The following is a 121,896-nucleotide window of genomic DNA, read 5'->3' on the forward strand; positions in this document are numbered from 1 at the left end:
AAATAATTAGAGAAAACCCCCTTACCTAATATTCTACCCAAATATTATTTAATAATACCCAAACCACCCTTATTACCCCTAAATTATAGCCTCTTCCCCCAACCAACCCACATCACATTCTCACTCTTATCTCTTCTCTCTCTCTCTCTCTCTCTCTCTCTCTCTCTCTCTCTCTCTCTCTCTCTCTCTCTCCTCTTTCTCTCGCACACACAAAAACACACACACACACACACAAATTAGCGAGAAAGCTCAACAGGAGAGTAAGGAGGATTCCGCCGCCGCCGCCGCCGTCGTCGCCGCGGACGCGTCAGCTGCCGGAGTGAGGAATCCATGGCCGTCGCCGGTGTTGCGATGGGTCTGTTGGTGGCGGCGGTTTTGGGTGGAGGATTGCGATGGGTTTGCTGGCGGCGGCGGTTTTGGGTGGAAGATTGCGATGGGTCTGCTGGCGGCGGCGGTTTTCGAGAGCGTTGCATCGGGCGGCGCAAACATCGTCGGAGACGGATGCATTTCAGCGGCGGCGAGCAGCAGGATGTGCCGGAGCTGCGGGAAAGAGGAATCATGCGTGTTGCTTTTGGGATTAAATTAAATTAATTTAAATTAGTTTTCTTAATTGGTGGTGCTGAACATGCTCAAAATCCGATGGGTTCGGCCATGGCAGAAGCTCTGGGTGGTGTGGTGACGATGGGGAGGCTGTTTTTTGGTTTTTTTGTGGATTGAACGGATGAAGGCGCGTGTAGAGAATTTCGCGCAGGCTGTTACCTTAATCGACTATGTAGATGTTCATAGTCGATTAAGCTAATCGACTATGCTCTGGTAGTCGATTAAGGTTCACCTACTCAATTTTTTTTTATTTTTTTTGGATTTTTTGTTTATTGCTTTCAATTGTATAAATCATTTATAATATTTGTATATTTTTTTGTTTTTGTTATATATAGTTTATAAAACAAAAATTAAAAAAAAAAAAAAGATTAAATAATTAAATAATTTCCTTAATCGACTATGAAGCATAGTCGATTAAGGCTTAATCGACTATGCTTCATAGTCGATTAAGAAAAAAACGGAAAAAAAAAAATTGCTGAGCGTGACCCAGTGATGATGTGGCGGGTGGGGGCAAAGCTGGAAAGCATAATGGCTGAAAATGGGTGTGGACTTTTCTCAAATGGACTAAAATATTTTGGGCCTCCCTCAATTAAAAAAAATAATGAGGGGGTTTTCTCAAAGAGCCCCCTAATTAATCTTACTTTGCTTATAATCCCACACTAAAAAAGTACATTAATTATAGTAATTAAAAAAAGAAGAAATAGGAGAAAGCAGGTGGGGACGCATGTATGCAAGACATTCTCGAAACCTGCATGCCTCAACCACGTGGTCGATCCCAAACGCACCTCCTTCTGCCACGTGTATCTTTCTCTCCAACCCTTTTACGTTACAATTTCTATGAGACCCCCCCCCCTTCTTCCAATTTCCATCTCTCTCCTCTCTCTCTCTCTCTCTCTCTCTCCCATGAATCCAAATTCATCACCCTTTTTTCCAACTATTTTCTACTCCAGTTTTGCATCTCTCTCTCTCTCTCTCTCTCTCTCTCTCTCTCTCTCTCGGTTTCTATTTCCGGCCGTTTTTTTCTATTTCGGATGCAATAATTGATTAATAGTTTTCGTTTCGATTTTCTTCAGAGAGATTTACAGCATTGAATGTGGACGTTTTTTGATTTTTGCAGATTTAAAATTGAGTTGATTTAAATTTTTTTTTATTTTTTATTTTTTAAAACCCCGAGTGCGGTCGAATTTGGTAGAGTGTTCTTACAGGTTGGAGTAATGGCGGAAGAAACTCAGCGCGTGGATGGGGTTTCGAGAGATCTGATGAAACGAAACCATTTCTCGAACCAACGGAATGAAGCCGCCGCCGCCGACGATAACGACGACGACGACGGCGGCGAAGTCGAATTGAGTTTGGGCCTGTCGATGAACGGCAGATTCGGTGTCGACCCGTCGAGCAAAAAGCTCCGCCGCTCCTCCTCCGTGTCGAACCTGTTTCTCGTCGGCGCCGCCGCAGGCGGCGGCGGCGGCAGCGTCCAGGCGCGTGGGGAGGCGCGTGAGGGACACGCGCCGCTGGGGAGGACGTGCTCGCTGCCGGCGGAGACGGAGGAGTGGAGGCGGAGCAGGGAGATACAGTCGGCGAGGTGCATGGAGGCGAGGAAGAAGAGAATGGAGAAGCTGAAGAATGTGAGAGTGGGGAAAGAGGTGCAGCAGTATGAGAGCAACAACAACTCCTCCTCCGAAGAAGATGCTGCTGTTAATAATAATAATTGTTTTCGTGAGAATTTGAATTTTGTGCAGTCATCGTCACAGGGTTCAATCGGATCAAGCGGCGGCTCTGCTGGTGGTTCTTCATCTGGTGTTCCCAATTTCCAGACTCAACTCATGATCGGTATATATATGTGTGTGTGTGTGTGTGTGTGTGTTTATATAACATATGAATCTGCATGTCTATGTTTGCATTATACTCTGCATTATAGAAACTGCTAACCCTAGTAGTTGGATCATTTATCTGGGATTGCGAAGATTATTCTCGTGTTTGTTTTTTCCTATCGGCATTTTGATTGGCTGCATTTGATAATGTTTTGTGTGTTCGTTATGTTCGTTTAAGTTTGTCGGTGAGTAGTTAATTGTCTTGGCGGCATTCTTTGTCGTTTTAGCGTGCGCATTTGACCACTAAGAATCTGTTTTTTTGCTGTCGTTTTAGCGAATCTATCTCGAGTTTGCTAAGATAGTTAACAGTCATCTATTTAGACACGTGTCAATTGTCGTTTTAGCGACGGAACTTTTTAAATATAATGTTGGCTGTCATATTAGTGCGTGTGCGTTGACATTAAGAAGAAGAAGAAGAATCTGTTTTCGTTATTGTATTAGAGAATCTATCTTGCTTGTGACATAGTATTTAAATAGGTCGTCAATCTTGGCGGCATTGTCTGTCGTATTAATGTGTGTGCGTTGACAAATAAGAAGAAGAATCTGTTTTCGCTGTCGTATTAGAGAATCTATCTTGCTTGTGACAGAGCATTTGAAATAGGTCGTCAATCTTGGCGGCGCTGTTTGTCGTTTTCTGTCGACACTTTTTTTTTTTGCTGCGGTTCGTTTAAATTGATAACATATTCACATTGGATGTATAGTTTCCTATTTCCATTGTTTCCGGATATTTAAGTTTTAACCAGTCGGCAAATATGCGTTGAGTAAATCGTTTCCACTCCGTAGATCTAGTATTATACTCAAGATATATATACGATGATGTATAATAAGTTAATGTACACGTAATTTTATTACTAACATTGGGATATGCTATATTCGGTGCCGTTTATTTTGGTGTATTCTTTTTCCATGACAATTATTTTGTCATCAATATTCGTGACACAAAAAAAAAAATCCCGTGTGTCTTGAAAGTTGCGTGTGGATACTACATAAAATACACGAACTATATTCTTCGATAATATTTTTCACTAACAATATATATATATTCTTTTTATCAGGCGGAGGAAGGCAAAATAATCCAGCGGAGCAGGGTGCGTGGCCCGCCGCTCGTGGCGGAGGAAGGCAAAATAATCCACCGGAGCAGGGTGCGGTGCCGGCCGCTGCTCGTGGCGGCGGAAACGATGAGCTAGTGAAGAACGCATTGCTCGATATGCCGTACGTTTCGACAAGGGGTTTTGCCCCCCACTTCAACAAGATAGAGGGATTCTTGTATAGGTACAAGAAAGGCGAGGAAGTTAAGATTGTCTGCGTTTGCCATGGTTTGTTTCTCTCTCCTGCCGAGTTTGTCAAGCATGGCGGTGGTGGTGACGTGGCGCAGCCGTTGAAGCATATAGTTGTTAACCCTTTCCCCCTCTTTTAATCCCCCCGTTTAATTGTCGTCGTTAAGGTAATCTTAGTTGGAGGGTGGGAGTATTAAAATTTAAATTAAAGACTTTTTAGCTTTTTAGTTTCTAATTAGTACTCTCTTTTTTTTTTCTTTTTAATGTTTTATAAATGTAGTTGAAGGTAAACTAGCAAGTTTACAGGGATCTTTTATAGGTACTGTGGTCTTTGATATATTATATATATTCAGGAATTATGTTTTTATTTGTGTGCCGTTGAAATGATACGGATCGGCTTAGGCGCGTGGCACGTGCCAAAAACCCCGTTGAAGTTAGGTGGTGTTTGCAAAAGCTCCTGATCATAGATTGTGAATTTTATGTTGGTGAATGCTATTAATAAGAAAAAATAATTTTAACAAAAAGTGGAGATATCGAGTCAAAGATTTCATTGCAACGAGTAGAGAAAAATGGCTGATAAATAAGAGATTGTGGTCGAAAAGACTCGATTCTCACGACCCAAGTAAATACATAAATTATGTCGCCCTTCAATCCAACATCAAAAATAAACAATCTTAAGTATAAATATTCATTAATCCTTAAATTAGGTGTGGAAACGGGAACAAAATTTTCGATTTTCGCTTTTTCCGACCCAAAATTTTCCAATTTTGGAATATTTTTTTCATTCCAAATTCCAAAAATATTGATTTCGATAATGAGAGTGCTGAACTTTTTCGTAGAGAGATTGCATTGGAATTGAAATAAGTAATAGATTCTGATTTTCTATCCAATTTCCGTTTTTCGAACCTTCTTTTTCGAAAAAATCATTTTTTTCTCAGCAACTGACATTTCCGATTTGATCCGTCCGATTTTGACCCCCTATCCTAAATAAAGTTGTTGCAAGAAAAAAGAAGCCCAGGTCCTTTTGTTATTATTTCAACAACAAATTGGTAATCAGAAACACAACTATCAAATTGTAACATAACAAACATCTGCATTCTTCTGCAGCTAAAAATAAAAATAAAAAATAATAATAATAATTTAAAAAAAAACCACTATCATTAAATCCACAACATAAAAATGAACTAAAACTATGACTACAATTTACAAGTAGAGAGCTACAATCTCATAAAAACAAATCAAATATTTCCACCTAAGTCCTAACAAGAAGGAGGCTGCAACTGCTTCAACCTCCTCACAACCTGCTTCATCGTCGGCCTATGCGACAACGACTCAACCGTACACACCACCGCCAAATGCAACACCTCCACCAAGTCGTCATGCGGGCCCGCCTCCCAAAGCCCGGCCGTGAAAAACTCCTTCGCCCGGCCCGCCCGCAAAAGCATACACCCCCACGCCACAATATTAAACCCATTCCCATACGAACTAAAAGAAGGATCCAACGCCTTCTTATCCGAAATCAACTCCAGCAAAACCACCCCATAGCTATAAACATCCGCCTTATCTGAAACCCTACACGTCATTGCATATTCGGGCGCCACATACCCGAAAGTACCGGCGACACCTGTCGTCGCGTGGGTCTCCGAAGTACCGAGCAATCTCGCCAGACCGAAATCGGATAAGTACGCATTATATTCCTCGTCCAATAAAATGTTACTCGGCTTTACATCTCGGTGAAGTACACGTGGCACACATTGCTCGTGTAGGTACGCGAGTGCACGGGCTATATCCAACGCGATTCTATGCAAAACCCTCCAATCGACTGCTCTGTTCGATCTCTCGTGTATGAATTTCTCGAGATTGCCGCTAGGCAAATAGTTGTATATCAAGAACATTTCTGTTTCGCTCGCGTGGTACCCGATTAGAGTTACGAGGTTCGGGTGGCGGAGGCGGCCGAGCGTTCGGATCTCCGCGTCGAATTGTTGTACGCCTTGGAACCGTCCTACCGCGAGGCGTTTTATCGCGACTAGGACACCTGGCGATATTTCGGCTTTGAATGTCGCGCCGAAGCCACCGTTCCCGATGCAGTTGCTAGCGTTGAAATTCGAAGTTGCGCGTACGACTGTGTCGAAGGTTAGCGGGACCCCTATGTCGGTGAAGGTGATCACTTCCCTTCTAGAAGAAGCTCCGTTTGTCACTCTAGACCTCGGTTTCCATTTTCTCGTGTAGAAGAAGAGGAAGATTAAGGCAAGAAGAACGAATACAATGGCTGCTGCCGAAGTTATCGAAGCAATCTCAATCGAGTTTAATTTTTCTTCCCTTCTTCTATCCGTTGAGGAAGAAGAAGAGGAAGAATCTTGGTTGCCGATTCTTCCGTTTTGATCGACGGGGTTCGAAGATAAGGACAAAATAGGGCATTGGAGAAACGGGTTTCCGAGAAAGCTACTGCATTTGAGCATATCGTTGTTCGGAGGCAAATTTCCAGAGAGATTGTTGAACGAGACGTTGAAAGTCGAGAGAGTGGAGGCGTTTGTTGCCAGCTCAGACGGAAGCTGACCTGATAATTTATTATTGTTCAGCAAAAGAACCGACAGCTTCCTCAAACTCGCGAGGCCTTTCGGAATTTCACCCGATAGAGAATTCGAAGACAAATCGAGAACTTCAAGATTGTACAGCTGTCCGAAACTTTCGGGGATCGAACCGTTGAGGTTATTACCAGCCAAAGAGAGACATTCGATATCCTTAATCAGGCCAAGGCTGTTCGGAATCGGACCTTGCAGAGGGTTCCAGCTTAAGTTAAGCACACGAAGCGAAACTAAGTTGCCGATGCTCGGGGGTAGGGTTCCGGAAATTTGATTCACGGAAGCATCTAGAAGCATCAGTGACTTGCACGATGTGGCGAAATCGATCGGAACTTGACCGGTCAACAAATTGTTGCTGACATTTACTACGACGCCCTTTGCTTGATCGCATTTCTCGGCGAAAGATGGAGGGAAATTTCCGGTCAGCTTGTTTCTGCCTGCGAGGAATGCGTAAACGGTTTGCTTTCCTAATATTTCCGATGCGATAGGCATTGCCTGAAGTGGGCCCGTCAAGTTGTTGGAACCGAAATTGTGTAGCACCAGAAAATTACCATCATCATCACCACCGTTTTCAGACAATGGCAAAGATGATTCGATCTGAGTTCGATATCGGAAGTACGATATATATGCAGAAGGAGCATCATAAGGGTTCCTCGATTCGATGGGCACACAAGATCCGTAGCTAAATTTGGGAATCGGGCCCGACAAAAAATTGTCACTGATATCGAACAGATTCATACAAGGCACTGGAATTTCGTCACTGATCGCACCGCTAAGCCTGTTCGAGCTCAAATCAAGAAAACGCAGCTTCTTGCATTTGTTGCTAAACCCGACGGATATTTCCCCTGAGTAGTAATTCTGAGCCAAATTCAACATCTCCAAATTGCCGCAAGTACCCCAACTATCGGGAAATTTTCCCTCGAGAGTTGCTCGAGGGGCCCACACCATCCTCAAGCTCGATAGTGTGCTGATCTCATTCGGAATCGTGCCTTCGTAGAAGTTGTACTCATCAGCAGTGAATGCCAATTTCTCTCCTAAACTCGAAGCATTCGGAAGAGGGTCCCACAAGTTGGACAACACAAGGACAGACAGTTTCGTGCAGTTGCCAATCGCAGACGGTATGACGCCGCCGAAGTTGTTTCTAGAAACATCCAGAACTTCGAGCTGACTCAGCCGACCGAGCTCGCTTGGAATAACCTCCTCCAGCATATTGGAATACAGCAGAAGTGTCTTCAACGCTCTACAGTTGCCTATGCTCCTCGGAATAGCCTCGGTCAAATAATTCCCCGATATCTCTAAATGCTCGAGTTTTTCGCAGTTATTGCCAATAGAAACCGGAATCGATCCACTGAGTAGATTGAAAGACAAGTAAAGCCCATTCAAATCTTGAAACCCACCGACAAACCCTGGAATTGATCCGTTAAATCGATTGCCAGCTAAATTCAAGATTCGTAGGCCTACACAGTTCGATAACGAACTCGGTATTGCACCAAACAACTCATTGAATCCCAAATTAAGAACCTTTAAACTCCTCAAACCGGTGAAACTGTAAGGCAAAGAGCCGGAAATCGAGTTCCCTTCGAGATCAAGAACCTCGAGCTTCTCCATCCCCCAAATCTCCGCAGGAATTCCGCCGCTCAATTCGTTGAACGGCATTGACAGAATCTTGAGCTCAGTGAGCTCAGAAACAGCAGCAGAAATTCTACCCAAGATTTTAACTTTACTACCGCCGGCTAAAGAACAAGTTCGCCTAATTCCGAACCCATAAAGTGGGAATTGAGCAATTCGAGCACAAGACAGAGAATTACCTCCACCGGTGATATTCAGAGCCACGACCCGAGAACCCGACCCGCAGGAAACCCCGACCCACGAGCAGTGATCCGGGCTCTTCGAATCCCAGCTGCTCAGCGCTCCGAGAGGGTCCGAAAGTAAAGCCTTGAACGCCAATAGGGCGGATTTGTCGGAATCGGAGCCCCAAACGGGTCCAATTGGAGCTGAGAGGAGAACGCAGAGGAAAATCAAGAGCTTCAATGGCGGCTTGTGAATGTGGTGGTGCCGCCATTGGAGGAGAGAAGAAGAAGAAGAAGAAGAAGAAGGACCCATTATCGGAGCCCGAAAAGTCCGGACCCGTAGTTGTCTCCCTCGTCCTCTGTGTTGGTGGAGCATAAAACCCTAAACTGTAACCCTAATTTGGGGTTGCTTTTTTTTTTTGCTTTTCGATTGTACTTCTAGTCACACAGTCTCTCCACAAAAGAGTAAAGAAGAGGAGAGAGAGAGAAGAGAGAGAAGGGTACAGTGTGGATTTTTCCCTTTTTGTTTGAGAAAAAACGCGTTGGTGTTTCAGATTTTCATTTTTTTCTTCCCTTGGTTTCCTTTTTTCTTACATCTTCTTCTTCTCTTTGGTTTTACCATTTTTAAATTCCTGTTTTTTTTTTTTTTTTTTTTTTTTTATTTATTTATTTATTATTATCTTTTTTTTTTTGGTCTTAAATTCCTGTTTTGTTCTCTTCACGGGGGTCCTCTTGTTTATTTCGATAGGTAATGTTTTTTTTATTTGCTTTTTAGAGGTAAAATTTACGGTCACCCCTTGAGTAATGTTAAATTGCAAACAACCCACTCATGTTTGGATAATTACAATCACACCTTAACTGAATCCTTTTATAGATTCACCCTTACAGTGTCAAATTTAGTGGAATATTTTAAACGATATGGAATATTCTCAAATTTATACCCGTTTACCCCAAATTACAAAATCGCCCCTCATGTTTGGATAATTACAACCACCACCCTCAACTATAAATCTTCTTGCATGTCCACCCTTGCAGTGTTAAATTTAGTGGAATCTTTTAAATTATGTGGAATATTCTAAGATTTATACCTTTTTACCCCAAATTACGAAAAAAACCCATCATGTTTGGGTAATTGCAACTACCACCCTCAAATATGCATCTTTATATATGTCCACCATTGCAGTGTCAAATTTAGTGGAATCTTTTAAATTATGAGGAATATTCTGAAATTTATACCCATTTTACCCCAAATTACGAAAAAAAACCCTCATGTTTGGATAATTACAACCACCACCCTCAATTATGCATGCATTTTCTTACATGTCCACCATCGCACTGTCAAATTTAGTGGAATATTTTAAACTATGTGGAATATTCTCCAATTTATACTCGTTTTTACCCCATTCGAGCTCATGTTTCTCTTGGTTTGTAATGTTAGATTGTGGTGCGTCATAAACTGCATTTTTGCACAAAACGAGTACAAAGTAGAGAATATTCCACGAAATCTAGAAGATTCTATTGAATTTGACACCATAAGAATGGACGTGCAATAAGGTAGCTGAGCGTGGTGGTTGTAATTACTCAAACATGAGGAAGTTTTTCGTAATTTAACCTTACCTCGGGGGTGACCGTAATTTTCCCTTTTTTCAAATGAATATAAAATTATTAAAATTTCAAACCCTAGACAATTCCAAAAGTATATTCCCTCCCTCAAACATGTAAAAATTGCAAACACGAGTTTAAAATTCAAAATATCTTTCAAACATTACTTTGGTTTTTAGTTCAACTTAAATCTTTTTTTAATATTGTTTAAGTAAATTCCAAATATATAATATTTTAAAAACTAATTTATTGTGCAAGCAGTACCTTTAATATATTAATCAAGGAATAAGTGAGTCATCACTATTTGTGAGATGGTTATAATATGTTAATATTATTCTAATTACATGATTAATATACCTACCTAAATAAAGCATCATATATCAATGAAGATCTTAGTTCTTGTTTGACTAATTACAATTAAGATCTGATGAATCGAAATCCCATGAAGACATGATCACATGTAATAACTTATTTATTTTTACTATTTATTTGCCATTTTCCTGCATTATTGTTAATTGCATTTGTAGATTTATTAATTTTTTTCTGGATTTGGATTTATCTATTTCTTTTACTTTTAAGATGTTAATAGTGGGGGGCCCATAAAAGACTTTTGTGCTTTAGAGAGAGACGGCCCAATATTGGGCCCACTAAATTAATTAGTTTCTTGATTTTTGATTTTGATTGCGGCCCTAAATTATTTTAATCTTGAAGTTGACACGTGGCATTGTCGTTGGGCCATTGGCCTGACCCAATGTAGCATGAACACGGTGAAACGGACACATAGAAAGTTGAATACGGGAATGAGGGTGAAACGTGTAAATATTATAAATATAGAGGTACATTCATAATTTATAAAGTTTAACTTATAACTTATCAATTATATATTTGAGGAATATAAATTTATTTTAGTATGCAATTAGTATCTACAAAAAATATTAAAACAACATTAAAAGTGAAAAAGTGGTATAAGTTTTTTTTTAAGCGTATGCAATTCCCAGTCTTCATTTAGAACGAGCAGGGTTTCAGATTTTTTTGGGTGGAAATGCCTTTCCAATTTTTCATTATTACCACAAACCTCCCCATATTTTTTTATATTTACAGAAGCGGCCTGGAAAAGTTCCCAAAATGTTCCGAAACGTGAAAACGCGTGTTTGTAGAAGTTTCCGCGCATCGTAAATCTGGCCTTATAGCATTTACAAAAATAAGTTGAAAATTAAAGTCCATTTGCATAGATTCTTCTAAATAATTCCAAAGGAAAATCAAGATTAATATTCACAAAAAGGTGCTTAAAGAATGAAGATAATTCAATCAATTAATTAATTATGAGCAAATTACGGCCACCCCTGAGGTATGCCAAATTATGGAGAAAAAAAAAACCCTCTTGTTTGGGTAATTACAGCCACCCCTCCTTTTAAATATTTCTACATAAAATTTATGTAATTTGATTATTTACCGAACCAAATTGTATGAAATGTAACATCCCTAAATTTACCTCTGAAGAGGTATTTTCGTTAAATAATACATAGTTAAATGGGTGACTATAATTACCCAACAAGAAGGAGGTTTTCGTAATTTGACCATAACTCAGTGGTGGTCGTAATTTGCCCGTTAATTAATCACAATGTGCACAAAATAGTACTATATAATCAGCTTGAAAGCATCACTGTATTTACTTTTACAAATGAACCAAGAAACTTCTTACAATGGACTCTTTTCCTTTTGCTTTCTCCTATATATATATACCATCATGAAGTAGCTAGGGTTTCAATTAATTTGCAGACAGTTTAAAAATTAACTACTTGATGATATACAAATTTCATCTTAATTAGGACCATATCATTAATTAATTAATTAATTGCGCGACGACATTCTTAACAGCACCGTGGCCAACAAGCGAAGCAAGGAAACCACGATTTTGTCTCCGTCGCACCTGCATCCGCCGGAATATTCTCTTTAGATACTTCTTCTTTCCCCTCCGGTAATAACACCTCTTCTTTCTCCGGTACCACCTTCAACGAACCCGCCGTCTTTCCCGATTCACTCACTAACCTGCCATTTATAATAAAATAAAAAACCTTAAAAATGTCAAAATACTATATATACAGTACAACTTCGATAAATTAATAACCTCACTTAAATAATAATTTTTCTCAGTCATGATCCGATAAAAAAAACATATTAAATTATTAGTTAACAATTTAATATTTCTATAAATTAATATAATTTTATTGGTCCCGACTGTATTAATTAATAGAGGTTTGAATATATATATATATCTTACACGGGGAATGCGAAGGAGCTGCCGCTATGTCCGCTGCCGCTAGAGAATCGAGGCGGGCTCGAATACGGCGGAAGAGTGTTACTTGGTGAAGAAGTTTTAGGACTCTCGGCAATAGGCTCTTTCTTAGCAACTTCAGGTGAAACTGTAGGAACTGTAGGCTTTTCATGATTCTCTACAGTTGGGCTCTTCTCCTCTTCTTCCTTCTTATCGCTTCTAGAAAGTTCTCCCGATTGCATGCTATTCTCTTCGTGCGCCGGAACTTCCATAACCGGTGGAAGGCTATTATTATTGATCATCACCACTTGATCATTATTATTAATATTATTATTATTCCAGTCTTCGAGTCTAGGGAGTTCACCGGACTTTCCGAATGGGTTAGATTGCGGGCCGGGCCAATCTTCGGGCCTCGGGAACTCTCCGGATTTTCCGAATAAAATAGCATAGTCACGCGAGAAACTATTGTTCCCCATGTGAATACTAAATAAAGACTCGTTCGATGCCACGCTCCACTCACCAGCGGTGTTCGATTTGGCGAAAACCGAAGCGGGTATTCGGTTAGGGTCGTAACCGGGCGGTTCGGGTAAAGGCCCGCCGCCCATCGTTTGGGTCGGTGGGGATTTCATCATAGCTTCCGAGTTTGCATTTTCCGAAGCGAGGGGCGTACTGGTAATTTTTTCATCTTCGTCGTCGGTTACTAATTGGGGTTTTTCGGAGGAGTTGTGATCTTGGATTGAGGAAGTGGAAGGAGAAGAAGACGAAGAAGAAGCGTCGTCTACCGAGTTTTTTCCTTCTAGAAGGGGTACTCCGTCTTGATTATTGTTTTTGCCTTTGACATTTTCTTGTTCCATTGCTAATCATCTGATTTTTCTCGAAGTCGAATTCGATCTTTGAGATTATATTTGTTGTGTGATGTGTCCGAAATTTGCTGATTATTGTAACACTGCACAATTGAAATGAATTGAAATTGAGTTTCAATACTTTTAAATTAGAGAAGTACATATTGTTTTTTCTTTAAATAACTAATTCAAGAAAACAAAAAACAAAGTCTCAATTTCAGATTTTTTTTTTCAAATTGCATCAAGACATTTTGAAACACTTTAAGGTATTCTGGGTAAATTTTAGCAAATTCTCTATATAAAATATCGGTAAAAAATCATTGATCATAACAGCAACTAAAAAAAAAAAATCATGCAATTAAAACCCTTCAAGAAACGTAATAAACTACCAAATTAAACGGCGTTAATTGTTTTTTTCTCGATAATAACCAGAAAAATCATCCAATTATGATGGGGTCTTCTTTTGAATTCCCAAAAAAAATAAAATGAAATGCCTAAGACCTGAATGCAATTGTTATGTAAAAAAAAAATTAAATTCGAAAATGTGAAAACATACCTAAAAAATTGAATTGCAAAGAACGAATAATACCGTATCCCATGTGATGTTTCTCTTTCGTCTGTCTAATAATGCTAGGCAAAACCTTTGAAGAAAAACCACAGGGAACTGGGTACGTAATATACGTCGAGAAATCTCCCAAAATTTTCAATGATTTCCAAATATAAATATATAAAAAAAAAGAAATTGCAAAGAAAATTAGGGAAGAAAAGATCAAAGGGAGATGAATTTAGGGTTTACTTAATTTCTTGTAAGAAAAATTTAATGTTTGGAAGTAGGGCTAAGCGTCCATTTCGGGCATTATGGATCAGTTCTGATTTCTAGCCAACTGCATGGAACAAAATGAGCTGGCTTGTATTGTAATTACGCGGGAAGTTTGTGTTTTTACCCTTTTACCCTTGGCTTATATATTCTAATATATTGTTTTGTTTTGTTAATTTTTTTACATTATAAATTGTTCAAAGGATTAATCTAAATTTAGATTAAAATTTGAAATTATAAACCATATTCGAATTTTAACATTGAAAATTAAGGTTGCACATTTGTCGAGTGTCGGGATCAGAACGAAAACAAGTGAATAATGCATTCATAAACAAAATCGAAAATTTCAGTATCATATACATGTAATATGAAGCTCAAAATCTCTGCATTATTAAAATTAAAACGAGACTCTTGTTACGGAACTCTAATCTTCGCATTGTAAAAACACGATTTAAACATCGTATACCACAAAATACTTGCACCAACTTGTATGTATATATAATATATAGTGTAGTTAAACACGACTTCGTATGTAAATCAACGGCTATAAACTTTGCGATGCCCGGACGAAGCAATAAGCACTGCTACAGCAACAATGAACATGAACAACATGCTCACTAATAAAACGTAAGTCCTCTTAGACGACCTCCAATACTCCCCGAAACATAGTACGCCCCAAAACGTGCTCACTAGTGGGAGAGCCTGTTTTTTTTTAAAGCACAAAATAACCCGATTATCCGATTTGCATAAAACGTAAATGTGTCTATTTAGTTGCGTAAGATTATATAAAAAAAAATCGAACTAATTGCAAAAAAAAAATCCTATCATAAGGGAGGGAGTGTCAAAACACACACACACACACACACACACACACACACACACACACACACACACACACACACATAACCCCAATATATTATCCAATTTGCATAAAACGTAAATGTGTATATTTAGTTGCGTAAGATAAAAAAAAAGTTCGAACTAATTGCAAAAAATATCTCTATTATAAGGGAGGGAGTGTCAAAATACACACACACACACACACACATAACCCCAATTATCCGATTTGCATAAAACGTAAATGTGTCTATTTAGTTGCATAAGATAAAAAAAAAAATCGAACTAATTGCAAAAAAAAACCCTATTATAAGGGAGGGAGTGTCAAAACACACACTCACACACAACCCCAATTATCCGATTTGCATAAAACGTAAATGTGTATATTTAGTTGCGTAAGATTAAAAAAAAAAAAAAAAAGCGAACTAATTGCAAAAAAACCCCTATTATAAGGGAGGGAGTTTCAAAACACACACACACACATATAACCCCAATTATCCGATTTGTATAAAACGTAAATGTGTCTATTTAGTTGCATAAGATAAAAAAAGAAAATCGAACTAATTGCAAAAGCCCCTATTATAAGGAAGGGAGTGTCAATATATAGATATATATTATATACACGCACACACATATATATATACATGTGTTGACTGACCTGAACACAGTCAGCTGCCGCATAGCCGGCGGCTTGGCCGCCCATGAATTGGAGGCCATTGCCGAGCCCACATAGTACACCGGCCAGAAAAGCCCAATTTCTTCCTTTCCAATCTTTAAGGTACGATGTTAGGGACGACTTCGGTAAATTTAGTACAGGACGGTACAAGAACCAAACATTTAGGATGACCGCAATTACGAAGAAGGACAACGAAAAATAGAAGAAAGCTGCGTAGACAACTAAATTAGGCGTGCCCCTTTTCATCATATGCCATTGGTTATTGGTGGCCAAATTAAACGTAGGGGAAAACAGAGAGTAACATACACCCGCGAAGAAGGTTATGCTCAAGCCTAACCATATACTCTTCCCGAAAACCTGCTCAAAAAACATGTCGTATATGAATATAGTTTCTTGCAATTTTAGAACTCGAGTTGAAAGACGGTATATTTGTTCAGACGACGAAAACGAGAAGTGTTAACCTTAATGGCTCTCTTGTTCTCGAGCTCGATGAGATGGTGGGCGGATCCAACTTTGGCTTTCTCCTCTTTGTGTGTCCCATTTTCAAGATCCTTCGATTCATCTATTTGTAGAGAATTTTTAGTGCATAACTTTTATGGCAAATTACGGCCACCTCCTAAGTTATGGTCAAATTACGAAAAAACCCCTCTTGTTTGGGTAATTACAGCCATCCCTCCCTCAACTATGTATTATCTTACGAAAATACCCCTCTGTGGATGTTAAATCGGTAAAAGCGAACTGACATTTCGGTACGCCAACATTTCATACCGTTTACCGAACTGAATATACGAGTTGGTTCGGTAAATAACCGAATTACATAAATTTTATGTAAAAATATTTAAAAGGAGGGGTGGCTGTAATTACCCAAACAAGAGGGGTTTTTTCGTAATTTAGCCATAACTCAGGGTAGCCGTAATTTGCCCAAATTTTTAACTTGTTTTAGACTTGTAAGTTGAAAAGGCAGAGGATAATATATACCTTGATACGAAATAGTTTCTCTTGAATTAGACAAGCGTACGAGTTTTTTTTCGTTATCAGCTGCATTGGAAGAATGAACTGCAGAACCGAGGCAAACTGCTACGAGGAAACATCCGACTCCAGGAAAGAGTATTTCGGCCCTGTTTATTCGATCGTCCAGAAAATAATTTAACGTCGTCCCTGTCGCATGTTGATTCGATATATCGTCACCAAATATAACAGCATAAAAAAGTATTCGATATTGGAAAAAGAAAAAAAAACATGGATTGTACCTAAAACCACAGCTATGCTCGACGTGATAACCTCGGTAACAGAAAGGCCAACGAAGGCCCAAGCGTATTGCGTCGACAAATTCCCTAGGCTCAGAAATACTCCTCCGGCCATGGCAATCAATATGCAAGGCCAATTATCCTGCAATTATATCATCATCGGTGAGAGAAACTTACGTTTTCGAACATCAAGAATATAGATTTCGGCGGTTCTTGATTTCCTTACGAAGCATATTAAAACACTAAAATCCTTGGGGTATATTACAAGTTTACAACCACCCTTGAGGTAAGATCGAATTACGAAAAAATCCTTCATCTTTGGGTAATTACAACCACCCCTTCACTATAAATCTTTTTACACGTCCACGTCCACCTTGCTGTTGTTGTGTCAAATTTAGTGGAATTTTCTAGATTATATGAAATATTCTCAAATTTGTACATATTTTATCCCATTCGAACTCCACATGTTTATTGAAACATGATGATCATAATTTTATGATGCATTAGATTGTGGTGCATTAGAAACTGCATATTTGCACAAAACAAGTACAAACTAGAGAACATTCCACAGAATCTAAAAGATTATGTTAAATTTGACACCGGATGTTTAAAGAGATTCATAGTTGAGGGTATCCAAACATGAGGGTTTTTTTCGTAATTTGACCATCTATCAGGGCGATTGTAATATACCGAAATCCTTAATCTCACATAGCAAAGATCACCACTAAACATTCTTGAGAAGAAGTTACTACCAAAATAAACTAGACTAACAAACAAGTGAAGCTCTATATCGATAACCTGAGAAAGCTGTGTGATGAAATTCGGGATATCGGGCTTGTCGCGACCAATCTGACCAACTGTTAACGCTATAACAACGGCAGTCAATAAATTCGTGATCGAATAATCGAGGTAAGTATGCTGCGGAAGACGACCGCGCCGCTCCAAATAAGCAAGAATTGCAGGCCATGTGCCTAGAAACACAAGTGCAATCAGCATGCACCCTATGGCTCCTCCTTTACTCTCAACTAGATACATCCTTTTTTTTTTTTTTTTTTTTTTTTCTTCAGCCCTTTTCAGCAGTTTCTCTCACTACAAAAAAATTGCCTGGATAATGTTGCAAGATATTAGGAAGGAAAAAAAATGAGTCAAGAAAGTCTGCAGACTTGAAAAATTTCACACAGGCAAAAAGACAAACACCTGGTGTGCGCGCGGTGTTTGTTTGTCATTTTACTTAATTTAGCACAAGTTTTTTACTTTGTTCAGAAAAAATCACGAGCAAGAAAAGTAAAAAAAAAAAAATCCCATTTGCATGGAGTGAAAGAATGAAATATCTAGAAAATTAGACAATTTCAAGTTTATCAAGAAGTGATCGTTGGTGATACTTGCCTGTTAATATTCCTGGGAGGAAGAAACAAAAGGAATTTTGTGATAAAAATAAAATAAAATAAAATAAAAAATGTAGTAAAGATTCCATTGTCGGTTGAAAAAAAAAATGATGAGAATAAATATTGAGGTATCTGCTTAGGATCGATCTTCAAGAACAGATGGCAACGCCACCGTTCACCGTTTGAACTCTCTTCTGACTTGTTGAATCCATAGGCTATACTATATATACATTAATTTCGAATATTTACTGTGCTTCAGTTTCAAAGCTTCATTAATCTCCCTTCTATAAAAATAAAAAATAAAATAAAATACATGCCGTTTTTTTTTAATTGGGTAAATTATTTTTTATTAAACAAACAAACATTGGGTAAATTACTGAGTACCTCTCTAATAAGACAAGATCTTACAATTACACCCTTTTAGATATATCTGGAAATTCATATAGAATATTCTATGGAATCTTTAATGATTCTATTAGTCATAGCTTTCTATGAGTGTAACTATTAGAAGAAGTAATAGTTGATGGGTACCCGCAAGGGTGGCCTAGCGGTTGGAGCAAGAGAGCTTGGGTCAATTGACCCAAGTTCGAATCCCCTTGCCAACGGTCGCTAGGTCGAGCTTGTCACACATGGTTAGCCTAGTGTGGTTTACATCTCTCGTATGGTTTGCAAGCTATTATACGAGAGTGTAGGTTTACCCAGTGCACCTGCATTTGCCACTCATATCACATTAACTGGAGTTGTTTTTAAGCCAATCTCTCGTATGGTTTGCAAGCTATTATACGAGAGTGTAGGTTTACCCAGTGCACCTGCATTTGCCACTCATATCACATTAACTGGAGTTGTTTTTAAGCCACTATATAGAATCAGTACGCTGCATTTGCCACTCATATCACATTAACTGGAGTTGTTTTTAAAATTCAAACACACACTTTCACGAGACGGTACGTCTAAAATTTAGGATCGAGATTTGTGAAATTGATATCTTTGCTAATGTGAGAACGTGAGAATTTAATTGTGGAGAAAATATCAATTTCCCATCATAAGATTCAATACATTAAGATGGGGGTTATAATACTAAAACTTAATTAATTTTTATTAATAAGGAAAAAAAAAAAATTAGTTTTACTTTAGAATTGGGAAACACATCTTAATTCCACGTGTCTAACGAGCGGAGTTCGTCAAATTTTCCAAACATTAAAATAAATGTGCTAAATTACATCACATTATTTAGTAAACAATGTGAAACAACAACCAAAAAAAGGCATTTATGTTCTATTTACAACATGCATTTGAAATAGATACAAAACCCCAACCAAAATATTACTAAAATATAATTACAAAACAAAACATAGGGGTTAGATTGTAATTTCCGCTTTTTTAAATTTGGCACTTGAAAAAATATATATATATTTATCTGAAATGCTATTCATAGTGCGGTTTTTACCGGCTTGCAGTGCGATTTATTTCATTTGTAACTTTCCAAAAAAAAAACCAAATTCGCCCGCTATTTCGTGTATTATTACACGAAATACACTCAATAATTTCGTGTCTTTTCACACGAAATAGCGGTGTTTATTGTTATAGAACACGAAGGACGAAACTGTTAGATTAAAAAAAATCGTGTATTTCGTGTAAACGTACACGAAATGGAAGACCATATTTCGTGGAGTTTTCTACGAAATGGAAGACCATATTTCGTAGATTTTTCCACGAAATATGAAGTGACATTTCGGAAAATTCAGTACGAAATAACTAATTGATTTATTTTTTAACTAACCAATTTATTTCAGACACTCAAATTGACATAAAAATTCAAATACAAATACAAATTGAACTAGAATTCAAATACAACTACAAATTGATCTAAATTTCAAATACAAAATTGACACAAAAATTCAAATACAACTACAAATTGAACTAGAATTCAAATACAACTACAAATTGATCTAAATTTCAAATACAAAATTGACCTAAAAATTCAAATACAAATACAAATTGAACTAGAATTCAAATGCAACTACAAATTGAACTAGAATTCAAATACAACTACAAATTGAACTAGAATTCAAATACAACTACAAATTGAACTAGAATTCAAATACAACTACAAATTGATCTAAATTTCAAATACGAATAAAATTGAACTAGATTTCAGATACAACTACAAATTGAACTACCGACCAGACTTTAATTGTTCGTACAAGAGTAGTCGGGGTTTGTACGTTTTGAGTAAGTGCCTCAAGTTTTTAGCTCTATGGTGTACCCATGCCGGATGGATTGGTGGTAGTGGACTATTTGCGATCAAATTAACAAACATGAAATGATTGTTGTGCAATGTCACAACAATCATACATGATAAGTGACCACTGCCAAACATAGGAAGGTAAGTCATACTCCCTACTTGAGTCAAAAGTACCACTAATGCACTGTATCTGGTAGCAATGACCAATCCCATTTCATTCATGTCCATCCAATAAGCTTGTGGACAAGGCCCTGAGGTCCAGTCACACTTGCGTATGACCTCAACGTATCCGGTACTGCCAAACATCGCCGTGTAGACACTAGCATGCTCGTATAACTCAATAAGCAACTCCCCTCTCACTTGCGGCCATCTTTCTTGATCCCCGTACACGGCTTGAGCAACGCACCGGTACCCACAGTTGCCATCCGCCATCACGTTAACATAATCTTGAATAAGACGGACCATAAATCTGGGCACGAAAGAATAAAAGTCGATTCCTTCATGTGCAGGTATTGTAGGGGCAGCAGATTCTTGTGTGGGAATACGAGAACCACGACCTTTCATCTTCGATTGAGGCGTTCCATCAGTGCTTCTCTCAACCTTTGTTTTAGGAATCTTTGCACCAGATGAGGTTTGGCGACCCTTGGAACCACAAGACGACTTAATTGTCTCCTCATCAATATGATACTGCCATCCAGAAGGGTCTCTCTTTCTCGAGTTATTCTTTGGTCGTCCTTTGGTCTTAACAAATGATGGCTCGGACAGATGCGACGTAGACGGATAAACGATGCCACGCAATGAGGCCACGGCATTTATCTTACTCGTGTAATTCATCTTCTTCAAATTGCAATTCAGGTCATCAATCTGTCTATCCACAATCTCCTCGCGGTTTACTTGATACTCAGGTAGCTCCGAAGGCTCAACTGCCATGGTACTCCAGAATGGATGCAAGTCTGAAATGACGAACGTGTCATTATCTTCCATTTTCTGCACAATTTTGCACGCGCATGGGAGCCCATGAGTATTCCAAAGATAGTGTGTGCAAATACTTGGATCTTGCATCGCCGGGGACTCCATCTCTTCATCCAATTTCTCTAATGCCAGATGCGTAACATAACAAATCAAACCCTGAAAACACGGCCATGCTGCAGTATGCTTCCTTATCTTGGATGATAATGAAAAATCGCACTTCAGCTCACTAATTTGGATATAAACTTGGTCCCGAAGTTTGCCTTGCACGTTATCCAGACCTCCGGTCGAAGCATTTAACCAACCCTTCGCTGAAGAATGAGCGCTCTCCACCCTATCCAATTACAACAACAATCAGAGCATACAACGACAATCAAATTACAAAATAAATATTATTTTTATATAATATCTTTTATCATTTAAATAACTAAAACATGTAATACCTGTTGGTGCTCGTGTTGCCAAAATGATACACATTGCGAGTATAAGCACGAACAAACTTCTCCTTGTATATCAACCACGTATCATTCAAATACTGTATCAGCCTAGGATACCCTGCATACCGTCCAACAATTTCATTGTAATTGTAATGATACTCTTCTTCGGTTTCTGATTTCACCAGCTTAGCCCACAGCACACGTCGGAATATTAGACCTTGGTCCTTGTTGCCTCCCATAAATTTCGTCGCATTTGCCTCAACATTTCTGTTTATATGGAATATACACAACATATGATACGAAAATGGGAAGACATTTGGTAGTGCTTTCAAAAGACCCAACTCTCTGTCTGTCAAGATCGCATCAGGTTCGACACCATCTAGCAACTCTTTCAAACAATTCAAAGTCCACTCGTAGGTGTCTGCATCTTCATGCGACATAAATGCAACAGCAATTGTATAATTCCTCCCAACTGGAGTTATCCCAATTATTTCCAAAAGAGGCATTCCATACCTACAACAATGTTGTTTTTACATATTTAAACAATACAAGACATTAAAACACAATAATCATAATTTGAACAATCGTAATTTTTACTTACTTATTGGTTTTGTATGTGCAGTCCATCAATATAACATACGGGAACAACCGTAATAACTTAATAGATTCGGGACATGCAAACATAATATCTGTAATCGTGTTGCTCGTTTCACTATCGACGCGATGCCAATATCGATACTCGCCTTTTTGAAAGTTATGCATCATAAACTGAATAACAGTCATGCCCTCCATTTCCTCAGATTTAATCTTGGCCAACTCATTGTAAACATGCTTCATAGAGGTTTGTATCGTCGGATCATCTTTTCTCAGTCTATCCATGATCAGCATTGGCTTCACGTGAGAATTTCGCAATTCTTTAATTCTTGCTTTCTGTTGTGGAGTTATACGACTAGTCGTACCTTGTCCGTGAGGAAACAAAGTCGGACGATGACTCTGCCTGCCATCGCTGACAGTCAACCGCCATAATTCATCAAACCTTGACCTTTTGCCAATCAATTTGAACGGACAACCACATTTTTTTGTTCCTGAGTTTCTAGGATCTTCCACATCGATATTCGTTTGTCGGCCATGTCCGTATTTGTCACACGTCATGTACTGTGCATTCTCCCTTCTAGACTGACAAATCAAACGGTGACAATGACTAACTGCAGTTTCTTTCGCCCAGTTGATTAATTCTTCCCTACTGCCGAACACAATATCAACTTGGAAGAAGTGAGAGAAATCTTCATATTCCTTTTTATCCAAAACCGAGGGATCAAAATACAAATTGTCGTCATATGGCTGCGTAAATACAAAAAAAAGGTTAGATACTTGCACAAAAAAAATTAATAACAATACTAGGTATTTCGTGTATAATTACACGAAGTATATGCATACATTTCGTGTAATTTTACACGAAATGTATGCATACATTTCGTATAGTACTGCACGAAATAAATAACAAAACAGCTTTACTGATATTTCGTGTGACTTTACACGAAATAATAGGTATCATTTCGTAGTATTGTACACGAAATGACTGGAAAACACGAATAAAGTGTTCATTTCGTGCAAAACACCACGAAATGACTTGAATAATTTCGTGATATTCTACACGAAACGACTGAAAATCGAAAAAAATCACACTAAAACGTATTTTTTTACCTCATTTACGGGATCGATGTTGGCCATCTTGATAATCGTTGGGTTTTAACTCATTTCTACGAAAACAAATCACGATCTACGAAAGTCGAAATATTTGAAGGTTGAGAGGATTTTGTAAAAGATTAAAGTGTTTTTTGACAAATGAATTATTTTGCACTGTAGCTGGAAAAAACCGCACTGATAATAGCAAGCCCCTATATTTATTTGTCGACAAGTGGTTACTATTTTGTAAACAGGCGTTACACCCAAAGGGGAGTCGTCACTCGTCACTCGTCAACCGAGGTGGATTTTGCCAAAAATGGTGGTAGCTCTCGCATTGGGGTTTCCTCTTTACCAATCTCGTCCGATCAACTCCACAGTTTCCGATCGAGTTTCCGGCGTCGGCGGCGAGGCTGTGGATCCCGGCGGATCGTTTCCATCTTTTCTTCCCAAGGAAGTTTACAAAATCAGAGACCCCTCTGCTAGAACTTTGGCTCAGAGAATTCAACGACTCCCTGTAAAGGTAAAAATTAAAAATTAATAATTAAAAATAAATAAATATATACATTTTGATTTTTTTTGTGTGCAAATGTATTTGCTCTGATTGCATGTACATGAGTAGCAGAGCACTGCATGTACAAATTAGGTGTTTTCGATGCCGGGGATCGTGTTAGCTTAAATTTTAATTACATGATCCGGAGGTTAATTTGGGAAATATTTTCTGTTCTATAGATTCAATCTTCAAACATTGGAATTTTGCACCATAGATTTAGAAATTGGTACTAATGTTATTTCCCGATCGAAAATCTGTCACGTGCAAGCCAATTCGAGTCGGTTTTCGGGTTTTAGATTGGATTGAAATCAGTTGGGATCTCAATTATTAGTTTCATTAAATTAATAATCATTATGAGATCTTAGGAGATATATTAATGAGAATTAGTGCAGGTTGGATTTTCCGAGAGTTCAATAATGAGTAGCTGTGTCACACCCAAAGTTCGTCGTGATTCGAATCCGGTGGTTCTGCTACATTGCTTTGACAGGTTTTTTTGTAAAATCCAATCAAGAATCGTTAACACTATTTTTTTTAATTGTATAGTATCGTTTCCTAATTATTTAATTTTGATGAATTTCGTTTCGTCTTTTAGCTCTTGTTTAGAATGGAGAAGTGCGTATCCTTTGTTGGAAGATGCCGGTTTGGAGGCTTGGGCTGTCGATATTCTCGGCTGGGGTTTCTCCGACTTAGGTTCGTTTTCTAGCCTTAAATACATAATTAAAATATTATTTTTTTCCATCTCGATTTACTCTTTACTCTTATCATATTTTTGTGTGTGTGTGTTTGTTTTTAATTCTTGATTTTATTTCTAGAAAGACGTCCACCATGTAACGTAGCATCGAAAAGATACCACCTTTACCAGGTAGTTTTTGCTAATTTGTAATTAGTGGTCGTATCGCAGTATTGAACTATTGATTTTTTTTCGAATTTTTATTTATTTATGAATTTGTGATAGTTATGGAAGTCTCACATTAAAAGACCGATGATATTAGTCGGACCAAGCCTTGGTGCTGCAGCTGCAATAGATTTTGCTGTCAATTTTCCCGAAGCTGTAAGAGTTTTTTCCCCGTCGAGTCTCTCGGATTTATTTTATAATTTTACGTACTTCATCGATTTTTTTGTTTCTTCGTTTATCGCATTTGCTCGAATTTTACTACTCTGAAATATTTTACAGGTTGATAAGCTGATTTTAATTAACGCAAATGTTTACGCAAACGGCACTGGAGTTCTTACAAAATTACCAACACTAATGGCTTACGCAATGGTAATATATAAACCAATATCCATTTTCGTCTGTGTTAGTTTCTTGAGTTGAATTATCGACAAAATAAAATAAAATAAAATATTTAAAAATGTTGATTAGGCCTCCGTGCTGAAGAGTATACCGATCCGATGGTACGCAAAGCTACTGGTTTTCAACGGCATATCATTGTCTAAGATGCTAGACTATACCGACGTGAGTTTTTTATCGTTGCTTAATAGTTTTAATTATAATTAAAAACACATTTTATTATCACCCGATTAAGTCATAATTAATGCAGCTTTTGTGAACCAATCAGGTGGGGCGACTTCACTGCCTCATGCCGTGGTGGGAAGATGCTACCGTAAATTTTATGCAGAGTGGCGGTTATAATGTCACCGGCCAAATTAAAAAGGTATCTCAGAAAAAAAAAAAAAATCACCTGCCACGGCATATGTTAGCTTGCTATAACCGTAACCGGTGCATGTTAGCTTCAGTCCCTTAAGGATATGATAGAAGAAGAATTATCGTCGGAGTTTATAATTTTCATTTCTTTACTCTTTAAGTCATCTAATAAATCAAGATTACTGATATGATATTTCAGTAGGAAAAAAACGAGTACCTCGTTAGTTGAAAGGCGGTTTTATTAATAAAAACAAGTAGGGAAATGGATTTTTTTCTTTTTTAATTTTATTTTGTTGCTACTATCGAATGACACAAGTTTTTATGACACAGGTGAAGCAAAGAACACTCCTCATCTCCAGCGAATGCGATAATATAGTCGACAGTAAGTTCGCGGAGGTCAGTCATTTCCAGAACTAAAAAAAATTCACGGCTAATTTATTTTATTGTGTTCGATTCTTGGGCCTCGTTTGGTTGACAAGGATCAAAGGGTTCAAAAAAAAAACATTAGGAGTCGAATCTACAAATTTCCCAATAAGTTAACACTATTGCTCGTTTTTCTCAATGATTCTGAACCGGCCAAAAAGTTACTATTCGAACATCAAATAAAGCTCGATTATTTAATTATCCGAGTTCTTAAAATTATAGGAATGGATAAAGCACAGGAGTTTCTCGATTATTTGATCAATCATTAGCTTCTTTTTTATTTGCTTTTTCCCTTACGGTAATTTTGTTTTCTTGATTAAAAAAAAAAATCAAATGCAGAGACTGAAAAACGAACTACCAAACGCAAGTGTGCGGAAAGTTCCGGAATGCGGCCATATGCCGCACATCGAGAAGCCGTACTTGATTGCTAGATTAATTGCTGAATTTGCTCAAGATGCTAGTTCTGAAGAAATTCTTCCGATTTCGTACTTTGTTGACAATATTTCGAGCAAAAACAAACATGTTGTGTAGAAATGTACCAAGGAAACGAGGAACATAAATCTACTGCTGTAGAACTATTTGTTGACAAATTAAATATTTTTTATTTTTATTTTTCCTATGTATGTATTTGAAATTCTTTTGATATTACTGTCTTTGGGAATTCTGTTGACCTATTTGACTTCATTGTCTGAAAAATAAATATCAATCTTTTAATTAATAGATTATTGGCTGGTTGTGTTGTAATTTTGAATTTTTTTTATTATAAGATTGGGAATAAAAATATTTCAAAAAATTACTTTTTTTATTTAATTTAATTATTTAATGTTATGAATAATTTTGGTATGCTGAACACTAAATCGCTGTTTGCAGACAACGACTACCGTATTGGAAAGAGAAAACCTTAAAACCCCACCAATTCTAAAACCCTAGACGCTCTTCCTCCACCAATTCCCCGCGCCACCCACACACAAGCAGCTGGAAAATGGATGTTGACGGCGGCGACGGAGCGGCGGCGGAGGAGTTCACGAGGCAAGTGCAAGTCCGTTTCGTGACGAAGCTAAAACCGCCGTATAAAACGCCGCAGTCTTCCATTTCCATTCCCGCCAAGCTCACTCGACGCGGTCTTTCTACTATCGTCAACAATCTCCTCTTAGCCGGTATTTTTATTCTCCTCTGTTCTTATTTTTATTTTTATTTTTAATTTTTTTTGTTATTTATTGCTGAAATTCAGAGAAATTTAGTTAGTGGACTGAGTTCTAAAGAGTCCTTTTTTTCCAATTGGATTGGGTAACACGATATTGATTTTTTTTCATATTGATCTTGATTTTTGATTTAATCTATTAGTAAATGGTGATTGGCAATCGGAGCCTTTTGATTTTCTCATCGATGGGGAGCTTGTTCGGATGCCGCTTCAAGAGTTTCTTCTTGTCAAAGGCATTTCTGCTGTAAGCACTTTTTCCCTAACTAATACTGCAGTACTTTGTGCTTTCGGTTTTACGGCCTGTTTATATGTTCAAGTTACGAGCAAATACGGCTAGATAACTGTGTTAAATGTGATAGATAATTTGTAATCTTCTCCGTAAGCGATTGTTAGAGTTCTCTATACTTACCGATGATTGATGAATTATTACAGGAAAAAACACTTGAAATTGAATATATTAAAGCCATTGCTCCAAGGAAAGAAGAAGAACCTTCTTTACACGATGACTGGGTTAGTGCAGTCGATGGTTCCAATAACGGGTATGTATTTCAATCTGCATTTTTTTAACTTTGATGCAATGTTGTCACATTGGTTAAGCAAATCTGAGCTTCTTATATTATTTAACAGGTATATTCTTACGGGATGTTATGACGGTTTCGGAAGGTAACTCCATAAAATTTTCAACGACATCTCCTTTTACCTTTTGTTTTGCTTATCTATGCTGAACTTATCTGATTCCGGTTTTTTGTTTTGTTTTTTTTTTCTTAGAATATGGAGAGGTGCCGGGATTTGTACCCATGTATTAGATGGGCATTCTGGTCCGATTACTTCTGTTTGTACATTGAACCCAAAAGGTACAAAGAGTTATCCTTTATTACACTTTGTATGAATATTTGTGATTGTTTCTAGGGTACACCCCTGTATTGCTTCTGAAAATATCATGCATTCGAAAAACTTTTGGCTAAGTGTATTGTTAGTCATATTCATGAATTCTTTTTCAAGATAAAGTTTAGAAAAAAAAAATAATTTCACCCACTTAATATAGTTAGCTGTTTAAGTCTAACAATATGCGCCTTCGTACGACTATTGACGAAGATTTTTTTTTTCGTAATAGCTGAGAGTGGTAGAGATCAAATTGTTGCAACTGCTTCTAAAGACAGGACTATAAGGTTGTGGAAGGTACATGCCGGAAGTTTCCTTCACGATTTTGCTTTTTTATGCACTAGACGAGTATAATTTGTATTTGAATGTGTAAAACCTGACTGTATTATTTGCTGAAAAGTTTGGTGTAGAGGAGACACTAGACCAACCAAAGAATATTACAGCATTTAAGATATTGCGGGGTCATAATGCCGCTGTTCAGACCGTTGCAGCTGAGCCTTCGACTGATATGGTATTTACTTTTTGCTTGATGCTTTTAATTAATTTGGAAGGTTTTTATTTTTTTATTTTTGTAATGCTATTCTTATTATTTTTAGGTGTGTTCTGGTTCGTGGGATGGTACTATCAACTTGTGGAACACAAATGCTTCAGACACTGACAGTGGTTCCGTATCATTGAAGAAGAGGAAAAAGGGTCGTGAAGTTAAGGAGCCTCAGTCTGAGGTACCATTATATATATATATATATATATATATATATATATATATATATATATATATACAATGTAGTCAAAATCGAGATCTAAATCGTAAAAAATCGTAAGACTTCAAGATTTTACATACTGTAAAGGAGTAAGATCGCACTAAAATCGTAGGTGCCTTAAAATCGTGTGAAATCGCGTTCAAAATCTTTAAAAACGCAATTTTAGTGCGATTTTGGCGATTTTGGTTTTTTGTCAAGAATTGGGCTGAAATTTTGGATTTTGGCCTCATAAATTCAGTTTTTTAACTAAATTTTTTTAGCCAATTACCAAATAATCCAGAATATTTAAAGCTCAGCCCTGCCCTAAAATGACAATCCATCACAAGAGAAGAAAATACTTCTCTTCTGCTAAAAAAAACATTCAGCGGTTGTGAGTGTCAGTTTCAGTTATCTCCTCCTAACGCAATTTATGTTAGACTATGTTTAATTAATGTTGAAACACGTTTTGTTAATGTTGGGATGTTATATATTTGTTAGGACATATTTTATGTATATTATGACTTATTTTATTTGTGTTACGGATGTTTTCTAAGTAGTAAGTACTAAATATATCTATTTTACAATACATGTAAGGTCTTACGATTTTACGATCCAATTTTACATTTCCAATTTTACTACCCCTCTCCGATTTCACTTAAAATCCCGATTTTAACGACCTTGTGTGTGTATATATATATATATATATATATATATATATATATATATATATATATATATACACTTGTTTTCTAGTGGTTTATCGTTGTGGGGTAGAATATCGTGATCTATTAATAGCTTGATGCAAATCAAAACTAGGTTATAGTTGAATTTAACGAGTTTGATATACAATGATCTCCGGAAGTTATGAATGTGGTCTGTTTTCATGGAATAAATAAATTGAATTATGACCTTTTTATATTGTTTCTGCGTATGTTATATCGTTGTTGTATTGGTGTACAGGGAGAAGCTTTAACAGCACTCGTGGGGCACACACAGTGCGTATCTTCTGTAATGTGGCCTCAACGTGAAACAATTTATTCAGCCTCTTGGGATCACTCTATCAGGAGATGGGATGTCGAGACAGGCAAAGATTCTCTAAGTATGGTGAGTGAAGTTTTTTACTATCTCTCCCACTACTTTACACCCTTAGAAAAAAAATAGAGTTGTTCGCCTTCAAACAACATGTTCATGCGTGATTAAAGGTTTTTAGTATGTTTATTTGTGCTATACTTGTTATATATGGATCGATCGAGCTTCGTTTCGTATGTATTGCTTACGGTGACTGCCTTTTTTCTTTCACGTAGTCTTGTGGCAAGGTTATCAACTGTCTTGATATTGGCGGTGAAAGTTCTGCCCTTATTGCCGCTGGTGGTTCTGACCCTGTTCTTCGAATATGGGATCCTCGCAGGCCAGGTATCTCTCTCTCTCTCTCTCTCTCTCTCTCTCTCTCTCTCTCTCTATATATATATATATATATATATATATATATATATATATATATATATATATATATATATATATTCTGACCAATACGTGTCATGTGAATTTTGATGTCAGGAACCCTGTCTCCTATATACCATTTTTCGTCGCACAATTCTTGGATATCGTCTTGTAAATGGCACCCAAAATCATGGTTTCATTTGGTGTCGTCATCATATGATGGAAAAGTGATGCTATGGGATATAAGAACCGCGGTATGTAGTTTACTTTAGTTCTATCGTAAGTTGTTTGTAAGTTATGAATATGTTTCAATCTTTGATCTCTGAATCATCTATCATTATCATACGCAGTTGCCGTTGGCTGTAATAGACACACACAAGGACAAGGTAATTTTCTCCCAACCCTATGATGATGTATCCACATTCGAGTTTTCATGTGAATTTACGAGTTTCGAGAAATAATATATATATGATGTCAATTTTAGGTGTTGTGTGCCGATTGGTGGAGAGAGGATAGTGTGGTTAGTGGTGGTGCCGACTCGAAACTTTGCATTTCTTCTGGAATATCGGTAGTGCAGTGATTATAAAGGTACTCCCCTATGTTCATTCATTTATGGTGATTAAGACTTTATAGTTCATTCATTTTTTCTAAGAATGATTATTGAGTGTAACTATATTTTCAGGATTGGCAAGAAGATTTAGCTCATGTGAAAAGTTGGATCCGAACAATGCAAATTCGGGTATCGACCCAAATTTTTGGCTAAATTTTGTCGATTATTATAAACTCAATACAATGAATCTTGTAAGAGCATGAAACTGTTTTTCTAGTTCACAAAAATATTATTTTTTCTTTTTTTAATTTTAATTTTTGTTTTGTTTTCTGTTTTAAGCAAATGTTGAAGAAGGTTAACTTGTAACATATGTAATGGTTACTAGAAATACTGCACTTGTGGTTATCCAGATGAACTTTTTTTGCTTGATTTTAAATTATTTACTGACGAGGGTTCGATTTCTTTTAAAAAAATACGAGGGTTCGTTTTCTTTGATCCTCAAGGTCGGGAAGATTTCTTATTGCCCAGAACTTTCAAGTTGTGTTAACATTCACGCAATCTTGCATAGGGTTGTTCATGGGTTGGGTAGCTTAATTATCGAGCTGACCCGACTAATTGACTTCTACTAATATATATCTAAATCATTATTTGCCGATAATTGGCAAACATCTGTTGCAAACACGGGTTGGATTAGATACGGCCACGGGCTGGGTTTAACCCGGGCCCGGACTCGATCCGAAGACTGGCCCGCCCTGACCGGTTGACCATGGACCTGGACCCGGACCCGACGAAGTATGGGTCGGTTTCGGGTCCTGATTTTTTGGACCCGAGACCCGGCGGGGGACCTGAGGACTTAACCCGAGTAACCGTTGGGTCTAGGGCTGGGACTGGATTGGTTTTTATCCACCAACCGACCCATTACCGACCATTTTTTTAGGCGGATAATCAATTTTTAACCGACCCATTGAATCGGGTCGAAAATTTCAACCAACCCATCTATAATGGATCGGTTGGTGGTTTCTAATATTATCAAAAGTTGGTTGACCGATAATTATCGGTTATCCAACTATACTATTAAAGTTTTATTAAAAATATAAAATAAATGCCGTGTTTTCTTAATTGGTTATTGAAATTATCAAAATAATTAGTATTTTAAATTTTAAAACAATCAACAAAGGAATAAAAATTGACCTAAATCTTCAACTAGTTTCTTTATGCCCAACCTTAAACAAAAAGCCCAAAAACTTCACTAAATCTTCTGTGCATGTTTGAAATTACTTTGAATTTCCTAATTATAGTTTTTCGTTAAATTGTTATTAATTATTTTGAACTGATAAATGATGATCGCACCGTAGCATTACGCAAAATGTGGATATTTTTACTCCAAAATTTGAATTTTTTTTAAGTGAACTAAGTGGCGGGTATAAACCATCAACCGACCCATTCCGGAACCAAATATTCGGTTGCCAACCATCATCCGACCCACAAAGGTTGGGTCGGCAACGGTTTTTAAATTTGAGCAAAACTGGTTTGACGGATGGGTCGGTTTTTAGGCTGGTAATCAACCGAACCAACCCAGTCCCAGCCCTAGTTGGGTCCACCCGGATTTTAAGTGAAATAATCACAAAAAGTTCGGAGTTTGAGGTTCGAACCTGGGTGGCCCGAGTGGTTTAGTACTCTACTAAAGGCAACCTTACTTATGTTATTGTAATATTAACTGACAATTGTCATGTTCATTATTATTAATATTAAAAATATCGACTAATAACAAATGCATATATATTTAATTTTGAAAAATATAAAAAAATACGATTTAATTTAAAAGAAAGATTGAATTTTGATTTTTTTTAGAATTTTGAAATTTGAAAAAATGCTCAATTATAAATACGGAAATACCCCTATTCCAATCTTCACAACTTTCATTTTATTTATTTTATGTCTCAAGGTCTTAATCGTTTCATTTCTAAAATTGTTTAGTGTTTATATTCAATTTTTTTTTTTTTTTTTTGTAATTTTGAATTTAAAGTTAATCTCAAGTTTTTTCACGTTTCAATTAAGGTTTTTTTTCCTTTCTTGTAATTATTTAAAAATAAAATAAAAAAAATTGGAAAACCGGGTTATACCGGACCCGATCCGGACCCGGATGGACCCGGGTGGACCCGTCCCGGACCCGCCTCCTAAAAGTGGGACCCGGACCCGACGGGTCGGACCCGAACCTGGACCCGACCTGCCCCATGGCCGTGTCTAGGTTGGATGATGATATAATCGACCAACTTATATAAATTTAAAATATTATATTTCTTAATTCTCATTTTTTTAATTAAATATTAATATTAATAGTTAATTTATTAAATATAGAGCGTTTCTTTCCATAAATATTACTGGTTAATAAATTATTCATATATGTATATAATTAACTAAATAAAATTTATTAATTTTTTTTCAATGGTTGGTCTCGGTCAACCTGACTGTTTAAGATTTCACCAAATACTAGTTGGCGCAACTTTATTAGCCCAATTGAAATTAAATTTTAATACGTCGATTGATGGTTGATTATGACCGAAGTTTATAAATCGAACAACAAAGACCTAAGCTAAGGGAAATCTCACCGAGCACCATCCTTGATGACCAAGTCCTATGACAAGGAGATGGAAGAAGATAGGCCAAATTGTACATAAGAGAAAAGTAGAGATTATTATAGAATTATTATAAACCTCGACATTGTAGATGCTTTATAGGAATTCTTCGGAGAGTTTTGGAACAGTTGTCAATTGTAGGATTAAGATGATACATTGTAAATATTTTATAGGAATTCTTCGGAGAGTTCTAGAATATTTATCAAATTGTAGAATTAAGATGATCATCTCTATTGAAAAAGTGAATTAGTATAAATAGGAATAAAAACTTCAAACCAATTCGAATGATTCTGAGGAGGTGGATGAATCAATTCTATCATAAACTAAATCAAAACTATGAATATTTTATTCTTTTGAATTGTAGTTGGTTCTTCTTATAATGTTATTGATAACTAATACGACTTTCTAAAATATTGGGGATAATTACAGTTTTGGTCCCCCAAGTTTGCACGTTTTTTATTTTTGGTCCCCCATTTACCGTCGTCAACAAAATACACATTAATGTTGTCACATTTTAACACCTTTAGTCCCTCCGTCTATTTGACCGTTAAGAAGTAACGGTCAACGGCTTAATTTGGGATTTTTCTTTGAGAAAATTGCAATAAGACCCCTGTATTGTTTCAAAATATTCTAAAAATCTCTAAAATTTTATTCAACCATAATTTAACCCCAATTTCATCAATTAACCAATTTTAACCAATGACCCCGATTCTTCAAAATTGGGTGATCCGACCTTGACTTTCTTTTTAACTCCGTTGACTCTTTTTTCGATTGATCTTTTTTTGCCGCTGTTGATCGATGTTGAATGTCGGGTTAACATCGTTGATATTTTTCTCTTGATTTTTATTTTATTTTTATTTAAATTGTTGAGTAATGGAAAAATATAATTTAAAAAAAAAAATTCAAAGCTGATAATCGGCAAGAAAAAAAATATCATAAAAAAAGTCAAAATAAAGAAAAAAGGAAAAAGTCAACGCATCTCAATAACGGAAAAAGTTTAAGACACAAAAAGATAAAAATTAACGGCCGGTGTTAGCCCCAAAAACCGTTTACTAGAGTGGTTATCTCATTCCAAATTACTCCGCACATGCCTAATTCATCTTCTTCATATTTTTTGGGAAGAAATTTGGCATGCACTGGCGGTTCCACGAAGAATAAATTGAGGGGAGCAAATTATGGATTTTAGAAATTTTTTAAATCGTAGTTAGGCCCTAGAATTTTAGATAAAAACTTCATTTGAAGTTTGTAATTTTAATATTATGATACTAGATATTAATATAGTATTATTATTGTGTTCTACGGTAATTGTGTTGATTAGGAAAAAAAATGTCGCAAGAAAAAAGTTCATAAAAAATCAAGAAGACTAAAAAAAGTCAACATTGTTAACCTAGAATATAATGTCGGTGAACGGCGTCAAAATTATATTAAATAAAAAAGTCAATGCCGAAAAAAAAGTAAAAAAAAAAAAACGTCGGTCAACGGTCAGCGAAAATGCTGGTAAAAATCAGGGTCGTTTGTCAAAATTGAATAAATGATGAAATTGAGGTTAAATTATGGTTGAATAAAATGTTATGGGTTTTTAGAATATTTTAAAAGAATGCAGGGGTCTGAGTGCAATTTTTATCTATGAAAAATCCCAAATTCAGCCCTAATTCAACATTTGACCGTTACTTCTTGACGGTCAAACAGACGGAGGGACCAAATGTGTTAAAATGTGACAACATTAGTGTGTATTTTGTTGACGGCGGTAAATGGGGGACCAAAAGGGAAAAACGTGCAAACTTAGAGGGCCAAAACTGTAATTATCACGTTCAAAAGAATATTTACTCCGTCAAAAATTAAATCATGAGTTCAGAAGAATACTTACTCCGTCAAAAATTAAATGAGGAAATCTCAACATTTATGCCGATGTGAGTAAAGTTAATTTTTTTAATTTAGTAATTAAGTTGGTTTTTCTTCTAATGTCATTGATGACCGCTGTGTTTAGTGAAACATTTATTTTTTTGTTGATTATTTTTTTTGGAAAGTGAAATAAATACAGTGTAATAAATACATTTTTTGATACTTCAGAAATTCTTTTAAATTATTTGTATTTTATGTTGGTACTAGTGGATCGAGCATAGGTGATTCCGGAAATAACAAAAGAAAACTCGATTTTGACTTGAATAAATCTTTCGAGTCGGACACTGAAGAATCCACAGATGTAAGCAAGTTTAATTTAGAATTGGTTAAATGTTATCCGTTATTTCATTTTGGCCGTATGTTATTTGTTATTTGAATATTAAATTTTTAATTGTTCTGTGAAGTTGCTTGACTTCTGAAATTTGAATAATCGAGTTTTTGCCACATGATCTGAATCAAATTCTCGCTTCAGAAGCGGACGAATCTACGGATGCTGGTAATACTCATCATTTCATCCTATTTTAGTACAATTAATTTTTATTTAATTAATACTAATTCATATTTTGAATTTGTAATTCGTATTCATCTCATATTATTATGCAATTATTAGTGTATCATGGATGAAATCTGTTTTTCTTGTTAATTATTTAAAATGCAGTTGCATCTTTTCTATAGGGCATTGAATTTGATAATGCGTTTTAAAACTATATTGATCTTGTTACCGTGAAGATTGCAAATTCTACGTACAAAACATTAGATTGAATGCTGCAAACATATTATCTTGATGTGTGTATTTTCCTAAAGAACTTTAGGAGATACCCAAATCTGCAATTCTTGGTTCTGTAGCTGTGAAAAAATTAAAAGTTTCATTTGATAAGTCTGCAATTTCTGCAACCATCTAATACAAATATTAGATAAGTATTCAAATACAAATTAAAAGTTTTAGCAAATCCCATCCTTTTCCCATCTACCAACGCTCTGTTGATTTTATGTTTTGTTCTTTTAGTTAATTTTTATGGTTCGAAATTTGTTACACATTTTTTAAATTGAAACCAACGAGAAAACCATAAATTATTTATTTATCGTACTTTATAATATAAACAAAACTTTGTCTACAAGTTGGCGGAAAGTTGAAGCATCGGACATACGAATGTCTCTACGGATTTCTGGTTGGAGGCCACGAATGAAATGACTCTTCTTTTCTTTGGCGTCTCGAGCTACGAATGGAGCGTAGAGGCAGCCACGTTCGAAACGGCGGATGTATTCGATCATTGGTAAGTCGCCTTGGCGGAGTTCGAGGAATTCTTTGAGTTTGTGGGCTCGCACATCTTTCGAGAAATATTTTTCAAAGAATTGGACTTTGAAATTGATCCACGGCAAAGTTTCAAGCTTCGTGCATTCCTTGATTTCCTCCCACCAGTGACAAGCTTCGTTTCGGAGTAGGAATATGGCACAATGCACGCGGTCGCGGTCGGTCATTTGCATGTAGTCGTATATGACTTCGAGAGATTTGATCCACCCTTCGGCTGCGGGATCGGTGCCACCGTGGAATTCGGACGGGTTTATTCGGAGGAATCGTTCGTATATAGCTTGAGGTGCGTTATTTTGAGGTGGGGTTTGATTACGTTGGAGAAGTTGTTCGATTTGGCGTTGGTGGTTTTGGGCTTGTTCTCGGATTAAGTTTGAGAGATTATTAATAGTTTGATTGTGGTCTTGTGGTTCATTGGAAGGATTACTCGAGTTGCCTCGGGTTATACGTCTCACCATTGTTTCTATATTAATTACCATTAATAAGTAAAGCAAGTAAAACACATAAAGAAAATAATGTACATACTTTACCGAATGGTCCGAGCTTCGCGTCTCGAGTAGTCTCTAAACCCGTGAAGTTCGTACGAGTATCTATGAACCATGCTCTGATACCACCCTGTAGCATCCCCCTTCTAATCGGGCGATAAATCGAACCGATTTATCGAAATTTCATCTAGCGGAAGCAAAATGATCTCTTTGTAATTTTTAATACTTTTGCATGGGACAAAAATGCAATTATTAAAATTTCCTTCTTTAGGGCAATTAAAACCTTTATAAAGAAAAACTTTTTCCCATTTAACTTGCTGCAAAACAGATTCCAAAATTTAGAAATGACTGATTTTTCAAAAATTACAGTTTTGACCTCAAAGTTTCAAGATTTATACATGCAATCACACTAAAAGTTCAAAATTCACTTTTTCATGAAAAACCCCTAACAATCTGAAATTTTAATTCAATAAATGCAGAAAACTAAGTTAAAAAGTTACCTGAGGCAGAAATTTCGAAAATTACATATTTTACTCCAAAATCTCTAGATCTATACATGCAAGACCACTAGAAGTTCAAAAATCAATTTTTCTTGCAAAACCTCTTTAAATCGAAAAATTTTGTTCAATAAATGCTGAAAAACAGATTTAAAAACACATATAGGACTGACTTCTTAAAAATTACAGATGTGACCCAAAAATCTTTCGATCTACACATGCAACCCCATAAAAGTTCAAAAAATCGTTTTTCTGCAACCCCTTTTCTGAAATCCGAAATTTTCAATGCTTTTGGCCAATAAAACTTGTATCTACCCAGTACCAACATAAATGATGCATGCAAGAACAGTAAATCAAGGGAGATCAACCGCGTTTCTGAAGGGAGTTCAAGCTTGAAGGAAGTTCAAGGCACGCGGAGTGGAGCTGCAGTAGAGAGAAACACGAAGTTCGAGTTGTGTACAAGAACGATATAAAAATTAAAGAGAGAGTCTTTATTATTTTTAATAAGTCCTATTAATGTACACTGTAAATCTGAACTAGTGAAATTGTGTTTGCAGGTCCACGTGGATGTAGGGCACATTTGTGTATGAACCACATTAAATTATTGTGTTTATTTACTCGCTCTCAGTAGTATATAATTGTGTTAACACAAGAATTGTAATTGTAACTGAATACTGTTCCCATAACCACTGTTACAATTTAGGTTAACAGTTTTTCATAGGCATATAAATCACAATTATTAACGTTGAAATTCGTATTTTCCGACTGTATGTGAAGAAGTTATATGCAAGTTTTCCGATCAGTTGTTTTATTTGATATCCAGAGATGCTTTTGCTAGCCAGTTGATACGACTTTGTTTTAGCATTTCTATTTATTTTGTTGAGGTTTTGTTGTTCTGTTGAAAATTATAAATTAATTTCTTTATTATTTATGGTTTTGTGTAACTGTTTGATGGTTTTTTGATTTGTTTTGATTTTATTATTAAAATTGGCTTATTAATTTGTTTAAATCTCATTAAACTAATAGTGCTTTTGATTAATTAACGGTATGGATGCTAGGAAAAACATTTCCAACACAGAAATTGTAAGTCAAATAAATTATAATATATAATACTTTCACATTTTGTTATTTTCTGCAATAGGGTGGTACTAGTGGAACTTTGGTTGGTAGTTCAGCCGACAACAACTTAACAGTTGCTCTTGATATCAATGACGTGACGATTGATTTGGATGAATTGCCTTACGAAACCATCTGTTAACAATGGAATTGTAATCAGTTTAGCTGATGTAAGTACAATCAATTTTTAATTTATTTAATATTATTGATTTTATACATTGGTTTAAATTTTATCTTATGTATGTCGGTACAACTGAAGTATCTTGTGTCTCCCATTCATGATAATGTAAGTGAAATGTAAATATTAAAATATATTTAATTTAAATGTTCGATTCTATTTCCTAATATTTTTTTGAGCTTGTTTATATTCACGGTTTGTACACTTTTACTTGAATTATCCCCCTTTGGTATGGTAGTTTAGATTTAATTTACTATTTTTCAAATGTAGGAACTCCCCGTTGATTTCAATCAGAAGCCATTTGATCAGAATGTGCATTCGTTCGACTTGAATGAATTTGCGTCTCCCGATCATGTTAATGTAAGTTAAAAGTTATTAAAATGTATTCACTTTTAAATGTCTTATTCTGTTTTCCAATATTTTTTTTTACCTTGTTTATATTTACAGTTTGTGCCATTTGACTTTAACTTTCCCCCCTTGGTATGGTAGGTTAAATTTAATTTACTATTTTCCATTGTGTAGGAACTGCCTATTGATTTGAATCAGCCGCATTTTGATCTGAATGCTCATCCGTTCGACTTGAATGAAGTTCCGTCCCCCATCATGATAATGTAGGTGAAATGTCATTAAAATTTATTCAATTTAAATGTTGTATTATGGTTTCTAATAATTTATTTTTACATTGATTATGTTTACAGTTTGTGCCCTTTGACTTGAATTATGAACTGGCTATTGATTTCAATCAGCCGCATTTTGATCTGAATGCTCACCCGTCGGACTTGAACGAAATTCCATCTCCCGATCATGATAATGTAAGTGAAAAGTCATTAAAATATATTCATTTGATTCCGTTTCCTTATAATTTAATTTTACATTGATGATATTTACAGTTTGTGTCACTTGACTTGAACTATCCCCCATTGGTATGATATGTTATATTTAATTTGCTATTTTTCCAATGTAGGAACTCCCCATTGATTTCAATCAGCCGCTATATGATCAAAATGCTCATCTGTTTGACTTGAATGAAGTTCCGTCCCCCGATCACGATAATGTAAGTGAAATGTCATTAAAATTTATTCAATTTAAATGTTGGATTTTGTTTCCTAATATTTATTTTTTACCTTGTTTATATTTACATTTTGTGTCATTTGACTTAAATTAAACCCCCCACCCCCGGTATATTGTAGGTTAGATTTAATTTACTTTTTTTTTTCCCCTACGTGTAGGAACTGTCTATTGATTTGAATCAACCACAACTTGATCTGAATGCGTTCGACTTGAATGAAGTTCTCTCCCTAGATCATGATAATGTAAGTGAGATGTCATTAAAATTTACTCAATTTAAATGTTGGATTATGTTTCCTTATAATTTATTTTTACATTGTTTATATTTACAGTTTGTTCCATTTGACTGGTATGGTAGGTTAGATTTAATTTATTTTTGCAATGTGTAGCAACTGCCCATTAATTTCAATCAGGCGGCATTTGATCAGAATGCTCATTTGTTTGACTTGAATGAAATTGCGTCTCCCGTTCATGATAATGTAAGTGAAATGTCATTAAAATGTATTCAATTTAAATGTTCGATTATGTTTCTAATAATTTATTTTTACATTGGTTATATTTACAGTTTGTGCCATTTGACTTGAACCATCCCTTCCTTGGTATTGTTGGTTAGTTTTAATTTACTCTTTTTCAAATGTAGGAACTCCCCATTGATGTCAATCAGGTCCTATTTGATAAGAATGCGCATTCATTCGACTTGAATGAAGTTCCGTCCCCCGATCATGATAATGTATGCGAAATGTCATTAAAATGTATTCACTTTAAATGTTGGATTATGGTTCATAATAATTTATTTTTTACCTTGTTTATATTTATAGTTTGTGCCCTTTGACTTGAACTATCCCCCTTGGTATGGTACGTTTGATTTAATTTGCTATTTTTCCAATGTGTAGGAACTGCCTATTGATTTCAATCAGTCCCCATTTGATCAGAATGCGCATTTGTTCGACTTGAACGGAATTCCATCCCCAGTTCATGATAATGTAAGTATTGATGATATTATGTCAATCAATAAATCGTTAGATTTAGTTTACTATTTTCCCAACGTGTAGGAAACTTCGTGTTGATTTGAATCAGCCTCCTATAGTTACGGATAATGTAAGTATTTATGTGCATTGCTTATGAGAATCGAGGAACTGCCCTTTGATTTTAATTAACATGCATCTCAAATTGCAGACACTCGTGTTTCACTTGAACCACACTTCTGTTGTTTCGGATAACTAAAGCTCGTTCATTCCATCCTAGGTAAGAATGTCTTAAGATTTTAGTTACATGAATTACGAACATTTTGAATGTTATTTGATTTTCGGGCAGATTTTAGTTACATGAATTACGAACATTTTTGCTTGTTTCTTTTGTTGTAGGAATCCTCGAGTTACGAAAGACTCAAAAACAAAAATTGCATAAAGGAAATAGTACATATCTTTTTACAAAGCGTTGATGTTGATATACGTTTTAGTACTATGTTGCATTGAACGACGTGGTAAAAATCGTTGTTTGTTTGATTAGTTCTACATTTTTCAGACAAAGATTATGAATCTTGTATCAGAACAATTTTGAGAAATATCAGAACATTCATGTGAAAACCTTTGTATATAAATGGTAGTAGCTCTTTTGAATATTTGAAAATATTTGAATTAGGTTTAGAATCTAATTATATTTGTTATTTTTATCTGATTTGAATTATTAACCATGGTAAAAGAATATTTACACTAAGTTAATATCCTAAGACTTGTTTGACTTCTTAATTAAATACAGTTAACTGTTAAGAGGTATTTTTACAATTTTTTTATCTATATAAAATGTGGTTGTGTTGTGTGAGTTGGTTTTAGTGTTATCAAGCAATTACAAAAAATTACTACCCTTATGATTTTGAAACTTTAAGTACCGGCAAAGTTCGATACCCAAAGATGCCATACCGGTTCGATAAGATTCCACGGCGTCGTTGTGTGCGCTGATGAAGGATTCTAGTCTAGAAACAATGTGTCTGAAATAGTCGCGCATCGGAGAATTGTACGCCCAGCCCTACATACACGTCACGTAGTACGTACTTCACCGACCGCATCTGTATCATCTCTACACTGAGTTGCTCGTATTGAATATCCAACCGTTTAATCTTCTCCAGTAACTCAGGCGGGCTTCCGTGTGCGAGCCTCGTTCGGAGCAACGGAAACGAGTGCGGCATCGACAGAGGGAAGCGTTTGGCTATGGCGAAGATGGCTTGTGGGACCATGTAACGGATTGACTCGCTTCGCCAAATCGCACGAGAATTTCAACGCGTTCCATCAAATTGCGCGAGCTCTTTAACGCACCTACCAAATTGCGTTCGCTATCAAATGGAAAATAAAAAAAAAATATTATTTCTCCACGCCATGTCAACGATTAACGCAAGACTACATCACCGATCTACTCTCAATACGATCCAGTACCCCTTTCGACTTGGCTCCCACATCGTCTCGAGAGTGGGGGGCTTGCGAGACAACTCCCACGAGGAGCCAACTCCCTCGAGTCTACGAAACCATAGCGAGAGAACTCCCATGATGAGCAAACTCGATCTGTCCTACATCCCGCAGTGAGACAACTCCCACGAGGAGCAAACTCGCTCTGTCCTACATCCCGCAGTGAGACAACTCCCACGAGGAGACAACTCGCTCGGACCTACAACCCCTTGCGAGGAAAATCCCACGAGGAAGCCACTCGCTCGGTACTACGAACCCGCAGCGAGACAACTCCCACGAGGAGCCAACTCGCTCGGTACTACGAATCCTCAGCGAGATAACTCCCACGAGGAGAGAAATCACTCAGAGCGACATCAATCCGCACACTCGTCAGTCGCGCGTCATCCAATGATTCTACAACTTCGCTGCGAGACAACTCCATGAGGAGACAACTCGCCCGAACTTCACTATATAATCGCAAGCTCAAGTTAGCACGATTACAACCCTAGAAACACTTAGAAATATTATGGGAATCTATATAGCCTGGCCAGCTTGATTACTCAAATTTATCTACTTGTTTTCGATGGGTCATTCATTAAAACGTGGCCACGGTCCAAACATACTTACGACCCACGAGGTCTAACAAAGGGCACGATCCCCATATAAAAATCTTGAGAGCCTGATCCCCTCCTCAAGTACATCACGCACAAGGCTATATGTAAACACATATAAGCAACGCGTCACAACATTGACAATGTCGATAAATAACAACTCCCACGAGGAGAACACTCGCTATGTGCTACTACATTATCGCGAGATAACTCCCACGAGGAGATCACTCGATCAACTCTATTACCCCGCGACGAGACAACTCCCACGAGGAGATAACTTGATCCGAGCTATTACATCGTCGCGGGACAACACCGACGACTCAAGTAACTTACATCGCGACAACTTGGTTGCGCTACGCGCCAACGCGCCTTCACGCCCCTCCGACACACGTTCCGATGCGTTTTCGCACACCATTAGGCCATACGCCAACAATCGACTTCTACAAATTTTACTCTCGACACGATCTGACACCCATTTCAACATGGCCCCCACATCGAATCGAGAGTGGGGGGCTTAATGATATGCATAATTGGGCCAACCCAATGGGCCTACAAATTACTTACCTACTAGGCCAGGAGCCCAATATCGAAGACCACTATCACCGAGACCCAATCACCTTCAAGTAAGGTTTGGGCCCGACAATCTCAACTAAGCTATAAATAAATGTTTGAATTCATTCCTTAAGGTACGTCCAATTAACTGAGTAATACTATCAACTGTATTCTCTGGACTATTTCTACTATCAGCACGTCTGACTTGAGCGTCGGAGGGGTTTCCGCCGGATCAACCCCCGGCTTAGTTCATGTGTGCTCATTTTGCAGGGACCTCAGGATCATCAAGTTGTCAAGCTACTGATCCGCTTTGCTCTCCCAGCTCGTTTTCTATACCACCCCAGGTGATCTAAGTAATTAGCATCATCAATATATATATATATATATATATATATATATATATATATATATATATATATATATATATAATTAAACTTCTATAAATTAATATAGTTGGACTAACAAACTTCTATTAATTTAACGAAATATTAAGCGAGTCAGGGTCGGAATAAACTATTATTTAAGCGAAATTATTAATTTATCGAGGTTCTACTGTATATACTTAAAAAAAAAAATAAAGTCATAAATAAAAGAAGAATTGAACGGAAAACAAGAAAAAGAAAACACAAGGAACAAACAATGTTCTTCAGCGATTAATTATTACTCACCTTGTTGAATTATATATTCTCTTAGAACAAAGAAGAAACGCGAGAAAGAAATTCCAAGCTAAAATATATATATAGAGAGAGAGTTTTTAATAAAAAATAACACGGTATAAATAGTAGAGACTGTAGAGTTTACTGTGTAGTTTACCCTATTCAAGACTTCCCATATTGTTTGAGTAACAAAATAGGAAAGAAAAAAAAATCCATGATGTTTTATCGCAGTAAGAATGGAAACGAATACATGTTAATAATAATTAGTTGATTCATGGATTTTTCAATTCGTACAATTTCATGGAGATTAGACCGAGATAATAATTAGTTGATTCAGCTGATATAATTTGAAAATTGAAACGAATACATGTTAAAATTTACAGTTGATGTTAGAATTTTTTTTTATCACGTAAAAAAAGTCCAATTTTAAATGTGGAGGTTGAAGTAAATGCAAGAACACCCCTCTATTTATCGCAGTAAGAATGGAACTTGAACACTCCAATAATTGAGAGAGAGAGAGAGAGAGAGAGAGAGAGAGAGAGAGAGAGAGAGAGAGAGAGAGAGAGAGAGAGAGAGAGAGAGAGAGAGAGAGAGAGAGAGAGTAATTGAAAATACTTGATCAAATAAAAGAGTAATAAGTAATAATTAACAGAAAGTTTATTCAATACAATTGAACAATAACCCAACAATGAGTACCTGATAATTTGCATCCACATTTACGTAAGTATAGTCACATTCTAAATATGAATAAGGGTAAATTACAACCAACCCTCGAGGTATGGCCAAATTACGAAAAAAAAACCCTATTGTTTGGATAATTACATATATCTCTCAACTATGAATCTTCTTACACCTCCACCCTTATGGTGTCAAATTCAACATAATCATTTAAATTTCGTGAAATGTGCTCTAGTTTGTAATCGTTTTATGTAAAAATACAGTTTATGAGCTCAGATATATACAAGCCAAAAAACACATCTTATGATCATCTTGCTTAAAAATGTGGAGCTCGAATGGGATAAAACGAGTACAAAAGTAACAATATTCCATATATATAATCAAGAAGATTCTACTAAATTTGAAATCACAAGGATGGACGTGTGCACAATTTATAGCATGCATGGTACGTGTGTTGCACGTTATAAGGTTTAATAAAAAAAAAAAGAGGAAACAAAAATCCTTCTTCACTCTATCAAAATCAAAGTTTGGCATATCTAATTCATCATCAGCTAAAATATATTCATGGTTAATTCAATGCAAATTTTAATAGAATATATATTTGAAATAAAAAGTAATATTTAATTAAAGCTTCAGCCGTTGAAAATCTTGGATGGTGAGCGTCCAGTCATCACGTGACATGGCAGAAGAAGAAGTATCATGATATTTGATTCCCAAAGATTCAATACCGGCTCGATAAGAATGACATGCATCGTCATGTTTGCTGACGAAGTGTTCCAATTTAGAAACAATCTGCCCGAAATAGTCACGCATCGGAGAGTTGTATGTCCAACCCCACATCCACGTTACGTAGTGCTTGACCGACCGTATCTGCATCATCTCTACATACACTTGTTCATATTGACTATCCACCCGTTTAATTCTCTCGAGTAACTCGGGGGAGCTTCCACATGCGACCCTTGTTTGGAGGGGCGGCGATATCCGCATCGGAGGCAGAGGGAATCCGGTTGGCTATGGCGGAGATGGCTTGTGGCCCCAGGTAACTAGTCATCTCTTATTTAATCGTGTCCAATGCGTCTCGGCATGCGTTGAGGTATTGCTCTAACATAGAGATGACTAATGGGCTGGGTGTTTTCATCTTCCGATCCTCCTGAATGAATATAAAATTTCATCAACTGTAAAATGTGTGCATTCTATTATATCTTCTAATTAAATAAGTGAGAAATAAAAGAAAATATCTGAAATTATGTAAAGTCTATTCCCTGAAAAAAAAATCCGTGAAAAATCATGGTGTAAGACGAAAACAAATCTCAGGGGTTTTTTGGTAATTACAAATAGGTGATGGTATTTTTTGTTATTTACTCTAAGTTGGGGGGGGGGGGGGGGGGGGGGTGGGGTTGGGGGTTAATTTACCCAAATAGTGAAGCAAATTCAATTGAGAAGAAGAACAAGGATGTATCAAGAACCAAATATAACACAAAATACAACAACACACCTACGTCGCCAAAATCTTTCGTTATTCGATCATATCAAAACGCAAAAAGAATCATAGGAAAATTAACCGATGACAGAATACCGAAAACAATTACCAAACAATCTTCATCGGTTATAATTATTACGTACTCACCTTGTTCAATTATCTTTTAGATCAAAAAAGAAACGTGAGAAAGAAATTCCAACCAAAAAATATATATTGAGAGAGTTTGCTATTTATAGTATCAAAAATAGTAGAGTTTAGTTTATATATATAAAGAGTTTACTTCCGCTATTTAAAACGTTCCATCTTGTTTAAGTATCAAATAGGAAATAAAGATAAAAAAAAAAAAGGGAAATAAATCCATGATATTGTTTGAGTACGATTTAATTATATAAACCCTAATTATATCATATATTGTAATAAAATATTGGATAGTTAATTACATAAATTATATTTAATTATATGAACTTTTGGAAACTAAAACTGCAATGGAAAATTTGAATTTCCATTATTTCATTTTCATATATCTAATTTCAGTTTTGATTAGAAATTATCGAACAAAAAAATTAAAAAAAATAAAATTAAAATAAAAAAAAAAGAAGAAGAAGAAAATAGCTAGTAACTAGTAATGGGAGGAAAGTGACTCAAAATTGATTGAATGAAAGAAACAAGGTAAATTACGGCTACCCCTGAGGTAAGGTTTACGAAAAAACCCCTCATTTGTGGGTAATTACTACCACCCGGCCTAACCTATTAATCTTCTTTCAAGTCCACCATTTGGTGTCAAATTCAACGGAGTCTTTTAGACTATATGAAATATTCTCTAGTATGTACCCGTTTTGTGCTAAAATGCAGTTTTTGATGCACCACAATGTGATATTTACAAGTCAAGAGACACATCTTATGATTATCTTGTTTCAAAATGTAGAACTCGAATAGGATAAAACGGGTACAAATTGGAGAATATTCCACATAATCTAGAAGATTCCACTAAATTTGACACTTACATGGTGGACGTGCAAGAAGATTCATCGTTGAGGGGAGTGATTGTAATTACCTAAATAAGATGGATTTTTTTTTTCGTAATTTGACATGATCTCAGGGGTTGGCCGTAATTTACCCAAAGAAAAAGGACAATAAACGACACATTACTCATATAACGGCGTAAAAGCATTAAAAGTGAAAACAGAAAAAGAAGGAATATAAATATGTGCTCTACAAAAATTACTCTAAGATGACGTTTACACGGAATTTTTATTTTTCTTAAACATCTTCACAACTTTTTAGTATTATCATTACGACTAATTTTTTATCTTTAAAAAGTAGTTTAGAGAAATACCACATCGGCAGGGATAGAAGCGGCATTGTTTGGAGAATATTTCATGTTTTAAGAGAGATTCCGTGAAAAAATCACACAGTAAAAAAGTCAGCGTAAGACAAAAACAAATATCGGAGGATTTTGGCAAATTATGGATAGGTGGGGTTTTTTTGCTTTTCGAGTTCAGGGTCTTTTTCGTAATTTACCTTAAATGGTTTACTATATATTTATCAAGTCCCTTGGGAAAAAATAGATATTCAAATTGGTCAAAGAGAAAAGCCCATTGGGTCAGAGTGATTGGATCAAATAAAAAAGAATTCAAAAATAAAAAATAAATAAAATCCAACGCTCCAAAACCCGGCGCTAGAAAACTAGCCGTTGCAAAACCGAGCGTCCCAAGCTCAACGTTCTTCTATTTACCCGTCTCCTTCAATCCACACTCCCCCCCTAAACAAAACCCTCAAATCCATGAAATTCAGGATTTTCTCTCTCTAGAAATCTAATCCCCCCAATTTCATTTTCCGGCGACTTTCCCCCCATGGAATCGAGTTTGAAGTTCGTCGGAGGAACCGTCACTCCTACGAAAGAGAAAACCGCCGTTTCAATTCGATCGAAGCCGTACCTGAACAGTTCAGAAAATGTCGATCCAAACACGTCGAGCCCTGGATTGAAGTTCTGCAATTCGCCGCCGATGAGCAGCGCCAAAAAGTCAACTTCCAGGAAGGCTGCTAACCCTAACCAACTGGCGTCTCCTTCCCCGAAGAAGAAGATTCGCGAGAGGAAATTCGTGATCGCGAAGAAGAAATCGCGGAAGGAGGATGTGAATTCTTCTTCTGCCGCCGCCGCCGTGGACTGTGAGAAGTGCAAGCAGGCGACCGGGAAATCAAAGTGTCTGTGCGTGGCCTACGAGAAATTGAGGGTTTCTCAAGACGAATTTTTCAAAAATCGCAGTGAAATAGATAACGAAGGTTACTTTGACGACGGAGGGGTAAAAACAGCGACGGCGGCAGATCAAAATTGTGGAATAGCCGATGATGAACAGTGCAGTGATGCTTTGTCCGAGAGTGATGAGAGAAACGGCGAATTGAGTCTGAAAAGGAGCAGAGATAGGCTAATGGAAGAGGCGAGAAAGAGCGTGCCCGAGCCAGGATCGGGAAGAGTGAAGCATTTGGTAAAGGCATTCGAGAATCTTCGTATGATACCGAAATCGGGCGACTCTAAAGAAAAAGAGAATAATGAAACAGATGATGATAACAAGGGGATAAAATGGGCATTGCCTGGAATGCATCAGTCGAGTTCATCAGATTTTTTCCTTACGTCGGAGAATTTAGGCCTTGATTCTCGCCATTCTTATTCGTTGGACAGCAACCAGGGAAGGTTAGCTAGAGTTAACAGCTATTATATTTGAATTGTGATTAGCTTGATTGCGTGTTTATAATTTGTATTAATTTTTGTCTTAATCGAAACTTACAGCATTTCAACCAGAACTTGTGATGGTCGAAGAAAAAGCAGACGAAGTGTGAGAACTTTTTAACAATACTTATCTTATATCTGAGATGAACTGTTTCTTCATTTTCGGCCGATCTTCTTATCCGTGTTTTTCGATTGTTGCAGAGCACTGAATCAACTGGAACGCTGAACAGAAGACATTGGAAGCAGAGGCAAAAGAAGGCAACCTCTCTAAAGCCTTTTATGCTCAGAACAGAGGTTTGTCTCTTGGAAATACAGTTATGGCCTTTATTGTGCTGTTAGAATTTTGGGATTCTCAATGACTGCATTTTTGTTTCGTTACGAGTATGATTTCGATATAATTCTGGTATTGGTGTGTTGTCATTTGGAACAAAGGAAATTATCCATTGGACCCTTGTATTAGAGTCAATAATTAAAGTTACGAACTAGTGAGTCAAATCACGAGCCTGGAATAATGTACCAATAGGCAATGATTTAAAATGAAGCTATCAGAACTTCTTGTACTAAATAGATCTTTTAACTCTGTGGTTGTCGTTCGATTGAGAAAGCATTTCATCGTTATACTCGTATGGAAAAAAAAACGTATCTAGTATTTTTTTCAAGCCTCAGTTAGACCCCTTAATTAATTCTCCAAAAATACGAAATTGTGGTGACTAGCGTCCCGTAACGTAAAGTAGAAATTTTCACTGTGTTATTGCGTGAGCATTCATATCATTAACAAAGTTCATATTTCCCAGTTTGTTTTTCTAATAGCCAAGATTCTCCAATGATTAACAAGTGATGAGTTCATTTGCTTTATGTTAATATTGGGCTTAGAATCGATGCATGAATCATAATGATCACTTTTTTTACATTAGAGCTAAAATTACCCCTGAACCCATTATTTGATGTTTGACTGCCTGTTTATTATCTCTTGAAATAACACACATTTGGTAACTGGTGTTACTACAGCAAAGAGGAAGATGGAAGGAGGAAGAATTCATGAAGAAGCTGCAACAAATGTTGGAGGAAGAGGAGAAATTGAGAATACCCGTTGCTCAAGGTCTTCCTTGGACGACAGATGAACCTGAGGTAAACTATTGTTACTGAGTTTTTTTCTATCTATTTCGACTCTCTAGCATAACAAACTTTTGTTTGGTCAATTTTTTTATGTTACTTATACCTGAATAATTTTGCTCGACTGCTGCGGTGAATCTTTTGATGTGCTGATAATGGGCTATGCTGTCTATTACTATATTACTCTTCTTTACTCTTCAGTGCAAATAATCAGTGCCATTTCGGTTAGGTTTTTTCATTTATCCTTGAAGAGTGAAATGGTTTCTCATGTTAACATAGTTCTTCAAAATGTATGAGTGAGTGAGTGAGTGAGAGAGGTCATATTGAGTCTGTTTCGTTAATTGATATTAAATTACTCATACAAGTTCTTATATTGAGTCTAATTTTTTTTCATATTTGTGGTATGTCAGTTTCTGGTAAAGCCTCCAGTTAAAGACAACACAAGGCCCGTAGACCTCCAATTGCACAGTGATATGAGAGCTGTGGAGCGTGCAGAATTCGATCATCAGGTACTCTTTTTTGTTGAATTATTACCCCATTGAAATATATGTCCTAACAAATATACTAAATCCAGGCTCTGAAGTACCTACTATAAATGCCAACAATTTCTTGGTCTCGACAGTAACTTGCTAAAAATCACCACTCCTCTTATTAACTTTTGTGCATCAATTTTTGAAACAAAAATTATAATGTCTTATCAAAATAATATGGTGTAACCAAAGAGAGGGACGGAGGGAGGGAGGAGAGAGAGAGAGAGAGAGAGAGAGAGAGAGAGAGAGAGAGAGAGAGAGAGAGAGAGAGAGAGAGAGAGAGAGAGAGAGAGAGAGAGAGAGAGAGAGAGAGAGAGAGAGAGAGAGAGAGAGAGAGAGATGGTAGGGAAAACGAGGGGGCATAGAAATTTGAGCGAACATAGACGAAAGATTACAAAAGAGGGGAGCGAACATTTCATCATGTATTTTCCTACGCTTGTGTTCTATTTTTGTTTTCATTTTTTTCTTTCATTCTCCGGATTATTTCACCATTTTTCTTTGCTTCTATTAAGGTGGCCAAGAAAATGGACCTAATTGAACAGTACCGGATGGAAAGGGAGAGACAGCAGAAGGTAAATTGCAACCTGAAAAATTCCGACACTAATAATACATCCTTAACAATTCTTGCATTATTTAAACAAGACGTACATACAATTTTTTGCAGCTAGCAGAAGAAGAAGAAATCAGAAGACTAAGAAAGGATCTCGTTCCAAAGGCTCAACCCATGCCATATTTCGACAGACCATTCATGCCAAGAAGGTCAGTAATAATAAATCCCCTCTTGCTTATTTTGCATATACAAACTAACGCTACTGGATTTATTTCTAAAATTGAAAACCGGGATTATAATTCTCAGTTCTCGTGTCCAAACATGATTTAGCTGTTATAGTGAAAATGTTTTCTACAAACTATTGTGCTTCAAATCGTTCCCTTTTTTTTTTCTTTTTTAATTTCAACACTTTCAAATTTAAAAATATCCATTTGTTGTAATCAGGTCTATGAAGAACCCGACTATACCAAAAGAACCGAAATTCCATTTACCTCAACACAAGAAGATCAAGTGTGACATGTCTTTGGATGACGACTTGTACACTCCACTCGAGTGAAACGGCATTGTATATCTCGTTCGATTTACCTAAACGTTTTTTTTTTTAGGCCTCGTGTATATCTTGCAATTTTGTTACAAAAAGGAAGAAAGTTTTACTGCTGGCACAATGGTGTGCCATATTAATGAATGGGGATTGGAATTTAATAAAAGTTACATTATATATTTATCTTAGTTTCATTTTTAACCCAATTTTGGATTGAAATTGCCATTCGTTGTACTTGTGCTCGTGTTGTTATGCAACTTATTTCCGGCCGAAAGGTTTGCACAAAGAGTTATATATGTATAATACAATCCAGCCGAAAGGTTTGCAGAAAGAGTTATATGTGTATAATACAGTCCGGCCGACAGGTTTGCACAAAGAGTTATATATGTATAATACAATCACGATGTATTTCACCAAATGTAACATCTACAAAACTAGATAACTAATGTCTAGATAACTAAATCTTCTTAATTAGCTTACAAGTATTTAACAATTTAAATTGAGAGAACCAATACTGGAACACAATTGAATTTATAATGATATTCAAGATTAAAAGTTAATTAAAGGGAAAAAAGAATAGATATACTTAATAGTTAATACTAATATAGTATAAGAATATCCAAAACAACAAAGAAATCAAATCACCGAAAAAAAGCAACGAAGCAGCCTAAATAAATCACATCAAAATCATAATTCAGTGAATCCAAAATACATTTCTGTAAACTCAAACATCCAAAATTTCAAAGTCGAAACATGCTGAAACTTTCAACTAAACATCATTCAAATATTTCACGAGAAAATTCCCAAACAAAGCTAAACAAAAAAAATAAATAAAAATTCTATGGTGCAACGACCACAATTCTTCCAGCAACTTGATCAAGGTCCCTTTGGCCACTCGATGTGATTTTTCTTCCACTGACAAGAAGCACAGACGTTTTAAATAACAGCGAATCATAAATTCAAAAAACAACATTTTTTTTCTGAAGAACGAAAAATAAAAACTCACCCGCTGGTATCGAGCTCAACAATGTTCATGTTCTGCAATTGTTGAAGAATGTGACGAGCGACAGAGCCACTGCTCTTGCCAAAATGAGGTGGACGACTTCCGTTCCTCTTGCTTCCTCCATAGATTCTTCGGAAAGCACCGACACCGAGACCTCCCCTCAAGTATATCTTCCTAGCCATGGAAGCTGCAATGAAAATATACGATACAAAACTTAAATCTCACGTATAACGATGCAATCATAAAAGACAGTTTAGTGATGTTAACTTCCGAGATTATTACCAGCCCTGATGTAGTACCAATCAGGATCATATGGAGCAAGTTCTTTGAGCACTCCGGTTTTCACAATATCCGTCCACTCGGGAAGCTCCATCTATTTTTACGAAGAAAAAAAAGTAACGATAAACAACGTGCAAAGAAATGAGTCAACATATTAAAATACCCACAAATGAATTAAATTGTCTCACACAAAGATATAATCCCACATTGACGATTTACGATGACGAAGTTTTCGAAAATCGGAAATGTTAAGTTAATCGACAACATATTCCTAGAAGATGTTCATATCCAATCATCCAATTAAATAAAATTTGACAGTACTCTATAAAATCAACACTAACTATATGAATTCACACTCTGAAAATTCAAAGAAGAAGTTTTCGAAAATTCGGAAATGTTAAGTTAATTGACAACATATTCCAAGAATCTGTTCATATCCAATCATCCAATTAAACAAAATTTGACACTACTCTATAAAATAATCAACACTAAATACATGAATTCACACTCTGAAAAGTCAAAATATCATCAGACAATCAAACAACATAAATTTCAGAAAACCTAAAAAACAGGCCCAAAGGGTTTATTCTTCTTTTCCCCCCACCTCCAACACAAACTATCCAACATACAACTATGAAATGATTTCATCTCTGATAAAGTCAACTTCTTTACCCAAAAACAAAATAAAAAAAAAGTAAAATTTGAGAGCACAAGCATAAGAAAATGATCGGCGATTAGATCTTTTACCTTGCCGGAGCGCTTGAGATGGGCGGCGTAGGATTTGACGAAGTCATGAGGAGATACATCCTTGACAGTTTTGGCAGTCGCCGCCATTGTTGAATACCTCTCAATTCACTTCAAAAACTCGCAATTCTGCTCTGATTAGATTGAGTGTGGCGAAGAAGAAAAGCTGCTCTGATAATATGAGATTGTAGCCCTAGGGTTTTTGTCAAATTAGGGTTATCTGTATCTATTTTTCCAATTGGGCTTTGCGGCCCGATTAGTCAGCCCAAATTAATTCGACGGCCCAATTAATTAACTAATTAATTAATTAGTTAATTAGTCATTATTGGGCCAATTATATGCGAAATTAAATTAAACTAATTAAAACAATGAAACGACGCCGTTTTGGGGTGCTAACGTGTTACAAACTTGTTTTTAACTCTGATTTTGTTTCATTTCTCCACTGTACATCCTTTTTTTCCTCCGGCCACACAGGTCCGCAACCCTAATCTCCGCCGTAGCAGAGAGATTCCGCCACCGGTAGCGCCACCGCCGCCGTATCCGTCGCGATGACGATCCGTCATCTAATAAGCCTCACTCGCCGCAGTCGAAGGCCAATCCACGCCTTCGCCTCCCTCCGACCTCTCTCCACCGCCGTCGCCACCGCACCGGAGGTCTCCCTCCCATCTCCACCGCAGCCAGATGTCATGATCTACGATCGATTGGCCGAATCCGTCAAAAGGAAGCTCACGAAGCTCGAAGACCCCGACCATCGCTTCCTCCGGTACAACTCCCCTCACCCAACAGTGGATTCGCACACCGAAATCCTCTCCGCCCCACTCACCCGAGTCACGACTCTGCCGAACGGACTCAGAATCGCCACCGAGTCGAATCTCGCATCTCCCACATCCACCGTCGGTGTCTTCATCGACGCCGGTTCGAGGTTCGAGAGCGATGAAACCAATGGCACCGCGCATTTTTTGGAGCATATGATATTTAAGGGGACGGAGAAGAGGAGCGCGAGGGAACTGGAGGAGGAGATTGAGAATATGGGCGGCCATTTGAATGCTTATACTTCTAGGGAGCAGACCACCTACTATGCCAAGGTTGTGAATCAGGATGCACCCCGTGCATTGGATATCTTATCCGATATTCTGCAGAATTCCAAGTTTGAAGAGAATAGAATCACTCGGGAGAGGGATGTTATTCTTCGGGAGATGGAGGAGGTATTATTGAATTTTCAGTTCTTATTTTTTCTTGATTGATTGATTGTTTTTTGGTCGATGTTTATTTTGTCTGATGTGTAAAGATTGTAGCTTTGTTGTTGAATCTCCTGGTTCTGTGGCTAAAATTTCTCATTTGTTTTTGTAATGTGTGGGGGTGGGGTGGGGGTGGTGGGGTGGGTTGTTTGATATATGTGTTAGGTATTTGGAGTTCTGTTGCTATTTCTCATTTTTTCACCTTGATTGTTATGAAATCTTTCTCTGCAAGTTCTATTTGTAGGATATGTTGATTTGTTTGATGTGTAAAGATTGTTGCTTTTTCACTGATTTATGTGCTACCGGTATAGGTTGAGGGATATCTATTTTTTTCCTTCTTGATTTATGCGGGAAAACCTTGTGGCTTTGTGTGTGTGTGAGTGGGGCTTGTTGTTTGGTGTGTGTGTGTGTTGGGGGGGGGGGGGTGTGGTTGTTGGCGGTACTTGATATCTGTGTTAGATATTTCTCAGTTTCACCATTGATTACAACACCTTTATGCTGCAGTTCTACTTTGTTGGATACATTTATATAGTGTTGCATTTTGCATTTGGTGAATAATGTTGTTTTTGCATTTGGTGAATAATGTTGTCTCTTCATTTGATTATTTATTTTCCCAGCATGCAACATGCTTCATAGGTTTTTGTAGGATTGGAGTTGAGAGGATCCAAAATATGGGATGCTGTTTGTGATTGCAAGTAGTTACTACAAATGTGCTAGTATAAACCTCCTCTTGACTGCTTAGAAGCTAGATGTATAGATAATGTTTAAATCGTGTAATGCTTTTAGATTTCTTTCAGAGTTTATTGACAATACTTGCATTTTTTTAACGTGTTTTTTCTGTGTAATTCGATGATTCTTAGATGTCTAAATCTCGAAATTGTATTGGTTTTTGGTATTAATCCTGCTAGAGAAGACTTTTTTTTTTAAAACTTAGTTTACTCTAATTGGAGAACCAACTTATGCTGGCATTTACTCTCATGAGTTTGTTTGTTTTTTTCCTTGCTTTTGATTCATATGCAATACGCTCACCGTGTGTACGTTCTTGACTGATTGTAGGTTGAAGGACAAACAGAAGAAGTTATATTCGATCACCTACACGCCACTGCTTTCCAGTATACACCTCTTGGTAGAACAATTCTTGGACCTGCTGAAAATATCAAGAAAATCGGCAGAGAAGATATAAAGAACTACATATCAACGCACTACACTGCTCCAAGAACGGTAGCTGAAAAAATAATTAGCCTTTCCTTGTATGATTTTGTTAGACATCGCTAAGCTCTTACCTAGTGATTTTGGCTTCTGTTTTAGGTAATTGTCGCCTCTGGTGGTGTTAAGCATGAAGATATTGTTGACCAGGCGACAAAGTTATTTACAAAGTTGTCATCAGATCCAACAACAGCTACTGAGTTAGTTGCTAAAGAACCTGCAATCTTTACAGGCTCGGAGGTATATACTTATCTTGTTTGATCCCTTTGCTTCTACAGTTATACCCATGGGCCTTATCGTCATTTTTCTGATATATATGTATATATACATTGTGACAATATAGGTTAGAATGCTCGATGACGACATTCCTCTTGCCCAATTCGCTGTTGCTTTCGAGGGTGCTTCCTGGACAGATCCAGATTCCATTGCTTTAATGGTTATGCAGTCCATGTTGGGTTCTTGGAATAAAAATGCTGGCGGTGGAAAGCATATGGGGTGATTATTCTCAAAATTATATCCCGACAATTTATTTTATTTCACTGTACAATATTTTTAATTGGATTTAGTGTGTAAATTGCAGTTCTGAGCTTGCGCAGAGGGTTGGGATTAATGAAATAGCAGAGAGCATGATGGCTTTCAATACTAACTATAAGGACACTGGCTTGTTTGGTGTCTATGCTGTTGCTAAGGTGCCCACCCCCCCCCCCCCCCCCCCCCCCCCCCCTTACTTTTGATAAATACGAGCATATGAGATCTGTCGGTTTGTTCTTTAAGTCAATTTAATGTTTATTTCGGTGTAATGTTTTTCAGCCTGATTGCTTAGACGATTTGGCTTATGCAATTATGTACGAGATAACCAAACTCAGTTATCGGGTATCCGAGGCCGATGTGATTCGTGCTCGTAACCAGGTAATTTATTCGTAACTTGTTACGCATTTCAGTTGGTACATACTTTCGGGAACTACGTACAGGTTTCCGAATAGCATATGTGAGTCATGTGAACTTGAGTTAATTATGTAATATGCAACTCAAATATTGTGTTCACTTGCAGTTGAAGTCTTCTCTGCTTCTTCACATCGATGGAACCAGTCCCGTTGCTGAAGATATTGGGCGTCAGGTATGTTTTGCTAAAAAAAGAAAAATCAAATAACATAATCGTATAAAATATTCAGTCGATGGGCTGAAAGTACTTTTTTATTTTATTTTAACTAGAGTTCGCTTCATCCTTGACACTACTCTAGTCTGTTAACTGAACTGCATGTTTGAAACAATCTTGAATTAGATTAATGAATAGAAAATAAATGTTATCACTATTTTTTCATGATTTCATGGATAATTGTTGGGAAAAATACAGTTTTCATCCCTCAAGTTTGCATAAAACAAATTTGGTCCCCCGTGTTTACATAAAACAAATTTGGTCCCTCATGTTTCAAAAGTTCAACACTTTTAATCCTTTCCGTCAATTCTGTTAGCACTAACGGAATCAAGCATGTGCCTTTCACTGACAGACTAACAGTGAATTGACGGAAAGGACCAAAAGTGTTAAATTATTAAAACATGAGGGACCAAATGTGAAATCAGTGCAAACTTGAGGGATGAAAACTGTAATTTTCCCGATAATTGCTAGTATTTTTAACGAATGACAGATGGATGAATATTGGATTTTGATATAAGAAAAAGGAGAAGATAAAATTCTGCCCTTCAAAACCTATACATTTCTAGATGAACGCGTGAATAGTCAAGTTCTTGATAATGAGAAAAATCGCCAATACACAACTCGGATCTTTCCATAACTTTCAAATTAAGATGAATTTTATTTATATTTACCCATTCAAAAAGTTGAAATAAAATAGGTTGTTGGCATGTTTGCTTGTATAATATTAAAAGCATATTTCCTTTGTGTTTGCAGCTGCTTACTTATGGCAGAAGGATTCCATACGCTGAACTTATTGCCAGGATCGATGCTGTAGATACCAGCACTGTCAAACGTGTTGCAAATCGTTTCATATTCGACAGAGTAAGATTAAAAAAAAATCGAATTTTGTCTCAAAATTGAATTTTAATAATTATCTTTTTATTAATTTCCTTTTTTTTTTGCAGGATGTTGCGATTAGTGCTGTGGGCCCCATCCAGGGATTGCCGGACTACAACTGGTTCAGACGCAGGACCTACTGGCTCCGTTACTAGGTTCCTCATTGCATACTATTTTTATTCGGTTATTTTTTCTTCAACATAAATTGTTTTGCTTTCATAAAAATACATCGCCCCATGGGAGCAAATCGGGCGGCGGACTCTGTTTTAATTTTATTTTGCCTGCTTGCTTTTTTTCTTTTTTTTTTTTTTTTTTGCTGTTTCGTGTAAAATTTTCTGGCTAGTTTAAATAATCGAAAAATGTAATCAGTCATATTGTATATATGGCGATTATGTACCGAGACGCAATAAACACAACTATTATTCTTTTTGCAGCCTATTCGGAAAATTTTGTTGCTTTGTCTTCTGCCCCATACAAGAATTTAAGTGTACAAACTACAAACAGTGTGTTCTTACATGTGAATTGCAAACACCTCCCCGAGGTAAAGTGTAATTATTAAAAAAAGCCCTTCTTCTTTAAGAAATTACAACAGTCGTAGTTTGTAAATGTTTTACATCCACCACCTAATGTAAGAAATGTACAAATTGCAGGAGTGGGTGTAATTACGGAAAAATGAGGGGCACTTTTTTATGAATAAACCTTACCTTAGGGCCGTTGTAATTTATTGTTTTCGTTATTATTATTTGATTTTATTTTGGTTTTTGGGTTGGGAGTAGTTAGCATTTGCGAGTTAAGTTATTTTTAAGTGATTATTTCTAGAAGTTTGCAAATACGTTAGAAAAACCAACTTAAAATTGAAAAACCTGGTTAATAGTGCTTTTAAAACTACAGCTTATTTGAAGAGAAGCAAAAATCAAAAGCTAATTTTATAAATACCTAAAAACAGATTTTGAGAAAGTTCAGAATCTATTTCTAAAAGTTTTTCCAAAGTTGTAATAATGCATGACTCAACAAAATCATACCAATAAAAAAAAAAAAAAAAAACCACACCATGCATGACTCTACTCCAATACACACACTCTTGCAATGATCAACTACTAACACAAACCCTTCTCTTATTAAACCTCAAAAATCACAAACCAACAATTGCAAAAAGAAAATAAAAAATAAAATAAAAAATCGAAATGGCAACTGTTGCTCAAACCCTAAACGAAGACGTCGAAATCATCTTCAAAAGCAAATGCCCGCCCGTTCACGTTCCCGACGACGTAACCCTTCCGGAGTTTGTACTTTCCGGCGCGGAGCCCTATCTCGACAAGGTGGCGGTTGTCGACTCCACCACCGGAAAAAGCTACACCTACGGTGAGGTGAAGAGAGACGTCGGTAGATTTTCAAAGGCGTTGAGATCGCTCGGGCTGAGGAGAGGCAGGGTCGTGGTGGTGCTCCTCCCGAACGTGGCTGAGTACGCCACCATCGCCCTCGGAATAATGGCTGCCGGAGGTGTTTTCTCCGGCGCTAACCCTAGCGGACATTCGTCAGAGATCAAGAAGCAGGTTGAGGCTGCCGATGCTAAGCTCATTGTCACCGATGGATCGACCTATCATAAGGTAAACAATTGGTTCATTCTTTTGTTTTAAATGCTATAATTAACACTTTGTGAATTATGATTATTTTTCAATTTAATTAATTAATTAATTTTTTTTAATTAGGTGAAAGATTTGGGATTACCGGTTATAATACAAGGGGAAGATTGTGTGGAGGGAACTATAAATTGGGATGAACTTTTGGAGGCAGCTGATAAAGCTAATACTGATCCTATTTATGAAAAAGTGCTGCAAACTGATTTATGTGCACTTCCATTTTCATCAGGTAATTTAAATAAATAAATAATTAATAATATATATATATAGCACATGAAAAAAGCAAACTTTATTAGTTTTATTGCATAGTGAATTTAATTGCATGCTTAAATATATTTTCCCACTAAATATTGTACTAGTTATAAAATTTAGTCCATCGAACTTAATACAGTTAAACCTCTATAAATTAATACAGTCAGGATTAGGGAAATTCTATTAATTTAGCGAATTATTAAATTATTGAGTTAATAATTTAACACATTTTCACCGAGTCGGGACCGAGATAAACTATTATTTAATCGAGGTTTTACTGTTAACACGAGAAAAACGAAAGGGGCTAAATAGTAAATATATTTAACATTTTCTTGATTTTAAGGCACAACGGGGCTGTCGAAGGGGGTGATGCTGACTCATCGGAACTTAGTGGCGAATCTATGCTCAACCCTCTTCAGCGTGGGCCCGGAGTTAATCGGACAGGTCACCATACTCGGTTTGATACCGTTTTTCCACATATACGGGCTCACCGGAATATGCTGCGCCACCATAAAAAACAAGGGGACGGTGGTGGTGATGCAGCGGTACGAGCTCCGGTTATTCCTCGGAGCACTAATCACTCATGAAGTCACGTTTGCCCCGATAGTACCGCCGATTATATTAGGGTTGGTCAAAAATCCGATAGTCGATGAATTTGATCTAAGTAAGTTGAAACTTAGGTCTATTATGACAGCTGCAGCTCCACTCGCACCTGAAATTCTCAATGAATTCGAGAAGAAATTCCCGGGAGTCGAAGTCCAAGAGGTAAAAAAAAATCGAACATTTTTCGAAAAAAAAAATTAATAAATAAATAAATAAAAGAATCTCGAAAAAATATTAATTTTTTTTTTTTAAATGATTTGTTAGGCATATGGAATGACAGAACATAGCTGCATTACACTAACACATGGTGATCCAAGCAAAGGGCATTGCATTGCAAAGAGAAATTCAGTTGGATTTATTCTTCCTAATTTGGAAGTTAAATTCGTCGATCCCGAGAAGGGAAATTCGCTTCCCGAAAATACCCCTGGAGAGATTTGTGTTAGGAGCCAATGTGTGATGAAAGGTCAGTAATTTTATCTTTGCTCAACTCATTTAATTTATAAAAAAAATTAAAATAATAAAGTTCAATGATGTAATAAAATAAAATCAGGTTACCACAAGAATGAATATGAGACAAATCTCACCATAGACAAAGATGGTTGGCTTCACACGGGGGATATCGGTTACATAGACGATGACGGAGATTTATTTCTCGTTGATCGAATTAAAGAACTGATTAAATACAAAGGTTTTCAGGTAATTAGATTTTAATTTTTTTTTTGAGGAAAAATAATCTTGATTATGATTAATAATAATAATAATAATAATATTTGACAGGTTGCTCCAGCTGAATTGGAGGCAATCCTCTTGACTCATCCTTCAGTTGAAGATGCTGCTGTTGTGGGGTAAATCGAAACCATCTCGTCTTTAAAATTATTTTTCATAAATAATTAAAATCGGGTCCGAATTTAGATTTTTTGTTTTTTTTTTCCGAAATAATTTAGAATCAGGATTTCCGAAAAAAAAAAAAAACGATTTTTATTTTTATTTTTATCCGTACTAAGAAAATTTGGAATCGAAATCGACAAAATTGAGAATTATATTATTTTCCGATTTTTCACGGAATTTTGTAGACTACCGGATGAAGAAGCAGGTGAAATACCAGCAGCTTGTGTTGTAATAAATTCAAAGGCAAAAGAAAGTGAAGAAGATATAATGGAATATATATCATCAAATGTTGCAAGCTATAAGAAAGTGAGACTATTGCAATTTGTTGATGTTATTCCCAAATCACCCTCTGGCAAGATTATGAGAAGACTTATCAAGGACAATATGGTCAAAAAGCTTTAACTTTGGTCAACCTTTCTACTAATGGTGATTAATTAATGTTTTTTCTTTTCAATTTCATGTTCTCTATATTGTTTGGTTTGTTTTTTTGTTTTTTTTTTCAGAAATAAACAATAAATATATTTAAATAAATTCAGGGAATTTTGGTATTGTTGTAAAATGACCTATTTATCTAGCTCTTTGGTTTGTGTTTGTGGAAATACATAAGAATGTAAATAACAAGAAAATGAGAGAAAGAGAGAATGCAAAGAACAACAATCCGTAGAGAGAAAATTGTGGGATCGTTAGGGGAGGGGAGATTCTCATTTATATAGGTGCAAACCACCGAAAATTACATGAGAGTTACACGGAAGTTATACCCTACATAGATCATGGAGGGAGTTATGGAATAATGGGTAAGTTGAGAATCTCTAGTGGCATAGTGGGGAGTTATAAACTCCAAGTGACTTGAGATAGGAATAACCACATTATATATTATTTACAACAGGTATGATGGAATTGGAATCTTTAGTTTGAATTGTTGTATTTCAAATGCAATTTTGGTAAAAGAGATGTAATGACAATTTAGAGATTTAATTGAATCAACGGGCCTACTCGGTGTTAGCGGGACTACACGATTACGTTGAAAAGAAAAGGAAAAACCGACATTATGTGTTTCTTTTTTCGACTTCGCGTGAAATTTAGTGATTGTGAGTTAAGTTGGTCTTAATTGCTTATTTTTAAAAATATGAAAGCAATAATAAAAGTAAAAGCAAAAACTAATTTTGCAAAAATCTAAAATTAGATTATGAGTGTAAAAAAGCTCAAAATCTATTTTTAAAAGTTCTTACAAACACCACCTAAGTTAGATAACTTAACTAACTAAACAATCCGATATATTTCTTACTCTAATCTGCATTTTTTTATGCAATAATAAAATAGCATATTAAAGTTAAGAAATTAATTTGAATGTAAAAGGAAGGCCCTACATGTGTCATGTTAGACAAAACAAGGGGGTCATAGTATATATAAGCATATGCCCCACTTTACATACATCTTCCAAAACTCGAGCTTGCTCAATTTTTTTTACAATTATTTAATATTTTTTATATTTATTTTTTCATTAAATATATAATATGAACTTATATTTATAACTTAAAAAATAAAATATAAAAATAAAAACAAAAAAGTCAACGAACCAACTAAAAATCGTATGAACAATTAGAAGTGAACTCGATCTCGAAAAATTTGAAATCGAACTCTAGATTCTGTTGAACCAGCTCATCAAACTCGTAAATCTAATCTTCTCAAACTCAATTAACCCACCTAGTGCAATTTAGGGGTGTGCACGGGTCGGTACGGTTCGGTTTTTGCAATAAACCAAACACGTACCGATAATATCGGTTTTTCATATTTTAAAACCGTGTATGTCGTCGATTTTTTTCGGTTCGGTACTAATCGGTTTTTCGGTTTTCGGTAAATGGTATCGATATCAATTCGGTTTATTTTTTGTTTCGGTTTCGTTATCGGTTTGAATCTCTGTTTTTGTGAAAAGTTATCGGTTCGAATCGGTACCAATATTTGATTAACGGTGAATTTGGACTTCTATCACATTTCTTTGAGGAAATTAACAAGTAACAATCCAAAATTAACTAATAAAACAAATTTACTGCCATTAAAAAAATTAAGAAAAAACAACCCTACTGCCATAAAAAAACATAATGAGATTACAACCAATAAATCTGATGTCATTAATGTCATGTTCAAAAAAATAAACATGTTGCCCTATCACAAAAGAAGTCTAACTACATCAAAAGATTAAGTATCCCAATGTGGCTACATTGATTACCAAAAACACTTATCGATTGTATTCCCAAATCAGTTTGGTTCGGTAAATCAGTTCGGCAAATTGTTTTTCCCCATACACATACCGATTTGTTCTGTATTTCAAAAAATATTTACCGTGTATGCGGTTTTAAGTCGGGACATTTTATATCGGCTCGGTTTTTTCGGTTTTCGGTTGGGTTTTTCGGTTTCTCGGTTTTTATGCGCACCCCTAGTGCAATTTGAATCAGTAAAACTGGATTTCGGAGAAAGATATGCATTAATGAATTACATTTTAAATATTAGATAACTGAAAATATCAAAATTGTAGGCAATACTATTCATTCATTTACGCATATGTTTCTCGCCTGACATCCAATATTGCTGATTTAGTTCGATTAGAAAATTAACTCAAAGGACTACAAATTCCGTGTTTAGAGTTTGCCAAATTTATACTAAAAAAATCATAAAATCTATACTAGGGTTTCCGATGACTTTGCCTTGGATGGTGGGGTCCGGTGGATGGTGGTGGAGGTAAGGAGTGTAACAGTGGCAGTGACAGGTGGCGGCGGCGGGGTGGTGGTGGTGAGCGGCCATTTCCGTTTTGGTCAGAATCTTTATAGTGTTGATCTAGATTTTGATGGCGATCTAGGGTTTTGAATTTTGATGTTGCCGTTTTATTCCAAGTGAGATGGTTTTATTTATTTTACTAACTGAGATTAGATATATCACTTGACACGTCATTTTACCTTAAACCTTATTGTAAATTGCCATCTTTCACTATCCAAATTCGTAATTTGTTATTGGCCCTCTAGAGGTGTAAATATAATTAATACGAAAGATACATGTCATTTACTTGCAAATTACGACCGTCCCTTAGATATGGTCAAATTACGAAAACCCCCTCCTATTTGGATAATTACATTTGAGATATTTGGAAAATCGGGCTGGAATTTGAAAATGATGATGTTCGGGCTGAAATTTGAAAATGATGATGTCATGTTGGGGAAAATTGTATGATGGTTCAATTGTTTTTTGTTTGGGAGACAAAGTGCACTTAACCCTTAGTTATAAATCACCAATTAAGATTCAATTATTTCCCACAATAATTTTTTTTAAATCTCAAATTATTATATATTATGATTAACTGAATATATATTAAAAACAATAATCCAAATCTCAAGAGTCAATACATAATACTAATATTACTAATATTTATAAGACTAATATTCTTTTTTTTTTTTTTGAGAAATATAAGACTAATATTCATAAATACAAAAAACTACAAATTGTTACTGTTTCCCCAAACTAAAAACTACTACTGTTACTTTTCCCCCGTGTGTGGGAGATGAATCACCCACCCCTTGGATAGGGGTGCTCCACTTGTGGGTCATACACCCACGAGCACGGGGTGCAACTAACCACCCAGGGGGCAATCGAAGTACCCCGGGGACACCTATTTGTACAGCGGATCCAGAAAAAGGTGGAACATTGGGTTTGGGCGGCATCTACGACAATAGTAGATTAGGTTGACCCTGCGCCATCGGAATGATTGATGTCAGGTCGGCCCTGAAGCGCAGCGGGACAATCGGACTGAACTCCCACACTGAGTGGAAACTCGGTGGCACGGGCACCCACGTGCAAAGCTAAAAAACGACAATTATATATATATATATATATATATATATATATATATATATATATATATATATATATATATATATATATATATATATATATATATATTTATATATATAATCTAAAACTTAACTTATATCAATCTATTGGCTAATATACTATTACTATATATCAATCTATAAATTCTATAGTCTAATATACATATAATATCAGCATATATTGTTAAGTGTATATTTATACACTTAATTAGACCTCTTAATTGGAGCTTTTGGTATGTTTTGACGATAATTGGTGCTTAAAATGGCTATTATTTGTATTTTAGGTGCAAATTGAAGAATTGACAACTTATGGGGTGAAAACTGCAAATTCGGAGAAAAAGTGGGCCAAAAGTGAAAAAATCAGATTTCTGAAGAATTGAAGACCGCGCGGCCGTGCGGATTTCAGGCGTAAATCTCACACGGCCGTCCGGATGGTCGAGGTGGCGCAGTGAAGGAAGTTTAATTACACAAGGAAACCCGCCCTATTATATTCCTGCACCCTATTTAAAGGCCAAAATCACACAATTAGGGATATTCTTTTAATCTATCGATCTTTGTTTTTAGTTTTTATCTTTCATCTTTCTACAAGCAATCGAGGAGGAAGATAACGAAGACGAAGATTTGACGAATCTTCATCCTAGTTTTCCTTTTTACTTTTCTTTTCTGACTTTTATGAATTTTCGTATTTTTATTATGCTTTTCGTAACGAACATGAGTAGCTAAGTTTTTATTCTAGGATTTTATTGGAACCCTATGTGGTAATTCGAACCTCTTTTTCTACTTTTATGCAAGTTTAATTCTTCGATTATTTCTTCTATGTTGACCTTATTTAGCGCATGAACGTAGCTAATTTATGTTGCTATTAGTTATTGTTAGAATTGATTGACAGATCGTTTTAATAATTAGAACAGGGATAGAAGAGCCTTCGAGTAGTTTTTCACCGAATGCGTGTGTTAATTGCATGTATTATCGTAGACATACAGATAATACCTTAGGTAGCCGTTTACGAGACTTGTTATTTAATGCTTTATTTATACTAGGTTTGCATAGACATATAGTGAATCTTTTATGAATAATAGGCTTATAACACAGCGACAGCTGGTTATGAGTAATTTCGTGTCTTGGGTTAATAATCGGGAATCGTAACTTGCATGATAGGAGATTAATTGGGTGAAGAATTATCGCATAGGGGGAAGATAAAATCCTAGATCCGTTTTATATTGATATTTTCTCGTGATTAATTGCTTTCTTAATTAGTTTAATTTATTTAGTTAAATTGACAACCCTGCCTAGGCTGGATAAAAATCACAATTGTTAGGATTTGGTACTTAGGATTAAATAATTTGCGTATTCCCTGTGAGATCGACATCCGACTCTCACGAGTCCACTTTTACTACTTGTTTGCGATACGTGCACTTTGCGTGTGGGTATTTAGCACCCATCAATATGAATAGAGTAGATAATATGTAATACTAATATTAATATACAATCAATAATAGTATATACCTATCTATATATTAAATTATTAATATTAATGTATGATGATGCTAGAGTTATATCAACTTAGAAAATTGAAGTAGGATGAGGTGGAAGAGTAAAATGGATCATTGGCTCACGAGCTTGATGACCTTGAGATGCATGCGATCATAGAACACGTAAATTTGAAGAGTTATTTAGATTATATTAGTAAAATATTATTTTGTTTTATTTTAGTATACTATTATAATATAAAATATTCATCTTCTATGCAAAGAGTTGTTTTATAAAACGGAAACATGTGCGAACAATTGTTTTTGTAAAGATATAATAATAATAATAATAATAATAATAATAATAATAATAATAATAATAATAATAATAATGATGATGATGATGATGATGATGATGATGATGATGATATATGATGATGATGATAATAATAATAATGATGATGATGATGATGATGATGATGATGATCATCATGATCATAATAAATAATAATCATTACATGATGATGATGATGATGATGATGATGATGATGATGATGATGATGGTGATGATGATGATGATGATAATCATAATAATTATAATAATAATGATGATGATGATGATGATGATGATGATGATAATAATTATAATAATAATGATGATGATGATGATGATGATGATGATGATGATGATGATAATAATAATAATAATAATAATAATAATAATAATAATAATAATAATAATAATAATAATAATAATAATAATAATGATGTCATAGAGAATTCATTAAAAGTCGAGAAGGAGAAAGAGCATGGGGTTGAGTTAAACACGGCCATGAACCGGCCCGGCCCGTTGACCGGTGAATCGGTATTGGAACCGTGAACCGGCCCGTGTCCCTCGGGATGGAGCCGGTTATGGAATTATGTGAACCGTGAACCACCGGGACGGCCCGACGGTTCACCCGAATTTAAAAAAAAAAAAAAAAGCTGAAAAAAGCTGAACCGGCCGTTATTTGCTCTTTTTTGTACCCCACATTTTTTGCGATAAATATCCTCACACCCCATTTTTTCCTATAAAATTAAGTTCAAGTCATTTCATTCATTTCCTTTTGTTTTTTTCCTATTTAAAAGTAATTTTTTTTAATTTATTAATGCATCAAGTATTTTCAAATATATATATATATATATATATATATATATATATATATATATATATATATATATATATATATATATATATATATATATATATTTACGGGCCGACCCGGCCCGGCGAACCGTATGTTATACGGCCGATTCCGATTCCTGAAAAAGTGAACCGTGAACCAGGCACATGGCCATGTCTAGGTTGAGTTGCTCCTACATGAGGTAAAAAATGTAACAGTGGCAGTGACAGGTGGCAGTGGTGGTGAACGGCCATTTTCGTTCTGTTCGAAAGTGTTGATCAGGATTTTGATGGTGGCCGTTTTATTCCAAGTGACATGATTTTAGTTATTTATTTATTTTACCAACTGAGATTAGGTATAACACTTGCAAGCTTATTGTAAATTTCCAAATTCATGATTTGTTACCTCTAGAGATGTAAATACAATTAATATATAACTCAATAATAAATTTATATAAATAATTAAAAATAAATATTATGATTAAATAAATTTCCAAACCTCAAAAGTCAAAGTCAATACATAATATTCATTAAAATATTTAGATAAAAAAATTACAAAGAACAAACTACGCTTACAATTCCCCAACATGGGAGACGAACCATTCACCCCCTCGGATAGGGGTGCTCCACCTGTGGGTCGTACACCCACGAACCCGGGGGTGCAACTGACCACCCCGGGGGACAGTCGAAATGCCCTGGGGGCACCCACTTGAACCGCGGGTCTGAAAAGGGTAGCACATCAGATGTAGGTGGCATCTGTGGCAATTGTCGATTGGGCTGACCGTGTGCCCTCGGAACAACGGCTGGCGGGTCTGCCCTAAATCGCAGTGGCACAATCTAGGTGTACTCCCACACCGAGTGAAAACTCGGTGGCACGGGCACCCACGTGGGAGGCACCAAAACAAACTCCACCGGGACAAATCTAACTAGACCCTACAAATTAAACAATAATTAAAATATTATAATTAAAACAAACAAAAAAATAAAAAAATAAATAAAAAACCAGGTAATAACTGGACATGGTGGGCCAGAGGATGCGTGAGTAAGGGGACAGACAGCTGTCCACCAGAATGTCCACCACTACCCTACAACCAACAAACCAATCAATAATCAATACTATGGTGGATCGAAATACAGCATAAGGAATTTACTTAAAAACCTGCTACTCATCAAAAGTAGCACACCCAAACAATACAAACCAATCAAAGAAAATTCAACACCGAAACTACAATACTAACAATACAAACCAAACAAAGAAAATTCAACACTCAAACTACAATACTATGGAGGTGGCACTTAGAAAGGTACCTGAGGCAACGATAAGGGAAAGTGCGGCAGAGGCTGAGAGGACGGCTCACCAGAAATCCTCACTCTCTTGTGAGATGAGTGAGATGTCGAGTCATAAGCAGTAATGATGTAGCACCCATCGTATCGTCACCAAGTAAGTCACTCATGTTAATAATATCTATGAAAAATACAAGAAAAAAAAATCAGAAAATAAAAATAAAAATTCAAATCAGTCGAACAGCGAAAAATAAAAACCATCATAGATAGGAAAAGGAGGAGAAGAAGGTGACGAAACGGGAAGCTTCCCTGGATCGCGGCTCTGAAGCGCAGCGGAACAATCGGACTGAACTCCTGAGTGGAAACTCGGTGGCACGGGCACCCACATGCAAAGCTAAAAAACGACAATTAAATTGAAACGGAGGGAGTATATACTATATATATATATATATATATATATATATATATATATATATATATATATATATATATATATATATATATATATATATATATATATATATATATATTATAATCTAAAACTTAACTTATATCAATATATTGTCTAATATACTATTACTATATATCAATCTATAAATTCTATAGTCTAATATACATATAATATCAGCATATATCAATATGAATAGAGTAGATAATATGTAATACTAATATAAATATACAATCAATAATAGTATATACCTATCTATGTATTAAATTATTAATATTAATGTATGATGACGCTAGAGTTATATCAACTTAGAGATTGAAGTAGGATGAGGTGGAAGAGCAAAGTGGATCATTGGCTCACGAGCTTGATGACCTTGAGATGCATGCGATCATAGAACACGTAAATTTGAAGAGTTATTTAGATTATATTAGTAAAATATTATTTTATTTTATTTTAGTATACTATTATAATATAAAATATTCATCTTCCATGCAAAGAGTTGTTTTATAAAACGAAAATATGTGCGAACAATTGTTTTTGTAAAAATCTAGAGAATTCATTAAAGTCGAGAAGGAGAAAGATTGGGGTTGGGTTAAACACGGCCATGAACCGGCACGGCCCATTGATCGGTGAACCGGTATCGGAACCGTGAACCGGCCCGTGTCCCTCGGGATGGAGCCGGTTATGGAATTATGTGAACCGTGAACCACCGGGACGGCCCGACGCTTCACCCGAATTAAAAAAAAAAAAAAAAAAAAAAAAAGCTGAAAAAAGCTGAACCGGCCGTTATTTGCTCTTTTTTGTACCCCACATTTTTTGCGATAAATATCCTCACACCCCATTTTTTCCTATAAAATTAAGTTCAAGTCCTTTCATTCATTTCCTTTTGTTTTTTTCCTATTTAAAAGTAATTTTTTTAATTTATTTATGCATCAAGTATTTTCATATATATATATATATATATATATATATATATATATATATATATATATATATATATATATATATATATATATACGGGCCGGCCCGGCCCGGCGAACCGTATGTTGTACGGCCGATTCCGATTCCTGAAAAAGTGAACCGTGAACCAGCACATGGTCATGTCTAGGTTGAGTTGCTCATACATGAAGAAGGAATGTAACAGTGACAGTGACAGGTGGCAGCGGTGGTGAACGGCCATTTTCGTTCTGGTCGAAAGTGTTGATCAGGATTTTGATGGTGGCCGTTTTATTCCAAGTGGCATGATTTTAGTTATTTATTTATTTTACCATCTGAGATTAGATATAACACTTGCAAGATTACTGTAAATTTCCAAATTCGTGATTTGTTACTTCTAGAGATGTAAATACAATTAATATATAACTCAATAATAAATTCATATAAATAATTAAAAATAAATATTATGATTAAATAAATTTCCAAATCTCAAAAGTCAAAGTCAATACATAATTAATATTCATTAAAATATTTAGATACAAAAAACTACAAAGAACAAACTACGCCTGCAATTCCCCAACATAGGAGGCGAACCACCCACTCCCTCGGATAGGGGTGCTCACATGTGGGTCGTACACCCACGAACCCGGGGGTGCAACTGACCATCCCGGGGATAGTCGAAATGCCTTGTGGGCCGCGGGTCTGAAAATGGTAGCACATCAGTTGTAGGCGGCATCTGCGGCAATTGTCGATTGGGCTGACCGTGTGCCCTCGGAACAACGGCTGGCGGGTCTGCCCTAAATCGCAGTGGCACAATCTAGGAGTACTCCCACTCCGAGTGAAAACTCGGTGGCATGGGCACCCACGTGGGAGGCACCAAAACAAACTCCACCGGGACAAATCTAAATAGACCCTACAAATTAAGCAATAATTAAAATATTATAATTAAAACAAATAAAAAAATAAAAATAAAAATAAAAAACCAGGTAATAACTGGACATGGTGGGCCAGAGGATGCGTGGGTAAGGGGACAGGCAGCTGTCCACCAGAATGTCCACCACCACCCTACAACCAACAAACCAATCAATACCATGGGGGATCGAAATACAGCATAAGGAATTTACTTAAAAACCTGCTACTCATCAAAAGTAGCACACCCAAACTACAATACTAACAATACAAACCAATCAAAGAAAATTCAACACCCAAACTACAATACTAACAATACAAACCAAACAAACAAAATTCAACACCCAAACTACAATACTATGGAGATGACACTTAGAAAGGTACCTGAGGCAATGATAAAGGAAAGTCCGGCAGAGGCTGAGAGGACGGCTCACCAGAAACCGTCACTCTCTTGTGAGATGAGTGAGATGTCAAGTCATAAGCAGTAATGATGTCAGCACCCATCGTATCGTCACCAAGTAAATCACTCATGTTAATAATATCTATGAAAAATACAAGAAAAAAAATCAGAAAATAAAAATAAAAATTCAAATCAGTCGAACAACGGAAAATACAAACCACCATAGATAGGAAAATGAGGTGAAGAAGGTGACGAAACGAGAAGCTTCCCCAAATCCCGGCCGCCGCCGCCGACCTAGTTTTCCGTTAGAGAAGAGAGTAAGAAATGAAGTAAACAAAGATTAAAGAGTAAATAATGAATAGTATTGAATAATATTTAGTTTAGGATTTTGAGTTGGGCTATTGGGCTGGGCTTAAGCACCATGGGTTGGGCTTAAAGACATTGGTTGTGCTTTAAATATCTAGACTTTATTGGATAAAATAATCCCGACATTAAAAAATTTAAAGAAAATCGAATTAAAAACAATTTATTGGCTAAAAACATCCAGAGGTTAAAAAAATATCGAATTAAAAACAATTTATTTGATAAAAAGATCTAGACATTAAAAAAAATCGAATTAAAAAAAATTATTTGATAAAAGTATCCAGATATTAAAAAAATCGAATTAAAAAAACATTATTAGATAATAAACTATCCAAGAATTAAAGAAATTCGACTTCAAACATATTTGTGGGATGTGAAAAGAAAACGATATCAAGAGAAATTGAACCCAAAAAGGAAATAAAACAGAGATACGAGATGAGATGAGGGACATGAGAAGATTCATTCTCGTACCTACCCATCGGCTTCATATGAAAACTGAACCCAAAAAGAAAAAAAAAGAGATACAAGATAAGATGAGGGACATGAGATGATTCATTCTCGTACCTACCCATCGGCTTCATACCTGAAAAGAACTTATGATATCATCAAACAAGAGATAATCGTACCATATGTAGTCAGAAGTCAGAAAAAGGTTAAAAGAAGCGGTTGTTAATGAAGTTGAATGAATTGTATTTGTTCGGTTTTTAGTTGGGTATATATAGGTGAGAGAATAATGACCGAAAGTTAAAATTAATTAGCCCAATATTTTGCAGTGGGCCAAATACCCATACTTTTCCCAATATACTCAACAGATTAATCCGAATATATCGGTCTTAATTAATATTGAGTAAATCTTGCCTTAGACTTTAAAATTGGGCAAAGTATATATATATATATATATATATATATATATATATATATATATATATATATATATATATATATATATATATATATATATATATATATATGGGAGTGCTAAATTCCACATTAAATTTTATTAAATCCCGCACATAATTAAAAATATTTCTCTCTTTACACCTACTCTCTCTTCGTTCATTTCTCTTATTTCTAATTGATCCGGACCAATTACCGGACTAAGAAGCCCAAAGCAGAAGGCCCACCAACGAAAGCCCGGACGAACTAAAGAATAGTTTAGCTGGATAAGGACGGCCCAAGGAAGGAAAGCTCAGTCCTTAAAACCCACGCCTGCTCCCTCGGGCGAGAGAGACCCTACTCGCGTCACGAAAATAAGGACAAGGATGAGCACATAGATGGCCGCAGAGCTGCTGTCCTTACGAGCAAACCAAGATGTGTTTGCGCGGTCGCCCAAAGATCTTGTCGGGATAGATCCCAACATTGCCGTCCATGAGCTAAATTTGAAACCCGGCGCTTGCCCTGTAAAGCAAATGAGGAGACATTTTGGGGCAGATAAAGACAAAATCATCGAGAAGGAAGTGAATAAATTACTCGAAGCAGGGCATGTTAAAGAGATAAGATTTCCGACGTGGTTGTCAAATGCCGTGTTGGTAAAGAAGTCCGACGGCAAGTGGAGAATGTGTATAGACTTCCGGGACTTGAATCAAGCATGGCCCAAGGATCACTACCCGCTACCAGGGATCGATCAGCTCGTGGACTCGACGGCCGGCTGCGCAATGTTAAGTATGATGGATTCCTCACAGGGGTATCATCAGATTCGATTGAGTGAGAAGGACCAGCCCAAGGTAAGATTCGTAACGTCAACAGGAACATACTGCTATGTTATGATGTCATTCGGTCTCAAGAATGCAGGCGCGACCTACCAGAAGATGGTCGACACCATGTTTCGAGCTCAACTCGGTCGAAACATGAAGGTATATGTGGACGACATGCTCGTCAAAAGCAAGAAGAAAGACTCGCATATCGACGATTTGCGCGAAACATTCGCTACACTACGGAGGTACGGCATGAAGCTCAATCCAGCTAAGTGTGCATTCGGTGTAGAGACGGGAAAGTTTCTGGGCTACATGGTAACCGAAAGGGGGGTAGAGGCGAATCCAGATAAGGTACGGGCAGTGACTGATATGCGACCCCCGAGGAACATAAAGGAAGTGCAGGCGCTAGTCGGGAGAATCACGACATTAAATTGCTTTATCTCTCGAGCGGCCGACGCTAGCTACCCCTTCTTCAAGATCTTGCGTAAAGGTCACAAGTTCGAGTGGGATGCAGAAGCAGACCGAGCTTTCGAGCAACTAAAAGATTCCCTCGCCCAACTGTCGTTGCTAGGGGGAAATACTCTTCGTCTACTTGGCGGCAGAAGAACAAGCTGTAAGTGCGGTACTCTTAAGTGAAAAGAAGGGGGTTCAATACCCCATCTATTACGTTAGTCGCATGCTTAAAGGCGCAGAGAAGAGGTATGCCAAGATCGAGAAAGTGGGACTGGGCCTCGTAATCACGGCTTGAAAATTAAGACATTAATTTCTGTCTCATACGATAGTAGTGCGCACTAATTTTCTGTTGAAAGGTACATTGGGAAAGATAGACGTGTCAGGCAGAATGATTAAGTGGGCGGTCGAACTGGGCCAGTTCGATATACAATACGAGGCCCGGGTGGCCATCAAGGGACAGGCCCTAGCAGAATTCTTTCAGGAGTCTGCGAAGGAAATAGATGAGGGGAGCTGGAGGATCTTCATCGACGGATCCGCCAATTCTTTCGGCAGCGGAGCAGGGGTAATGCTGGTGAGCCCCGAGGGAGAAGAATATGAGTACGCGATCAGGTTAGCCTTTCGAGCTTCAAATAACGAGGCTGAATATGAGGCCTTAATGTACGCGTTGCGATTAGCGGCAGAGAACGGGGCAAACGTACTAGAGATATGCTCAAATTCGAAGCTGGTCGTCTAGCAGATCAATGGGACATTCGAAACGAAGGACGAACGGATGGAAGAATACTGCGTCGAGGCGAACAAATTAATCTCTAATTTTTCAGTGCGTAACAATCAGGCAGATCCCGAGGAGCGAAAATGAAAGAGCGGATTCTTTAGGGAGAATAGGGAGCATGTCTACCGAATGCATTTCAAGAAAAATAACGATCTTGGAGGGACAGCCTAGAGAACGTTTGAGTGTGGCAAACGCCGAGCCTACCGCCGACTGGCGCTCGAGCATCAGTGTCTAAGGTGGAGGCGAGAGCAAGAAATTTATGCCTGGATAAAGGAGTGATGTACAAACGAGGATATATTAGGCCGCATCTCAAGTGTTTGAGTGCGAGTGAAGGAGCAAAAACGATAAATGAGGTTCACGAAGGATATTGCGGAGACCATGCAGGAGGTCGAATTTTGGCAATGCGGCTGCTGAGGGCCGACTATGAAGAAGGACGCGATCCAGTTCGTGAAGCGATGTGACAAATGCCAAAGATACGGGCCACGAATACATATACTGGGCGAGGAAATGACGGTCGTGGACGCGCCTTGCCCCTTTGTCCGATGGGGAATAGACATCGTGGGACCTTTTCCCTTGGCTACTGGATAGAGGAAGTTCCTAATAGTCGCCATAGACTACTTCTCCAAATGGGTGGAGGCAGAAGCAGTAGCTAGGATTACCGACACGGAAATAATGAAGTTCATAGGGCAGAACATCTGCTGCAGATATGGGTTGCCGAGGGATCTTGTCTCGGATAAGGGCACACAGTTCAATTCGGGAAAGAGAACTAAGTGGTGCGAAAGCCTCAGGATAAAATAGAGATTCGCGGCGGTGGCCCACCCCCAGGCGAATGGCCAGGTGGAAGTGACAAACAGAATTTTGGTAGAGGGTATAAAGAAAAGACTGGAAAGAGCGAAGGGAAACTGGGTGGAAAAGTTGCACTCGGTCTTATGGGCACACTTGACTTCGCCCAAGGAAGCCATCGGAGAATCTCCATTCGCACTCGTTCATGGCTCAGAAGCTGTAATCCCGTTGGAGGTCGGTATGCCATCCAGCCGGGTAAGAAACTTCCAAGAAAGCAGAAACAACGAGGAGCTCAGGGCGGATCTCGACCTGACGATGGAGCGAAGAGAGCAGGCCGCCATCCGAATGGAGGCAAACAAAGCCAGAATAAAAAACGCCTATGATAGGAAGGTAAGAAAGAGGCACTTCCAAGTAGGAGACCTGGTCCTCAAACAGGCAGATGCCTTGAAGGCGACGGGAAAAATGGGGTCTAGTTGGGAAGGGCCCTACAAAGTAACAAAAATCTTGAAAAGACGAGCGTACGAGCTGTCTAACTTGGAGGGGAAAGAGCTCCCTCGACCATGGAATGTAGGGCACTTAAAAAAGATACTTTGCGTAAGATAAATGAAGCTTATGTTTTTAGAGGGCAAGATAGACGAAGCCCAGGGTTATTTTGTCATTTTGAGCAGTTAAAGAATATGAATCAACTCTTGACCCCTTTTCTTTTTTTTACAAAAAGAGCGTTTTATAACCCTGTCGAGCTCGAGCTCCGGACAGATAAACGAAATAGAGAGAGCGGGTACTTAGATGATTCCTTGCTCATAAGGCCTAAGTACCCCCACGACGATCGAGCTCGAGCTTACCTGTCCCACGAAATTAAAAAAGTAGCCCGCTGAGCTCAAGCTCTGGGCAGATAAACGAAAGCGGGTACTTAGATGATTCCTTGCTCATAAGTCCTAAGTACCCCACGGCGGTCGAGCTCGAGCTCACCGGCCCCACGAAATTAAAAAAGTAGCCCGCTGAGCTCGAGCTCTGGGCAAATAAATGAAAGCGGGTACTTAGACGATTCCTTGCTCATAAAGCCTAAATACCCCACGGCGGTCGAGCTCGAGCGCACCGGCCCCACGAATATAAAAAAGTACCTCGCTAAGCTCGAGCTTCGGGCAGATAAACGAAATAAAGAGAAAGAAAGCCAAGTATAAACCATAAAAAGACTCAGGAATTAACATTAATAAAAGGGAATAATCCAAAACAAAAGGAAAAAAAAAAAACAAAAGAAAGGCAAAAAGCTGTCGATCTATGAGGAAGAGGAGTGGCGGGCAACCGAGCCAGCAGGAGGAGAGAAGGCCAAAGGAGCGGACAACGCAGGCGCGGGTTCGCTTCGGAAGGAACCGGCTCAACAAGATTCGCAGTCTAACTAGTTGCCGCTGAAGGTTCCGGAACCATTGAAGCAGGAGCAGCAGAGGCGAGAGGGTTAATCGGCTCTCCACCAAGCGATGAAACCAAATCCGCAGTAATCGACTGCCACCAAGGATGGTTGATCGGCTCTCGGGGATCCCCTTTCCATAGAGGAAGTGCCATATTTATCTTACCCAGAACAACGGTAGGCTCGTAATGGATAGGGGTCTATTGCTCGCTGACCAAGGCCTCGCATGCACCAATGGTTTGCTTGACATAGTACATCCCGATGGGGCAAGCATCTTTGAGCTTCGTGTTTGGATACTTCTCAAACAACCTAGCCCGATACCGGTCGAGAATCCCCAAGCCTTCGGGGGTGGCCAGTAGCATTCCCAAGGTCTTCTCCCGCTCAAGGGTAACACAACGAGCAAGCTCATCGCGGCACCGCCAGATCTCATTCCTCTTCCACCCGAGCGGAAGGGTCTTCCTCCAGAACACCCCTCGTCTCACTCAACTTCGACTGAGCATCCTCCAGCTTCTCCTCGGTCACTTCGCACCTCTTGACCAACGCACCATTATCGGTCATTAGGGCGTATATGCGGGAGGTCGCCCGTTCAAGAGCAGTGCGAGCATTGGTGGTACGCTCGTTAAGCTCTTGGAGGACCTGATCACGAGCAGAAGGGTCTTCCTCGCCGAATCTAGAGGCAATAATGGAGCCCGCCTAACAAAAGATATGGAGGTTAGAAGGTAAAACGCGAGAAAAAGGTAAAAATAAAGGGAGACTAATCGTACATGGGCTAGGCATAAGGCCAGCTTCGCCTGTTGGGAGGAATGGGGTAAGTCACGGAGAAAGTCCGCGTCCCCAGGGGCCTGGATCTTAGACAGCTGCCAAAGAGCTAGGTTAACCGAGCCCTCCGGATCATTACTAGGGAAGAGACAGGGCGGGTTCAAACGGGCTCTCTTCGGGAGAGGGGAGGAGCCACTCGCAATAGGACACTTCGAGCTCACTCCGACAGACTCTCCTTGGTCCTCCTCGAGCTCCGGACCATCGCCCGGGAACTCAGTTGGGCCCCGTGCCTCTGGCTCGCTCTCTATAAGGTCCACCACGATCTCCGGGGGTGGCAAGGGTATACCGAAAGAAGGAGATAGAGGTCTGATGGGGGAGTTCGAGCTGTGGGAAGGAGGCTCAACCCCCCGGGATGGCATCTCGGCTACCGCCTCCCCGACGATCTCGGGAGCGGAGACCCCATCGGTCTTCTTCTCAGCTTCGGCCATCTCCATAAGCATGTCCAGCATCATGGCGTCTGACAAAGTGAAAAAGGAAAGATTAAAAAAAAAATTAATAATAATAGAACACGAAATAAGAAAATATAATCGAATGCCCGATAGCTGGGCAAGCCGTGGAGACTAAAAGAAAGCGGAGCAAAAAGGAGTGTATGAGCGTATACCCCAGGGACGACGATCGAAGGAAGGTACCCGCCAAAGGCCAGCACGGGAAAAAAGAGGAATAGTGGTGACAATCTTCTCAACGTTCCAAGCACTCGGGCGAACTCGGGCGAGCAAGCCGGCGATCTCCTCGTCAAAGTTAGCGCTTAGAGCAGCGCGCTTTGGGGACTTGAGGGGGGGCATGGGATCGAAAGGCCAACCGGTCGGGGAGGCGAACGAAGAAAAATCACCGCTGCCACGAATCAATCTTCGTCACTAAGCGAGCAAAAAGGCGGCCGACACGAGAAGACAGGTGATAATAGCCCGAGGGCGACCGGTTGTGGGTAAAAAGGGTAAAGAACAACTCTGGACGAGGATCGACGCTGGTGCCGACACACACGATGTAAAAACAGGACATGAAATTCACCGCATTAGGGTGGAAAAGGTGAAGGGGAACTCTATACAAACGGCTGACCTCGACATAGAACGGATGAAGGGATAGCGATAAACCGGCCTTGAACTGGTCAAGGTACCAAGTGAGATACCCGGAGGGAGGCTCGGAGGGAGTTTGGGAACGAGAGGGAACGATCATGTGAAACGAGGAATCTACCCCCTGGGTAGCATAAAGGGCTTCGATATCAAATTTGTCAACTAACAAATGAAGGGGTTTCTCTACCGCCTTCTTCTTTCCGGCCTTCGAAGAAGAGGGAGCCGCCCCCTTTTTCGAGGCCGGCCGTCGCTGCCTGAGCCGCGTTGGCTGGACAGGGGCAGCAACAGAATCATTCCTCTCAGAAGAGGAGGTGGAGGCGCTTCAGAAAACCATAATCGGACGAATTAAAAGAAAAAGAAAAGAAGAGACAGAGGAATACCTGGTGAAACAAACTCGCATTATCAAGGAAGAAAGAAAGAGAAAGGAGGGGCAGCGCAAGAATCAAAAGGAAGTGAAAAGGGGGATGGGTTAAAAGCTAAAAAGGTACGGAGCTAGTCGAGGGGACGTTAGCAATAAAGGCACACGAAAAATGAGGAGTCGCCCACGTGGGCAGTAGTTACCTAGATAAACGTGCAGGGAGTGCAGGAAACGAGGGGTCTCTCGAAGAGATAAGGTTGGCGAAGGGGTCGGGCACCCATAGGGGGGTCATTCGGAATGGCACGAACTCTGGGCTCCAAGACCTGCACAGGACTATGGCACCCGGAGTGGGGGACTAATTGATCCGGACCAATTACCGGACTAAGAAGCCCAAAGCAGAAGGCCCACCAACGAAAGCCCGGACGAACTAAAGAATAGTTTAGCTGGATAAGGACGGCCCAAGGAAGGAAAGCCCAGTCCTTAAAACCCACCCCCGCTCGCTCGGGCGACGACAAAGGAGGAGACCGGGTTCCGAGCAGACCAACGTCACTCGAGAAAAACCGGAGAGCCACGGCAAGCACGGGAAGGAAGACATAAATGCTCTGACAACGTCCCAACAACGCATTAAAAGCTCTGACAGTAGCATTTAATGCCCGAATGACTAGGTGCGGCCGGAAAACGGAGAAAAGTCGAAGGTACCTAACGCGCCTGGGACTGACTACTGGGAGAGTCATCATGATCCGGGCCACCTGTCCTCTAGCAGGTAAAGTACACTATATGACCGATTCGGCTGAGATTTGAGGCCTAGGAAGTATGGGCCTGCTAAGGTATATAAAAGGAGGTATAAAGCCCACCCAAGGGACATGTTTTTTCTTGAGATACATTCATTTTTATAAACAATACATAAGCTTAATAATCAACCTTCGAGATGACACGTGAGCCTTCACTGGCTTGACCGTTGGAGTGCTAACTCCGGCGTCATTCCGGTTTCTTTCCTTGCAGGGTCATTAACCTCTGCAAAGAAGACCTGGAATCGTGTTTCTTTCGAACGGATCACTATCCCTCTTCATACACAAATATAAAATAACGATCAAACATTAAAATATTTATTATAATTATAAGCAACATTAGTTAAATAATAATCTATATAATATATAAAAGTTGAATTTCACCCTCAATTGCTTGACATTTGGCAATTTCAATTGATGACATGTATTCAATTTCATCCTATGTGGCAAATTGATTGGTGAAAATAAATCATCAAAAAGCATGTCATAATTTCCAAATTAGATCACATTCTACAGAATCTAGATGATTATGTTGAATTTGACACCATAAGGGTGGAGGTGTAAGAAGATTCATAGTTAAGGGAGGTAGATGTAATCATTCAAACATGAGGGGTTTTTTCGTAATTTTACCATACCTCAGAGGATTGTTGTAATTTACCTTTTTATTTTGACTGAAATATTTCAAAGTATTAAAGGTCACATATATTTCCCATAAACTAAAGTTAAAGGTAAACTTGTAATTGGACATTACAATTACGATATACGTTTGACCAAATAATATAATGGGGTATTTAGTACGTTTCGTAATTGAGAGGTGTGTTTGCGACACACCCCATAATTTAGGGGTGCAAGGTAAACTTGGCCCCTAACATAATGACAATTACAATTAGTTGGGAAAAGAGAAATACCTATGTTGCCAGAAAAGCAATTAACAGATTCCAAAGGGTCGTGTGTGCAAATAATAGCAATCTAGGTGACAAAGTAAAACGGGGACAATATTGTAATTATCATCACCTTAATAGGTGCTTGCTATTGCAGTAGCTTTCTGCCGTTGCTCCGGGAGCTTCTAGAATATCAATACCAAACCCGCTATAATTTCAGTTTGTCTCAAACATTAAAAATTAAAGATTTTTCAGTAAATTAAACAACTCTTATGGTTATAATTAGTGGTGGAAATTGGAACGAATTTTCCGATTTCCACCGATTTCGATCCGAAAATTTCCGATCTTCGAACAATCATTTTCATTATGACTCTGATTTTTCCGATATTTTTTTTGTTTGAAATTGGAATATAACTAAAAGGCTATAATTTTCGATCCGACTTTAATTTTTGAAAATAATTCCAAGAGTTTCAATTTTTTTTTTCCAAAAATTACACATAATATCAAAATAATTATGGTTGTGTTTGGCTCGATTTCGGGCCTTAATTTTCATTTTATTTTGGAAGAACAAATTCAGAAAGATAGTATTGTTTCTTTTGTATTTTGAGAAGTGACAATTTATAATGTAGAGATGGTGACAAAATGTACTTTTAGCAATAATTTGAAAATAAAATTTGTTGTTATATAGCACTTAAATCGTATATGAACAGAGATTTTTTTTTAAATTTATTTCCCACTAAATATAACAAATATAAAATTTCATTATGGAATAAGGCTAGGGGTGGCAGGGGTCGGTTCTGGGGCGGGTTTGTCTAAATCCGAGATCTTACCCACGAAAAATATATAAAATTCAGCCCACCCCAATCTATTTTAGCCTAGACTTAAACCCCTCCCAATGCATGCTCGAATTATACGGTTCTGACTCGTCAAACCCGTTTACATAAAAAAAAAAAAAAAAAAAAAAAAAATTTAACTTTCAAAATATTTCGCTTGTATATTTACAAAAAGAATCTTAAAATTAAAATGCAGTATTTTAAAAAACCTCTACAATTGATATAAAGTGAATAATAAAATTATATAATTCATTATATTTAACTTTTACAATAAATAAAGTTCAAAATACAAGATGGCTAACGGTGGACGACAAGTGATAAATAATACTTACGAGAAATGACATTTGAAAAAATGAAACGGTGAAAAATGGACAAATGAGAATAGACACGAAAAAAATTTGAAAGTCTAATTTGTATATATAAATTAATTATTGAATATAATATATGGGTCAATTATGGATCAATTCCAATAAGATCTATAGCCCGACCGACAAACATCCAATTCTAAAACCCGGCAAACCTTTACCCATTGCCATCCATAAATAAGGCTAAAATTTTCTAGATTTATGTTCTTACAATATAATCAATTTTACAAAGGTAAATTACGAAAAGTTCCCTACACTTAAGTTAAATTACCAAAAACATCTCTACCTTTCAGTAATTACAAAAATTCTCTCGATGTTTGTTTTTATCTTACACCGACCCCCTTACTGTGTAATTTTTCACGGAATCTTTTTGAGTAATGGAATGTTTCCCCAAAAAATGTCAATTCTACATTTACAGACGTTGCATTTCTTTGTGTTACTTTTTGAAGAACAAAAATTACCCTCGAAGGGATAATGGTAATATTAAAAAGTTGTGAATGCGTTATCTAAGAGGAATAAAAACTCAATGTACAGACCGCATTGGTATAATTTTTGTCCTTAGAAAGTAGCATAAAGAAATGACAAGTCTGCAAGAATAGAATCGACATTTTTTGGGGAATATTCCGTCAAATCAAAAGGATTTCATGGAAAATCATACATTAAGGGGATCGGTGTAAGACGAAAATAAACATCGGAGGAATTTCAGCATTTAGATAGGTGGGAGTATTTTTCGTAATTCAACCTAAGTTCAGGGCGGTTTTCGTAATTTACCCATTTAAGAAGAACGCTTGTTTGTGAGATTTGGACAAGTCAATGTTTGGCCCATATATTATGAACCGTGCATTGATAGGCCCATATAAAATTTTAATAAATCATAAGACCCAGCAACTGTACCCAATCTAGTGTAATTAACTAATCAACTAATTAGCATGAACATTTAAATGATATCTCATTTAAATAATATTTCAAGCCTTATGAATAGATTATTTAGGAAATCAAAGAATTAGAAAAAATATTATATATATATTAGGGTAAATTACAACCACCCCGGAGGTATGGTCAAATGACGAAAAAACCCCTCTTATTTGGATAATTACATCTACCCCTTAACTATGAATCTTCTTACACCTCCACCTTATGGTGTCAAAATTCAACATAATCATCTAGATTATGTGGAATGTGATCTAATTTGTACTCGTTTTGTGTAAAAATGCAGTTTTTGGTGCACCACAATCTGATATATACAAGCCAAAAAACACATCTTATGATCATCTTGCTTCAAAATGTGGAGCTCGAATGGGATAAAACGGGTACAAAAGTAATAATATTGCATATAATATAGAAAATTCCACTGAATTTGATACCACAAGGGCGGACGTGTAAATGATTTATAGTTGAGGGGGAAGGTTGTAATTTAAAGGGGGGGTTTTGTAATTTGACCATACCTTATGGGTGATTGTAATTTACCCTATATATCAAAGGAACACTAGTTGACAATTGGATCAGCCACTATACTTATTAATTTATCGAGTATTAATTGATTGAGGTTTTACTGTAGCTTCATCGTGTTCTCTGTACTCTTGTACTATTTAAGAAAAAAAAATAGTAATATGTATATTTATATTTTCAATTCCATGGGGGAGAAATGAGGGAGTACGAATTGATAGAAATCATTTTCTTGTAATAAGAACAAATTTAGCAAAACTCATTTTTTGTTATCAATTAGCATGACAGTTTAAAGATCAGAAATGCTAAATGTTGTTTCAATTTTGTTAATACCATTTTGACTTTAGACAAGATTTTAATCTTTTCGAGTTAGAATTTGGCAAAATTAAAAATACATAACATGCAGTCATTAGAGTTAAACTTATAAACAATTAGACGTGAAACTCGAGCTCAAAAAAACTTGAAATCGAACTCCAAATTCTGTTGAACCATCTCATCAAACTCGTAAATCTAATCTTCTCAAACTCAATTAACCCTAGGGGGGGAGCGGAATCATAAACTTATGAGTTATGAACAATCAGAAGTGAACTCGGGCTCAAAAACTCTAAATCAAACTCTAATCTTTTTTCTTTTTCTTTTTTCTTTTTTTTTTTTTGTCGAACCAGCTCATCAAGCTCGTAAATCGAATCTTTTCAAACTCAATCAACCCTAGGTGGGGAAAAATAGTTAATGAAATAGTGCAAGTGTACACCTAAAAACAAAAGGAATATATAAAAACAAATTAAAGTGAAAGAAATAAAAGCACATGGGATTGATGCATGCAAATTGCAATGGAGATCAACAAAACGATAACGTTTTATGATGAACCGAAAAAGAGAGTGACTGTGTGTGTGTGTGTGTGTGTGTGTGTGTGTGTGTCATTTCACATCGGCCCATATGCAATTATCTCTGCCTGCCTTTCATCATATCTTATCCCTCTGCTTCATCACTTATTCCACCCTATACATTTAAAAAAATATATATATAATTTTGTATATTTGATCTTATATATAAAAGGAATTAACGATAGGTCAATCGAAAAATCCTAATTGCATTTTTGTAATTATTTAAAATAATTTTATTTCCAATTTTTCGGCTCCTAATCCTCTAGCCTAGCTAATCGAGAAGATTATTATTCAATCATAATCCACTACAAAACCAAGAACCGAATATACTATAGATCTAGCTCCGATTTTTTGGCCATTATTTCCTATTTTTGCAATTTGTTTATTTCTTATTATAAGTATAATTGTCATGTATAGATTTTTTTTTTATCAATTTAATTGAAATGATAATATTCCATCCATCGCATAGGAAAACATATATATTAATTACTATTAAAATTTTCAACAACCTACCTCGTCTTATATTGGTATCGCCTATGATGCGATTTGATTGAGAGCGAAACTCCTAAGAAAATTGGTACACATATTTTCATATGATGTAATCTTGATATAATTTTGTACATCGTGCAATATAATGTAACCTAACTTAAATAATAACCTCTCTCGGTCTCGACTCAGTAAAACGTATTACATTATTAGTTCGATAATTTAATATTTTACTAGTTAGTTGAATCCCGACCATAATAATTATAGAGGTTTAAGTGTACTTCAAATTGTTTTCTAAACATTCCTACATATGTTTACCGGCTTAATCAAGTACAATATTTTTTGAGTTAGAACTAAGTACTATGTGAAGTACATAGTACTCATCTAGGATTTTAATTTGTACATTTATTTAGTAATAATAATAATATAATAATATGTGATGGGGAAAAGGGATTAACAATTTAATGTTGAATCAAGAAATTAATTAAACAGCCCGCATGGGTGTAGCTCTACTGGTTCCGGAGATGGTAAGTTGGTGCAAAGAAATTAATTGGGCAACCCTAATGGTGGATCCGAGACAAATGAGTTGGAAAGACAACTTTTGGGCAAAGTTTGACTATTGCGATTACGTTCTTAATATTTAATTGTGTTAATGCAACCACGTGCATTAGTCATGCAAACACGTGGCATAATTAAGTTTTGAACCATGGTGGCTATAACTAGCTGCAAAATATTGATTATTTGATTAAATATAGTACTAATAAATTCGTTAAATTAACAAAATTTTGCTAATCTCAATCAATTTCTCTATTACTTTATAGAGATTTAGCTCTATTTTGACATTATTGATAGTGATTTGTTGCATTATTAATTAGTACTAGAGTTGATAAAAAAAATGGTGAGGCTAGGGTTTTCTTTTTAAATTTACTTTTGTATTTTCTTAATCTTTCGAAGTTACATGTAATTAAATTTTTGGATTTGAATCCCATTATAAAATATGTTTTTGTTTAGTTTTAAACTCCAACCTTTTGTGTTTAAATATATCATCTCATCGGATAAGAGAATGATTGGCTAGGCTTATAAGCTTTTAGAAAAAACTTACAAGATGTCTAAGAGCTTATAAACTCTTTTAAAGTGTTTCGTAATTTGTTTTAAAAAGATCTTAAAAATTAAAAATAAGCTGTCAAAGAGCTTTTTCAGAAAATACTTTTAGCTCACATTTTATTTAAGATCTTATAATGAATTAAACTAGTTTATAAATTCATTATCCAAACACATTAAAAATAAATTATAAAAATAAGATATATATATATATCCACTTTTCAACTATTTGAAATAAGCTTAGGCGACCGGGCTCTAAATTTTTTTTATCATAATTCAGAGAGTACATTATAAAAAATAAAAAAAATCGAACTAAAAAATTCCGATTTGGAAACAATTCCTTTCCGGTTCGTCGAACTAAAAAATAATGGAAATATAATAATATATATGTATATATATCAAGATTCTAAATATCGGTTATCGGGTCCGAGGCGGTTAGGGACCGCCACACGATAAATCGGCGTGGCGGTGATTTATCAGAGATATATCGGAAATAAATTGGTTTTTAGAATTAGTGTAATATATTTCTAAATATTATTTGTAAATACTTAAAACATATAAAAAAATATTTAAGCATGATTCTCTCCCCATCGTTTATATATTCTAACCCGTTTTGGTGACTTTATATATTTTTAGAAGTTATAACCCGTGTTGGTGAGTTTGGTTTTGATTGAAAGAGATAATTTATTGGGATTGAAAAAAATAAAAAGTAAAAACCATATTTTCCTTTTAATTAAAAAAATTAAATAATTAAATTTGAAACCGATATATTGCTCGAAATTTGACCCGATATATCGGTTTGACCCGCCACAAATCGCCTCAGACCGCCTCACCGTCAAAAACCGATTCCTAAAACCTCCACACAAATATCGTAAAGGTTTATGCCCGCCATCGATATAGCGGCCGATATATCGGCCGCCACAACTGATATTTAGAACACTGATATATATATATATATATATATATATATATATATATATAGCACATGAAATCCCAAACTTTAATAATTTTATTGCATAGTGAATTTAATTGCATGCTTCAATATTTTTTCCCCCCAAATTTTGTACTAGTTATTAATATTTAGTCGATCGAACTTAAGAGTAACACGAGAAAAAAAAAGAGGCTAAATAGTAAATATATTTAAAATTTTCTTGATTTCAAGGCACAACGGGGCTGTCGAAGGGGGTGATGCTGACTCACCGCAACTTAGTGGCGAATCTATGCTCAATCCTCTTCAGCGTGGGCCCGGAGTTAATCGGACAGGTCACCATACTCGGTTTGATACCGTTTTTCCACATATACGGGCTCACCGGGATATGCTGCGCCACCATAAAAAACAAGGGGAAGGTGGTGGTGATGCAGCGGTACGAGCTCCGGTTATTCCTCGGAGCACTAATCACTCATGAAGTCACGTTTGCCCCGATAGTACCGCCGATTATATTAGGGTTGGTCAAAAATCCGATAGTCGATGAATTTGATCCAAGTAAGTTGAAACTTAGGTCTATTATGACAGCTGCTGCTCCATACCCGAAATTCTCAATGAGTTCGAGAAGAAATTCCCCGGAGTCGAAGTCCAAGAGGTAAAAATAATCGAACATTTTTTTCAAAAAAAGAAAATAATAAATTAAAGAATCTTGAAAATATATTTAATATTTAATTTTTTTGTTTTTCTTAAATTTGTTAGGCATATGGAATGACAGAACATAGCTGCATTACACTAACACATGGTGATCCAAGCAAAGGGCATTGCATTGCAAAGAGAAATTCAGTTGGATTTATTCTTCCTAATTTGGAAGTTAAATTCGTCGATCCCGAGAAGGGAAATTCGCTTCCCGAAAATACCCCTGGAGAGATTTGTGTTAGGAGCCAATGTGTGATGAAAGGTCAGTAATTTTATCTTTGCTCACTCATTTAATTCAAAAAAAAATTCAAAAAATTATAATTAAAATAATAAATTTTTAATGATGTAATAAAATAAAATCAGGCTACCACAAGAATGAAGTATGAGACAAGTCTCACCATAGACAAAGATGGTTGGCTTCACACGGGGGATATCGGTTACATAGACGATGATGGAGATTTATTTCTCGTTGATCGAATTAAAGAACTGATTAAATACAAAGGTTTTCAGGTAATAACATTTAATTTAATATTTTTTTTGAGGAAATATATTTTTTTGATTAATAATAATAATATTATTTGACAGGTTGCTCCAGCTGAATTGGAGGCAATCCTTTTGACTCATCCTTCAGTTGAAGATGCTGCTGTTGTGGGGTAAATCGAAACCATCTTGTCTTTAAATTTTTTTTTCATAAATTAAAATCGGGTCCGAATTTAGATTTTACGTTTTTTCCGAAAAATATTAGAATCAGGATTTCGGAAAAAAAAATTAATTTTTTTCATCCGTACTAAGATAATTTGGAATCGAAATCGACAAAATTCGGAATTTTTATTTTTCCGATTTTTCACGGAATTTTGTAGACTACCGGATGAAGAAGCAGGTGAAATACCAGCAGCATGTGTGGTAATAAATTCAAAGGCAAAAGAAAGTGAAGAAGATATAATGGAATATATTTCATCAAATGTTGCAAGCTATAAGAAAGTGAGACTATTGCAATTTGTTGATGTTATTCCCAAATCACCCTCTGGCAAGATTATGAGGAGACTTATCAAGGACAATATGGTCAAAAAGCTTTAATTTTGGTCAACCTTTATACTAATGGTGATTAATTAATGTTTTTTCTTTTCAATTTCATGTTCTCTATATTGTTTGGTTTGTTTGTTTTTTCGAGAAATAAACAATAAATATATCTAAATAAATTCAGGGAATTTTGGTATGATGGAATTGGAATCTTTAGTTTGAATTGTTATATTTCAAATGCAATCTTGGTAAATGATAGATGCAATGGCAATTTAGAGATTTCATTGAATCAACGAGCCTACTCGGTGTTAGCAGGACTACACGATTACGTTGAAAAGAAAAGGAAGTGCTTATTTTTAGAAACGCGAAAGCAAAAAGAGAAGTAAAAGCAAAATCTACTTTTGCAAAAATCTAAAATTAGATTATAACCGTAAAAAAGCTCAGAATTTATTTCCAAAAGTTCTTACAAACACCACCTAAGTTCGATAACTTAACTAACTATAAAAACCGATTTCATCTTACTCTAATCTGCATTTTTTAATGCAATAATAAAATAGCAAATTAAAGTAAAGAAATTCATCGAGACCTGGCTCGTAGATAGGGAGCTGGTCGCTGTTCCATGCACTGATACGAGGGACAAAAATGTCAACAACTGCCACTTCGATCGAGGGGCACTTGAGTGCTATCACTGCCATGGTTGGGCCTCCCACATACCCTGCTCCAATGCAGCAAATCTTCACCATCTTTCACTTGTTCTTAGAGATTTGAATAAATTCTTCGATTTTATCGATGGGGTTTATCTACAAAGGAGGGGGCTTTCACTCTCAAGAAGGGTGAATGTGACATCCGTTGTTTCCGATAGTGTAAGGAAAACTAACAATGTGAGACACGGAGGACAAAAAAGAGTTCAAATGGAGAAACTGAAGGCTCTGGTTTCAAGAATCGATAAACTAGCCGAGGAGCTCAATGAAGAAGAAGAAGAAGAAGAAGAAGAAGAAGAAGAAGAAGAGCAATGCGAAGTCACCGAAAAACCTAGCAACAAATTTACTACAAGAAATCGCGCGGGGTTGCTGAAGCAGCGTGGTGGGGTCCACCCGAAAGTGAAGAAAAATGTGAGCTTTGCGGAGAATGGGAAGGTTTATAGGGTGTTGAGGAAAGCCCACGAGCCGATTCTTGAAGATTATTGTTACGAGAGCAATGATAGGAATAGTTCGGTTGATGCTGAAGATGAAGATTTTAGTCGAGAAATTGGAGTATCTTCTAAAGATGATGATGAAGAAGAAGAAGAAGATCGGTTGGAAAATGACGGTGGAAAAGAATCGCGAATTTATTCAACTAGTGGAGGTAATTTTGAGAGGAAGAGGTACGATTACGAAGAGGAAGGCAGTGATGAGTTCGTGTTTTCTGCCCCGTTACCTGCGAATATGGAAAAGAGAGGTGTGACTCAAATGACAAGAGAAAGAAACTAAAATGACATTTTAAGGTTGTTTGTGACTTGTTTTTTCTTTTTTGGGGGTTGAATTGAAATTAAATTTAGTGGATTTGGATTTGGATTTGTGTTGCATTTAGGTTTTCTAGTGTTTTAGGTTTGCATTTACGTTGTATGTTTTTCTTACTTAGGTTTCATTGTATTAACATTTGAAATTCATCAATGTTGTGGTGGAGTGTTTGTTTTGATGCTATAATATTTGTTTAGTGGCTATTGTGTGGGGAAAAAAAACTCAAATAGGGCAAATGATGTTAGAGAGGGGACAGCTCAAATGTTGTTGTTGATTATTCAAAGGGAAATATACAGTTTTCATCCCTCAAGTTTGTATCCATTTCACATTTGGTTTCCTGTGTTAACTAAAAAACATTTGGTCCATTATGTTGAATAATTTAACATTTTCGGTTATTTTCGTCAATTTATCGCTAGTCCGTCTGTTGAGACAGTGTGTCCAAATTGCACATTACCTCAGGAGAGGATTACAAGAACCTGGTGCTGCTTTTTTTCTTAATAAAGAAGGTATGTGCTCATACGTACCTTCTGATTTACAAATTCAAAATATCGGTCCTAACAAGTACTTGAATGTTATCGGAATTGTATCCCTTGCCCCCTTTTCACCTTTCATAACGGGTTTTGTTGTTTGATGATTGTTGAGTGTACATTTTACACTCAATATATATTTTTTTACGAGGATTTTTGTATATTTTTATTGATTTAATGGTGCTTAATGAGTGGTTTATTGTATTTTAGGTACAATTTGAAGATTCAGAAGTTTCAAGGATGAAACAAGCAAAAAGGGGTCAAAAGCGGGCAAAAACGGAAAAAAACAATCGGAGGCTGAAAATTAATATGGCACGGCTGTGTGAAAATAGCCTATTTCTGGCACGAATGTGCCAACTGCAGAATTTGGGCAGAAAGCTTCGATATTTGAGACAACCGTGTGAGAATTGCACTGATTCTCGCGCGTCTGCGCGAAAACACGCTGGAAGCAATTTTGGAGTTTTAATCACACAAGAAAACTCGAATCTTCTACCAAGTTGGGGCATCTATTTAAGGGCAAAGACAAGTACAAAATTGGGGACTTTTGACACAATCTCAGAGCAAGAGGAGTGATAGAACGGAGAATCGAAGATGAAGACCTGACGAATCTTCATCATAATTCTTCTATCATCTATCTTTTCTAAATCTATGTCTTCTAATACTTTTATTATGTTTTTCGTAGAGAACATGAGTAGCTAAGTTTTCAATTTATGTTGCTATGTGTTATTGTTAGAATTGAATCGACAAATCGTTTTAATAATTATAACAAGGATAGAAGAGCCTTCGAGTAGTTCTCACCGGATTAGTGTGTTAATTGCATGTGTTATTGTAGACATATATATATCACCTTAGGTAGCCGTTTACCAGACCTGTAGTTAATGTTTTATTCATAATTGGTTTGCATAGACATATAGTGAACTGTTTATGAATAATAGACTCATAATACACGCGACAACGGGTTATGAGTAATTTAGTGTCTCGAGTTAATAATCAGGAATCGTAACTTGCATGATAGAAGTTTTATTGGGTGTTGAATTATCGTATAGGGGAAGATAAAATCCTAGGTCCGTTTTAATTGATATTTTCTCGTATTTATTTGCTTTCATAATTAGTTTAATTATTATTTGATTAAATTGGACAACCCTGCGTAGGCTGAATAAAAATCATAATTGTTAGAATTTGGTATTTAGGATTAGGTAATTTGAGTATTCCATGTGGGATCGACATCCGACTCTCACGAGTCCACTTTTACTACTTGTTCGCGATACGTGCACTTGCGTGTTAGGTATTTAGCGCAACAATGATACATTTATGAAAATTCAGAGTATGACATAGTTGTTGATTTACATTGATTCTATGTATATTAGAGTAGATATTTGAACTGCAAATTAATTGGTCGATCGACAATTGTGTATGTAGATAAAAAGATATGGAAGTTGGGAAGCTGTTGTTCAATGAGGGAAATTATTGGGAGATCATTGACAAACTCCTGGGGGAGTATTTCCTAGCATTAGATGAAGTATATGAGGCCCAATGAATGACCGTAACGCTGGTTGTGGTCGAGGCTTTGCTTTTTCGTTTCTGCTGGTACTTCTATTGACCATGGAAATTTTGTATGTCGTGCATAAATTCTCTAAAATTATGTACTTACAAGAAACACATGGCAAAATAATCATCATGTATGAACAATTCATCTTTTGCACCATGTTGCGAGCCTATTTTCTTAATAGCGGGCTAAAAAATTAGCATCGTTTTACCCAAAATATTGTTGTCGCTTGATGAAGCCTTTATTGTCTCCGTGTAATTTTTGTTTCGTTTTGATGGATCGTAACTGGTGGTTTAAATATGTTGTTACATCTGGTGATCGTCAGAATTTTGCCTCAATTTGTTAATAGGTGTTGGCGGTGGATATTTAGCCGTTTTCCCTTTGATTTGATACAATTTGGTGCATCTAACTAAGAGCATCTCCAATAGATGTGCTATATGTTATAATATACAATATTTGTCAATTTTTTTACAAAAAAATGCTCCAACTATGTTCAATTTTATAACATGGGCTAAATTTGACAAGTCAAAAAGAAATGCTAAAATTACTTTTGCAGAATAACTATATTTAAATAAATATAATATTGTTGTGAGTGGGTTGGTGAGACAAATGTGATGTATTAAAAGTTGGGTGATTTTTTTTTGAAAAAAAAAATCTGGTTTTATTAAAATATTAACAATCAATACTGGAGTGACTAACAAAAAGTGATGTGCTAAAATACTGTTTATTGGTATAATTTGGAAATATATAGTAAATTTTAGAACATCTTGGAGATGCTCTAAGGTATTTGCTATGTCCTGGATATTTTCATTTCTTTCTTATTCACTAAGGTGTCACCCTTGGTCTCTCATATATTTCAAAAACCCCATTGGAATTCATATACATGCGTTCCACGACAAATGAATTTTTTTGAACTATGCAAATATGTCTATCAAGCACCGTGATGCGATCTCTTGAATATCATAAGATTTCTTTACTAAACGTAAGAAAACTCTTATTTATTATTTATCTTCCTTATAAAACCCTAGCACAAAACGACTATTTAAAGATAATAAAACCCTAGAATCCTAATTTAACTAGGAAAGATAATTACCTATACTAATTAAATACTTAATAATCCTCCTAATCATCATAACCCTAAACTAACATACGGCTATATCTAATGTAAATATACTATGATAATTAATTAATAATAAAATAGTAACTAACTAATAATTAAACGATATATTAACGATATATTTAATAATATATCGTATCACATCGACACCGAGCAACAACTGGGCACTGGCGCCTCCATTTGCGCGATGCTCCATACCTAGTATATATATATGTACAACTGTCCAGCTTTGTCCTCAATTTATTCTCTTTTTTTTTTTCTCTCATCCTTACTTTTCGAGGTTTTCTCCCTCAATTGTTGACTGCCGCCCGCCGCCGCCGCTTTCTCTGATGTCTATCCCCTATCACTTTGCACCTCATTTTTCATCCAATAGTAGACTGCGCCGCCCTTCTCGTCCATCATGGTTCGCTGGAACGGAACAGTGCATTGTCGCGGACACTGCCGTTCCAGTTCCATTGTAACGTCGCGTCGCGGCCGGAACGGACACATTTTAATTTAATTACTAAAAAACTAAAATATATTTCAAATATATTTTTAATAACGACATTACAATACAATAATATGCAAAATATTATTACAATTCAAAATTAGATATTAAAACAATCTTGGACGAATAATATGAACAAACACAAGCAATATTATTAATACCACGTAGAATGCCGAGCTGGTTCAAAGTTTTCAATATTTTCTCCTTGAGAATCATTGGGTAAAAGTGACCCAAATCGTCCATATCGAGGCTCATTTGACGCATGAGATGAATCGGTATGTGCAGATGCTTCGTGATTATGATGATAGTACCCAAATCCTCGATATCCACTACTATCAGAAGAAGCATAATAGGGATCATTATATCTCATACTTCTGCTTCTGGAGGACTCGTAATTATATCCAATGCCACTAGATAAAGGCTCGCGGTATATGTTATGCGCCGGATTATAGTAATTACTTATTACAAATACTAACACATAAGTTATTTTGCTAACGGATATATCCATTGGCAATTTCTAACGGGTAAATCCGTTAGAAATGATAAAATAGTGGTGTTAGAAAATGGTTCATTTGGTGTAGTGTAATCCTCAAAATCACCACGCATGCCACTAGTATTGGCAGAATATCCATAACGGTGACCATGTTGTTCAACACCAGTTGCACCGTAAGGCAATGGATATCGGTATCTATCTTGGGAAGCAAACGAACTTTGACCGTAATTATATCCCATATTTTGAGAGCCAAAATTCTCATTACTCACTCCATAACCGTATCGAGGCTGACCTTCATTCCCTCATAAGCTCAAACCTTGCATATGGCCGTCCACATTCCAATATCGCCTAGACATTTCATGAGGGTTTGAATGATGATCATCTGCACTAAAAAACCCCTGCAAGCCTGCTAAATAACGCCATTGTTCTTCAATCCATGATCTGTGTCTTGAGTGGCATAAAAATTTTCCCCTCCTTGGGCCCAAGACGCACCACTATCATCGTGGCCTTGACCACCATGTGATTTTTCATTTCTGGCGGTGATTTCTTGATCATTTCCATCACCCGTGTCATCGCTATCATCAGTCGTATCAACATCTGTGGATATACCCTTTGACGTAGTGGCTTTTCCTTTCATTTTTGCAGACCGTGGATCCACATTTCTTTTGTTGGCTCGACTGGGAACATTAGCTTCACTTTCTGGTTCAGCACCCCGAACATCTCCATCTAACAATTGTAAGTCATCATCTGCAAACACGCCTGCTTCATTCTCTCTGGTCCAATCGTCCAAGATATCATCATCATGGAACACATGATTAAGATCAATGGGACTATAATAATCATCTTCCTCACTTTTATACATCAATTTCCGTACTCTAAGCCGCATATTATAGTGAACAAACACTAACTTATGCAACTTTGCTACCGTCAATCAATTGCGAATCTTTGTATGTATTAGTGACCACGTACTCCAATTTCGTTCACAACCAGATGATGAGCATGTTTGGCTCAGAACTTTGACCGCAATTCTTCTAAGGTGAGGGGCATCCTCGCCATAGTTCCTTCTCTTACGCTAGAGCTACATAATATTTCTCGTTTCGTACCAGACGTTTGACCTCGAGAAGTACCACCAGTATGCCCTACAATTAAATAATACTAATTAATTGACATATTTTACAAGTATAACAATGTACTAGGATATAAAAGTTCATATACCGTCATTGTATCGCATACGCTCCTCTTCATCGAAAGCTTGCTTTCGACTTTCTCTCATTGCATTCCGTAATTGCTTCTTCTCCGTTTGTGATAGATATTCTTTATTTGCATATCGGGAACCTTGCTCATCATCATTATCGCTGCTACTTTCAGTATCAACGTCATGTATGTGCCTACTTTCTTCTCTAATGGACATTATAGTTGTTTCTTTTCTTTTTTTTCATTAATTCTCTGGCAATTTTGCTCTCTTGAAGATGTTTTCGCAACATTAGCGATCGAAATTTCTTTCGGAGCCTTTTTACATGCCTCTACTTCTCCAGAGATATGAGCGATATGTTGTTTTAATCTGGTTATGCCTCCTGTAGTAACTACTTGACAAAATTTACATTTGATTTTCTTTCGATTTTCACCAACCATGTCGCCGAAATCCCAACCTATATCAGTTTTTGGACCCATTCTACATGATTGTGGAAAAAAAAAGAGTGCAATTAGAACCAAATATTAATTGATTATTAATAATATATAAAACTATTCTTTCTTCATACTATCTATATTCTATATTAAATTATAAATTACGAAAACTATATGACTATAAATATTAAATTATGTACTACAATCTTTTAGCGAAGTATAAAATTATAAATTAAAAAAACTACAAACATATCAAATTGTACCTTGGAGAGAAGAGTTGATGATTGAACACTTCAATTTTATTCTTAATGACTTTGTTTATATTTTTCTGTTTTACTCTCTGCCTCTCCAATGCCTCTGCAATGCCTCCCTATATATAATATGTATTGAAGATAAAAGCTGATATCAATCCACGTTATGTATTATTATTAGTTGTTCTATTATTGAGTGGAATTGTGGCTTGTGGGAGACATGGATGTGAAAGGCTATAGCCTAGAGTGCATGTGATGATGTGAATCTCTGCATGGATATTTGTAATGTATTATTGAGTGTTTATTTGAAAAACAAAATTGAGGAAAAGAAGAGTAGTGAAATATGTTGTCATGCTATAGTAAATTTAGTAGTGGAAATCTGCACCCAATAGTAAAATCAAATTCATCATAATTAAAAATATTAGAATCAAAAAAATGATTCACAAGTCACAAGTCAAATAGCAAAAACAAAAATAGTAGAAAAGTCACGGGCCATGAGAGAAATATTAATTATGTTTTTTTTCCTTTTTTTTTAAAGTCAAATTAGTCATTATTTTTCTTTAGTTTTAGTCAAATTAGGTTTTTTTTTATTATTATTTTCTGCTGTACCGGTCCGGCGCCGTTCCGGTACCGTTCCAGCCGTGTCGGGGCCGTTCCGTGGCTCCGTCTCGCCCATCCCGCCGATTTCTCGGCGTTCCGATGATTCCCAATGCAAATACCGTTCTAGTTACGGATTTCGGAACAGAGGGCACCGTTCCCGTTCCGGAACGGCCGTTCCGGCGAACCATGTCGTCCATACCTCTATTCCTATTTACTCCATTTTGAGTGTTTCTAGATTCTCCTCTATTTTCTTTTTTTGATTTATTTCGTTATTTGCTAGGAGCAGGAGAAACCACAAATAATTCAACCACGCAACTACGGAGGCTGTTGTCAGTTGAAGAAACACTTTGTTCACTTCTCCACTTTTCATTATCGCGAGGTATTTACCTTTTTCTTTTCTTTTCTTCCCCATTTTGTACTGATTTTTTGTAGATGAGAATTGAGCAACCCAGATATTGTATTCGAAGTTATTTCCCTTTTCTTTGCGGATTCTGAGCAGCCATGTGAACATAATGTTGGAATTTTCATGATTTCCAATTATTAATATTGAGTAATATTAATTTAATTATGTAAAGATTAATTTTATTTATTTACTTGATCAAAATCATGAAGTAAAGTGAATGAAAATTGTCTTGATTAAATGGTTAAAGTTCAAAAGATGTGCGCTCGGTGTGATCGAGGGATAGGACTAGTTTGGGTTTAGATGTCCACAAATATTACTTTTGGGGACCTTTAGTAGTTAGTCAAAATATTTGAACCAAAATCCAAATAATAAAATACTTGGCCCAAACTAAATTAATTAATTGGCCCATGACCAATTAATTTTCCTACGTTTTTTGAACTCGGTAAAAAGAACAGACACAACCTTCTGCTTCTTCTTCTAACCATTGCAACCCTCTATGAATGAATCTCTATCACCTATAAATAAAGGCAGAATCTGGCCAATTCTGTACTGAATTTAATCGGCAATTGAGAGATAGTTCTTCAAATTTTCCTTTCTCTTCGCCAAAGTTCCGTTCGTTGTTCAAGTTCGTCGTGGGTCAAATATTTGTGCAAATATTCGACAACCGATCGTTGTACCTTGGGAGACTACCGGGAAGAGACTGTGCACCGTTGACAGCCCGGAAATATTGTCTTAAGGGAATTGCTTTGGCAAGCCTCGATCGTTCTTCGTGGTTTTCACAGTTCCTCTTTTCGACAAACAAGTAAGTATTTTTCGTTTACGCAGATTGTTATATATATACCAACAATCTTAAGACAATATCTATTATTTAGTTTTTATGAGTTCTGCGTTAATTGAAATCTGATTTTCGAAACTTGTGATGAGGTTCATACGTTTTTTTTTTAAACTTGATTTATTATATATTTAATATACGTTGATTGTTTTATCTCGCACCAAAAGGCGAAATCCCTCGCCCCCAGGGCCCCCATCCCTTGGCCCGACAAGGATTGATGGAGGAATGTAAATCATGGTAACTCAACGGCCCGTTAAGATAGCGGACTCGGACCTGGTGCCCACAAGGAACCAATCTCATTGGAGTTGAAATTCCCACACTACGGCTGCCAGGATTCGATCCTAGGACCTTGCACCAACTTACCACCTCCGGAACCAGTTGAGCTACACCCATGCGGGCCGTTGATTGTTTTATCTCACAATATAAGCGTGTATATATTGTATATGCTTGTGTGATTTGGCAAGAAAATAAAATAAAAATTGATTTCATAGTTTCAGTAAATGTAAACATATATAAAGATTTGTTTATTTGTAAATGTCTATGCCGAAATCTTCTATACTGGGCTAATTGGTAGAAAAGGTATTTTTTATGCCAAAATATTTAGATTGCTTATGTTTTAAAATTATTGTTTTGTAAGAGCACTTCTGTGTGCAATCACATTATTTTATAAAATTTGCATTAGAATCAAAAGTCTGGCTTTAAGAAATTGCATAAGGTCTGAAAGTAATTTTAGTTTTAACTATTGTATTGAATCCATATTGCGTAGAGAATTTTTTGAATTTTTTGCATACCATATTACATCTTGAGTTTATTGTCTCAGTTTATTGTTTTCCAAAACTAAAATTATGAGGTTAAAAGTTTTGGATAAATTCAATTTCACTTTTCAATAAATTTGTGCAAATGGTTTCAATCAATGATGCCACCGTCGGTGCGACCGAAATATCGAACAAGTTCAAGAGTATTGTCCTTGTAACTGAAGCATACGTTATGAGCGATCGTAAAGGTTGGTGGGTAGACACGGGGGCTACTCGTCATATCTGCTATGATAAAAGCATGTTCTCTTCTTACAAGAAGTTAGAATACGATCAAAAGCTCTTCATGGTAAATGACACTTACTCGATGGTTGAAGGACAAGGTCAAGTGATCCTAAAGTTCACTTCTGGAAAAGACGTTACCTTGAATGATGTGTTGCATGTGCCAGACATTAGAAATAATTTAATTTCTGGATCAACCCTAATTAAAAAGGGGTTTAAGATGACCTTTAAGTCGGATAAATTTGTTCTGACCAAAGATGAGATGTATGTAGGAAAAGGCTACTTATGTAATATTACTGTCCCAAACAGTAATATTACTGTCTGAATCGGTAATTTAGTAGCCAAGACAGTAATATTAATTAAAATATTTTTTTCTAAGAAAAAAATCGAAAAAAAAGTCAACGCCGGAATCTGGCCGGAAAAAAAAATTCAGAAAAAAATTTATTTTCTGAAAAAAAAAAATATTTTGGGGGTTAATGTGATATATTTGTTTAAATTCGGGGGTCAATGCATAATATTAAGAAAGTTAGAGCATAATGGATGGAATTGATAAGAATTATATTATGGAGGGTATTTTAGACTAAAGACATGGGGATGGGTTTAATTGAGAGACTGTTTTTTTTTTTTTGGACCAATGTGCATTTAAGTGCCATGTGATGGGCCTTTTTGCCATTCGCCCAATATAATAATAAAAAGACCTTGCAATGGGTGGTAATGTAATTATCTGAATATGTTAGGGCTGATTTTATAATTAAAGAAAAAGGGGCGGAAAAAATGGGTGCATCAAGCAATATTTTAAAAATTACTGGGATAATATAATAATAAAAAGGGCTTATCAGGGGTGGAAATATAATTACCCAAAAATGTTAGTGCTAATTTTATAATTAAAGGAAAATGGGAGGAAATAATGGGAATGGGGGAAAAAATGGGTGCATCAAGCAATAATTTAAAATTGAAAGGTGTATAATATAATAATAAAAAGACCTTGCAAGGGGTGGTAATGTAATTAGCTGAATGTGTTAGGGCTGATCTTATAATTAAAGAAAAAATGGGAGGAGTATGAACACGATACCAAGGCAAACCCATGGAAAATACCCCTTTATCAAAGAAAAATTAAACACTATGTAACTTTATTGCATTGGAAAAGACTATAGATGCCGAAGGCGCCCTTGGGGTGATCTCGTAGTTCCTACAGGGCGGAGATGATGGGGTCGGTCCATGGATTTTCCTTCCTTTTCTTTTGCCGCATTTCGCTCAAAGGGTTGAAGGGAGATAGTGCATCAAGCAGTTCGCAAGGGCCAACTTGATCCTCTTCCCCAGGGATCTCAAAGGAGAGCCGCCGACTCCAACTACCGTCCATGTATGATGTATTCTATCATACGTCGTCCCGGCCAAGAAAAAAAGTGCAGCACCAATAAATCCATGAGATATTATTTGTAAAAGGGCTCCATTGAGCCCCATATCGGTGAACCAATTAGCTTTTCAGGAAATTTCCAAACGAACAATTTCAACGAAATGTTTCAATTTTTTATTTACTATGTTCAACTCTATGTATTCCTCTATCCATAGAGTACATTGAATGTACAACAATGGCTATAACAAAATTTCTCTTATTCGTATCAACAACTACTCTAGGAGGAATGTTATTATGCGGTGCTAACGATTTAATAACTAACTATCTTTGTAGCTCTAGAATGTTTCAGTATATGCTCTTAGCTATTAAATGGATATACCAAGAAAGATGTACGGTCTAACGAGGCTACTATGAAAAAATGATTATTTTAACTTCAATTTCATCCATTTTGACCACACAAATCTAATTTTGATTTTTTCTTTTAAGTTGTTCGCCGCCTATTTCCAGTTTCCGGCGTTGACTTTCTTTTTAAAAAGAAATCGCCGCAGGTATCCGGCGTTGACAATAAAATTACTGTAAACACAATTATATTAATGTCTTTGACAATAAAAGTGCTGTAAACACAATAATATCACTGTCAACCACATCAATATTATTTTCTTTTTGGCTTTTTTATTCTATTTATTTGTTGTTAATGAGTCAACGTAATAATATTACTGTATATTATTGTAATATTACTGTCATTGGTCAACAAATAAACAAAGTAAGAAAGTCAAAAGAAAAAAATAACATTGATTTGGTTGATAGTAATATTACCGTCAAACACATCAATATTAATCTTTTTGTTGTTATTATGTTTTACTTTGTTAACCGATCAATATATCAATATAATGTATTACACAATAATAATAATGATTTTTGTTATGTTAATATTCCTGTGTTAAAGAGTAATATAACAATATTACTTACTGTGTTAAACAGTAATATAGTTAATATTACTGTCAGCTACAGTACGATTACATTGTTTTTAGGGGTCAAAAAATGTTTAGGAAAACAAATTTAAAAAAAAAAAAAAAAAAAAAACAATGCCGGAATCTGGAGGGAAAAAACAATTACAAATAAAGAATAAATTTGGGCTGGGTCTTTTAAAGATTAAGTCCATACCAAAAAAAATAAAGTCCCAGGCCCATGTATCTCTAAACCCTAATAACGTTATAGAGCAAGCGCCGTGCAGAAGAATAGCACATTCCCAATACTAGGTGGGTAATATAATAAATTATTGCGATCTATACACCATTTTTTAAATGTGTGTGTAATTAGTGTTTCTGAACTTTCTCTTTATTGCTCTAACTATGGATGAAATTTTCCAGATTTCAGATTGATTTTGGGAGTGGAATTTCGCCTTTTTCATATCGATTTCACTAGGTAAGTATTTCTGAGCTAAAGTTTTTGTTGTACTATGTGTAAGTCATTATGGCTAATAATTGATTAAGTTGAAATTAAATTTCTTCAATTTCATTGTGTGCACAGTACGTTTGTAAATCAACTGAGTTTGTTTTTTCAGTTGTATTTAGGGTTTCTGTTTTAATGTCATCATGAATGAGTAGTGATAATATGGCATAACTGAATCTGTTCAGAATTTTATTGGTTTTCAATTTCAATCCTCCACTTGTAGTTATCTATTTTTTCCCATTTTGCTTAGCCAAAAAGATGGATCCAAATCAGAATGTAAATGCTTATCCTGTTTATCCTGGCAATGCGTATCGTCTAGTTCCTTTGGTTCCTGGTAACACGACGAGGCAGGTAAAAAAATCTTTTTTCCATTAGCATTTAATATGGTTTTTTATTACAAATAATTCCTATTTTGCCAATCACATTCTTACATAGTCTTATGTTCTGTTCTGTTTTCTTGTTTCAAAGTTTTATTCCCCTTGATTATGTGTCTTGACTTGGTAAATTGTTGTTGTTTTCCAAGAACGGACAAGTGTTGGAAGTGACTCGTGTACCTGAAGGACATTATGCCGTTGTGGAAGCTAACGTGGTTCTAGTTCCTGTAAATCACATTCCAATTCCCCCAGGACACGCGATTGTACAACCCGACTATAAACAAGTTCCTATTGGTTCAATTGTGGAGCCTCCCCAAAACCCGAGCCCGAGCCCGAGCCCGAGCCCGAGGGATTGTCGATCAGATTCACGTCCTACAATGCTTGCAACACCTCAATGCATGTTTGATGCAGTTGTTCCACATGGGCATAAGTTGGTCCCTTGTGGGTATGCGGTGGTCCCCCCTGACTGGACGGTAGCCCCCGTTGGGGTCACAGAGACTATGGACCCTAGCACCCATTTTGCATGCCCTACAAACTGGATCGATCGTACTCCTCACAACGTGTAGCGAATAATGATTGACAATTGTGTCTTGTTAATTCTCCAACAATTGTGTCTTGTTAATTCTCCGAGTGTTGGATTCAATTTCATATTTGTCCTTTCGACAACTCCGGGAAGGAATTGGAAAGGAATAACGAATAAGATCATTTTTAAGATATTTCAAAAGTCTAATAAATAATAACTTCAACACGTGACATTAAAATAAGTATATTTGAAGAAAATATTACGTGAAAACGAAAGTGAGAACGATTTAGCCATGAGAAAATAATATAAATATGTTCAAAGTGAGTAAACAAACGAAGGTGCTATGCATTATTATTAGAAAATCCTTATTGCCTTTGTTTGGAAGTACATACCAAAAGAATGCATATATTGAGCCAAAAGGATGCACCACTTTCTCTTCAACATATCTAAACATCAAATACTGCAATCACTGTATGAAAAATCGAATGTCGGTGAATTCATGACGTCGACAACCAAACACCGAAAATAGAACAAAATTGCTAACCTTGAAAAATTATTTCAGCACCAAGTATGGATATTAACAATATTCACGTTCACGAAAAAATAGTGCATATTAAAGATCCCAAAGATCTCTTTCATGTGGATTTGGATGCACGTACTTCGCCGTGCTATAATGAACACATTACATTAAAAAAAAAAGGATATATTAAAGATGTCAAACAATTAGTAAATGTTATAAATATAAAAAATAAAATGTTGCCAATGATAGAAGAAACACATAGAAATTATTCTTCATTGTAGAAAAAATATTATTGTTATGCAAACACGTACATCAATAGTGATGGCATACGGGAACAGACAACGTCAAAGTGACCGAAACTGTTCGTTTGTAGAACCACCTGGTCTGGAAGTTACGAGGTTAAATTAGAATTCTTGACGATTTTTCTAGGTCGAGGAGAGAGGCTGTCGGAGATGTCACAAATTTTAAATTCTAGTTGACAGAAGATCACGTGTTTCAAATTTTTTTTGAGTGTTATTGTATGTATAGAGAAAAAAATACGAAAAAAGCTGGATTTTTTTTAAACAAAAACACGAAACCGAGAAAATGAAAACAACAAAACTGGACTAATTCGCGTGGGGAAAGAAATCTGAATGTTTCGAAGAATGTATTTGTATAACTATTTTCATACTTCCATATATCAGCTAAGCGATTTTTTCAGGAAAAAAAAGAAAGCGAAAATAAATTCGGTAGATCTGAAATGCCAAATATTGTTTCAATTTTGGTATTACCGCTTTGACTTCAGACAAGATTTTAATCTTTTCGAGTTAGAATTTGGCAAAATTAAAAACACAGAACATGCAGTCCTTAGAGTTAAACTTATGAACAATTAGACGTGAAACTCGAGCTCAAAAAAAATGAAATCGAACTCCAAATTCTGTGGAACCAGCTCATCAAACTCGTAAGTCTACTCTTCTCAAACTCAATTAACCCTAGGCGTGGGGGAAAAAAAGAAAAGTTGACGAGCGGAATCATAAACTTATAAACAATCAGAAGTGAACTCGAGCTCAAAAAACTCGAAATCAAACCCTAGTCTTTTTTTTTTTGTCGAACGAGCTCATCAAGCTCGTAAATCGAATCTTCTCAAACTCAATCAATCCTAGATGGGAAAAATGGCTAATGAAATAGGGCAAGTGTATACCTAAAAACAAAAGGAATATATAAAAGCAAATTAAAGTGAAAGAAATAAAAGCACATGGGATTGATGCATGCAAATTGGCAATGGAGATCAACAAAACGATAACGTTTTATGATGAACCGAAAAAGAGAGTAACTACTGTGTGTGTGTGTGTGTGTCATTTCACATCGGCCCATATGCAATTATCTCTGCCTGCCTTTCATCATATCTTATCCCTCTGCTTCATCACTTATTCCACCCCCATACATTTAAAATAATATATATAATTATGTATATTTGATCTTATATATAAAAGGAATTAACGATAGGCCAATCGAAAAATCCTAATGGCATTTTTGTAATTTTTTAAAATAATTTGATATATAATTTTTCGGCTCCTAATCATCTAGCCTTTTTCTTTGGCCATTACTAAACCAAGGACCGAATATTATACCCTAGATCTAGCTCCGATTTTTTGGCCATTATCTCCTATTTTTGTAATTTGTTTATTTTTTTTATTACAATTATTATTGTCATGTATAGATTTTATTTTTTTTATCAATTTTGAAATGATAATATCCTGTGCATCGCATGGGAAAAAAATATTAGTTACTATCAAAACTGTCAACGACCTGTGATCACTTATATCGACGAATTGTCAATGATGCGATTTGATTGAGAGCGAAATCCCTAAGAAAATTAGTATACATATAGTTTCATAAGATGTAATCTTGATATAAATTTTTACATCGTACAATATAATCTAACCTTACTTAAATAATAACTTCTCTCTATCTCGACTCGGTAAAACGTATTACATTATTAGTTGTTTAATATTTCACTAGATTAATAGAATCTCGACTGTAATAATTTATAGAGACTTAAGTGTATTTAGAATGTGGTTACTAAATATTTCTACATATGTTTACCGGCTTAATCAAGTACAATATTTTTTGAGTTAGAACTAGGAAGTACTATGTGAAGTACATATATAGTACTCATCTAGGATTTATTTTTTCTTACATTTATTTAGTAATATAATATAGCAATATGTGATGGGAAAAGGGATTAACAATTTAATATTGAATCAAGAAATTAATTGGGCAACCTTAATTAATGGTGGATCCGAGAGAAATGAGTTGGAAAGACAACTTTTGGGCAAAGTTTGACTATTGCGATTACGTTCTTAATATTTAATTGTGTTAATGCAACCACGTGCATTAGTCATGCAAACACGTGGCATAACTAAGTTTTGAACCATGGTGGCTATAGCTAGCTGCAAAATATTGATTATTTGATTAAATATATTACTAATAATTTGTTAAATTAATAAAATTTTGCTAATCTCACTCAATTCTATTACTTTATAGAGATTTAGCTCTATTTTGACATTATTGATAGTGATTTGTTGCATTATTAATTAGTACTAGAGTTGATAAAAAAAATGGTGAGGCTATGGTTTTCTTTTTAAATTTACTTTTGTATTTTCCTAATCTTTAGAAGTTACATGTAATTAAATTTTTGGATTTGAATCCCATTATAAAATATGTCTTTGTTTAGTTTAAAACTCCAACCTTTTGTGATTAAATATATCATCTTATCGGATAAGAGAATGTTTGGCTGGGCTTATAAGTTGTTAAAAAAAACTTATAAGATGTCTAACAGCTTATAATTTTTTTTAAAGTGTTTCGTAATTTTTCTTAAAAAGATCATAAAAATTCAAAAACAAGTTGTTAAAGAGCTCTTAAGATCTTTTTCAGAAAATAGTCACTTTCACCCCACCTTTTATTTAAGATCTTATAATGAATTATACTAGCTTATAAATTCATTATCCAAACACATTAAAAATTAATTGTAAAAATAAGACATATCAACTTTTCAACTATTTAAAATAAGCTTAGCCGAACAGGCTCAAATTTTTATATCATAATTTAGAGAGTGTCTTATAAAAAAAATAAAAAACAAAATCGAATTCTGCGGATTTGATCCAAAAAATTCTGATTTGGTAACAATTCCTATCCGGTTCGTCCAATTCCCACCCTTGGTCAAATTATAAAAGAATTGATGATACACTCAACCAAAACATTCTCTTGTAATAAAAAAGAAACAAGTATACTAAATTACTAATAATAACAACAATTTATAATTATATATATAGCAATATATATAAGTTGTTATTGTATGGGTAATAATGAATGAATGAATTAATGAAAGAATTAAGTGGATAATGAATTCATGTAGTGAATGAAAGGAAGGATGAAGGAAAGGGCAAGAGGATGATTAGAGGATGCAGGGAATGTGCAGAACATGGTGTACAATTGATGCTGCTTCACTGTCTAACCTTTGTCACATGCTCTAAGGTACTACTTACTCTCTTTTCCCATCTGCATGTGCTCTCCATGTGCACTCTCTCTCTCTCTCTCTCTCTCTCTCTCTCTCTACTAATCTCTCTCTCTCTCTCTGCAGTCTCTCTCTTCCATTTTTAGACCCCCTTTGCTGGCCCATGCTCACATTCACATGTGCCCTTTTGGGAGGCCACAACCCCCCACCCCCCAAACCGCCATAACAACTGGCTCACACCCCCACCCCCCAAACTATAGGTAAAATGTCATAAATGCCCCTACCTTTTGTTTTGATGTGCAAGAATTTAGTATATTGTTTTAATGTCCTAAATTTGAATTTATAATGGGTTTACAAGATAGGAGTTAGAAGTAGGGCTGGGACTTTGGGATCGGGATTTGGGATCCCGTCCCGTCCCGAATGGAATTTTACTATTTGGGACTAAAACTTCGGGAATTCGGGATTATGGGATTCGGGATCGGGATTAGAAACAAATACGGGATTGGGATCGGGAATTGGTTCAATCCCGATTGGGATATTTTAATCCCGAATTAGGAATTAAGAAAAAAAAAACTAATAAAACCACACACACACACACACACACACATATATATATATATATATATATATATATATATATATATATATATATATATATATATATATGAGAAATACAATATAATATCGTTTCAACTTATTTTTAAAATTTTTAAAATTTTAAAATTTTATTTGTTCCAAGTTTTGTGGTAAAACTAAATAGTGCAAGAACAATAGTATGTATATATATATATATATATATATATATATATATATATATATATATATATATATATATATATATATATATATATATATATATATATATATATATATATATATATATATATATATATATATATATATATATATATATATATATATATATATATATATATATATATATATATATATATATATATATATTCAAATTGGTTTAGTGTATAAAATAACACTAATGGAAAAAAAACAATATTTCTTAGTGTTTTAGGCAAACTATGGGATTCCCGATCCCAATCCCGAATTCCCGAAATATTTAGGGATACCGATATTATCGGGATTTAATAGTATGGGACGGGATTGGGATTTAAAATTTCTATCCCGAATCCCGAAATTCCGATCCCGAAAATCCCGAATTCCCGAAATCCCGTCCCGAACTCACCCCTAGTTAGAAGTTACATTGTTTGTTTACGTTGAGTGAATTTCAACCATAGATCTATACATAATCACATTAAAATCAACGCAGTGTAAATAACTAGGTGTAGCATATAATTACGTATCTACAAGGCTAGTGTATGCGTATAGAGTATAATTAAGAGATTTGTTTTAGCGAGCGACATCATATTTTTAGAAAAAAATATATTTTAAAAAGAAGTGTTAAAGGGGAGCTCTATCATATGGAAAATTGCCTATTTCGCCGGGTATATATATAATACAACACAAGGCGTCCGATTATATATTATGTCAATCTTGATTTGTTCGATTTGCTACACATGCGTGCATATATTCAATAAACGTACTAATATACATGTGCGTGAATGTGTGTAGATCTACGGACATATATTATTTACTGTATTTTATTCGGTACAACGTAAAAACGACATAATATATTAATCCGAGATACACAATTCAAAAACATAAGAGGGGTAAAAATATTTATGAATATTAATTATGATGGAGACAAGATGATGAAAAAAAAAAATTCAAATAAATTTATCTTCGTTTTTTGCATTTAACATTCCAAATTCAAATATATAAGGTAATAAAAATAATAAATTAAATATAGAGGGGTACTTTTGAGAAAAAGCATGAAAAGGGGTCCCCGGCTTCTTCACATGCGCCACTACAGAAGGCAGGCTTTTTCTCTCTCGCAAGTTGTGCCACATTCCCGCTACCAGCTTCATTTTCATGTGAGATACGCAAAGCGGCGTCGTTTTGTGACTGCAATTACCAAAACACCCCTGCACACCACAAGTTTGACACGTAGGCCCAATTTTTATCATTGCGAAATTGACCCATTGTTCCCATTGTTTGGGCGTGATTAGTTAAATCTCAATTAAATGATCTGGACCATCCGATTCATTCCACAATTATTGCAAACAGTTTTGTTAGTTTTGTTTCTCTTTCAAATTCAATTTATTTATATACATAATTTACTTGAATTAAAAAAAAAAAACAAAATTCACATTGGAAATAGAGGTTGTTCGGGGTTTTGTAGATGTTACACCAGTGAAATACATCGGGTGATTTTAAACTATAGATCTGCACATAACAACACACATCTATTTATATATGTGTGCTTAGTGGATGGTTAATTGTATAAATCTGCGATTTCAAATCCCGATATAACATTTTATAAACCGATTGGAGGGTTGAGTTTGATCTTTAGTTGGATGTCTCAATAAAAATGTGTCAAATTATGTAGAATTGAAATGCAAATTATACAATCATATTTTTCGTTCGAAATCGATTATTTTCAAGTGTATCTTATTCTCCAATACAAAATCTTATATTTTTTAAAAATCGAAATATACCTAAAATATAAGCACCTAGTATGCCGCAGATTTTATGTGCGGAAATGTTGTGTTTGATGCAAAAGATGCCAAAAAATTTAAAGCAATAATTTTAGTTGGCGAATTACGAAATACTTTCTCGAGAATTTTTTTTTCGGAAATAACTCATTTCCTAGTTTAAAAATTCTCTAGAAATTAAAAGGGTATTGAATTTTATTATATAATTCATTATAGGAAATTCAAAATTTAAATTTTGAACAAAGTATATAATAATGTAAAGTCACATGTTAATTAATATTTTGAATTAAATAGACCACATTGGTATATTTCATAAATAAAATATTAAAAATGCGCCTCAATTAGCCGAATGGCATTCTCGTGATTCCAAAGAAAATTAGTGGTACTATATTACTGCCCCACATCACCCTCAGTACATATACCTCCCTCCCCATAACGCCATTTCTCTTCATCCGTTACTTATACCGTCACCTCCGTAACCTCCTCCACCGCCGCCACCGACCACCGTCACTACACCGGAGAAAATGGGTTCCAAGCCAAGAATCTCGTCTCCGGCGACCTCCACGAAGAGTGTGAGAAGAAAATCATCCAACTCAAGCACAAGGCTAGGGAAACCAGAAACCCGCCACCGTAGGGCCGGCGACGTTGACGGCGGCGCCGCCGCCTCTGTCTCCGACAAGCTGGAGGCGCTAAAGAACCTCGTACCTTCGGACAACGTAGAGATAAAGCCCGACCAGCTTTTTCAAGAAACCGCCGACTACATTGTGCTACTGAAAACTCAGGTTCTTGTTCTGCAGAAATTGATTGATTTTTACGGCTCGCAACCTCAAGAAAATCTGAATGATGTATAGTAATTGCAGAAAAGGAGAAAAATCCAGAAAAAAAAATATTTTTTTTTTTTTATTTTATTTTTGAAGAAAAAAAAGGAAGAAGAAGATGAAGAAGGCTGTTTTTTGTTTTCTTTAATTCTATTTTCTTGATTAGTATAATGAGATTAATTAATTAGTTATCATGGCAACAGTTTATATATATATATATATATATATATATATATATATATATATATATATATATATATATTAGTAGATTTAGTATTTCTAATAAAAAAAATCCCCTTTTTTTTCTTATATAGGGGATCTTTGTGTTATATCATGAGTTTCTTGATTTCATTTTTCTTTCTTGAATATTGTATTTTAATTTCTTGATTGTCAAATTTACGCAAATTTTATTAGTGTAATTGGCAATAAGATTCTAGTGACTTCAATTAATTTGATCAATTAATTATCTTCTCAATAAAAAACATCGAGTGATTTTACACCATAAGTCTATATAATTAACTATCCACTAAGCACACATACATATTGGTATGTGTATAGATCAACGGTACATAATCATTATGCGTATTTCATCGGGTGTAGTATCTACAAAATTGATTCAAAAAGAGAAATATTTACCGATCTTAGTTTATCCATATATATATATATGAACTAGTAAACAAGGATTATGAATATTCTTATTTTATTCTTTCACCATTTCAATGAATCACATGAAGGGCTTATATATAAAATTTTGTCCCCATTTTTCAAGACAAAAAAAAAAACCTTCACTTTTCTCAGTCTGCAGCAGAAATCCATGCAGCTGCTTCCAGGTAGACAAGAATATTAAAAAAAAAAAAAATCAGTCTTGAAACTAAATTATTTACTAGATTAATATTTTTTTTACTATAAACTCAGTCAATAATAAAAATAAAAATTACTAAGATAAAAAAAAAATTGAATTCAATTTCAATGGAAGATAGTAATTAAATCTTCACATGATATCTGAATAAAAAACAGACAGGATTGCCCAGGTTTGTAATTGCTTTTACATGCCATGTTATATGGCATGGCAGCATTAATTGGACCTTAGTAATTAAACCACGTGCAACAATTGGTAAATATTAATTCACATACATTAAATTGTACACACACAATTAATTTAATTATATCATTAATTCTTTATCCAAGTGATAAAATTCTTGAGATTATTGTAAGAATTCCCACCTTCTCTTGCACTAATTTCGATCTTTTCCCTAAGACACAAAGCCGTCTCCTTAAACGCGCAATCCTCGATCAGCCGACGAATCTTGTCCTTAATTTCTCCGGACGTGACGTCGTCGTTTTCAAATTTCAGCCCGATTTTCCAAATATCGCAAATGTAGCTCTGGTTGATGAATTGATCCGCAAAATAAGGCCAACAAAGAATCGGAACGCCATTGCTCACACTCTCGACAGTCGAGTTCCATCCGCAGTGACTCACAAAGCAAGCAATCGAAGGATGGCTGAGAATTTTCTGCTGCGGGGCCCACTCCACAATCTTCCCTCGGCTCGAAACTCTCTCCGAGAAACCTTCCGGGAAGTTCCGGTTGTCGGGCCTAACGACCCACAAGAAGGGCATTTCCGTAATTTCGAGCCCGACGGCCAGTTCTTGAAATTGAGCTTTATTGAACATTGCTAGGCTACCGAATGCAACGTATATAACGGAGCGGGTCGGGTGACGGTCTAGCCATTCTAGGCACTTGTTAGAGTCGTTTTGACAAAAATGCCCTTGTAAGGATGATGAGTTTTCGAGGAGAGGGCCGATTGGGATTATTTGTGGCGAGGTGGCGAATGCGCCCGACTCGAGGTCGTGGATCGAGTTGCAGATCAGACGGTCCACGGAGCTTGTTGCGATGTTGTTTTGGATCATGATATTGAAGATTAGTTTTTGGACGGTTGGGATTTTGATGCGGTGCCAGACGAAGTCCGATGGGGTCATAATCGGCATTGTTGGCGAAAATTGGATCGGCTTGTTGCTCAATGGTGCTCCTGCAGTTAAATTATCTCAACATTTTAACCATATGAATCCTCAATTGTCAATACTATAGTATGCCTATAAAGTCTTGTTTGGTTGTAGGTTAAACATGATTAATTAAATAATTCAACTTGCCCAATAATTTGTGGGGTCGACCGGCAATTAATTATGAGAAAATGGTTCTAGTGCGACTAATTGAGAGTCACTTATTGGATACAATAATACAATTGAGTATCATAAAATTATTTAATTTTACGTTGGTTAATCTTATCTTATGAACCAAACGAGGCCTAACACCTGCAACTACAGACGCATCTATTTACACCTTGTTTTCAAATATTATTATTGCAACCAAACACATCATCTATAAATCAATAAAATTATATGATTACATAAGACCGAACATTCCATTAATTTCAGGAGGGTGTTAGTAATTATCAATATCACAGGGACCTTAAAGTTATTACCGCATACCTTAGGGGTTGATTGTAATTTATCCAAAAATAATTTAAAAAAAAAGGTAATAAGAAACTTACCTTCACCATCAATTATTCCATCCTCAATCAGATTCGGAATGTTATATCCCAGCACCAACGATGCCGCCGCAGCGGGCAAGAATGCCGCCGATCGGATTCCCATTGCTCCGGCGACTTTTTGAATGCTACCAATGGATTGATCATAAATAATACAAGTAATCCTATCTTCTTTGGACGTGGCATCGATTTCTCGTATTAATTCCTCGATTTTTTGAGGAATCACTTTGTACACCGCCTCCATTAGCTTCCCGGGAATATACCTCTCGTTCGATTCCAATCCATCTGAAACCGAAACCAAATGAATCCCATCTTCTAATAAGGCTTCTTGTTTGTGACGATCGATATTGAAGATGCGTTCGTGGATGATTTCCGTGTTAACGAACGTGATTTTAGTGCCGTGTTTGGCTAAACTCTTTGCTAACTCCAACAAGGGAATTACATGGCCTTGCATTGGGAATGGTACCATCATTACATGAGCTTTCGCCATTGTTGTTTTGCTCTCTCTCTCTCTCTCTCTCTCTCTCTCTCTCTCTCTCTCTCTCTCTCTCTCTCTCTCTCTCTCTCTCTCTCTCTCTCTCTCGTGTGAAACAGTGTGATAAAATTGTAACTGGAAACACATTATTTGCACTGCATTATGAGTCATTATTGATTATAATATATACTTTATTTTAATCTGATTTTTTAAGAAATATTTATGTTATGTTTGGTGGTGTTGACAGATTGATAATTGAGGCAAGTAAATACAAAAATTATCTAGTCAGATTGATTAGTCCAACCTTCATAATTGAACTAAAATTATTCCATTGTGCCAGAGCTCTGTATTTAAATATAGTTTATGTAATTAAATATACATAATTTCATCTATAAATTAGTAAAATGGCATGCAAAAACAGAATCTTTACAGTTTTTAAAATTTATATATGGTTAGATCCATATTTTTTATAAGTAAAATTGAAGAAGGTTCCGATTTTATTCCGAAAAAAAAATCTTGTTACTATCAACACTAAAATCGTGTATTATAAGTCTCACTAGGGCTGGAAAAAAAATACCGATTACCATATACCATGGTATACCAACCAAGGATTACCGAAAAATTACCGAAAGAACGGTTACCATTGTCTACGGTACGGTATTAGTACCGTACCATTACAATATGGTACGGTATTGGTATTGTATTTCTAATACCACGGTAATACCGTACCGTACCTGATACGAACCCCGTAGAACTTGTTACGAGACCCAATACCCTACGCGGAAGCAAGATCGAAAACACCCAAAAACAAAGATTCAAGTTTGGCGGAAGCAAGGAACAATGACCCCATAGCTATAAAGAGCTAGAAACCATTATTATCAAGGTGGAATATTGACCCCGTGATTATAAAGAACCAGAAACCAATATTATGTCGCTAAGAAAGTTACAAGAATCCACTTGTAAAATCCCGAAATTTGCTGTAGAACAGCGAAGGAGAATTAACTCTCAATATACTCAAATATGCATTAAAATTCGTCTTATAAAATAAGCCAAATTGGCAACCTATTTATAAGTGCTAAAAAGACTCATTTTTCACAAGGAAAAGGACTCCTACCTAAATTATAATAATGAAACTTGTAAATAAGCAAATCCTAACCATAAAAGACTCTAAAATAATAAAAACATAATAAATACTAAATTAAAAACGTGCATAAATAAATTAGGTAACTTGATCTTCAAGTCGACTTCTCGATCACCCTTCTTAACTCGCGACATTGGGCTGTGCACGTGCATGCAATTAAAGCTCAATTTCGACACTGTTCCACTTCGAATATCTCTTCGCTCAAAAGATGAAAGTTGTAGATCTTGCAGTTAGCTTTCCGAATCATTTTGAATCAGCTCAATTGGACTTCAGATGCGAGAGTTATAACTCGAATGGTAAACTCTGCCAGAATAGGCGAGAATCTCGGATGCATGGAATTCGACTTGTCCAACGAATTTTCCTCTTCCTTTTCTTCCAATTCCTCAACAACGACTCTTCAAAGGCCTGATTCAAGCCTTTATTCTTCAATCCCAACACGAACGGCTCCATTAATATCACTCGCTTTCTCTTCTTCCAATTCTTTGTCTTGGAGCTTGTGCGGGTCGTATCATTCTCCCCCTCTTTAAAAGGATTCGTCCTCGAATCCGGACAAATATCAGAAGGAGTACAAACAAAATCGATTTCATAATCAATCTCCCTCTTTGGCAGCATACTAACACATCGCTGCACCACATCGCAGAACACACCATCTTGCAGCCATTGAAATGTGTACGACCATGGATATTTTGTAGCTCGGATTCCCAATGCGTCAAACCTCGACACCACCATCTCTTCATAATGCACAATGGGAGTTTGCACTTCGGTTAGTTCAGTGTTAACTTCATTGTATGGCTGGATCATATCATTCTCCACCTCTTCAAAAGGATTCGCCCTCGAATCCGAACCTTCTTTTTATAGAACTGGTGGCGCGGGATTGCAATTTTCTTCCCCCTTGGACTCGACCTCAACTAGCGGATCAATAACTCCCAAATCAGTTTGAGTGTTCTCTTTCTCAAAATCTTGACGAGTATCTTCCTTCTCAAGTGGCGATAAAGAATCACCCATTCTCTTCAATTGCTTATAGTCTTCTTTGTCTCGTAGAATTTTCTCTGCTTTGGGATTTTGTAAGGGTTCTCTCGTTTGGCTCGTTGAAGATCTCCTATGTGGTTTCCAACTCGATGAACTCCTTTCTTCTAACTTAGTAACTTGCCTCAACTTTTGCATCTTCAATTCCCTATAATAATGGGCAGGAACGAACCTTTTTCTCATAACTGCCTTCATGGACTCCCAATCATCAATTGGTGGTTCACCACAGCGCCGCCTAGTTAACACATATTGGTCCCACCAACTAATTGCATAGTCAATGAATGCTTCGATGACAAGCTTCACTTTCTTCTTTTCTGAATAGTAATCACAATTGAATACGTGTTCAACCTTTCTTTCCCATTGAATGTACGCCTCGGGATCACTCTTACCTTGAAAGGGTGGTATAATCGATTTCATTGAGCTACGGTTTTGATCTACGTCATCTCTTTCTCGACCAAAATATCCTCGGCTCGATCTATCGAATCCAGACCCTCGTCCCGTACTCTCCCTCATTGATTTTGTAGCGTTCACACCAAAATTTTCATCACGAGCTACCTCTTTATCAGGATAAGGTATAACTGGTTGGTGAACATCACGTCGTACGTATGGCCCTCGAACATATTGATCTTTGCGTAGTTCCTGTAGTTGGGTAACAATTCCTTCCATCCGATCTTGGAGTTCCTGGAAGCGTTTATCCATTGGCGACAAAGATTCAAGTTTGGCGGAAGCAAGGAACAATGACCCCATAGCTATAAAGAGCTAGAAACCATTATTATCAAGGTGGAATATTGACCCCGTGATTATAAAGAACCAGAAACCAATATTATGTCGCTAAGAAAGTTACAAGAATCCACTTGTAAAATCCCGAAATTTGCTGTAGAACAGCGAAGGAGAATTAACTCTCAATATACTCAAATATGCATTAAAATTCGTCTTATAAAATAAGCCAAATTGGCAACCTATTTATAAGTGCTAAAAAGACTCCTTTTTCACAAGGAAAAGGACTCCTACCTAAATTATAATAATGAAACTTGTAAATAAGCAAATCCTAACCATAAAAGACTCTAAAATAATAAAAACATAATAAATACTAAATTAAAAACGTGCATAAATAAATTAGGTAACTTGATCTTCAAGTCGACTTCTCGATCACCCTTCTTAACTCGCGACATTGGGCTGTGCACGTGCATGCAATTAAAGCTCAATTTCGACACTGTTCCACTTCGAATATCTCTTCGCTCAAAAGATGAAAGTTGTAGATCTTGCAGTTAGCTTTCCGAATCATTTTGAATCAGCTCAATTGGACTTCAGATGCGAGAGTTATAACTCGAATGGTAAACTCTGCCAGAATAGGCGAGAATCTCGGATGCATGGAATTCGACTTGTCCAACGAATTTTCCTCTTCCTTTTCTTCCAATTCCTCAACAACGACTCTTCAAAGGCCTGATTCAAGCCTTTATTCTTCAATCCCAACACGAACGGCTCCATTAATATCACTCGCTTTCTCTTCTTCCAATTCTTTGTCTTGGAGCTTGTGCGGGTCGTATCAGTACCGCAATTTACATTTTAATCCGATTAATATGTTTTTTTCGATATTATTTTTTGTAATTCTATTTTGTTTACTTAGAATCTTATAAATGGCAACAATTATTTTTCCCTTAAGTTAGCGGTAGTTTGTTTTTTTTTTCTTTTTTTTTTCTACTAAGTTGAATTTTGCAATTGAACATATATGTTCTACTAAATTGTCTTTTATGTTCCCTATAGCCAACTAATTTTATTATATATGATTTATGAATATTTTATTTTTTTACCTACATGTATGTATAGCATTGGTAAAGTATTTATTGTATGTAATAATTATTAAGTACAATCAAGTTCTTAACAAATATCTAGTTGTTCCATTAAACAACATTTACATTATTATGGTATATGTTCTTGTTTCAATGAAGCAAATTATGTTAATTATTCCGATTATACACCGGACCTTCTTAGAAAATAAAATACAACTCATACAAGAGTAACTAGAACTATTTTCAATTGGGATATATATGTATATTTTTAACTCATTTGTTCTTTAATCTTTGATGCATTACCAAGTACGGTAGAGTACCACGTACCGATTGTACCGTACCGAAAATAACGGTATGCCGAACATTGGTATACCGAACTTTTTGGTATGGTAACGGTATGAAATTTTTCAATACCGCAATGTACGGTAGGTACACGGTATTGAGTCAAATGTTTGGCAACCGTACCGAACCCACCCCTAAGTCTCACTGAGGTGCCCGTGAAGGCGGTACGACCCGATACTCGATCGGGATAAGACGCCAGGTGGGAGGCGCAACCTCAAATTCACGATAAGCCATACCCCAGCCAAGCGGAAGAACCTTCCAGCCTGGCGGAAGTGATTTCCAGCCTGGCGGAATAGACTTCGGGGCGGGTGCACGTGGCACATCATCAACATTAGGAACTGGGACAACGTATCTAGGAACGGCCACGTCAGCAGCGCGGGCCCCACGGCCTGTGGTCGGAGGTAAAGCTGTCCAATCACCGGGGATTGCACGGTAGCCTTTATGTGCGACTATCCACCCTGGAGGCACCGGCTTAGAGCCCGGTAAGAGGTAAGGATATTGTTCCGGAATTATACTACCGCGACCACGTGACACTGCGACCAAAGTTTCTCTAGGGTACTCGTCCGGATTTATATCGAGCTCGCGTGCTGTTGCAGCCAGAGATTCATCGGAAAGTAAATCAGACTCATCATTCTCATCTGGAGACTCAGATTCATACTCATACTCATCTTCAGACTCAGACAGATCATCCTCAGACTCGGACTCGGATTCGGACTCATCTTCAGACTCAGACATATCATCCTCAGACTCCGACTCGGATTCGGACTCGAATTCGGACTCGGATTCGGACTCGGACATATCATCCTGGTAAAAAATAACAACGATTTTATTAACACTTGTAGTAAGTTAGTCATTACAAATTTTAATTTTGTGTCCATTGCATCGATAAAGTTGCGTCTAATGTGAAAGAGTGATTTTTTTTTTCTTCGATTATTATTATTATTTTTTCCCTTTTAATGTGAAGTTTAATGAAGAAACAAAGAATTACAGTAGAACATCGATAAATTATTAACATCGCTTAAATAATTGTTTCTTCTGGTCCCGACTCGATAAAAACCTACTAAATTATTAGTTCGATAATTTAATATTCCGCTAAATAAATAGAATTTTACTCCTAGGTTTAACCGTACAACTCTTTGTTTAAGAGGATTCGTAGTTCTTACGGTGATATTAGATACTACATCAAATACGAACGTAAACTATCCATCATTCAACCATACACAAAAAGACACGTATCCATGCTATACGAAGATTATTTTTTTTCGTCGAATCGGATGTACGTGTATTTGATGGAGAAATCGTACGAAATCAAGGGTATTAGGGCAACAAAATCTGATTCCGACAGGGAATTTTCGACGACAAAATCCTATTGTTTTTGGAACTACTTTTCTACATCCGATTCCAATTCGATCTAGTTTCGAAAATTTTAGAACCCTAAAAACTCATCAAAAAAAAACTTTGGAATTTCGGAAAATTACGTACCTCTATTTCGTCTTTAACGGTGATAGCAACGGCGTCGATTCTTTTCGGTAAAACCTCTATTTCGTCCTTAACGTTGACGATAACCATGGCAGCAATTCTTTCTGGGATACCGATGGCGTTAACTTCCGTTGCACCTTAATGACTAGCTTTTGTTTTATTTATTTATTGTTTATTATTTTTAATTTTGATTTTGTTTTTGTTTCGATAATTTTTATCGAAATTAAAAGTATATATATATATATATATATATATATATATATATATATATATATATATATATATATATGTGTGTGTGTGTGTGAAATAATGGAAATTCCAATTGCCAATCCAATTTGAATTTCCAAGAAAATCATATATTTTCCAAACAAAATTTATAAAATTTAATAATATATATATTTATAGGGCAAATTATTGCCAACCTCCTGAGGTATGGCTAAATTACGAAAAACCCTTCTTATTTGAATAATTACAGTCACTCATTTCTTTTACATATTTTTAAAGGGTAAATTACACCTACACCTCTGAAGTATGCTAAAATAACTTTAAAGTCCATGTGGTATTGATAATTACAATCACACCCTTGAAACAATTAACGGAGCCAAGATTTCATGTCTTGGAGACCGATATGCGCTATATTTGTTTCCCGCAGGACCGTTAATGCCACCATAGACGAAAATTTGTAAACCTTATCTAAAATAATAAGGATTTAAGAAATGTTAGGATGGTCATGTCACCCCTAGCTCTATGCTGTCATCTCCACCACTGTCTGAAACTAATAGTCCGTTAGAACCCTAAGAGAATAACTTATCCAATGCATTATTCCGTTAGGATTTCTGCCACTTTCAGAGGGGATTGATCGTAATTACCGACACTACAGGGACCTTAAAGTTATTTTAGCGTACCTCAGGGGTGTAGGTGTAATTTATCATATTTTTACATAAAATTTATGTAATTCGTTTATTTAGCGAACCAAATCGTATATTTAGTTTGGTAAACGATATGAAATGTGGGCGTACCGAAATTTCGGTTCGGTTTTACCGAATTAACATCTCTAAATTTACTATGGAGGGGTCTTTTCGTAAGATAATATATAGTTGAATAGGTGGTTGTAATTACTCAAACAGTAAGGGAGTTTCGTAATTTGACCATAAGCGGTGGTCGTAATTTGCCCCATATTTATATAAAATGTATTTTAAATATTAGGTACCAATTTTTCTAAAGAGGTTGTCTAGAGTTCAAGACTGTCGTATTTCTCGGACCATTTATCAGCCAATAAAAATGTAACGTGTAAAATTATTAGTTAACCAGTAAAAAAAAATGTACGATTCTTGGGTAACAGAAAAGTTACAAAATAGCATAAACCTAAAATAGAAAATTAATATTCTAATAGGTCATATTCTTTCACTGATCATTTTTTTTATTTTCGATTATAAAGAAAACTTATTCTTAGATGCAAAGTTTGATTATTAATCCAGAAATCATTTTTAAAGTTTACAACAAATTTGACGAGTAAGAAAATTATGGTTCTAATATGGTTACACTATATAAGTTTTAAAAAGAAAAAGAAAAAAAAAAAAAGAGTAAATCAAAATAAATATTTGACGGTATGATCTCTTGTTATTTACATATTACTAACACATTTCTCACATTTTTCTAATTAAAACTAGTAATGATTAAAATCCTATAAATCTACTTTAATAGTAAAGGTTATGTACCAACTCTTTTAACGGGAGTTGGTACTTCATAAATATGTTACATAGTCCACATAAGAGTAATCACACTATATGTTAATCAAACGAAGAGCCTAATGATTTTTACAGGATAAATTACACCTACACCCCTGAAGTATGATAAAATAACTTTAAGGTCCTTGTGGTATTGGTAATTACAACCATCCTCTTAAAACAAATAACGGAGCCAAGATTTCATGTCTTGGGGATTGATATGCGCTATATTTGTTTCTCGCGGGACCGTTCATGCTACCATAGACGAAAATTTATAAATCTTATATAAAATACTAAGAATTTAAGAAATGTTAGGAGAACCATGTCACCCCCTAGCTCACTATGTCGTTGTCTCCACCACTACCTGGAACTAATAGTTTGTCATGACCCTAATAGAATAACTTATCCAATGCATTATTCCGTTAGGGTTTCTACCAATGTTTCAAGGGTTGATTGTAATTACCGATACTACATGGACCTTAAAGTTATTTTAGCATACCTCAGTGGTGTAGGTGCAATTTACCCTATTTTTACATGAAATTTTACGTAATTCGGTTATTTACCGAACCAGATCGTATATTTAGTTCGGTAAACGATATGAAATATTTGCGTACCGAAATTTTGGTTCGATTTACTGAATTAACATGCCTAAATATACCTATAGAGGGTTCTTTTCGTAAGATAATACATAGTTGAGTGGGGTGGCTGT

At 36.1% G+C, this 121,896-nt stretch overlaps 17 protein-coding genes, 1 long non-coding RNA gene and 2 pseudogenes across 22 annotated transcripts; 9 read left to right on the forward strand and 11 right to left on the reverse strand.

Moving 5' to 3' along the window:
* Positions 1–1,423: 1,423 nt before the first annotated feature.
* Positions 1,424–4,112, forward strand: LOC105960918 (ninja-family protein AFP3). Its single transcript, XM_088825041.1, has 2 exons — positions 1,424–2,427; positions 3,524–4,112. Exons 1-2 carry the CDS (start codon positions 1,815–1,817, stop codon positions 3,883–3,885), a joined length of 975 nt encoding a protein of 324 aa, XP_088681167.1. The 5' UTR covers positions 1,424–1,814; the 3' UTR covers positions 3,886–4,112.
* A 772-nt stretch (positions 4,113–4,884) lies between these two features.
* Positions 4,885–8,783, reverse strand: LOC105960914 (LRR receptor-like serine/threonine-protein kinase RPK2). The gene has a single exon (XM_012985127.2). The coding sequence runs from the start codon at positions 8,491–8,493 to the stop codon at positions 5,005–5,007; it is 3,489 nt and encodes a 1,162-aa protein (XP_012840581.2). The 5' UTR covers positions 8,494–8,783; the 3' UTR covers positions 4,885–5,004.
* Positions 8,784–11,343: 2,560 nt separating this feature from the next.
* Positions 11,344–13,717, reverse strand: LOC105960917 (uncharacterized). Of its 2 annotated transcripts, none has more exons than XM_088825040.1 (3): positions 13,426–13,717; positions 12,001–12,940; positions 11,344–11,768 (listed from the first exon to the last, which is right to left on the reverse strand). In XM_088825040.1, the coding sequence occupies exons 2-3, from the start codon at positions 12,846–12,848 to the stop codon at positions 11,591–11,593; spliced, it is 1,026 nt and encodes a 341-aa protein (XP_088681166.1). In that variant the 5' UTR covers positions 12,849–12,940; positions 13,426–13,717; the 3' UTR covers positions 11,344–11,590. The 2 variants fall into 2 exon arrangements, with proteins under 2 accessions (XP_088681166.1, XP_088681165.1); XM_088825039.1 differs by having other exon boundaries at positions 13,393–13,628.
* A 233-nt stretch (positions 13,718–13,950) lies between these two features.
* On the reverse strand, positions 13,951–18,001 carry LOC105960919 (ureide permease 1). Of its 2 annotated transcripts, XM_088825616.1 has the most exons (7): positions 17,800–18,001; positions 17,212–17,517; positions 16,417–16,555; positions 16,145–16,324; positions 15,628–15,728; positions 15,149–15,523; positions 13,951–14,355 (listed from the first exon to the last, which is right to left on the reverse strand). In XM_088825616.1, the coding sequence occupies exons 2-7, from the start codon at positions 17,446–17,448 to the stop codon at positions 14,191–14,193; spliced, it is 1,197 nt and encodes a 398-aa protein (XP_088681742.1). In that variant the 5' UTR covers positions 17,449–17,517; positions 17,800–18,001; the 3' UTR covers positions 13,951–14,190. The 2 variants fall into 2 exon arrangements, with proteins under 2 accessions (XP_088681742.1, XP_088681743.1); XM_088825617.1 differs by lacking the exon at positions 17,800–18,001 and having other exon boundaries at positions 17,212–17,670.
* A 1,323-nt stretch (positions 18,002–19,324) lies between these two features.
* Positions 19,325–23,243, reverse strand: LOC148767147 (uncharacterized). Of its 2 annotated transcripts, none has more exons than XM_088825642.1 (2): positions 23,154–23,243; positions 19,325–22,790 (listed from the first exon to the last, which is right to left on the reverse strand). In XM_088825642.1, exon 2 carries the CDS (start codon positions 21,118–21,120, stop codon positions 19,975–19,977), a length of 1,146 nt encoding a protein of 381 aa, XP_088681768.1. In that variant the 5' UTR covers positions 21,121–22,790; positions 23,154–23,243; the 3' UTR covers positions 19,325–19,974. Both variants share the same exon structure in this region, with proteins under 2 accessions (XP_088681768.1, XP_088681769.1).
* LOC148767148 (protein FAR-RED IMPAIRED RESPONSE 1-like) lies at positions 21,125–21,955 on the reverse strand. The gene is made up of 3 exons (XM_088825972.1): positions 21,456–21,955; positions 21,233–21,346; positions 21,125–21,137 (listed from the first exon to the last, which is right to left on the reverse strand). Exons 1-3 carry the CDS (start codon positions 21,953–21,955, stop codon positions 21,125–21,127), a joined length of 627 nt encoding a protein of 208 aa, XP_088682098.1.
* Positions 23,244–23,369: 126 nt separating the features above from the next.
* LOC105960915 (alpha/beta hydrolase domain-containing protein VTE7) lies at positions 23,370–26,414 on the forward strand. The gene is made up of 10 exons (XM_012985128.2): positions 23,370–23,655; positions 24,078–24,172; positions 24,278–24,375; positions 24,498–24,547; positions 24,641–24,736; positions 24,860–24,949; positions 25,049–25,141; positions 25,245–25,340; positions 25,661–25,726; positions 26,093–26,414. The coding sequence occupies exons 1-10, from the start codon at positions 23,452–23,454 to the stop codon at positions 26,282–26,284; spliced, it is 1,080 nt and encodes a 359-aa protein (XP_012840582.2). The 5' UTR covers positions 23,370–23,451; the 3' UTR covers positions 26,285–26,414.
* Positions 26,415–26,595: 181 nt separating this feature from the next.
* LOC105960921 (Transducin/WD40 repeat-like superfamily protein) lies at positions 26,596–31,002 on the forward strand. Its single transcript, XM_012985132.2, has 14 exons — positions 26,596–26,910; positions 27,098–27,198; positions 27,387–27,493; positions 27,582–27,617; positions 27,723–27,808; positions 28,069–28,133; positions 28,237–28,347; positions 28,433–28,558; positions 29,537–29,680; positions 29,881–29,989; positions 30,134–30,270; positions 30,367–30,402; positions 30,501–30,604; positions 30,699–31,002. Exons 1-13 carry the CDS (start codon positions 26,736–26,738, stop codon positions 30,594–30,596), a joined length of 1,329 nt encoding a protein of 442 aa, XP_012840586.2. The 5' UTR covers positions 26,596–26,735; the 3' UTR covers positions 30,597–30,604; positions 30,699–31,002.
* A 5,191-nt stretch (positions 31,003–36,193) lies between these two features.
* LOC148767149 (uncharacterized) lies at positions 36,194–36,871 on the reverse strand. Its single transcript, XM_088825973.1, has one exon. It carries the CDS (start codon positions 36,869–36,871, stop codon positions 36,194–36,196), a length of 678 nt encoding a protein of 225 aa, XP_088682099.1.
* Positions 36,872–47,742: 10,871 nt separating this feature from the next.
* LOC105960922 (TPX2 (targeting protein for Xklp2) protein family) lies at positions 47,743–51,828 on the forward strand. Its single transcript, XM_012985133.2, has 8 exons — positions 47,743–48,864; positions 48,961–49,006; positions 49,102–49,194; positions 49,909–50,028; positions 50,424–50,522; positions 51,056–51,115; positions 51,208–51,302; positions 51,538–51,828. The coding sequence occupies exons 1-8, from the start codon at positions 48,026–48,028 to the stop codon at positions 51,647–51,649; spliced, it is 1,464 nt and encodes a 487-aa protein (XP_012840587.2). The 5' UTR covers positions 47,743–48,025; the 3' UTR covers positions 51,650–51,828.
* A 474-nt stretch (positions 51,829–52,302) lies between these two features.
* Positions 52,303–53,861, reverse strand: LOC105960923 (small ribosomal subunit protein eS19x). The gene is made up of 4 exons (XM_012985134.2): positions 53,664–53,861; positions 52,920–53,010; positions 52,641–52,824; positions 52,303–52,549 (listed from the first exon to the last, which is right to left on the reverse strand). The coding sequence occupies exons 1-4, from the start codon at positions 53,748–53,750 to the stop codon at positions 52,474–52,476; spliced, it is 438 nt and encodes a 145-aa protein (XP_012840588.2). The 5' UTR covers positions 53,751–53,861; the 3' UTR covers positions 52,303–52,473.
* Positions 53,862–54,044: 183 nt separating this feature from the next.
* Positions 54,045–58,578, forward strand: LOC105960924 (putative mitochondrial-processing peptidase subunit beta, mitochondrial). The gene is made up of 9 exons (XM_012985136.2): positions 54,045–54,865; positions 55,955–56,119; positions 56,207–56,344; positions 56,448–56,599; positions 56,685–56,793; positions 56,915–57,013; positions 57,156–57,221; positions 58,014–58,121; positions 58,205–58,578. The coding sequence occupies exons 1-9, from the start codon at positions 54,209–54,211 to the stop codon at positions 58,289–58,291; spliced, it is 1,581 nt and encodes a 526-aa protein (XP_012840590.2). The 5' UTR covers positions 54,045–54,208; the 3' UTR covers positions 58,292–58,578.
* Positions 58,579–59,263: 685 nt separating this feature from the next.
* ACOS5 (acyl-CoA synthetase 5) lies at positions 59,264–62,078 on the forward strand. Its single transcript, XM_012985137.2, has 7 exons — positions 59,264–59,743; positions 59,846–60,005; positions 60,372–60,793; positions 60,896–61,094; positions 61,182–61,327; positions 61,409–61,476; positions 61,705–62,078. Exons 1-7 carry the CDS (start codon positions 59,321–59,323, stop codon positions 61,919–61,921), a joined length of 1,635 nt encoding a protein of 544 aa, XP_012840591.2. The 5' UTR covers positions 59,264–59,320; the 3' UTR covers positions 61,922–62,078.
* Positions 62,079–68,490: 6,412 nt separating this feature from the next.
* LOC148767150 (uncharacterized) lies at positions 68,491–69,627 on the reverse strand. The gene is made up of 2 exons (XR_016034394.1): positions 69,043–69,627; positions 68,491–68,961 (listed from the first exon to the last, which is right to left on the reverse strand). It is a non-coding gene; the product is annotated as an uncharacterized LOC148767150 (long non-coding RNA).
* Positions 69,628–80,373: 10,746 nt separating this feature from the next.
* On the forward strand, positions 80,374–89,242 carry LOC148767151 (4-coumarate--CoA ligase-like 1; annotated as a pseudogene). Its single transcript, XR_016034578.1, has 6 exons — positions 80,374–80,479; positions 87,663–88,080; positions 88,185–88,383; positions 88,485–88,631; positions 88,707–88,774; positions 88,982–89,242. The product of XR_016034578.1 is annotated as a 4-coumarate--CoA ligase-like 1 (transcript).
* Positions 89,243–89,393: 151 nt separating this feature from the next.
* On the forward strand, positions 89,394–90,836 carry LOC148767152 (uncharacterized). The gene is made up of 2 exons (XM_088825975.1): positions 89,394–89,408; positions 89,699–90,836. Exons 1-2 carry the CDS (start codon positions 89,394–89,396, stop codon positions 90,608–90,610), a joined length of 927 nt encoding a protein of 308 aa, XP_088682101.1. The 3' UTR covers positions 90,611–90,836.
* A 3,524-nt stretch (positions 90,837–94,360) lies between these two features.
* Positions 94,361–97,484, reverse strand: LOC148767153 (uncharacterized; annotated as a pseudogene).
* Positions 97,485–102,081: 4,597 nt separating this feature from the next.
* Positions 102,082–103,405, forward strand: LOC148767154 (uncharacterized). Its single transcript, XM_088825626.1, has 4 exons — positions 102,082–102,169; positions 102,281–102,335; positions 102,613–102,713; positions 102,886–103,405. Exons 3-4 carry the CDS (start codon positions 102,621–102,623, stop codon positions 103,300–103,302), a joined length of 510 nt encoding a protein of 169 aa, XP_088681752.1. The 5' UTR covers positions 102,082–102,169; positions 102,281–102,335; positions 102,613–102,620; the 3' UTR covers positions 103,303–103,405.
* Positions 103,406–111,579: 8,174 nt separating this feature from the next.
* Positions 111,580–113,809, reverse strand: LOC105960926 (UDP-glycosyltransferase 83A1). The gene is made up of 2 exons (XM_012985138.2): positions 113,211–113,809; positions 111,580–112,688 (listed from the first exon to the last, which is right to left on the reverse strand). Exons 1-2 carry the CDS (start codon positions 113,695–113,697, stop codon positions 111,832–111,834), a joined length of 1,344 nt encoding a protein of 447 aa, XP_012840592.2. The 5' UTR covers positions 113,698–113,809; the 3' UTR covers positions 111,580–111,831.
* A 390-nt stretch (positions 113,810–114,199) lies between these two features.
* LOC148767155 (uncharacterized) lies at positions 114,200–119,565 on the reverse strand. Its single transcript, XM_088825388.1, has 3 exons — positions 119,464–119,565; positions 118,114–118,785; positions 114,200–114,244 (listed from the first exon to the last, which is right to left on the reverse strand). Exons 1-2 carry the CDS (start codon positions 119,548–119,550, stop codon positions 118,123–118,125), a joined length of 750 nt encoding a protein of 249 aa, XP_088681514.1. The 5' UTR covers positions 119,551–119,565; the 3' UTR covers positions 114,200–114,244; positions 118,114–118,122.
* Between the last annotated feature and the right edge of the window lie 2,331 nt (positions 119,566–121,896).

Source organism: Erythranthe guttata, chromosome 11 (genome assembly GCF_056151865.1).
Source record: "Erythranthe guttata isolate IM_541 chromosome 11, IM_541, whole genome shotgun sequence".
Classification (NCBI taxonomy): domain Eukaryota; kingdom Viridiplantae; phylum Streptophyta; class Magnoliopsida; order Lamiales; family Phrymaceae; genus Erythranthe; species Erythranthe guttata.

Coding starts and splice junctions, on each gene's coding strand:
- LOC105960918 (XM_088825041.1), top strand. CDS start 1,815: ATGGCGGAAGAAACTCAGCGCGTGGATGGGGTTTCGAGAGATCTGATG. Junction 2,428..3,523: donor CCAGACTCAACTCATGATCG/GTATATATATGT, acceptor TCTTTTTATCAG/GCGGAGGAAGGCAAAATAAT.
- LOC105960914 (XM_012985127.2), bottom strand. CDS start 8,493: ATGCTCCACCAACACAGAGGACGAGGGAGACAACTACGGGTCCGGACT.
- LOC105960917 (XM_088825040.1), bottom strand. CDS start 12,848: ATGGAACAAGAAAATGTCAAAGGCAAAAACAATAATCAAGACGGAGTA. Junction 11,769..12,000: donor AGCTCCTTCGCATTCCCCGT/GTAAGATATATA, acceptor TATAAATGGCAG/GTTAGTGAGTGAATCGGGAA.
- LOC105960919 (XM_088825616.1), bottom strand. CDS start 17,448: ATGTATCTAGTTGAGAGTAAAGGAGGAGCCATAGGGTGCATGCTGATT. Junction 16,556..17,211: donor TCATCACACAGCTTTCTCAG/GTTATCGATATA, acceptor ATATAATTGCAG/GATAATTGGCCTTGCATATT. Junction 16,325..16,416: donor GAGCATAGCTGTGGTTTTAG/GTACAATCCATG, acceptor AACATGCGACAG/GGACGACGTTAAATTATTTT.
- LOC148767147 (XM_088825642.1), bottom strand. CDS start 21,120: ATGGAGTCCCCGGCGATGCAAGATCCAAGTATTTGCACACACTATCTT.
- LOC148767148 (XM_088825972.1), bottom strand. CDS start 21,955: ATGCCTCTTTTGGAAATAATTGGGATAACTCCAGTTGGGAGGAATTAT. Junction 21,347..21,455: donor GGCAACACGAGCACCAACAG/GTATTACATGTT, acceptor GTAATTGGATAG/GGTGGAGAGCGCTCATTCTT.
- LOC105960915 (XM_012985128.2), top strand. CDS start 23,452: ATGGTGGTAGCTCTCGCATTGGGGTTTCCTCTTTACCAATCTCGTCCG. Junction 23,656..24,077: donor TTCAACGACTCCCTGTAAAG/GTAAAAATTAAA, acceptor GAATTAGTGCAG/GTTGGATTTTCCGAGAGTTC. Junction 24,737..24,859: donor CTGTCAATTTTCCCGAAGCT/GTAAGAGTTTTT, acceptor AATATTTTACAG/GTTGATAAGCTGATTTTAAT.
- LOC105960921 (XM_012985132.2), top strand. CDS start 26,736: ATGGATGTTGACGGCGGCGACGGAGCGGCGGCGGAGGAGTTCACGAGG. Junction 27,809..28,068: donor TTGTACATTGAACCCAAAAG/GTACAAAGAGTT, acceptor TTTTCGTAATAG/CTGAGAGTGGTAGAGATCAA. Junction 29,681..29,880: donor GCAAAGATTCTCTAAGTATG/GTGAGTGAAGTT, acceptor TCTTTCACGTAG/TCTTGTGGCAAGGTTATCAA.
- LOC148767149 (XM_088825973.1), bottom strand. CDS start 36,871: ATGGTGAGACGTATAACCCGAGGCAACTCGAGTAATCCTTCCAATGAA.
- LOC105960922 (XM_012985133.2), top strand. CDS start 48,026: ATGGAATCGAGTTTGAAGTTCGTCGGAGGAACCGTCACTCCTACGAAA. Junction 49,007..49,101: donor GAAGAAAAAGCAGACGAAGT/GTGAGAACTTTT, acceptor CGATTGTTGCAG/AGCACTGAATCAACTGGAAC. Junction 50,029..50,423: donor GGACGACAGATGAACCTGAG/GTAAACTATTGT, acceptor GTGGTATGTCAG/TTTCTGGTAAAGCCTCCAGT.
- LOC105960923 (XM_012985134.2), bottom strand. CDS start 53,750: ATGGCGGCGACTGCCAAAACTGTCAAGGATGTATCTCCTCATGACTTC. Junction 53,011..53,663: donor ATCTCAAGCGCTCCGGCAAG/GTAAAAGATCTA, acceptor TCGTAAAAATAG/ATGGAGCTTCCCGAGTGGAC. Junction 52,825..52,919: donor TTGGTACTACATCAGGGCTG/GTAATAATCTCG, acceptor TTTTCATTGCAG/CTTCCATGGCTAGGAAGATA.
- LOC105960924 (XM_012985136.2), top strand. CDS start 54,209: ATGACGATCCGTCATCTAATAAGCCTCACTCGCCGCAGTCGAAGGCCA. Junction 57,014..57,155: donor TGATTCGTGCTCGTAACCAG/GTAATTTATTCG, acceptor GTTCACTTGCAG/TTGAAGTCTTCTCTGCTTCT. Junction 58,122..58,204: donor ATCGTTTCATATTCGACAGA/GTAAGATTAAAA, acceptor TTTTTTTTGCAG/GATGTTGCGATTAGTGCTGT.
- ACOS5 (XM_012985137.2), top strand. CDS start 59,321: ATGGCAACTGTTGCTCAAACCCTAAACGAAGACGTCGAAATCATCTTC. Junction 59,744..59,845: donor ATGGATCGACCTATCATAAG/GTAAACAATTGG, acceptor TTTTTTAATTAG/GTGAAAGATTTGGGATTACC. Junction 60,006..60,371: donor TGCACTTCCATTTTCATCAG/GTAATTTAAATA, acceptor CTTGATTTTAAG/GCACAACGGGGCTGTCGAAG.
- LOC148767154 (XM_088825626.1), top strand. CDS start 102,621: ATGGATCCAAATCAGAATGTAAATGCTTATCCTGTTTATCCTGGCAAT. Junction 102,714..102,885: donor CTGGTAACACGACGAGGCAG/GTAAAAAAATCT, acceptor TTGTTTTCCAAG/AACGGACAAGTGTTGGAAGT.
- LOC105960926 (XM_012985138.2), bottom strand. CDS start 113,697: ATGGCGAAAGCTCATGTAATGATGGTACCATTCCCAATGCAAGGCCAT. Junction 112,689..113,210: donor TGGAATAATTGATGGTGAAG/GTAAGTTTCTTA, acceptor ATTTAACTGCAG/GAGCACCATTGAGCAACAAG.
- LOC148767155 (XM_088825388.1), bottom strand. CDS start 119,550: ATGGTTATCGTCAACGTTAAGGACGAAATAGAGGTTTTACCGAAAAGA. Junction 118,786..119,463: donor CCGTTAAAGACGAAATAGAG/GTACGTAATTTT, acceptor ATTTTTTACCAG/GATGATATGTCCGAGTCCGA.